Genomic DNA, 130006 nt, shown 5'->3' on the forward strand with positions numbered 1-130006 from the left:
CTGTACCTTGTACCTGTTATAATCACCCGCGTGTAGTGACATGTTTGTTTCTGTGTCTTGGCATCTTCACCATCTACCGTGGTATCTGGCACGGAGCAGGGTCTCAGTGACTGCGTGCTGAGAATCAGGACATCACATCAGGATAGCAGTGTCATCTTTCAGAGGGTTTTGGGGCCCAGCTCCACTACTTCCTAGCTGTGTTACCTTGGGCAAGTCACTGTAGCTCCCTAAGCTTCTGTTTTTCTTCTATAGGAGTGACAGCACCTACCTCCTAGGGTTGTCATAAAAATGGGATTAAGGACAGCCCTGTACTACATGGAGGGCAGCCTCTGGCATAGAGCAGCTACCACTGCTACCTTGATCTCTGGTGTTTCCTCATCCTTTCTCCACTGGAGAAGGCTGCACACGTGGGGCTTGCTGGCCCAGAATCCCACACCTCTGCTTGCTGCCTGACAGGCAAGAGGGGAAAGAAATACAAGACACAGGCTTATTGGGAGTATAAAAATAGGAATTTTTTTCCTCATAATCACATCAATTATCAAAGAAAGAAACAGTATGTAACAAAAATACAAAGCTCTGGTGGATTTTTTTGTTTTTGTTTTTGCCCCTCACCCATCCCTCCCATACAGCTACTTCCAGGGAGCCCCTGGCTGAAGCCTGAATGCTGTCCCTGGGTCGTCCTGGGGCTCAGGAGAACCGGTGGTCTAGGTCCCTCTGGGAGTTGGCCGAGTACGAGTAGGCCTTGCCCAATACCAGGCGGTCCCGCAGCAGCTTGAAGAAGGCGTAGTAGTTGCTGAAGAGGATTAGCGCCAGTGAGATGGTCTGGTGCCACTTGTCGGAGGACATTAAGGAGTATAGCTGGTAGACGATGACCGCACCCTCCAGCAGCAAAAGGATGTTCAGGATCCGCAGGGGTTTGCTGAAAAAGAACTGCCCAGGAAGAGAGTAGGCATGGACTGGAAAGCAGGCTCCAGAAATCTGCCTTTTGGATGGGGGTTCTGGGTGGCCAATGAAGGGGTCAAACTCTTGGGGCCCCATGCAGACTCGGGTGGGGAGTCGGACTTCATGGAGTTGGGTATGGACCTTGTCACCTATCTGCCTTTATTTGTGGGCCGCTGCCTCCCTGGGACTTCTCGGTGGCCCACTGGTTAAAACTCCACCTTCCAATGCAGGGGGCATGGGTTTGATCCGTAGTCAGAGAACTAAGGTCCCACATTCCGTGGGTACAGCTAAAAAAAAAAAAAGATGACTACTGCTTCCTACATAGTTGTTTAAGATCCTGATCAACTTCTACCTTTTCTCAGAAGCTTTTCTTGAGAGGTCTGGCTTGTCCTATCAAACTTTTTCTTGTTGAAAAGCAGTATGTGACCTTCTGGGTACTGTCAGGCCTGAACAATGTAGCATTTTATGACAGAGACATGTAAAGTTATTATAGACTCCACAGCCTGAGTCCTTTACTACTGCGTGTGCAGCATTCCTCAGCTAGGCCAGAAGCTTCCAGGGAACATGGGCACATATCACTCTTACCTGATGTGCACAGGGCAAGGTAGAATATAGAGGACTAAGAAAAACTTTCTGATCAATTTGAAAGAATGGTCAACGTCCAGGGATCATGATTCTGCAGGGGCCAAGGTACCTATACCTCAAGAGCTAATGATAGGATGGGAGGAGGAGTGGCAAGGAACAGGAGCCCAAGAGACCAGCAAGCCAGGCTCAGCTCTGCACCCGGCAGCTGCAGGACCTTGGGCAGGTCCCCTTCCTGTCTGGACCTCAGGTTTCTCTACTGGGAAATGAAGAGATGAGGCCAGACCTATGGTTTTTCAAACTTGTTTTCCTTGGAGTCCCAGGTTCCAGGGGGGTCTTTTAGGAGCTACTGGAGTGTTGAGCGGGACGTAAAGGGAGTTCCAACCCTTTCAAGCAGAGCTGCACTGTGAGGTCCTATATACTGAACTTTAGTTTGACTGTGTTGGAAGAAAGGATTCTGACAGTAAAACAAGTAAATGAAATTCACCAGCCTAGATGATTTTGAGCAGCCCTTTTCATTGTGCTGAGTCTGTGAGTTAATACCATTAATTCCCAGGTTTCTCAGTAAGGCATCCTTGGAACAAGTTAAACTCTCTGAGTCAATTTCAATACCTGAAAACTGGGATACCCCAGGTACTTCTCTCTTACACAGGGTTCTTTCTGATGAAGCCTGAACGGGAGGGTTCATGGGAAGTGCTGACCACAGGGCCTGGCACACAGTAAGAATGATGACTGTAAGGATTTTCACCACCAGGAACCCCTCCTTTCATTGTATTATCTTCTCCATCCAAAGTTTTCAAAGATCGGGTACCAAGTGTGCTGTAGTGACAAGTGATCATCTGTATGACTGTCCTTGTGCACTGCACGGGTGCACTCTCTTATTTTAGATTTGGGAACTATGGGAAATAGCCTTCTCTTGCTATGACATCACCTTCCTGCCCAGCTGACCCTCCTGCCCTCTAGATCAGGCACCACCCCTCCTTCCCAGTGGAGGAGACTCACGTGGAACCGGAAGTGGGAGACGTCGGAGGGAATGGCCACGTTGTAGTGGCCCACTGCTTTGTAGACGTTCTTGCTGTGCTTCACCAGCACTCCCTGTGGCCACATGCATTCTTCAGTCCACCTGGAGGCACAGACCAACAGAGCTCCTTATGTCCAGCTCACCCACACGAGGAGATGTGGACAGATTGGGCATGGGGGAACCACCAGGGCTCTACTCTCATTTCTGTCATGTAGATACAACGACTTTCCTTTTCTGGGTCTTAGCTGCCTCTTCGGAGAAGGCAATGGCACCCCACTCCAGTACTCTTGCCTGGAAAATCCCATGGACGGAGGAGCCTGGTAGGCTGCAGTCCACGGGGTCGCTGAGGGTCGGACACGACTGAGTGATTTCACTTTCACTTTTCACTTTCATGCATTGGAGAAGGAAATGGCAACCCACTCCAGTGTTCTTGCCTGGAGAATCCCAGGGATGGGGGAGCCTGGTGGGCTGCCATCTATGGGGTCGCACAGACTGGGACACGACTGAAGCGACTTAGCAGCAGCAGCTGCCTCTTCTGTAAAATGGGTTAAGAATCGCAAGAAATTCATTGCACTGGAATCAGAAGATTTAGGGCTGACATTCATGTCTCTGACAGATTTCAAGAAAACCCTTTTCCCTCTTCCCTGGGGTCATTTTCTTCATCTAGCCTCCTGTCAGCCTCACTTCTAGCCTCCAGGCATTCTACTGCACAACTGCCCAAGTGGTCTTTGTAAAATACCAAGATGAGCCTGACTAGTTTCTCCTCAAAACCCTCTGAAGGCTTGCCGGTGCCCTTGGAGTCAAGCCCCGAGGGTGTGTTCTGGCCTCCAAGGCCCTGTAAGGCCTTCCATGACCCACACCACACAGCGCCTGCTCAAGCCACCCACAACTGCCTCTAGTTCCTCCAGCATACCTGACTGCTCCTGTCTCTCCTTCCGTGTGCTCCCTCTAGCTGCCATGCCCTTCCTGACACCTTAGCCTTCTGGCAGGCTCTATGCTGCTGCTGCTAAGTCACTTCAGTCGTGTCCGACTCTTAGAGACCCCATGGACTGCAGCCCACCAGGCTCCTCCGTCTATGGAATTTTCCAGGCAAGAGTACTGGAGTGGGGTGCCATTGCCTTCTCTGGCAGGCTCTATGTCATCTTTCAAAACCCAATATCCTTCAGAAAGTCTTTGTCAAACTCCCCACAGAGTTCAGCATCTTTGAAATGGTTTCTGAAGCTACTGCTATTGGTCCACTTTCTCCAATGTGTTGTCATTTATTTATTTCCCTGTATCCCTCACTAGTCTGGGAGGACTGAAGGGAAGGGATGGCGACCAGTTCATGTCTGTGTCCTCAGAGCATGTCTGTGTCCTCAGAGCATGCCACACAAGAGGCCTGGCACAGAGAGGCCCCCACAGGGCATGTGAAGAAGGTTGTGAGACCAGTGAATTTTCTTCCATTGTTCTTTGATATCTCCCAGAAACTCCAAAGGGTCCTGGGCCAGTTAACTGAGAATCACTGTCTCCAAGAAGCTCAATCTCATTGAGCTATTGATTCTTTCATTTAAAATACAGCTACCATGTTATTTCTCAGGTTTGATCCCTGGGTTGGGAAGATTCCCTGGAGAGGGAAATGGCAACCAGCTCCAGTATTCTAATCTGGAAAATCCCACGGACAGAAGAGCCTGGAGGGCTACAGTCTAAGGGGCCGCAAAAGAGTCAGACACAATTGAGTGCGCACACACACACCCATGTCATATGTAATAATATGGATGAAACTCACAGAGAATTTGCAGAATGAAAGAAGCTGGGCCCAACAACATCTACTGATTTACTTTATGTGAAGTTGTAGAACAGAGAAAACTAGCCTATGGTGAAATGAAATGAAAGACGGTTGCCAGAGAGAGGGGGTCCTTGGGAAGGGCCAGGAGGAATTTTCTGATTCTTTCCTGATTGGCTGAAATTTTCTGATAGGCTAGAAATGTTCTGTATCTTGATAGGGATGGGTAACATGGTGTGTATGCCTTTCATCAAAACTCAAAGAACTGTGCACTTTTTAAGACTTAAACATTTCAACTGTATGGAAATTTTACCTTTAAAAAACACAACAAAACAACTATACACAAAAAACACAAAAGATCTGCTGTGGACCAATCACAAGCCAGGCATTTTGCCAGGAGTGAGGAGATGGCCAAGTGCTTGACAGACAAGGACCCTGACCTCCAAGAGCTTTAGTCCTGGAATGATGGGCAAGTAACCAAGCAAACACAGCAGAAAGTGTTAGGTGCAATGCTCACAGTTCTGTGCGGGTGGGGGAGGCAGAGCAGGGACACTGAACCTGTCCTGGAGGGGGTCAGGAAAAGGGCTCCTGGAGGAAGCCACGTGCAAGACGATGAATAAGAATTAAGCAGGAATGGAAAGTTGGAAAGGCCATTCGAGGCAAAACACGTATCAAATTCAAAAGTCTGGGTACAGAAGTACAGACAGAATTTGAGGATCTGAAGAGACTGGGACTGGCTGGAGCAGAAGATAAGTCGGGTTAGGGGGAGAAATGGGGCAGAAAAGGCTGGCAGGAGCCAGTTCATCATGAGATGCCATGTGAAGGAGCTTGGATCTTACCTGCAGATCATGGTGAGCCATGGACAGGTTTATCCTTGTATTTAGCCATGTACTATCATTCTCTTTTACCCTCCTCTCAGAACCTTAAGCTAAGCCAAGCCCTACTTTGGCCCATTTGGCAATACCCATCTGCTTTCTGGACCACCTGGATAGAGGAGGGACCTTGACTGGCACGGAGGGCCAACATCAGGAGCCTGAGCCTCTGTGGCCTCCCTCTACAAACCGGTCTAGGGGCCTCTTCTCTGCCAGGCCTCGTGCTGGGCCCAAGACTCAGATGTGATACAGGGGTGGTCCCAGCCTCGAGGAGCTTCCAGTCTAATGGGGGAATACAGACAGAAAAATTAGCATAACTGGGGTGAAAATACTATGAAGAAGGGCTGTAGAAATGCTAAGCACCAGGAAGGAGGGGCCAGGCTGAGGGGAGAACAGCCCAGCCCCTCAGGGCTCCTGAGCGCAGTGACATTGGCCTCTGCTCTGACTCCAGTGCCATCCTGCAGCTGGGCCTCATTTACCCCACTCAACCTAACCCTGTGTACATGCTTATCACGCGCACCTGCCGGTGTACTCCTCAAGGGGTCTCATCTCAGCTCTTGCCTCCTGCGGCTCTACTTCCCTGGCCAGGTTATGTCATCAACGAACACAGCACCATATCCTGTTAACCAAACTAAGGTTTCTTTAAGGCACACCTTGGAATGGGCCCCTCCACTGTTCAAAAACCGTCATAGCTCCCCTCTGCCTAGAGGTCAAAGTCCAAGTTCCTTTGTCCAATACACAGCACCAAGCCTGGGACGGATGAGGCAGACGCAACGCTTGCTGAAAGAGTAGACGAGCCAATGACTGGATGGATGAGTGAGCGGAAGGAGGAAGTAACGAATGAACGAGCACATCAGCCAAGCAGTGAGTACGTAAGTCAGCGAATGAGAAAGTCAACGAGTCTAGGAATTTACTACCTGCCCCCTTCCTATCTCCAAGACACTGCAAGGTACCCAGCGACAGGGGGCATGTCCTTCCTGGGCCCTGCCACATTCTACTCTGGCTATGAGGCTTAGCATACAAGACATGCTCAGTAACTATTTGCTGGCTGACTGAATGAGCTGATGGCAAGGGCGGGGTGGGGCTGGGGTTAAGCAGAGAAGGGCAGACTCACGGGTGCTGCAGCACGTTGGAGCACAGCGCCGGGTCCACCTTCTGCCAGCAGCCCAGGTGGGCAGCGGCCTTGTGCAGCAGGTCGCAGTAGCTGGCAGGCAGCAGGTGCTGCATGAGGATCACCGAGGTGCTGATGGACACCAGCAGGAAGAGCTCGCAGGACCAGCGCTTGTCATAGTAATGTGTGTTCTGGAGGCAGCGGGAGGTGAGTGAGACCACAGACACCCGTAACGGCCTCACGCCATCCCCTTCCCTGACTCCCTCTTTCCTCGGAGATCAGGACAGCCCCAGACAGACCTCAGGGTGCCCTGACACCAAAGATCAAACATCTAACAAAGGCAGCTTAATCATGGGCTTAAACCCTGAGCCCACTACTCAGCTTTCACTTTTTTGGGGGGGGGGGGGTAAGAAATAGATTTATTTAGAGAGAAATACACTTCACAGAGTGTGGGCCAACTTAGAAGGCAAGAGTCCTCAGTTTTCTACAAAGAAAAATTACTCTCACTCTGAGCCAGAGAGCAGGTCCTGGGATTCAACAGAAATGAGCTCAAATCTTGGCTCTGCTGCTTAGTCACTATGTGACCTTGGGCAAGTCACTTTACTTCTCTGCAGTCTAGTTGCCTCATCTGGCAAATGAGGACAAGAGTAGCCACCTCTGAGAGGCATGAGGAGGATACTACTAAAGAAAGCTCTAGCATTTTGCCCAACAGACGTCAAGTCTTCCCAACCCCCAATCCATCAGTGCAGCCCATCTTGGGAAAAATGTGACGAGCTGGCTAGGGATGTGCCTTCCCAGAAGGCGGCACAAGCCAGAGGGGGAGCATAGGCTTTTGGAGTCACCCAGATCTGGATGAATCTGGCTTTTGGACTTAATGATAGAGTGGGATGCTATGACGTGCCTGGGCCAAAACAGCCACACTAGAATACAAAGTGACTCCTTTCTGTTTTCAAGTATCATGAACAACCATGCTGTGTGCCCCTCACTGGCTGGGTGACCTTGTGTGGGCCATGTTCATTTGGCAAGCCTTGTTTTTTCCACTCTGAAATGGAGGCATTTGGGATTGACATGTATGTCTTGCTATATATTTAAAATGGATAACCCTCAAGGCCCTACTGTGCAGCACAGGGAACTCTGCTCAATGTTACATGGCAGCCTGGACAGGAGGGGAGTTTGGGAGAGAAGGGATACCTGTGCATGTATGGCTGAGTCCCTTTGCTGTCCCCCTGAAATGGTGGCGTCATTGTTAATCTGCTATGCTACTGCTAAGTCGCTTCAGTCGTGTCTGACTCTGTGCGACCCCATAGACGGCAGCCTACCAGGCTCCTCCGTCCCTGGGATTCTCCAGGCAAGAACACTGGAGTGGGTTGCCATTTCCTTCTCCAATGCATGCATGCATGCTAAGTCGCTTCAGTCGTGTCCGACTCTGCGACCCCATGGACAGCAGCCCACCAGGCTCCTCTGTCCACAGGATTCTCTAGGCAAGAATACTGGAGTGGGTTGCCATTTCCTTCTCCCTAATACAAAAGAAAAGGTTTAAAAAATATATAAATAAAAGGGAGGCAGTAGTTACTCTGGCCCTCGAGAGAACAGATAGGAATCTCATCAAGAGCAGCAGCCTCGTTTCTGCAAGCAGGAGGGCTCCTGGAGGAAGCAGGAGGGCTCCTGGAGGCAGCAGGAGGGGTCCCGGGCAGACCCCTCCTCTCCCTGCGCTAAGCTACGCACCTTTACGAACCAGACCGGCACAAAGGCCACGTAATAGGCGCTCAGCATGGCGCTGACCAGCACCTCCTTCATGCGCCAGTTGAAGTCCATCTTGAGGAACTCCACCTCGCTGCGGATGAGGCTGGGCGACAGGCAGCAGGCGTGGGTGGGCATGGCATCGGGGCCGTACAGCTGCTTCGTGTGCTGCTTCCACGTCTCCCGCAGTGTCAGCAGGTAGTCCCGGCTCCGCGCCAGGCCACTAACCGCCTCCCGGGGACCCATGGAGGCCATGTGGCTGAAGAGGTTTGTCTTGCGGAGGTCACAGTTCAGCTGCAGGAACGGAATGTACATCCCAAACCTGCTGGGGAAGACAGTGGTCAGGGCAGGCCTGGCCATGGGCCAGGATCCCAACCCTTAACCACCCAGGGAATCTTCTTTCCTCCCTGGGCTTTAGCTCTCCTGGCTGCTCCGAGGGGAGTTCTACCAGTCCTTAAAGCTATCCAGCCTCCCAGCCAGTGATCAGTCATTCAACACCCGTGTTAGCCCTGCACACGGAACAAGCCCTGTATGGAGTGGCCTCCCGGTAGGAGGCAAGACCCGAGTCTCAGCCCTCCGAGTCTACTGCTGTCCAGCAGGAGTCATGACAGCACTCATTCCCTGGGCACATCCTGAGCTCCAGATGCTACACTAAGTGCTTTACACGCACTCTCTTCTGCTTCTCCTAACTCTGTGTTAGGGACTCTTATTTTGTGCCCTTTTCAGCAGAGGAAGCTGTGGCTCAGAGAGGTGGAGGAGTGGCTTTGGAAAAGTCACACAGTCAGCAAAGAAGTTATAGAGCTGGGGTTCAAATCCGGAACTGTCTGGTATCCGAGATCAAGACAGACACTCAACAAACACTAAAAGCAATTCATTAATTAAAAATGTACATGGTACCACAAAAGAGAGGTAGATGTGGCCAAGGACGCCTATAAGGGCAGCTCTTAAGTTTACAGACGGGGACAGTTCAGGAACAGTATTTGTTGTGTGTCTATTATGTACTAGGCACTGAAATAGGCCCTTAAACAGTATAAACTCCTTCTGAGGCTTCAGTTAAGGGATGGAGTGTGTGGCTAATATAATTTAAGGAGGAAATTAGACGACTCATAGCTAGGAAGAGTAGATAACTAAAGCAGGTAAGTGCCAGGCACAGCACATGGAACGTCCTTATAGGTTCTCTTTACAGGCATTCCTCGTTTTAGCTTATGCTACGCTACATCGCTTCAGTAGTGTTGGACTCTTTGCAACCCTGTGAACTACAGGCTACCAGGCTCCTCTTTCGATGGGACTCTCCAGGCAAGAATACTGGAGCTGGTTGCCATGCCCTCCTCCAGGGGATCTTCCCGACTCAGGGATAGAACCCATGTCTCATTATGTCTCCTGTATCAGCAGGCAGGCTCTTTACCACTAGTGCCACCTGGGAAGCCCTTAGGGCCTCTCAGTTTCCCCAGGTCCTCAGACAGCTCCAGAAGGGTCCCTGGGCTGCCACCAGGAGCTACAGCCAATGAAAATTCTACTTTTTCTTATCTATAGTAATGTTCTCTTCCCTTATTCTGAACTTCCAAGAGGGGATATAGTGTTCTTAGGCACTCATATAATTAGCCTCTTTGGGTTTTTGCTTTCTGATCTATCTAATGGGAATGCTACTACTTTCCCCGCATTAAGATTCAAGTAAGATAACAGGTAGGGCTTGCCTGGTGGCTCAAATGGTAAAGAATCCACTTGCAATGTGAGAGACCTGGGTTCAATCCCTGGGTTGGGAAGATCCCCTGGAGAAGGACATGGCAACCCACTCCAGTATCCTTTCCTGGAGAATCCCCATGGACAGAGGAGTCTGGCGGGCTGCAGCCCATGGGGTCGCAAACAGTTGGACATGACTGAGCGACTAAGCACAGCACAGCACAGCATTAGTTAACAGAGAATTTTGGTCAAGAGCATAATCTTTGGGATCAAACAGGCCAGTGTTAAAACCCCAGCTCTGCCACTTACTAGTGCTATGATTTAGGACAAACTATATAACCTCTCGGAGAAGGCAATGGCACTCCACTCCAGTACTCTTGCCTGGAAACTCCCATGGATGGAGGAGCCTCATGGGCCGCAGTCCATGGGGTCGCTAAGAGTCAGACACGACTGAGCGACTTCACTTTCACTTTTCACTTTCATGCACTGGAGAAGGAAATGGCAACCCACTCCAGTGTTCTTGCCTAGAGAACCCCAGGGACGGGGGAGCCTCATGGGCTGCCGCCTATGGGGTCGCACAGAGTTGGACACGACTGAAGTGACTTAGCAGCAGCAGCATATAACCTCTATGAGCCTCGGTTTCCTTAACTTGCTTTAATTGACATAGCTTGTACTGATTCTCTATTATGCTAATGTTTTCATAAATACTCTTTAATTGTTAATCTTCGTAACAATGCCCAGCATGGTGTCTGGCCCAGAGTAGAAGAGCAGTACAATTTTGTTTAGAAAAGAAAGAGGCCAGTGATTCTGTGAGACAGAAAAGAACCCTGAAATGGGATTCCCAAAGCACTCCTCAGGATACTCGGTGGGAATGAGGGGGTGGGCACCTAGACGAACACACAAGGGCTCAGACTCCAACTTAAGGACAAGTACTTAAGAACTGTCCTGGCTTTGCCGCTAAGAAGTGCAGATACAATTACATTGTTTGATAACAGCTAATGGCTGCTTTGACAGGTCAAAAGTTAGAAACATCTTCACATGCATTCTCTTTCATCCTCTCCATCCAAGATGTGACAGTATCCATGTAGAAAGTAAATAAAGAAAAGTAGAAAATAAATCCATATCAGCAAAAAGGACGGGAGTGGGGGTTATCAGTACATAACTGATTCTGACAAACTTAGATGGCAGATGGAAGCATGTTGACAAATGACGCAGTCATCGTCTGCAGCAGCATGTCCAACAGAAATATGAGTCACATATATACTTTTACATTTTCTAGTAGCCACGTTGAAATAAGAATTAACTTTATACTCTTTTATTTAACCTAATATATATAAAATATTGTCATTTCAACATATAAAATGATTATTTGTGATATATATGAGGTATTTTACTTCCTTTTTGTTTTTTTGTGCTAAGTCTTCAGAATCTGGAGTATATTTTACACTAATAGTACATTTCAATTAAAACTAGCTTATTTTAAATGTTTAATAACAATAGGCAGCTAGAAATTACTAAACTAGACAGTGTAGGGCTAGATTTGTCATGAGAGGGCTACGCTGCGGGCAGGAGCTGATCTGTCTAGAGTGACCCAGCAGAGACTGGCTTGAAGTGGGCACCTCTGATCGAGGGTAGAAGTGAGAAGCAGGGCTGAACAAACGGGATTAAAAAACAATCTGTATTCATGAGTCATTCCCTTTATTCTCCTACACAACTTACACAACCGGTCCTGAAAAATTCTTCCCTAAAGAAACTGAACAAACTGGGAATTGAGGTCTTCAATGAGGGCATTCCAGAGTAATACCTCTCTCCCCTTTCTAGACTATGGGGGCCCATAGCCTAACAACTAGCACCTTACTCACTGGTCCTAAAGCAAAGTATACCAGCCAGTGTGCCCTGCCCACACACTCAGAACTCCCAGTCAAACCTCCCATTCAGGTGTACAATGGCAGAGAGAGAAAAAAAATGCATTCCAAGCTACTCAGTCCTCAACTTTAAAGAACTTTTCTTCCGGTAAGAAGCGGATTTATTTAGAGAAGAACATTCCACAGACAGAGTGTGGGTCATCTCAGAAGGCAAGATCAGCCTCCACTCTTAACTGTAACCAGACAACCAAAGAAAGTAACTATACTTAGCAAACCAGCAGCACAAAACAGGAAAGCTGATTCAGTGGAAGGACAAAATTGAAGGGACACAAGAGATTTTAAAACCAAGAACAGAATGCTATGAGAAAAGATCAATCAGAAAACAAAGAGGCCTCAGAGATGAAAAATAAGATTGCTGAAAAAAATCCCAATAAAAAAGCTGGAAGATAAAGTTGAGAAAATCCCCCTAAAGGCAAAGTAAAAAGAGAGAGAGAAAGACAGCTAGAGAAAGAGAGAGAAATCAAGAGGGGAGGGAGGAAAGGAGAGGAAGAAAGGGAGAGAGATGAAAAGTATGACGGACAGTGTAAGAGAAACAGATGACCAATCTATGAGGTCTACCATTCGATGAAGAGAAGTCTTAGAACAGAAAAAAATGGAAGGGGAGATATTATCAAAGACACAGTAGAAGACAATTTCCCTGACTTGAAAAGACACCCAAACCTCAGGGTTAAAAAAGTCCTAAAGTACTGATAAGATGGAACGACAAAAGCGCCACATCAGACACATTCTTGTGAAACTTCAAATAATAAAAAGATAAACAGAATATTCTTAAAAGCTTTTAGAAAGGAAAAAACAAGTCTTCTACAAAGTAACTGGAATCAAACTAGCATCAGATATCTCATTAGAAACACTGACTGCTAGAGACAATGGAGCAACATCTTCAAAATTCTGAGAGAATATGAATTTGAACTTGAGAATCTATATTAGGCCAAACCATCAATCAAGTATGAGGGCAGAATAAAGATATTTTTAGACATGCTAGGAAAAGAATGTATATACCTCCCACATACCCCTTGTTAAGGAAATTACCTGGTGATAATGCACTCCAGCAAAATAAGGGAGAAAACCAAGAAAGAGGAAGACATGGGATCCAGGAGACAGTAGATCCAACCCAGAAGGGCAGCGAAGGAAAGTCCCAGGCTGAGAGCTGTACAGCAGGCCTAAAGAGCAGCCACTCCAGACTGGAGCAGGAGGATGGAGGGCTCCAGGAGGGATGTCTCTGGGGGGAAATATGGACTCTAGGCAACAGGCAGCATGACTGACAGGCTGGATAAACTTGAGGATATGTTGAAGGCCCATCATTCTTTTGTCAAGGAGAAAAAATAAAGGCAATTAGAAACTCCAAGAAAAATAACAGCTATATGAGAAAGTTACAATCTAAATATGAAGCAAACTAAAATGCGGCATGATTTTAAGCAATTGATGACATGTAAGGAAAGAGAAACCATTTGCCCTTGACACTAGGAACATTCCTTTTTTATGAGGCCCAAGATTAGAATTCAGGAACTACAGAGAAAGAATATGTTTCTATGCACACTACTCAGTCCTGCAGTGAATAACAGCTTCATACTCATAAAAATATCAAGGCCACTTATTGGTTTTTAATCTTTAGAATTAGCCCAAAGAATGGAAGACTTAAACATGGCTATGTAGGAGAATGTGAATGTCAAATGTGACAACAGAGTACAGCTGCCAGGAAGTGATATGAGGAAGAGGGGAGGAAAAGAATTGATGGGTAGGGCTCTGAACACAATAATCTTACATCACGGGATTAAGACACTGACTACTGCTGATGGAATAAAAAATACTGACACTCATATTATTGAAAAAGAGGACCAATAGGAAACTGAAAATAATAATCATTGTCAAATACTAGGAACAGCATGGATAGAAGGTGAACTAAACCTTCAACTGTCATTGCAGGAAATTGATGGACATGTGGATGTAGGGGTGTACAAGTGTGTGTGTTGTGTGTGTGTGTGTGGTATGCTTGTATATAAAGAACATTTATTTCCAGGATATATAAGAAACCAGAAACACTGGCGGTTACCCCTCAGAAGGGAAACTGGGGAGTAGCTGGGAAAGAGAAGTCAAAGGAAGAATTTATCATTCTACATCCTTTTATAATTTTGCAATTTTAATGATGTAAACCTATTACCCCACTATAAAATCAATCAATAAATATTTAAAGAAATAAACAAAAGCACAAGGACATTAGAATTATGGAGGTGACTCAGAAAACACTTAAAACCAGAAACCGTGAAAGAGGTTGCCTATGAGAAGTGGGACTAAAAATCTGGAGGGTAGAGTTAAAGGCTGTTTTCCATCATAAGTTGTTTTTAGCTGCACTGCATGGCTTGCAGGGTCTTAGTTCCTCAAATAGGGATGGAACCTGTGCCCTTGGCAGTGAAATTGAAGTCCTAACCAATGGACCACCAGGGAATTCCCATCATCATCAGCTTTTTAGCACTACTGGATTTGATCATACATCATATATACTTGTCTCATATTAATACAAACTCAAAAAGTTAAATAATATAAAATAAAGCAAAACATGAACACTGGGTAACATTTGAGTAGTGTCCAGAAAGGGCTGAATTAAGGCAATTTTTAACATTTCTTTCAGTACAACCCTGGAGGACCATTTGTTAGTATCTATCTATAATGTAAAGCATGCCTTTTGGTGCAGTAATTCTACTTTTGGGAATCTGCTATACAGAAATATTGGATAAATGTGCAAAGATGTATGGAGAAGAATGTTCCCTGCCTCACTGTTTTCAACAGAGAAAAGCTAGACACAACTCAAAAATCCACCAACAGAATACAAAACAAAACACACGGTGGAAAGTCTATTCAATGTAATACTGTGAAGTAAAGAAGTGAAGTCGCTCAGTCGTAGCCGACTCTTTGCGACCCCATGGACTGCAGCCTACCACTCTCCTCTATCCATGGGATTTTCCAGGCAAGAGTACTGGAGTGGGTTGCCATTTCCTTCTCCAGAGGCTCTTCCCGACCCAGGGATCGAACCTGGGTCTCCTGCATTGTAGGCAGACGCTTTACCGTCTGAGCCACCAGGGAAGTCCTATGGAATACTATGAGGCCAATAAAAAAATGAGACAGACCCATATATAGTGCCATGGAAAAATATCCACCTCTTATGACCATGTGAAAATGTAATAAATTATACAATATCATACATAGGGATTAATCCCATTTCTGTTTTTAAAAAACGTATGTTTGTATACTTGCACAGGAAAAATGTGGAAGGACACACTGCAAAATACAGTTTTCTAGAGGACTGAGATTATGTCGGATTTTCATTTTCTATGTTAAAAGCCTCTGTAAAGTTTAATATTTTTATATGACACACATATCTCTGACAATTAAAACCCAGTTATAACTGAAGCAAGTGTGACTGGGCTCTGATCATGACAGTGCGCTTTTGGTCATGCAGGGGAGAGACAGAGGAGTTTCCCAGGGAACAGAGATGGACTGGCCTGAAGAAGTTCATGATCCAGAAAGCCCAGGGGTTGGGAAATGACTGTGAATGCTCCGGCAGCCAGGAGCCTGCCCCAGGAACAGCCAGGGTGGAGATCTTGCCAAAGCTCTCCCCAATTCCAGGCCAGGAAGGGGCAGGCCTGGGCTTCTCCCAGAAACTGTCTTCCCATCCTCAACTATCTGGGTTCTTGCAAGATGGAGGAAGAGGGTGAGCAAAGTAGACACACAGACAGACATACAGATATGCATGTGAAGACACACATGCACGCACACACACGCTTCATTCACAGACATCCACACAGAAACACGCACACACACACAGATGTGTGCATGCACACAGACCTGGGGGAGGCACCGAGAGGTTACACAAACACCAAGACGCACAAAGAAACAGAAAGAAGCAGAGAAAGAGGAAAGAAGAGAGAGCAAGACGAAGCCTGTGCATCCCTGCTCTGGAGCTGTGGGCGACACACCCAGATCTGAGCCCCCTTCTGACCTCGCCATCAATGGCACCTTGGGGAAATTAGGCCTGCCGGCTCAGTTTCTGCTCCTGCAAAAGAAGGGTAATCATCCTAGTCTCAGGGTGGTGCTATCGGACAGTGTGAGAAGGTTCTGTCGCTGCCTGAGTGTCGGCTGGGCACGGGGGGCCCGGGGCCCAGCAACTCTTGGGGCAGAGGTCAGGAGCAGGTGCTGGGCAGTGAGGGGTGAAGTGACGGGTACTCACGGATAGCAGAGGAACAGGAGGTTCAGGAAGGAGTAGGTCCTGAAGAGGTGAATGAGGGAGCGGCACAGACTCCAGCCTGTTGCCGTGAGAACGGTGAAACGGGTGAGGAACAGCAGGATGGAGCGAAAGAGGGTGACCTTCCCCCTCTGAGAAGCCTGGGTCAGGGGAGATAGGACGGGATGGGGCCTTGGATGGAGGTCATGGGGGCTGTGCCCAAATCCCACCCAGCATGGCCCATGATCCCCTCCCCTGCAGGGTGGGCAGAACCTGTCATGGCAAATCCTTTCCCTGGACGCCCAGAAAACTCCAAGAGCCAACAGGATGAACACTCTTCAGCCGAGTTCAAAGGGAGCCCCCAAGGAAAGGCCTCAGGGAATAAGGGCTGGGAATGCCTCCGTGGTGCCCCCAGGGGTTAAAGGGGAGTCCCAACGTCCCCAGGCCAGCCTCTGGGACCCAATCACCTCCTTCACGATGGACCCAATGAAGCGGCGGCCCAGAACGATGGTGGTCACCATTAGCAAGTTGAAGTCGATCAGGTGGAAATTCTGTCGGGGGCAGAGGCTGGGGTTCACGTGGGCCCCCTGCCCATATGTGGGCTTTTCATGTGCCCACCTCCCCCTGCCCAGTCCGTTCCATTGGGACTGTCCCCACTCTCTGACCTTCACAGGCCTCCAGCTGAGTCAGACCAGGAAAATACCTAGAGGAGTGGAACAGGACCCAGAGGAGGGAAGTGGGACAGTCCCTGGAGACAAGAGAGTGGCGTGTGAGCCCTCCTGCTCTGCTCACCCAGCCCCTGCCCCGCTCCTGCACAGAGCTCATTCCTCTCCTTGAAATAACCATGTATGCCTGCTCCCCCACAGGACTTAAGACTCTGTGCTCCTTGACACAAAATCTGAGTCAGATTCATCTCTGCTGCCCTTACGGTGTGTAGAGTGGTGCTGAGCACATCGGGGTGAGTGTTCAGATGTCATCGGTTCCTTTTACACCTCCCATGCCCAGTGTGAGGCCAAACACACAGGGTGCTGGGCGAGATAAGCTAAACTGAAACCAAACGTGTCACTCACTCACATACACGCACACACAGCGGGGCCTAGCTGGGCACCTACCAGGGAGGTGTGGGAGGGCGGGTGGGAGGGCGGATACCACCACACTGTCTTGTAGATGTTGATGTAGTGGACGAAGAGGGCTATGAGCTGGCAGAAGAAGAGCTGCAATTCAAACAGAATGCTGGCCTGGACTGGCAGCTCAGGGATCTTGCAGTGCTGCAGAGGCACGACAGTCTGGGTGGCCAGCGGAGGGCTGGAGAGGCCCGTCCCCGAACTGCTCCTGGGGGTGAGAGGGCACAACATCAGAAGCTGACTGGAGAACCCTACCAAGAGGGGCTTCTGAGGCACAGGACCGTGGGGCAGGCTCAGAAAAGCAGCTGGCAGCAAGGATGGATGGAGTCCTCCTACTTCTTCTGCCTCTCAAAGAAGCTGACAGAGCCTTTCCCTATCCCTCCCTCATCTTTTTCAGGCTTTCCAACATTCCCCAGGAAGGAAAGGAAAGGTGAGGAGAAGGGGGCCCAGAGAGGGAAGACAACTTGTCCAAGCCACCAGTGAATTAGGAGCAGAACTGTGAGTGGAATCCAGGCCTTTGGGTTTATTATACTATGTCCCAAGGTATCTGTCCCAGGGACCGCCCTCACCCAGGGACTTTTCTGCTGCTCCCTGCCCTTTAAGCCCCCATCTGGCATCTGGGGTATCACATCCTAGGGCTCAGTCAGGGAGAGCTCTGCCCAAACTGCTCTTCTGAGCCCACAGGGAAGTACAAGAGACAGCAAGTAGTTTACCTGGTGCGGGAACGGACACTGGTGACCGATGCGCTGGAAGTGTGGCCCCCACCCGAGCCCCCAGAGGATCCTGGCTCACAGAGTGGATTTCGACAGTAGGATGTCCTGTTGGGACCTCTTCGTCCTCCTGCGGGGCTCAACATAAGGTAGATCCTCAAGCCAGAAGGCATATATCAAGGATAACAACCTGGTGTCTCATTTCGTCCCTCAATCCCAGAGACCCATAATCGGTTCCCCCGCCTAGCGCTTCAAACACATCTCCTGCCATTCTCTGCCTCGACCCCATGCTTCAGCCAGCCTGGTCTTTCTCTCCTTGAGCAAACCAAGCTTACTGCTACCTTCTGCGCTTGCTGTACTCTCTAGAGTACAGCATTCCCTGCCATTCTGTAGGTATCTGCCTCCTTAACTCTCTTATTTCCATTTTTCTTTTCACAGTTCATTCTTCATCTTATTCATTTGTTAACATATTTTCTGCCTATCTTTTCTACTGGAATGGAAGGTCAGTGAGGTCTGTCTCTTTCACTGCTGTATCCCCTCCCTCTACCACAGGGCCCAGCCTAAGAGTAAGTGCTCAATAACAACATGTTGATGAGGGAATGAGTCCTGCAAGGTAGATTACCCAGATTAGTAAATTCAGTTTACACGGAGTCACAGGTGGTATGAGGGTCTGGGTTCTGTGCTCTTCGAGCTGGTATACGCAGCTCCTTTGGGATACTACTACAAGTCCCTGTAGGCTTACGATTCCTCCAGGACCCAAGATCTGGCTTAATGGGCATCCTGAACTCTCACAGTCAGGATTCAGGGCCTGAGCAAGTGTCAAGGGAGAATGGCATGGTTGTGAACCTAACACAGACCTACAACCTCTTTCTCTCGGCTGAGCAATTTAACCCAAGCTCCCAGGTCCTGCAAAAAGCTCCTGCACAAAGCTCCTAGGCACCACCGCAGTCCTAAAGTTATGTGTGTGCTCAGTCACTTAAGTCGTTTCTGAAAGTTAATGTGTGTGTTCAGTGAGACCCCATGGACTGTAGCCTGCCAGGCTTCTCTGCCCACAGGATTTCCCAGGTAAGACTACTGGAATGGGTTGCCATTTCATTCTCCAGGGATCTTCCCAACCCAGGGATCAACCCTGTGACTCCTGCACTGGCAGGCAGATTCTTTACCGCTGAACCACCTGGGAAGCCCAAGTTAAAGCCTTGTTCATATCTCCTCATGACCGCACAGCAGCCTCCACAGACACACACACCCCTTGCCCTAGCTTTTCTGCCTGGAAGCTTTACCCCAACGTTTCCAAAAAAGTTCTTGTCCAGGAACTTTGCCCGCAACTAGCCCCAGCAGCGCCAAAGTTCTGTTTATGTGCTACTGTACCTGGCTTAGAAAACCCCACACAGGCACCCTCAGTCCAAACGCTCTACCCACACCCACTCTCCTCTCTTTAGAAGCTCTGCACCCACATATAGCCTCTCAGCCCAGAAGCCCCGCCTACACACAATTGTCAGCTCAGAAAACCCGCCCACAAGCCAATAGAAGCTCTCTCTGCCCAGAAGCCCGGCTCCAGAGGGGGCTCCCTTCATCTGGAAGGTCTCCTTTCCGCCCCACCTCCATAAAGCCCCTACTGCCCAGAAAATTTGCCCCTGTACCAGGGCCTACAGGCTAGGAGCTCCACCCTTAGCATGAAGGCCACGCCCACCGGCAGCCCCGCCCCACTCTAGCCCGGGACAGTGGGTCCTCATCAAAGCCCCCAGGAACCTCCGCATTTTAGAAGCCCCGCCCACCCCTCCAATGTCCCGCCCCCACAACAGAAGCCCCACCCGCAAAACGACAGGAGGGGGCGGGGTCCCCCTGGGCCCAACATCCCCTCCCCCTCCCCTCGCCGGGATCCTGTCCGCGTGGGGGAGCAATTAGCAGCCCGGCCATCCTGACCCCGGGGCCCGCCGGTTCCCGGGCCCAGCCGGACCCGTGCCGCTCACCCATCTCCTCCCCCCGGCGCTCTCCGCTTCGCCGCCGCAGCTCCTGCGGGCAATATGTCGGAGGCGACGGCGGCCGGGAGAGGACTAACCGCCGCAGCCCAGTCCCCGGGTATCAGCTGCGCGCTCCCGCCCCGCCGCCAAATTTGCATACAAGGCGGGCTAGAAGCTGAGAGCGCGCTTCTTAAAGGGACCGCCCTGGACAAAGGCAGTGCCGCGCGCTCTTTGTCTCGCGGTCTCCCACGCCCTTCCTGCAAATGCTGCTGGAAAACCCGAGAGGGAGGAGAACCTATCTCCATCTCTTCCCTTGCCTGCCTTCTCCTAGCACCTTTTCAGGGCCGAGGGAAGGGGCCAGAACCTCATCTTGGTTCCTGCATCCATGAGTGATCCACTGGCTCCTCAAACTGATCGCGTCCCAAATTGGACTTTCATCTTTCTCTTTGGCCTTACTGCTCTTAGTCCATCCCAATGAAAACTTGGGAGTCATTTCCCCCTTTTCCTTCTACCGCCATATCCAGTCTTCCACCTCGTCTTCCTGATGGTCAGTTCAGTTCAGTCGCCCAGTCGTGTCTGACTCTGCGACCCCATGGACTGCCGCTTGTCAGGCTTCCCTGTCCATCACCAACTCCCAGAACTTGCTCAAACTCATGTCCGTCGAGTTTGGACATCGAACCACCTCATCCTCTGTCGTCCCCTTCTCCTTCTGCCTTCAGTCTTTCCCAGAGTCAGGGTCTTTTCTAATGAGTTAGCCCTTCGCATCAGGTGGCCCACAGTATTGAAGCTACAGCTTCAGCATTATTTCTCACTTCTGCGAATATGTGAGGAAGAATATCCTTCTTTCACTACATTAGTTCAAATCCTAATTCTACCAGTTCCAAGACTTGGGAGTCCTGTTTCTTGCTCTTTACTGGTAACTTTCACCTTACAGGGCTTGGTGAGGATTAAATGGAATAATGCATGTAGAACAGAGTCTGTTTTGATAAATGTTAGCCGTCATTACTGTTAAGATGTATGGCAAGCACTTAACACAGAGGGAGCTCTCAATAAATGAGCTGTTACTAGTAATTGTTATCATTTCTTCCCTCATAAGACCTCTAAGTTGTCTCCATCATCTGGTACCTCCATCAATTAGCAGTGTTTGGCACATAATAGACAACAATATTCAATTAATTAAATGATTTAGGTATTTAATTAATAGAAATTCACAAAGCCTACAGTTAAGTGGGAGGAGATGGGCGTAAAAAATATCGTAAAAATCATTAGAAAGGAATGACTGCGGTGGAGGAAAACAGGAAAGGGGGATGGGAGGTTGCAATTTTAAACAAGGTAGTCAGTAGGTTTCATAGAGGTGACTTTTGAACAAACACTTGAAGGAGAGAGTGAGTCAGTCATGTAGATACCTGGAGGAAGGGGGCAGTCCAGGCAGGGCCCTCAAGTACAAGCACCAAGCACTCCTGATGTGTTTAAGAAACAGCAAGGAGGCCAATGTGGCTTGAAATTGAATAGACAGGAGAGTCAGAGAGAAAGAATGGACCTGTGGCTTTTACTCTGAATGAGATGGGAGCTACTGGAGGGCTTGAACTTCCTTTTTTAAAGAATCACTCCAGCTGTCCTGTGAGAATAGACTGTAGGGCAGAAGGGTGGAATCAGGGAGACCAGGATGCTATGGCAGTGATCGTAGCAAGAGATATTGATGGTTTGTACCAGACTGGGTAAAATGAGTCATGATTGGAGTCTGGATTTGAAGGTAAAGTCAACAGGGTTTATTGACAAATTTGGATAGGTGTGCAAAGAAACACAAATAGGTGTGCGAATGGAAGAAAGAGAAGATAAGGATTGCCCCATGGTTTTTAGCCTAGGCAAATGGAAATATGAAGTTTAACATATACATCTATTAAATTATAGAGCTATATTAATAACAAGGAGGCCTTCCTTTCTGGGGAAAAAGAGGCTTAGGAAGGGAGAACTACCACATCACAAAGCAGGTCACAAAGTAGGGTAGAAACCAGGGCTGAGATTTCTTTTTCTAGCCAAAGAAATTCTGGTTAGAAGAGCTGGTTCTGACCTCTTTAGAGTACTGAACTTGAAGTGTATCTTGTTAGTTACTGAATCCCCAACAGGTGGCAAGCACCTGGTGTTTGATAGGTATTTATTTGGGATCAGTTCAGTTGAATTTAGGTAGTGGCAAACTAGCTCTCGAAAGGAAGCCAGTTGGTAAGGGAAGCTAAAGGATTTCGGGAATATTCCATAGACAATGACTGAAGCTGGGCCATTCATGAGATCTCATTTTAACTCAGGTCAATAAGCATTTCTGAGCATCTATTATATGTTGGCCAGAGGATACAGAGGTGCCGCTCATTAGTGGGAGAGACGCAGAGGAGAATCAATAAATTATGACCCAACAACAGCAGTATGCACCAAGTTCAGAGGTGGATGGAAGATGACTAACCTTGACAGGCGAGGTAATCAAGGGAAGGCTTCATAAGAGATGACATCAGAGCTGGTTTCTGAGAATAGGAGTTTGGCTGTTACATTCCTCAGGGCAGAAGCAATAGCTTGAGTCTGGTAAGTGCCTTACTGGGGCTGGTGGCAGGGGAATGTCTTACTGTGCATCTACTATGTGGAAGGTACTTGACTTCGTACATGGCAAATACTCAGGAAATGTTTGCTGTATTGATTTTTTAGAAACATTTTAAAATTTCATTTATTTAGTTTTGTTTGCACTGGGTCTTCATTGCTGCTCATGGGCTTTCTCTAGTTGCCACGAGCAGGGGTTACTCTTCTTTAGGGTGCACGGGCTTCTCATTGAAGTGGCTTCCGTTGTTGTAGAGCACGGGCTCTAGGGCGTGTGGGCTTAGTAGTTGCGGCTTATGGGCTCTAGAGCATGGGCTCAGAAGTTGTGGTGCACAGGCTTAGCTGCTCCTTGGCATGTGGGATCTTCCTGGAGCAGAATTCTTACCTACTGTGCCACAAGGGAAATCCTGCTTAATTGATTTGAGGGTGTTCAATTAACCCAGGGTAAGGGGCGAAGGGCACTCAAATGGACCACTATGCATGTGACCCATTACCTGTGGCTCCTGCTCACCTTGTAAAGTTTGACTACTGATTTTACCTGCCCAGCATTCATTCCTCTTTCTTCTGATATGAACACTGATTTCCCCTTGGGAATCTACCCTTCCTCCCACTCTGTCTATGAAGTTTAGGGTGGCTGCCTTAGTCTGCAGTTCCAGTGTGTGCAGATGCCCCTGGCCTGACAAATCAAAGCATTCCATCCCTGCCACGTCAGGCTACAGGGACTGGCTGGGGTGAGGGTGGAGGTGTGTTAGTGACCCAAGTTCAGCCAAATGAGATGCAATCCTAGGACCTTTGCCACAACTATTGGGAAATAAAATTTCCCCACTGTGGGATGGCTAAGGAAATAAAATATAAACTTGAAGTTCTTGGTGGTTATCTTGCCACCTTTCGGGGAGAACTTCGCTGACAAAGAAACACAGAAAAGTTAGAGAATCAGGAGTCATTTTCTTAACAATATCGTTTGATCCAGGTATATCTGGTCTTTGTGGACTTTTCTGTTACAAAAAGCCAGTTTGGTGTCTGACAATTGCTACTGAAAGAATCTAGAACAATATACACTTCCATCTCAGCATCTACTAGAAACATCTAGGGACTTGATCCTTTTACATCTGCCTCCTACAGGCTCTGTGGAGAAAATAACCGGACGATGGCAGGATGTTCATTAGGTTTTTGTCCTCTAGATCTGTGCCCACACATCTCAGCTGTTTTGTGACCCTGAGGCCCTCACTTCCCTCCTGTATGTCTTCATTTCCTGATTAACTTGATCTCTATTGGCTCTCCCAGGAGTCTTGAATTTTTGAGGAAATGTCACTGGCTCTGCGCCAGCCATGTGTCATTGGACGTCAGGAGTTTGGATCTCTTCCTTGGTTCTGTTATTCTGGGACCAAGGTTGGCATGTCTGTCCTCAAGATCCGTAGTTTTCGGCCTGGATTATGCACACCTCTGGGGGTCCTGAAACCACAGCATAAAATACAATACTGCTTCCTGGAGTGTTTTATTCATAGCAATGTAAGGCAGTATTTTCAATATTAAAGTATAGTTACCCAGAGCACCTTCTCTGAGCCAGACTTACATGGAATCAAATCCTGGCTCTACCACTTAGGAGCTGCGTGACCCTAAGAAATTACTTAACCTCTCTGTGCCTCAGTTTCCTCAGTATAAAGTGAGGATAGTATAACTCACAGATGTAGAGAACAAACTAGTGGTTACCAGTGGGGAGAGGGAAGAGGGGAGGGGCAAGATAAGGGCAGGGGATGAAGAGGTACAAACTGCTATGTATAAAATGAATAAGCTACAAGGATGTACTGTATAGAACAGAGAATATAGCCAGTATTTGTAACTTTTGGGGCATGCTGGGTCTTGGTTGCAGCGTATGGGTTTCTCTTGTGGAGCATGAGCTCTGGAGTGTGTGGGCTCAGCAGTTGCAGCACAGGCTCAATGGGATCTTAGTTCCGACCAGGGATAGAATCCACACCCCTTGCATTGGAAGGTGGATTCTCAACCACTGGACCACGAGGGAAGTCTCTGCTTATAATAACTTTAAGTGGAGTATAACAGAAAAATTTTGAATCACTATGCTGTACACTTGAAATGAATATACTATCATAAAGCAACTACATTTCAATTGAAAAAATATTAGTACCTATTTTATGGTGAAGATCAAGTTAGACAGTGTAAAGTACTTAAAACATACCTGGTGTATAGTAAATGCTATTTAAGTGTTACCCAGTATTAAAACATGGATATATTATGAAGTAACAAGAAAACTAATGTGAATTTTAGATTGATGACTTTTGAAGAAATGTCACCTAAATTTCTGCCTGTTTCCCAGATTTGTCCTTTTTGACAGCAAGAATACTTACACCTAATTTTTTTTTTTACTACAAGAGAATCCAGATGTCTTCATGTTCTTTTAATTTCCTGGGTTATTCTGACTTCCACATGTATGTTAATCTCCCCATCCAACCTTCCACATCTCAGAGACACTTACCCACTTATTCTCAGACATTTGTTCTCATCCACGGCTTATCTTATTAGAGACATAGTATGTGCGAGCTTGAGAAAATGTTGTATTTTGTTAGCTTTCCCAATACAGATGGATTTGGTATGTAACATACTGGAAGAATGGGGGGATGGCAACACAGAAAACAGCATGAGCAAAGGTCCAGAGGTAAGCTATAGGCTAAGTTCATATCACTTGAGGGTCTTGAATGCCACATGCTACATACAGTGGTGTTTAGATCTGATTTCACCTAAGTCCGTTTCATCTGTAAAATTAGAGTAATCCCCACGTCATTGTGAGGATTAATGACAGAGAACTAAACATATGGGACGGTTGTCCTACCTAGGAAATGGAATGGCTGTCACTAGGAGCTAGGGTCAAGAAGGAGAAATTCAGGTACTAGCAAATCATCCCACCGTTCAGGGTGGCCTGCGATTTAGTCTGAGATCTTATTTTCACGCAATGCACATCTCAATCATCAGAGGGAGCTCGATACAAAGGAATCAGAGCTTCCAACTCCACACAAAAACTGGTGGGCAGGGCTGGGCAGGGATGTGGAATTCTGGACCCAATCCAGAGCTTCTCTATGGTAGGGATAGGGCATGGAGCCAGGCACCCCTCTCTCTGGCTCTTTTGTTTCTTAGAGCCATCCCAAAGGGGATGGGGCATGCTGCTGAGAGCTACAGCTTTGCAACTCTCCTTAGATCTCTAGGATGGGGTGCGAGGTGGGGCGGGCGGGCATTAGAAGAGTGAGGGCCAGATCCAGTTTCTGTATTTCAATCCAAAGAGGCTTTCTTTCATTAACTCTGTTCATAAGGACCGAATTTCTTAGAATCCCTCGTGCCAGTCCAGGTTGTCTAGCTAGGCCTGGGCACCTCAGAAAAGGAGCTGGGGGTAAAGCATGAGGAATAGGGGGCACGGGGGAGAGTGGGAGGCTGTGCCGTGTCTGACACTCAGCCTTTAGAGTGGCATCCTCATTGCCCCGGGACCCCAGCCTGTAGGTCTATGGGATAGGGCTGTGGGCCCTAGGCTTCTCCAATCGCAACTTACTAATCAAACGTGTTTGTAGGATTTTTACAAAACCTATCTTCTCCACTTACTGGTGAAATGGACTTTTCTGTTACAGTTGTTGAAATGAAGGCCGAGAGATATATAGTGATCCACCCAAGATCAAGCAGTGTTCAAGGGCAGAACTGGGCCTGGAAAACAGCAGGAGCCGCTCTCATGGGCCTGGGAGAGGGAAGGCAGGCAGAGTAACAGCCTTCAGAACTACTGCAGCGAGGGCTGGCTCTTGGCCAGGCCTGTACCCGGCCCTCCAAGGCCGGCTCTCCAGCTAGGCCAGGCTGTGGAGCCCCGCCTCCACACTCCCACCCCAGTCCCCTGAGAGTCCATCACCCTGGCAACAGCCAGAAAAAGGCCCAGCTAAAATATTTATGGCTCAAAACAGTCCAGAGGCTTCAATGGGGAGAGAGAGGGAAAAGCTGATGTCATTCCTTCTCTGCTCAAAGGGGAGGTGACTGACATGCAAGGCAGCTGGGTGGGTGGGCCAAGCCCACTAGGTCAGGGCTCCCTGAGGAAAATCCCTAGGGCTGCAAGTGGTAATGGGAAAAGGGAGTATGTGACAGACATGACAGGTGACAGGAATGGGTAAGAAACACAAGCCAGGAAAGAGGGAGGAAGGACACTTGAGTGTGGAACAGTATTATGCATAGACCCTGTGGGATGTATTTCACACACATTTCAGTTGCTTTTCAGGTCCCATCCAATGGATTGGGATTATTATCCTACTTTTATGGAGCGAACAGACCCAGAAAAAGAGAGTTAAGTGAGGAGCTAGGGTTTGAATCTAGATCTGTCTGGCTTTGGCCCTGTAAACCCATGGTTTCTAACTACATATCCTATATCTGGGGATGGAAGGTAGGCAGGACCGCCTAGAATCTAGCACTGGCTTCTCAAGTAGTGACCCAGGCTCTGCACCTCCATTTTCCATGATGAAGATACCATCTGATTCCTGAATCCTTCCACCCCAAATTCCTCCTCTGCCTGCTGGACTGAAGCAGGTCCTCAAATGCTAGACGAAGAAACTGGCCACCGATGAGGCCTAGGAGACCAGGAAATCAGGGAAAAGGAAGCCTGAGCAGCCAACCCTGAATTGAAGGTCTTGGTGCAAACATAGACTGACAAACTCATCTCAGTTTGCCTGGGACTTTCCTGGTTTTAGGACTGAAAGTTCAACATCCCAGGAATCTTGTCTTGGGTAAACAAGGATGGTTTGTCACCCTAAATAAACCTCTCAAACACAATGTTTTACTGTTTCAAAGCTCTAAGAGTTACAAAAGGTCAAAAGCAGGGACTGATAGCATGTTTTCTTTTTAACCTTAGGCAAGTTATTTATCCTCTTTGAGCCTCTTTCCTCATGAATATAGTGGATTGGAAGATTAAGTGAAATAGTATTGTTTAAATGGGGTGCCCAGGAGGCACTAGTGGTAAAGAACCCACCTGTCAATGCAGAAGTCAAGAGACGGGGGTTTGATCCCTGGGTTGGGAAGATACCCTGGAGTAGGAAATGGCAACCCACTCCAGTATTCTTGCCTGGAGAATCCCATGGACAGAGGAGCCTGGTGGGCTACAGTCCATAGCGGTGCAAAGAGTCAGACACGATTGAGCACCACCACCTTCTTCTGTTGGTGGACCGTGGGATGCTTCCACTTTAACCTCTCAAGATGCCCTCTGTAAAATCAGTCTATGGGCCTATGGCACTGGCACAGGAAACCAGAAGTGTAGCAAAGGCTGACTTTCCCATCCTTTAAGAGAAAACATTAGGATAAATAGCTGGCCTGATATAGCTGGAAGGAGAGTGGGAGTTAAGACAGGACACCTCCTTTGGCTCTCTCTCAAAGCTGATGAAAGCTACCAGAGTGGGATTCATCATCACTTGACTGAACCTTTATTGAACTCCTCAGTGCCAGGTGTTTGCTGGGGAAGGGATATAGTCCAGATGTTAAGTGGGAAAAGCCCTACCCTATCCTTCAAGAGATTTTTGGACTTAACTAACCAACAAAAATGACAGGCTCTGAGGCTAAAGAACCTGCCTTTTAAAGTATATGAACCTTCTTACATGGCTTTTCTCAGCCTGTTACAGAGGCGGTGACCAGCTACTCTCTGGGAGACCTCTGCAAGTGTCCAAGGCTGGCACCCACAAAACACATGTGGCAGGATGGGAAACAGGAGGCGGTGGTAGCAGGCTCCAGCCAGTTCTGCTGGAGACTAAAGGGAAGCAGGCAAACTGGGAATGACACAATTGGAGTTGGCAGTTTATTCACATCTAGGAGGCCATGTTGAGGATACTGTCAGTCCCCTTCAATCTTTCAGGTCCTGAGCAGGTTTAATTGTTAGCATCACAATCCCCTGTTGCCCTAAGGACTGCATTCTGGGCCTAGAGACTCTTAGGGGACTCTAGCTGGCTTTCTGTGGGTAAATCAGACAGATCAAGAGGTAGGTGGGAAAAGACTGTTGATCTCCTCTCCTGGGTTTCTCTGTGCTCAGCAAATGCCCTCAGGCCAGCCTTGACACAGTAGACAGCTCTCCTGGTTTCTGGAGTCCTCTGATTGCTGCAAAGACATAGGCAAAAAAATTATGAAGCATGAAGCTGCCACACAGGGGGGATTCCCAGGCTCCCATTTGACCACTCTGCCTCCCTTTCAATCTCACCCTACAGCACAACCCCAGTTCACTGCATCCTAGACAAGGTTTTAGGTACACAGATAGGTAGAAAAAGAAGTCCACAGTCTACGAGCTCTCTTTTTGCTGTCAGTCAGGCAATGAAAATGGAGCCTCACACTTCCCATCCTTGGCCATGCCTGAGCTGAGTGATCTGGGACAGACGCAACTAGACCTTCGGGGCCATTAACTACACAAGCATTGGAACCTCTAGCCATATAAAGAAGAAAATAATTTCTACTCTCTCAGAGATGTGAAAAAGATAAAGATTAACAAAAAGTTTTAAATCCTTTGGAAGCAAACAGGCATCTTCTCATAGCTATTATTGGTACCTCAATTCTAGGCTTAAAGGTCCACTTTTTCTGGTTCTTCCCAGCCCCCGATTCTCAGCATTATCCACTGAGAATTGGATAGGAGAGACATCCTAAGCCTGGGGCACAGGCCAGGGCCCTAATCTCATGCCAAAGAATGTAACTGTGCTCATCTTAAAAAAAAGAAACGGCACTACCATCCCCCAGTTGTTCAAGCCAGTAACTTGGGGCCCTCTTCTCCCACACCTAATCAATCATCAAATTATGTTCATTCTCTCTCTTAAAAGTTCCTGAATCCATTCATTTTTTGACACTTTTGCTGACGTCACCCTAGTGTAGGTCTTCCTCAGTTCTTTCCTTGTAGATCTCCATAACCCATTCTCCACTCAGGAGCAAATGAAGTTTAAAAAGTAGAAATCTAACTGTGCCACTTCTTACCTCTGACTACTGAATTCAACAGTTTCCAGTGATGAGCACAGCATAAGGCCCAGATTCCTACCTCACCTTGAAGCTGCCTCAGCCCTACTCTTTGCCTAGAACGTGTTTCATGGCCTTTCCCTAGACCATCTCCCAAACTCTCTGTCTAGTTAACTCTGACTCTAGATGTCAGCTTAAACATTATTTCCTCAAGGAAACTCTCAGAGCTAGGTTAGCCCCCGTTTATGTCCTCACAGTACCCATTCTTTTCTTTCATAGCACTTATCACAATGTAGGTGATTTATGCTATTTAAGAGATTAATATGTTTAGTGTCTGTGTCCCCAGATATACTATAAGCTTCATGAGGTCAGGGACTAGTTTTATGTTACTTACCATTGACTCTCCAGTGTCTAGCACATAGTAGGTGTCCCAGTTTATAATAGTGAATGTATTAAAAAAATAAAAGAATGAGAGGAGTCATTTATACTGATCTCTGAGAGAAGCTTATGAAGAATCGTTATCAGAACATCAGGTATTTCTCTTTTTCAAAGGCAGATGCAGAGTTTGCTTCCTACATTCCAACCCCAGAGACCCTGAGAGATTGGGAGCATTCATTTTGTACCTAAAGCGAGGCCGTAAGTAGGAAGCATGAAGGCTGATGGAGTCCAAAGAGAGCAGAGAAGAATTAGCTCTGTATCTCCATCTTCTGGCTCAAATGCTTTACGTACCTGCTGAGGAGACTGGCTACCCTGAGGTGGTCTAATGCAGGCCCCAGAGCTAATTCAGGCATCTTAATGCAGTATTAGGAGCATGAACAGTATCCAAATTTCCAGCAATGTATTCTACTTTGGTGATTAATCTGGGCTGAGAGCCTAGCTGGACTATGCCTGGAAACACCTCAAATGGGCTGTCTTTCTTCAGGAGTCCGCACAACCTCTCCCAATTTGACTGGGAAATGAGAAGGCCTCTTTGAAGCAAAAAGCTCCCCTGGTCTAGGTGAGGAAAAAGCACTGTGATAGCTTGTGTGTCTGTATAAAAATTCCAACCTGCTCATTCCTTCCTGAGATACAGCCAAAGACAACCAGCACAGCTTAGGCTGGGGGTGAGAAGTAGACTCATTGCTGAGAAGCTGCTGGATTTGTAGTCAAGGAATGTCAAGGAGCTAACCTCCAGCAGCATGGTCATGAAATTCAAATCCCTTCCAGATACAAAGTTCCTTCCTTTTAAAAAGAGAGCTACAGTTGGCAGAACACTGGAAAAGAACACATCCTCAGCCCCAGACTCATAGCAGGCTACTGAGTAGAAGACATACAGCCGGAGGGGTAGAAAATTGATTTTAGAGGTCAGTGAATATATCTGCTCCTCAGTACCAAACAAATGGGTTTGGTCTACTACTTGAATGCAGCCTCACTGCGAGCCATCAGGCCACAACAGGACTAGGGTGCAGTGCCCACCACAGGTCTTTGCTCCCAAGGGGCCTACAAGGGTAAAGACAGGGAACAAAAGAATGCTAGTCAGGCAGTGCACTGTGCTTCCTTCCAACAGTGGTAGCCTCACACAGCTCTATGCAGCCTGTCTGCTCAAGGCTATTAAATATTCATCAGACGCCTGCTAGCTTTAAACATGCAATAACAATTCAAAGAGCAAGAGGTACATGAGCGTCCAGAGAGAAAAAGGGAGGGCAAGGAAGGATCTAATTTTTTTAACTTTAGGAATCTGGAAATCAAGCTAGGGGTACCACCCAACCCATGTATCAAAGCTGGGAACCACTTCCAGTGTAAGCGAATCTTGGTGGCCACTGTAGATGCAGAGGAAAGACCAGGAGCAGAGAGACTTGGGTCTGGACTCCAGCTCATGGACCCCGTGGTCACCCTAACAAGTGCATGTCAGTTTCCCAGGATAACTCTCACTTCACAAGGTTGTTAAGAATTGCCCTAGATGCTGCAATATGATACTCCCTGGACAGTTAGCTCAGAAATGGTGGCAGAGACTTCATTCATTCAAGACTTGAAAGTGGTTAAGCAAAGCCTTGCTTAGTAATTCCTTAAGAGTGTGGTTTTCATCAGTGGAGACTCAGAGAGTTTTGGTCTCTAATTCACAGGGTGGGTGAAAAGGACAGTATATAGCATGATGCCCTCAATGTATGGTGAAGGCCTAACATCCCTCCCTCAAATAGCCCAAACATCTGAGAGGAGAGATGGCTATTCTTTCTGAAAAAGGCTTTTAGGTAAGAGGGAGCAGAAGACAGGCATGAGGAGGGGAGAATACCTCCTTTGCTCTCCCACAAAGGAGTGATGCATATATGGAAGGTATTTACCATCTGCTTCCTTTACTTCCCCAGCTCACCAGTGCAAGGGCAAACACAAGTGTGCTCAAGTCACTTTCCTGGTTAAGGCCTTAAAATACCTCCCTAAACTTTAGGAGAATGTCCAAATTCCTTGACTAAAATTTAGCTTTTCAAAATCAGCACTAACCTACTCTCCCAGCCTGTTTATATAGGTGCTTAGCACATGTCCTGTTGAATGTTTTATACAGTAACTCACCCAACCTTCACAACAATGTAAAGTAAGTATTAAATTTTAAATATATAACTGTAAAATAAATATTATCTTCCCATTTTACAGATGATGAACCCGAGACTTGGGACGTCCCTGGTGGTCCACTGACTATGTCTCTGTGCTCCCAATGCAGATACCCTGGGTTCGATCCCTAGTCAGGGAACTAGATCTTGCATGCTGCCAACTAAAGATCTGTATACCGCAACACAGATCGAAGATCCCACATGCTGCAACTAAGACCCAGCACAGCCAAATAAATAAATAATAAAAATGAAACAAAAACTGAGCCTGGGAGAGCATAACCCACCCAAAGGTTCCAAAGCTAGTTGCCATTATGGAAAAATGTGTGTTAAACTGTGTAAAAATGGGATAAAATAGCTACTTCAGGTGGAAAAGATAGTGAATGGCATACAGTAAAGAATGTTAGAATTGACAAAAATGCAATAATGACCTTTTTTCTCTGATTTTATCATTTCTGAAATCAGGACTCATTTTAACACTCATGAAAACAAACCACTTTGTCAGTTTAACTGACAGTATTTTTTCTTTCTGTGCACTATTTCATGATGCATCTCATAACACATGCCCTCAGTGTCAATGAAATATGGTGTTTATCTTAAAGCAGCAGCATGCTTTTGGCATAGAGAATGGGTTTTGGTGTACAAAATGCTAATGGGCACCTCCTCCATGACTTGTTACGCAACTACGGTAAATTACTTCACCTCCCCTAGTAACAGCTGCCTCATTTACAAAAACAGACATACAGTAGACAGAGAAAATTAACTTTTTCTCTCTCTTAGCTTGGCAAAGCTGCCTATTTTCTCTATGTCACTTTCTCTAAAAAAAAAAAGGGGTGGGGGTCAAGGGGGCTATCCGTGGTGATGCAGCGGATAAGAATCTGCCTGCCAATGCAGGGGACATGGGCTCAATCCCTGGTCAGGGAAGATCCCACATGCCACAGGGCAACTAAGCCTGTACGCCGCAACTATTAAGCCTGTGCTCCAGAGCCCGTGAGCTGCAACTACTGAGCCCACACACAACCACTAAAGCCTGTGTGCCTAAAGCCTGTGCTCCACAACAAGAGAAGTCACCGCAAGGAAAAGCCCATGCATTGCAACTAGAGAGCAGCCCCCGTTTGCTGCAACTAGAGAAAGCCCATGTGTAGCAACAAAAGACCCAGCTTAGCCATAAATAAATAAGTGATTTTTAAAAATGGGGTCAAGATCAATAATGGAAATAAACAAGTAATAAAATGAGATAAAGTTAAGATGTATATTAAAGTTAATAGTAACTCTGCTGGCAAACAGTAGCCTGTACAGATTCATGCAAAGCACGACAACATATCAAGAGGGAGTCCGCGTGCTGCTTGATGTATTCTAACTCAAATGATCTTTGGGTGACATACAGCTTCAGGGTTTGAGATCAGGAGGGATTACTTAAGGTTCAAACAAATGAGCAAAATACCCATCAGCACCACCCTTATCCTCCTAGTTCAATTGGTTCAGGAGCATTCGGCACATGCAGGCAAGAAGCCTTACAGGCCCTAACTCTCAGGTTGCTGTTCCTGAAATAAAACACGGTCCGAGTCTGTTTCACCCTTGGTGGCCAGAAAGCCCTAGTGGCTGCTAACCCATCTCCACCTACATTTTTAGTCTAAGACAGGAGGTGGCAAGTGGTGGGAGAGAGAGTAAGAGTGGACAAACCCTAAGGCTATTTGAATGCTGCCATATCCCTAGATAAGGAAGGGTGAGAGAGTTTCTTTAGCAGCAGTGTCACTGATGAGTACCCTGGAAGGAGATGGGGAGACAAGCAAAGGAGGCTGATGGTGGGGGAAGGGCATGTACGGGCTCAGCCTCTGAGCCTCTGGAGAAGTACATACAGCCAGGCATGGTAGCTAGAACAGCCTCGTTTCCACGTTAGCAGCCTCCAGTGTTACAGGCATGACTTGGAGTCATCCATACCTGGGATCAAATGCCAGACCCACCAGTGATGAGCTCTTAATGATGCCAAAATACTCTAATCAGCTATTGAGTAGCTGCTGTATGCCTCAAATTTTATTAATCAGTTTAAGTAATACCAACTTCAAAGGGGATAGATTTATACCTCTATGGTCAACTAATTTTCAACAAGAATGCCACGGTCTTTAAAGGGGAAAGAAAAGTCTTTTCAATAAATGGTGCTGAGACAACTGGATATCCACATGCAAAAGAATGTGAAATTCCCCCTCATATACAAAAATTAAAGCAAAATAGATCAAAGATCTAAATGTCAGAATTAAAACTATAACACTCTTGGAAGGAAAAAGATATAAATCTTTAGGTCTTTCAAAGAGACAATGGCTTCTTACCTATGACACCAAAAAGCATAAGCAGCAAAAGAAAACAACAGACAAACTGAACTTCATCAAATGAAAAACTGTTTCAGGTTTCAAAGAAAATAAAAAGACAATTCATAGAATGGGAGAAAATACTTGCAAATCACATATCTGACAAGGGTCCAGCATCAAAATATATGAAGAAATTACAATTCAATAATAAAAAGACAAATAGCCCAATTTAAAAATTGACAAAAGATTTAAATAAACATTCCTCTAAAGACGATAAGACAAATGGTGGATAAGTACATGAAAAGATGCTCAACACTGGTCATTAGAGTAATGCAAATCAAAACCACAATGAGATACCAATTCACATCGTATAGGATAGCTATAATAAACAAAAAGAAAAATAGTCAGTGTTGGTAAGGATGTGAAGAAATTAGAAACCTCACTGCTGGTAGGAATGGTTTAGTTTCTGTGTAAGAAAGTTTGGCAGTTCTTTGAAATTAAACAGAGTTACCACATGACCTAGCGATTCCTCTCCTAAGATATATAACCCCAAAGTTAAAAACATGTCAAAAAAACCCCACAAAAAACATATGTCCACACAAACTCTGTACATGAATGTTCACAGCATTATTCATATTGGCTAAAGCAGTAAATAAAATGTAGTACATGCAAATAATAAAACAGTGTTTGACAAAAAAGGGGAAGTATTGACAACATGCTACAACATGGATATGGCTTGAAAACATTCTCAAGTGGAAGAAGCCAGTCATAAAGGATTATATATTGTATAATTCCACTTTATGAAGTGTCCAGAATAAGCAAGTTGAGACAGAAAGTAATTAATGGTTGCTTAGACCTAGAAAAGATAAAAGGACTGTGGGAAATGGTTTAATGGACACGGTATTTCTTTTTGAGGTGATAAAGACTTTCTAAAATTGATTGTGGTGATGACCGTACAACTTTGTATATACTGAAAACCACTGAACTGTACACTGAGCAAGTGAATAGTATGGTATATGAATTATATCTCAATAATCCTAACATGTCTTTTAGTTTGTATTAATAGGAGCTAACCGCTGGATCATGGAAAAAGCAAGAGAGTTCCAGAAAAACATCTATTTCTGCTTTATTGACTATGCCAAAGCCTTTGACTGTGTGGATCACAATAAACTGTGGAAAATTCTGAGAGAGATGGGAATACCAGACCACCTGACCTGCCTCTTGAGAAATCTGTATGCAGGTCAGGAAGCAACAGTTAGAACTGGACATGGAACAACAGACTGCTTCCAAATAGGAAAAGGAGTACGTCAAGGCTGTATATTGTCACCCTGCTTATTTAACTTCTATGCAGAGTACATCATGAGAAATGCTGGACTGGAAGAAACACAAGCTGGAATCAAGATTGCCAGGAGAAATATTAAGAACCTCAGATATGCAGATGACACCACCCTTATGGCAGAAAGTGAAGAGGAACTAAAAAACCTCTTGATGAAAGTGAAAGAGCAGAGTGAAAAAGTTGGCTTAAGGCTCAACATTCAGAAAATGAGGATCATGGCATTCAGTCCCATCACTTCATGGGAAATAGATGGGGAAACAGTGTCAGACTTTATTTTTTGGGCTCCAAAATCACTGCAGATGGTGACTGCAGCCATGAAATTAAAAGACTCTTACTCCTTGGAAGAAAAGTTATGACCAACCTAGATAGCATATTCAAAAGCAGAGACATTACTTTGCCAACTAAGGTCCGTCTAGTCAAGGTTATGGTTTTTCCAGTAGTCATGTATAGATGTGAGAGTTGGACTGTGAAGAAGGCTGAGTGCCGAAAAATTGATGCTTTTGAACTGTGGTGTTGGAGAAGACTCTTGAGAGTCCCTTGGACTGCAAGGAGATCCAACCAGTCCATTCTGAAGGAGATCAACCCTGGGATTACTTTGGAAGGAATGATGCTAAAGCTGAAACTCCAGTACTTTGTCCACCTCATGTGAAGAGTTGACTCACTGGAAAAGACTCTGATGCTGGGAGGGACTGGGGGCAGGAGAAGGGGACGACAGAGGATGAGATGGCTGGATGGCATCACTGACTCGATGGACGTGAGTCTGAGTGAACTCCGGGAGTTGGTGACGGACAGGGAGGCCTGGCGTGCTGCGATTCATGGGGTCGCAAGAGTCAGACGCGACTGAGCGACTGAACTGAACTGAACAGAAGCTGCAAACTGGCAAGTGATGGGCAGCATTTGGGTGGCACAGATGTTTTACAAGGACTGACACGAATCTAAGCAGACAGTAAACAACTGGCAGTATATAAAATCCAAATTTCTAGCTTTTCTTGAAAATCAGATCTAGCAAGTCTAACAAGTAACTTTTAAAGCTGGGAAAGAAACATAAATGATCTTCAAATACATGACAGGATATTCCTTCAGTGGTCTAAAGTAGAATCAGTTTAAGTCACCAGAGCAACTCATTCAAAATGAAAGAAAACTTCTAATACATGGAGCTATCTTAAATGAAATAAGTGGCTTTGGGAAGTAATATGTTTCCTATCACTATATATATATTAAGTACTGAAATATACTATAATATGCATAAACCACCTGGCACAACCATTTTATAGTTAGGATAAAAGTCCAATATCCTTAATAGAAAGCCACCTTAACATACCTGACAAGGGTCTTCACTACCCATTCTATTCCAGGAAATGCCTCAGAACTTTTCAACCACCTGAAAATGGAGAAGTAAGAGATCAGTATTTTGAAGAGGAAGTTTTAAAGACATACAAAATAAAAGATAGAGATCCTGCATGCAGTTTACACATTACAGGAGAGAAACATGCAACTTTAAAGAAATTTTAAGTAACATTTCATTGTGAATATCAATACGGGGACCTAATAGGGGATAATCCTTGTACATTTTAAAATAGCTGAGCAGAAAGCTTTACTTTGGGGAGCAGCAGATCTAAACTACAGTCATTGAAATTTTACAATGTGTCATTTAAGATGTCAGACTTTGTGCCCAGGTTACATTACAGTTCACTTGTGATGGGCAGGATTATTAAGAGTTATGGCTAATTTATGCGGCAGCATATGGTTTTTCTTTTTACAGCTATTTTTATTAAACAAGTTTTGCAAAGTTTTAACATTAAAATTAACAGCTAAAGAATTGTTTATGCAAGTTGCTGTCACAGTTTATGTAAAAGAGAAATATGTGCTATTAAAATCAGACATTTAGGTTACCTTTGGTTTTTTGCGATGCATGTTAGCTTTACACATCCTGATTCTCTTGCGATAATTTTCCTTTAAAAAGGGGGGTATAGAGTGATCTCTTTTCATCAAAACAAGACATAATGCCCTGAAAGCTGACTTCAAACCATGGTTGAAAATTCAGTTATTTACACTTTATCACAATCTACAAATACATTTTTTTTGTTGGTGTGTTTTAAAAAGAAAAAAAAAATGTCCATCATGCACTGCTGCAGGCAGCTTGGCACTTCATACAAGAGGATTTTTCACCCCCGAGCAGTTTAGATTGCTCCCTTAGGGAAGGTATGAGAACCCTAATAATTAATGTAGAGGAGCGGAAACAGGGTCAATCAATTCCATCATTTCCTCTCTTGGTCTCAGAAGGTACAGAGCCAGGCTTCACACCAGATCCTGCCCCAGCCCAGTTCTTTTAACAGCATTTCTGGGATTGGAAGGGAAACCCTTAAGGGCACCCAGGGTTTGCTGAATTGTCATCATCTACCAACAAGTGCTATCCCTTTCCAAGCTCACAGAGATGATTTGGTGTCACACTTAGGGCCACCTAGGGGCTCTACAAAAGGTGCAAACTAGAGTGACTGGAACTTTAAATACTGAGGCCTATGTATGGAAACCAATCCAAGTTTTAGCTTAGTTTGATTCTTCTCTCCAGAAATCAGAGCTTGTGATAAGGATTGGGTAAAACTTCTTTTAACAACTTCCAGGGGGTGAAAAAGCTTTGGTTATTTTTAAACTAAAACTTAACAACTCATAAACTTTTTTTTTTGGTAAACTTAAAATAAAATCCCCCCCAACCACTTTTAAGAATGTCTCCAACTTTTAACAAGCCCATTAACTTTAGAGTTAATTTAAGTTTATTTGAAAGAGAAAACTATTTTATTGTCCACCCAAAAAAATGACAATTCATCACATTTACTTTGATTAAAAAAGGACTAAACTTTATTGACAAACTGCTGCAGACATTTTGACATAAGTTTAAGCTACCTATTTAGGCAGACTTACACATGTAGCATTTAATCTTCCAAGAACAAAATGGGAGGACGGTACAAATCCAATTAGGACTTTAACTTATGTACAAAGTGGATTTTGATTCCTTTTTCATTCAGCTGCAGTGTCCCTTTTTATATCATGCTAGTGTTGAGACATACTTGACTAACTTCCTTGGGAACAGTTCAATATTGACAACCGTCAACTTAAGGATATCACCAGCTTTTGGCCCCAGTGTCCAAGTGAGTTTTTCATGGAGTGTAGGATCTCAGATGGACAAAATACTGTGTCTTTTGAAATACTGAAATGTTAATTATTAGAACTATTACTGAAAGGTTGTTCATGACTAAAAAGCTCTGCATCAAATTCAGTTCAAGTGGCCAGCCCCTCTCCCCAAATCAACCTCTTTAGAAACTACTTCCCACTAAGTATCTCTCAACACTGTATGTCTGGGGCTAGATTTCAAAACCCACGTAATGAAAAATTCAGTTTTACGAACCTAATTTTGTTTTGTTTTTAAATCAATTAACGTTAAAAATTGCATCAACTATTTAATTCATTAGGATCTTTCATATTAAAATTTAACCTTAAGATTCAACCGCCATGTGTTTTTTTATATAAAGGAAACATTTTTAGAGACATCTGAGCTCACTTTTACATGGTGGCACCTACTGCCGTTAACATTTGTGATTTTAAATCTTAAACAGCCCTGAATTTTGAAATGTAGCCTAGTTTGGGATTCTGCAACTACAACTTTACGGGATGCCTCAAATCAAAACTAAGAGAAAGTTAACAAGTCTTAACTTCAGAACCTTTAAGCAAGCAATGTCACTTTTGAAACTAACAGGTTTGTGTTTTTTTTTTTTTTACTCAACTTCTTTTTTATTATAAAAGGTACATTTCTGTTTATATTTAAACAACAAAGAAAAAAGCATCTACACACTTAAAAAATTAATTCGATATTCCTAAATCTATTTTAACTCATTTTAAAATACTACATACAGAAGCCAGAATGCAGAGTTAAGAATGGAGTAAGGTGGGGAGAAGAAGGGGACCACGAAGAAAAACACTTAGACAATTACTTGTCTGTTGTGGGTAAAGCAACAGGAATCCTGGGAGATACAAGAAATCAGTAACAACTTTGCTCATAACTGATATTTTCCCCTCATGTTTGTTTTTAATAACGTCCATATGGGTGCTCTCTGTATGCTCCCTTCACCGGCCTAGCTGGAGGGGCCTTCAGCGACGGCCTGGTCCCATTCCAGTCATCCTGGCCTGTGGGGAAAAGCAAGAACAGTTTATAAACCATGTGCCAATGGCATTGTGGAATGGACAGGTGTAGGTCACCTGGTAAAGATCACCAAACATGTTGCTTTGCTTCCAATGCCGTGCCACCTCCTCTGTGGTTCTTACTTTTTTACTCTGCTTCGCCCTCCCTCCCAAGCAGCTCAGGCAACTTCCCAGGTATAGGGCAGTTCTGAGTGGATGGCCAGAAGCAAACAGTTCAGAAAGGACTTGCGGTGATGTCCAGGAAAGAAGCTGTCCATAGGCAACATGCAGGATCTATATTCCAGCCCCCAAACCTGGATAAACCCAACACCTTGCTTCAGACAGTGAGGAAATCAATCTCACTGGGGCTGCAATGCTCTTTCCTATTTTCAAAGCAGTTCAGGAGAGAGCCTCAAGTAAGGTGACAACTTCTGGAAGTCTTTCAGATTGAAAGCAACAGAGGCAGCTCCCTTTCCATGCAACAGCAAGTCAGATTTGCCTGTGGAGAAGTATCCTCTGGCTCCCTGGGAAGAGCAAGCAACGGTCACATTTCAAGAACCCTCCACCAGCAGAGCTGGCCCACTGCTCTGGCGGTGGGAAGTACAATCAAATGTGTCAACAGCACTCATTAGGAGAATTCATTATCTCATTTTTGTGCCAATAGTCCAGAGAAGCTAGACAACGTGACTGCTATCCTCAAATGGTTTTCCTCTGTGTCAGGGAAAAGCCTATAGCAAAAACAATCATGTACTTTTAGAGTTGATCTCTCATGAACGTGAGTTGTGTTTATAAGTTTATTCCTTCCGCTCACCCCCAGACTTTACCCAGGCTTGCTATTTCTCTAGGGCTTCCCTGGTGGCTCAGAGGTTAAAGCGTCTGCCCAGAATGCGGGAGACCCGGGTTCGATCCCTGGATCGGGAAGATCCCCTGGAGAAGGAAATGGCAACCCACTCCAGTATTCTTGCCTGGAGAATCCCATGGACGGAGGAGCCTGGTAGGCTACAGTCCACGGGGTGGCAAAAAGTTGGACACGACTGAGCGACTTCACTTGACTTCACTTTGCATTCACAACATCTGTTTCCATCATTCTAGGTCTAAAACCCCTACGTGGATGTAAAGTTGCTATCTAAGCCTGTTTATACCTCTAGTACAATAGACATGTCCATCACTTTCTAAGTGACTTCTTACTGTACCAATAAGGCAGTATATTTTTCTAACTCTGTTTATAAAGGCAGAAATCAGAACAGATTAACCATGGCAGCATCATACCAGGAGCACAAGGAGCAGCCTGCCTGTTGCAATGCAGCCTTTTTTCTAGCAAAACAGAAATGTAATTTAGTCAAACACTTACAGAGGTCCCATTGTACTGCTCACCGATGGTGGGAAATACCCTGGGGCAATCATACCACCCTTCTAAACAGTGGCATATGAGCAGAGCAGTGTAGTGTTACAGATGGCAACTGTCCAGGACCATTTAGCTAGAGCTGGTAAAAACTGTTCCCCTGGACAAGCAGCTGACTGGCTGCAAAATACTATGCTGAGGAGGTGAGGAGTCTACCTGTGGGAACCCTAAGAGGCTCTTTCCTCTTTTCAGTTAGGTGTAAGGGAGACTGTCAACTACTATCTTAAGTTGTCAACTTCTGAGTCCCTTGCCAAGGTCTCTGGACTTCCCACAGGTATGCTGGAAACATCTCATATTTAAAAGGCTGCTCTCTCTGCATCTACTGCCACATGGCACTCCCTCTGGGGCCAATTATCACAGGGCCATATCTGGCTCTTGAGGATACCGCTTGAGCAATGTGTTTTCAACCAGGCCTCAGGAAAGGCAGTTTGGTCCTGCTGCCATTCCAGCATCTATAGCTCTCTTGGGATTAAGGACTAAGTTGAGATGTCTCCAAGAGAGTCAGGAAGTTGAACCGTCTTGAACCGGCTCCAGTCCCCGGTTTCTAATCTAACAGGCACCCTTCTTGCCCTCAAACTGCTCTTGTCATTGGGTCTCTTTCAGCTAGCATATCCTCTACACTGAGATTCTTTACAATGAGATCCAAAATTGTTTTTAAAAATGAGGTGGGTCAGAAAAGTTGGATATGATTCCATTCTTATTATCCATCAATGTGGCCTAGGTATCTTGCAGCAAAGGCTCAGCAACATAACCCAGATCTAGCCATCTCCCAGCCTAAAGCAGAAACAAAGTCAGTGTCAGCCAAAAAGCCTGCTGCTCCAACCAGTCAACCTGGACCTTAGCCCTAGTTTAGGACATCTGCTTAGCCATCCAAGAGTACACCTAACTCATTTCAACAGTCTTTCTACTACACACCACACGATTTAAATAAGAGCAGGATTTCTAGTGTCACGTCTATCAACATGTTGATCTTTTTATGAGGTTTCTCCTTAGGTGTATGACTGCCTGACCCCCAATAATCCCAAAACCAGCATTCTCCTGGGCACTTACTTGCACATTTTGTCCCACCACAGAAATAAAGACATACCATATGCTTCATAAGAATCTTGAACCTCCCCATGTCCATAGTCATAATATTCTGAGTCCCTGAAAGCCAAAGACAGAGTATTAGAGCTATACAGCAACCATGTTTCAGTTTTACCTTTCTCCCAAATGCTTCCATATTTTAGTCATTTTACTGAGGGTGCAAAACAAACAAAAGTTCATTCTACCCCCATCTCCAAACGTAAAATATTTCCAAAACATGTACATACTAGATACTCATTTAAAAATTATGACAACTACAGCAAATAAAAATGAATAGCACACAATTTAAAGTGAAAAAGCTCAACCAAAAAGCTCAGTGTTAACCAGTGTACACACACACATTCACAGGGCTCACTGGAAGAGAATAAGCAAATATGAAAAAAACTGTCTTGTCCCCACTGCAGAATTAAGAGAGGCCTTTCCCATCACAGTTAAGACACATATATACACACACACAAAAAACATGTTTTTTAAAAAAAGAGCAGAAAAAATCTGAGTTAAGTAATGGGAATCTAGTACCCTTTTAAACTTCTATGCAACTTTAATGTAGTTGTGACATTTTAAAATAACTAATCAAAACAATTTTAAGGCATTTTCCCTTTGTTCTCATGTAGTCACAGCTAAGGAATTTTTCATATGCTAATCCCAGATTCAGCATTATAATTTAAGATTCACAGTTTTCCAAATCTGCAGATCCAGGTGTGTGCCTTACAGATGTCAAAAGCAGAGGCAACACTCTGAAAAGGTGATCCATCTGCTCCTTAGATTTGTTCTGCCTAAATCTCCCAGTTCTTCCAACTCCCTCTATATCCCAAGGACATGAAACAGCAATTCCGCCGCCTGACTCACCCTTGGCTCTGGCTGTAATAGCCTTCATAGCCTTCATAACTCTGTTCTGCGTATGTATCATCATATCCCTACAAACGAAATGAAACAGAAAAAGTCAGAATCACACAAAGTAGGTAAGGTAATATGGAGGGCTTATGAATGAACAGAACATGGAATTTTCCTCTAAAGTATTAACATCTGTTGTGGAATAGTCAAGAAAGAAAGGTTTAGAAAACGATCAATCAAATTAAAAAAACCCTTTCAGCTTGGGCAGGAAATAAGGTTCAAGGTTGAACTTGATCAGCATTATCAGTAGTAGTAGGGGGAGTCCCCTTATTAAAACACTACACATCAAGGCACAGCTTATTTCCTGTTTCATCTACCTATGTATATAGTAAATTATACTTAAAATGGAAAAATCTTCTCTCATAGTTTAACAATCACTGCAACAGAAGAAGGCAGATTCTAAACCTTATAGGCAGTTCCTGCCACCTACATCAAGGGCCAAGGCCCTGTCACTCAACTTCCTTTGACAATCTGTTAGCTATTAAGAAATGGCACATGGTCCAAACGTCTTACATATTCTTCATATGTTTCTGGCGCAGGCGGCGGAGGCAAAGGTATTCTCTGGATGCCTGCTGTCCGTGCCCTTGGTGCTGGAGCACCCCTCACAGTAGGCGGGGGTGGCACCCCTCGAGTCACAGTGGCACCTCTCGTGATGGCTCCTCTCACTGGTGTACCACGCACTAAAGCCCCCCGAGGTGGCCCAACGCCACGGCCCCTGCAAAAAAGAGTTTATTTTAAATGGATATTTTTAATAAATAGGCTACTTTCATATTCAGACTTGTCTTAAAATTCTGGAGCCAGGTAGGAGATTTTATGATGGCTTAAGTTGACTATTATCAAAACAGAGGAATGGGGACTTCCCTGGGGGTCCAGTGGTTAAGGCTCAGTGCTGTCACTCCTGTGGCCAGGGTTCAATTCCTGGTCCTAGAGTTAAGATCCCACAAGCTGTGCAGCACAGCCAAAACAAAACAAAACAAAAACACAGAGGGATGTGTAGGTAGGTAAAGGACCCATTCTGGAAGGTTCCCCAGGCCCATGGTGGACCTGCTAATGTATTATTAGTGGACAGTCTGTCTTAAGAGTCTGAATAGTCCATAAAGGTCAGTCAGCAAAGGTAAAATTCTAAAGTCAGACACCATTTAAAAATGCTGAAAACTGTTCAAAAGTTAAAAACAAACACCAGTTTCGGCAGGACTGCTGCACCTGCTTACAGCCAAAGTGACCAAGATCTAAAATTCCACTCTTTTTTTTTTTTTTGCTGTGCCGCATGACTTGCAGGATCTGTTTCCCTGATTAGGGATTGAACCTGGGTCACAGCAGTGAACGTGCCAAATCCTAACCACTAGATCACCAGGGAACACCCTAGAACTCCACTCTTGATGCAACATACACATCCGGAGACCCCTTCTAAGCTGGAGATAAGGGCAGCAGGAAGATAGAAATGGTACTAGCAGTCAGATTTACATCCCATTTCTAGCTGTCTCTATTATTTTTACCTGGGAACAGGTGGAGGAGGAGGTGCAGCTCCCCGGCCTCGCACTGGCACCCCACGTCCACGGGAGGGCTCTGGTACTCCATTCAAGTAGGAAAGCTCTAGAAATTGCTCCTGGCAGATATCATCCATCATATCCTGTGGATAAAAGATAATGAGAAGGAGTATTGTGCAACATCTCTACCTTCTGCTGAGAAGTCATCTAGCCCACATGAGCCTTGGATGTGAATAACTCTGAAAGCCCAGATGAAATCTCAGATTGTTCATTCTCTGAAGTCAAATGGCACGCTACCTGTCACCTCTTTGAGGAAAATCTTGATGGCAGGCCCCTCATCGTTCAGATGAAGTTCTTCAAGATGTGGTCCCTGCCTAGCTCTCCAGATCACTTCCATCCTCTATCCATGTATAACCTCCTTTCAAGCCATGCTGAACAACTTGCAGTTCAGAACACGGCATACTCATACACATCCATTCTTGCAAACAGTTTCCTTTTCCTAGAATAATAAAAGCCACTACCATTAATTAAGCTCTACAGCTGGGTACCATATAATAAGCCTTACATAGGGTTTTCAGTTTAATCTTCAAAATAATCCTGAAGTAGGCAGATCTTCCCATTTGGGAAAACAGATTCAGAAAGCATAAAACAACCAATATAAAGACACAGAGCTAGTGAGTGGTAGATTCTATATGTTAATTCAGAATCTCCAAAATCAAGGCTTTGAATCATTAATGTATCAATTAATCAATATATTGTTGCCTTTTTTTGTCCACCTGAAGGACTCTAATTCTTATAAGATTTAATCAAAAGTATTACCTCTTTTGAAAAACTTTCTCTTGATGCCAACTCCTCACTCTCTCTTTTCCCATGGCACAATGTAATCTTCTCTAAGCACTTACCACATCATTTAAAAAATGTCTGTCTGTCTTTCTCACTAGGTTATAACCTCTTCAAGAACCATTTCTGTAACTTCAGACCCAAGCATAGTATTCAGCACCTACCAGATACTTAACAAATGTTTGGGATGAAAAAGGAAACTGAGGCTCAAGAAAGTGATATAATAACTTGTCCAAGATGATTCAGATAAAGTTCCCAGTCCAGTGCTCTTCCTACTGTACCAGTCTCTAAGGGGAAAACGGAGGGCTCTGGTCACGGATGCAAAAACAGGCTCATTTGTTTTCTTTACAAGGAGGAAGAACCGAGTCAAATGCCATTTGTAAATCTTTTCACATATTTCCTGATGAGAGTCATTCAGTCTCAATACTTAGTGCACTTTTATATATCCCAGGTGTATACAGCTTCTAGAAGATTCTAGTCGCCACAGAGATGCTCCCTCCACCTCCACCCCCTGACTCTTCACCTCTTCCTACCTTACACATTTCTACTGCGTGAGACTCACATTAGAGAATCAAGTGACCAATGATGGGCCGTTTGCTCAGATTTCTCTAGCTGCCATAGCAACACTGAGGAAACCCAGATCTCCTTGGTAGGCTTCTTTTTTGAAGACCCACTTACATGGAAGTCTTGGAGATGTAGCTCTTTTCAGAAATATGCTGAGATTAATGATAAAGAGAAGATGGGCATTCCTCTGCAGTTCTTCAGAAAACGGATGGCTCAGGATGCTTCAGTACACACCTCAAAGAGTAAAGAAGCCCCTCAAGGGAAAAGTTACCAGCTCTTGAGTTTTTTCTAGGATATTTTAAATGTGCTGTTTCAAGCTGAACATTCTAATGACGACATACTTAGAAGCAGAGCAGCTTAGACATTTGAGACAGTGCTGGAATCCTTGGAGCTCAGCATTATAGAGACACACTGCCTATATATTTTTGCTCTGCCAATTCTCACATCCTCTGACAGTTCCAACTCCCTCATTTTACATGTATAAGAAAACCAAGAACTATGTATCATCTCTTCTCAGTGATGAAACTATGATGCTTACTCAATTCTAGTTGAATAGTACTCCAAATGCTTCCTAAGGTCCCAGAGTCTTCTTTGGTTATTAAATATTGAACACTAAGCAGTATGTTAACTCTGAAAATTACCAGGTCTTGTCAAAAGGCAAAAAGTCATCATTTCCTACTTATTCAAAGAATGAATAACCTCTGACCAGGTGGTAATAAGGAAGACAGGTAACCTGGTCTGTTCCAACTCTTACAAGGCCTTAAATACATTCTGAAAGAAGCTTTATACCAATCTGTTTAATGTCATTAACAGTTAACGCCTACAACCATCATGCCTCCTTCAAATCAACTCTACTTGAGTAAACTCCTCCAGGACAGAGTCTTGAATGCATTCAGGTCAGAATTTAACCCATTAACACTGGAGGCCAGATAACACATCATCAGACTAGATGATACTGTTATCATCATCTAGACTCTCAGGAGTCTATACTATAACCCCTTAACTGCAGGGGGGTTACAACCACCTTCACCATTTTCCTATCATAACCTCCTGGTTCCATACTAGCACCAAAATACTTAATTTATTGAAGACCTTGTTAAATCTTTGTTAACCAAATGTTGGAATGCCAAGACATACTGTGGATCCAAGATATTGACAAAAGATACTGGCATACAACTAAAATCACATTAAAACTAGGACTGGTAGAGTGGCCTCAGGGCACAGTGGTTTGAGAACTAGGTGCAAGTAATGGACTACCTCAGAAAAACGAACATAAATGCGAATTGGATATGCAATTTCAGGTTATGCCGAGACCCTGGTTAAGAACCCCTGCCTTAGCAATAAGCACAAGATCCTAGTTTTCTCTTGCTCAAATGATACAGGATATGGATTTCCTTACTGGTACTAGAAACTTCTTGACTTCCTCCATAGCATGGGCCATAAGAGCATAAGCCTCACATGGGGGTCCAAAGACTTCAATGAAGACATGCAGATCCATATTCAAGTGGGCATATTTGGGGTCTCCACCTTTGCGCAACTCTTCCTCCTGTGGAAAAATGCACAAAAACAACATTATCACTTGGACTATGGAGAAAATGACACCTTTACCATTAGGCCAAAGGGACAGTAAGAAATGACTCCAACACCTAAGAAAAACCCAGTAAAGTGTAAGAAAAAAGTAAACTCTGGAGTACAGTAATTTACACAGTCTGCTGAACCTGCGATTGGTCTGCTGCTAAAAGCTAACTGTTGTTCTGAATTGCTGGTGTGTTCACTGGAGCTCATATTAGAAGGCACAGAAGAGACAAATGTAATTCCAGTCTCCATTCGGATAACGGCTGTTTGCCAAGCATCCATCCACTCATTCATTAATTGCCAAGCATTTGCTTTTATTAATAAACCCCAGGTAGAGCTGTTAATCACCAGCTCTTCTGATCTGCTTGTATAGAGAAGGAAAAAAGTCACAATAGAGAGAAGAAAATCTCATGTACACCTCATTAAACAGAGTATTATACTTCAGCCCTAAATGTTCATCAATCAGGCTGCATACAAGGAGGCCTGAAAGAGTAAGTTTTTAGGCTGGAGCAGGTTATATCCCATCTAAAAAGCTGATTCTAGAAAGCTAAGACTATTTTATTTTGGTGGGAAGTTTCTCCACACTTAGAGAGAGTATAAAGAATACGGGGCTATGGCCTGGGGAAAAATAAGCTCTGGATTCTATTGTCAGGATTTCTCATGGTTCCTTCTGTGACATCTTCCTTTAGCATGCCTCACATTCCAGCTGGCTATAAAACAAACCAGCCAACTAATCCTCAAACTCACCGGCACTCACAACACTATTGCTCACATTTTTCCACACTAACTGGAAACAGAATGCTCTTCACATTTAGTGTCTTTAGCTGGGTAAGTTTCAGTACATTCAGCCTCCCCTTCCAAGTTTTCCTAGATAAGCTTACTAAGGCCAAAGCTGCTACTGCTATTTCCATTACTACACAGTCAAGTCAGAAAGAAAACAATCACCAGGGCATACCAAGGTTCTTCTCGGGTTGCCAAAGTTAATTAACTGGTCTATAATCTCTCACATCCAATGCGAATTTAAGGGAATCACTTTCAGTACACACTTAAGAACTAGCTTCCATAGGTATCCATACTGGACTCTAGGCTACTGGAAGGCATTCGGGTGTCTTCTTGCCTCATTAATGTGAGCTTACCTTGGCTTTGTCTCTCATTGAGCCTTTTCCCAACACAGAAATCTTTGCACCAGTCTCTTCTTGCAGTCTTTTGATTGTATTTCCCTGTGGTCCAAGGATCTTTCCCACAAAATTGAACTGATAGAAAATAAAGACAGATTTCTAAATGTGTATGTTTCTATAAAATATTTCTACATGTATTATTTATCTTCAATACTTCCTGTAAAGGAAATAGAGTACTAACCACTCCCATTTTACTGAAGGATATACTGAAGTGGTACTGATAAAATTGATTAGCCAAAGGTTATACAATTGGAAAGAGGCTTCCTGGGTGGCTCAGTGGTAAAGAATCCATCTGCCAATGCAGGAGATGCTGGTTCGATCTCTGGGTTGCAAAGACCCCCTGGAGGAGAAAACGGCAACCTATTTCTGTATTCTTGCCTGGAAAACCCCAGGGACAGAGGAGCCCGGCAGGCTACAGTCACAATGAGTTGGACATGAGTGAGCAACTGAGCATGGCATGACACAAAACTGCAAAGTGGCAGTTCTGGAACCTGAATTCCTGATGTAGTATGGTGCTCTTTCCAAATTATCACTCCACAACTCTTTGTAATTTAACATACATAAACGTTTTTAAGGCAGTTACTTTAGAACAGAACAGACATATGGTACCCCCCTTTGGTAGTACTGGTCTGACTAAAACTAGTTTGTTTGTTTTTTTAAAAGGAGTAGTAGTAGAAACCATTTATTTAAAAGTGAAACTTTGGGAATGCCCTTGAGGTTCACTGGTTAAAACCGTGTGCTTCCACTGCAAGGGTCACAGGTTCCATTCCTGGTCAGGGAACTAAGATACCACAAGCAGTATACCCCAAATCAAAAACAAACAAGAGTAAAAAACTTTGAGTAAGAAATAAAATTAACTTATTCATTGTATCACAAGGATTTATGTTGTATTTCCTTTATTTAAACTTCAGCTCAATCTTTCGACAAAGAACAATTAGGGTTCAATTTTTTTCCTTTAAACTTGAAGCTAAACAAACATTTGAGAAGGAAATTCCTTTTTTGATAATAAAAAGATGGTCGCATTTCCTTCCTGGCTGTAGCTATGCTCTTAGTTGCAGGCCTGTGTGTCTTGCCTGCTGGATACAGTCATTACAAGCATGGGACAGAACCTTCACCAGGCCCACAACCTCTGCAAATCTTTTGTTACAGCTGGTGCTACAAGACACACCACATACTACACATTCTCATACTACGAAGCCAACTCAAAGAAATGAGGCACTCTTTCCCTTACCTTGGGATACTGCTTGACAGGTATCAGAACCCTCTCCTTCAGCTTCATGTTCTTGTGAGAAAATAAATCCAAGTAATTCTCCTCATCGTCCTTTTTTGAATCCCCTTTCTGAATCTTCTCAATTTCTGAATAGGACAAACAGAAATTTAATTTAGCTTTGTTCTTTTAAATAAAGGCAAAATTCTGAGTCTACTTAAAGCAGTAAGAGGGAATACTGTGTAATGAGACCAAATATTAATGAATAGTTCAGATGACTAGTGCCTTAATTTCAAATAAAGACAGCACCAAAGCTAGATGAAGTTGACTAGGAAACCAAAAGCCTGGTTCTTTTTATTTGGCTATGCTGGCTCTCAGTTGTGGCATGTGGGATGATCTCTGAGTCATGTGGGATCCTTCGCTGCACATGACTCTCTTGTTTTGGCTTGCAGGCTTAGCTGCTTTACCATATGTGGGATCTTAGTTCCCTGACCAGGGATTGAACCCTCGTCCCCTGCACTGGAAGTCTGGAGTCTTAACCACTGGACTACCAGGGAAGTCTCAAAGCCTCCTTCTAGTAAGGGCAGTTTGCTCTTCTACTTTCAGCTGAAACCTCTACAGAGACAGTCCAGTGTTCTTTAGACAGGAGTGAGATGAGGAAAGGGGGATAAACAAACTGGAAAAAATTAAAACCTGCATCAAGAAAAAGTACAAAGCCATATCTTTATTATTATTATTCTACTTATTTATTTTGGCTGCATTGGATCTTTGTTGCTGCACTTGGGCTTTCTCCAGCTGTGGTGAGCGGGGGCTACTCTCCAGCTGCAGTGCTTCTGCTTCTCATTGTGGTGGCTTCTCTTGCTGTGGAGCACAACCCCAAGGTGAGGGCGCTCAGCAGTTGTGGTGCACGGGCTTAGTTGCCCTGAGGCAAGTGGAGTTTTCCTGGAGGGATCAAACCCATGTCCCCTGCATTGGCAGGTGGATTCTTAACCACTAGACCACCAAGTAAGTCCCCAAAGCTGTATCTTAATGAAGAGACAAACTTAATTTAAACACACAACTAAGAGTCCTATTAAAATTTTGTTAACAGTAGTGCTTTGGATAGTAGCAGTCCTTCAAAGTCTGAAAGACCTGGGTTTTACTCTGCCACTCACTAGTTGTGTGAACTCTGAAAAGTTTAACTGCTCTGAACTTTGATGTCCTCATTTGTAAAATGGACGCAGTATCTATCTCAAGAGGTTGCTATGAAGATAGAATAAAGTAACATGGAGGGACTGCCTTGGTGTTCCAGCGGCTGGGACTCCTCTCTCCCAATGCAGTGGGGCCTGAGTTTGATTCTTGGTCAGGGAACTAGATCTTGCATGTGGCAATTAAAAAGATGCTGTATGCCACAACTAAGACCTGGCACAGCCAAATAAATAAAATAAAATATGCAAATATGCTAATTAAAGCCCATTTCTTTCTTTCTGCTTTTCCTTTTGGCCATGCAGGATCTTAGTTCTGCCCTCATCTTAGCTCTGTCCCCTGCAGACGTCCAGAGTCTTCACCACTGGACCACCAGGAAAGTCCTAAAAGCACATTTCTTAGGAAGTGTTTTAATATCTACTTAACACTCTCTAGCCCAAATTCACTCAGTGTCCTAAAGGAAAAAATGCACCAAGGTAATTTCAATTCACAGGTTAAGACAGTTTCATCAGCTAGAACCTTAGTATCCCAAACGATTCCTATCATTAGGAAACTCCATTCATTCATTCAGTGATTCCAAGTGTCTGAGTGCTTCCTATGGTGAGGCACACGAAGGGACAGATATAGGTATGATCACTAAGCACCATGGAACAATTACTAAGGGCCAGGCACTTGGCCTTGTAAAGTATAGGAGAAACCACACAACCAGTTAGACATGGTCCCAATCTCCACTATGTCTATATACAAGGGGTACCAGTATACAAAGCTGGCAATGAAGAATAGTTAACAGCTACAAAAGGAGTACTAACAGAGATGGGGCAGAGTATGGAGGCAATGAATACTAGCAACTAAAACATTATACTATGGTCCACTGAGAATAAAACAAATTTTTATATGCCCTAAAATCAGTGGAACACTCTAACACAATGTTCTCCTTATACAACATTTCCAGTGTTTCTAACTTTCATATTTTAAAAAAATTTTTGGCCATGCCAAGGGGCATGTGGGATCTTAGTTCCCCAAGCAGGGATCAAATCTGTGCCCTCTGCACTGGCAACATGGAGTCTTAACCACTGGGCCAACACGGAAGTCCCTATCTTCTGTAATTTAAAGATAGTTCAGTTCAGTTCAGTCACTCAGTCGTGTCCGACTCTTTGCGACCCCAAGAATCACAGCATGCCAGGCCTCCCTGTCCATCACCAACTCCCGGAGTTCACTCAAACTCATGTCCATTGAGTCGGTGACGCGATCCAACCATCTCAACCTCTGTTGTCCCCTTCTCCTCCTGCCCCCAATTCCTCCCAGCATCAGAGTCTTGTCCAATGAGTCAACTCTTTGCATGAGGTGGCCAAAGTACTGGGAGTTTCAGCTTCAGCATCAGTCCTTCCAATGAACACCCAGGACTGGTCTCCTTTAGGATGGACTGGTTGGATCTCCCTGCAGTGCAAGGGACTCTCAAGAGTCTTCTCCAACACCACAGTTCAAAAGCATCAATTCTTCGGCACTCAGCTTTCTTCACAGTCCAACTCTCACATCCATGCATGACCACTGGAAAAAACATAGCCTTGACTAGAGGGACCTTTGTTGGCAAAGTAACGTCTCTGCTTTTCAACTGGACACTTTCCTTCCAAGGAGTAAGTGTCTTTTAATTTCATGGCTGCAATCACCATCTGCAGTGATTTGGGAGCCCCCCCAAAAATAAAAATAAAGATAAGGGTTCTCAAACTTCAGTATGCAGCAGAATCATCTTGACAGCTAGTTCAACTAGACTGCTGGGACCCAATCCCAGTCTGGGATTGCATTTAGGATTGTGTTAGGAATCTGCATTTAAAACTGTGACCAGGTGATACTGATATTGCTGCCCTAAAGTTCACACTTCGAAAACCACTAGTTCAATATATGGGCTTCCCTTGTGGCTCAGATGGTAAAGAATCCGCCTCAAATGTGGGAAACCCAGGTTTGATCCCTGAGTCGGGAAGATCCTTCGGAGAAGAAAATGGCAATCCCCTCCAGTATTCTTGCCTAGAGAGTTCCATGGACAGAGGAGCCTGGTGGACCTTTATATACCTTAGTATATAAAGACATAATACTTTAAACACATTCTGCAAATCTAAACCTTTAACAAACTTTAAAAATAACTGTTTAGACTAAATCTAGCTATGATATACACAGATAAAGGAAAGTTACTGAGACTCACAGAGTTCAGAATTCCAAACTGAAGGCTTCTCTGTTTATTAAAAAGCCTAAACTGAGATGTTATACACTTATAAGAACCGTAAATGACAGTGCTCTTTGCACTCCTCTATTTTTCATTACTTGGAGTAGAAAGCAAATTTGACCTTACAATCAACAGACTAAATGCTTCATTCAACACCCTACTTGTTTACTGTTTCACTGCCTGTGTATCCTGACCTCCATCCCTTCCCACTTACTGCTAATATTAACTTTGCAGTCACTGGTTTTGAGCTACCATCTCTGAACACACTTCTTCTAGAGCTTCTGCGCTGGTAAACTGGGTACTTAAAATCTTCAAATGTCCTACAGGAACAAAGATGCCACATTTCAAATCAGAGGAGCTTCTAAAAATGTGGAACAAGTTATATACGTCATCTCATCTATGTCTCTGTGTGTTCTAATTGCTGCCATCTAGTTAGGCCCTTCAGCTGTACTTTGTATCACTTTCCAGAAACTTTAATTGTTCAGAACAAGAAGCTAAGACTTGAAATCTGTTAATCTGTATTCCCACAGGAAGCAGGGCTGCAAAAACTGAACCCAGTAGAAAGGTTTAATATCACTGAACTGTGCCCTGTGAATATTAGGCCTTTCTAAAACATGCATCTAGGACTTCCCTGGTGGTCCAGTGTTTAAATAAGACTCTCTGCTCCCAATGCAGAGGGCCTGGGGTTTGATCCCTGGTCGGGCAACTAGATCCCACACACCCCAAATAAGACCTGGCACAAACAAATAAAAATAATAAGCAAGCAAAAATTTAAAACACAGATCCTTCTGCTATGTTTTGAACGTTAAAAAATAATGTTAAAGCATTTTTTAGAGAATTCAGAGAACAATGGTTTAAATAAAACAGGACTGAAAAGATAAATCAATCACAGGGTTAGCCTAGAAAGCAAAAGAAGCAACTTGAGCCTTCAAAGAGGGTCACCTTCCACTTTTGGAAGGGGAAGGACCAATCCTTTATTCAGTGCCTACAATACATCAAATTCTATACAAATATGACCTCATTTATACTCAAACATTACTGGGTGAAGCAGTTGGTACTATCCCTATTTTATAACTGAAGAAACAAACTCAGAGAAGTTAAATCTCTAAGTCAGAAAGCTGTTGAAGTAGTACCCAAATAAGGATTAAAACCCAGGCTTTCTCTAACTTCAAACCTCATGCTTTTATTATTGCCTCTCAATAGGGAGAGAGGGGCACACTTTATTTAAGTGAAAAAAGAGCTAATTTTTTAAAGTTTCAGGAAGTTCAGCTTGTACCCCCAGACACTGTCATCCACCTAAATGCCACAAAAGGGCTCTATCGACACCTCAGATGTTCAGCTGCCTGAGCTTTTTTTCAATTTCTCTCCTTGGCCTCACTTCTTGTGGAGATCTAACAAGCAGGCTGTAAAGGGAAGGAAAAAAAAAAAATAATAAGGTGAAGCTTCCTAAAAATGCCTTACCCGCAGGCAAAAGTACTTCTAGACAATCTTTGTGAAATTGACTCCTTTAAAAGATCTTTGCTTGGGTCTCTGGAGACCTTGGATGTCCCAAGAGTCAAAGAAAGAAAAAGTATCCTGTAAACAACACAAGAGAGGTGACCCGTCTGGTTCAGAGTCAGATGCTGACAATAATCATTATCTTACCCTTTCGGGTTTCCCTTTGTCTTTATAATGAAAATTATCCTCACTTAACAGGTGCAGAAATACTGTCCAACATGACAAAATTAATGACAGAGCAGGTATTTAAACCCAGGTTATTCTGTATGTCAGTTAGCAAATTCAACCAGTCTTGTGGCATTTCTTCTACTATAACTTAATCTTTCTTTTTTTGGTAGGCCTTATCACAACCATATTGTAAGTGCCAAAGGATGTGAAAGAAAGTGAAGTTGCTTAGTCGTGTCCGACTCTTTGCAACCCCATGGCCTGTAGCCTACCAGGCTCCTCTGTCCATGGGATTTTCCAGGCAATAGTCCTGGAGTGGATTGCCATTTGCTTCTCCAGGGCATCTTCCCAACCCAGGCATCAAACCTGGGTCCCCCGCATTGCAGGCAGACGCTTTACCGTCTGAGCCACCAGGGAAGCCAAAGGATGAGAACTGCTTCTTAAATATATGTCTGAGAGGAAAACCTGAGTTTTGAAGCTAAACAGAACTGGGTGTGAGTCCCAACTCTGGTACATGCTTGCTGTGTGACCTTGGGGCAAATTGTTAAACCTCAGTCTTGCTTCTTACTTTTAAAAAGGAAGATTTTTTTAAAAAACAGAAAAAAAGATTTTATGAACAGAAAAATATTAATACTAGAGAAGTTTGAAAAAATTATATACAGATTTTATCAACTGGCCTGGCTTAACTAAAAATGACTGTCATGTACAATCCATTAACTGAACATTTAATAAATGCTACATAAGGAGCAAGACAGTCATGGTTTTCTGACTAAGGCATCTAGAGATAGTGCTTCTAGAAGGGCAAGATTCATAGGGTATCTGCTCCAAAAGGTCAGGTGTCACACCGTCCTCCAGAATATCAATGTATTTAGTTCAAACATCTAACAACAGCACTCCTTCCCCTGCTATTATCCATTTCTGGACCCCTTCATCACTGAACTATCTGCCATTTATCATACAATGCCTAATAGACAACAGGCATCTATAAACTATATCAAATTAAAGAAATATACCATTAACACTCCCAACTTCCCTTAACAATTCATATAACTTTACCATTCCCAAGTTTATAGTTCTCTGCCCTGTATCTTGTCTGTTGGTAAATCCTTTTGGATTCACAAGTCCAGTAAGTTTATTAACTTTGTATAAAGCCACTCCATTCATTTTTCAAATTACTTATTATGTAAAGCAAGAACACAGAGCTATACATTTTAAATTTTATTTAGGGTCATGAGCCCTTACAGACTAACTCCCCAGAAAAACAGACACAGTATTTCACATACAATCTTGACTAAGGGTGGGTATTGGCTCAAAAAAAAAAATCCTTCAAAGCCCAAGTTAGTTCAGTTCAGTTCAGTCGCTCAGTCGTGTTCAACTCTTTGCGACCCCATGAATCGCAGCACGCCAGGCCTCCCTGTCCATCACCAACTCCTGGAGTTCACTCAGACTCGCGTTCATCGAGTCAGTGATGCCATCCAGCCATCTCATCCTCTGTCGTCCCCTTCTTCTCCTGCCCCCAATCCCTCCCATCATCAGAGTCTTTTCCAATGAGTCAACTCTTCGCATGAGGTGGCCAAAGTACTGGAGTTTCAGCTTTAGCATCATTCCTTCCAAAGAAATCCCAGGGTTGATCTTCAGAATGGCCTGGTTGGATCTCCTTGCAGTAATTCCCATATTTCAAGATAATGGCAAACTCTTATCAGGCCTATTGACCATGGTCTCCCAAATCTCTTTCTTAGAGTACAACTTACAGTTTAGGGCTTTTTTTCCTTTTAAAAACAAAACAAACCACTTTATCTTAAGATAATTGTAGATTTACATGCAGTTTAAGAAATGAGAGATCGCCTATATACTTTACCCACTATTCTCTATGATAACATTTTGCATGTCTATAATACAAATCATAACCAAAAAATGCAAATACAATCTACTGACTTTATTTGGATGTCACTAGTTTTGCATGTACATGTGTGTGCACGCACGTGTGTGTGCTTAGCTCTATGCATTAGAGCTCTATGCTCTAATCAGATTCACGCGACCACAACCAGTGTCGGTACAGAATGATTCCAGTACAGCACAGAACACAAAGATCCCTCATGCTGCCCTTCCTCTCTCCTTCACACTGGCAATCACTGATGTTCTCCAGCTCAATTATTTTGTCTTTTCAAGAATGTTAAATTAATGGAATTATACAGTATGTAATCTTTTGAGGTTGGCTTCTTAATTCAGCATAATTCTCTTGAGGGAATTCCTTGGCTGCCCGGTGGTTAGAGCTTGGTGCTTATCCACCAGGGCTGGGGTTCAATCCCCGGTCAGGGAATCAAGATCTTACAAGCTACAAGGCCTGATCCCCACCCCCTCAATTTCTTGAGATATCTTAAGTTGTTGCATTTATTAATAGTTCACTTCTTTTTTTTTACTGTTGAGTAGTAGTTCATGGTATGGATGTACCACAGCGAAACTATTCTTCAACTGGACACATATGGCTTATATCCAGTTTTTGGCTATTATGAACATTCATGTACAAGTTTCCTATGAATGCGAGTTCTAATTTTTCTGGGATAAATGCCCACAAATATAATTGCTGAGTTGTATGGTCAACACATGTTAAGTTTTGTTAAAAACTGCTTTATCTGAAATTTATGCATGCTAACAATATTTTAGTTAACTATTGGTATTACATGTTCCATAAAAACAATATTGTACCACATGGATAAAGCCTTATGGGACTGACCTTTTCATATAACATTAGATTTCTAAGATCTCTCCATGTTGTGGCATTCAGCTATAGTTTTCATTTTCACTGCTGTGTAAGTATTTCATTTTGAAAACTTCTCAGTATCCAATCAATGATGAAATAAGGTACACCATTTTATTACTGAGGCATTCATGAACAAAAGTTTGAGCATATTCCCAATACATTCCTACTTTCCTAGATAAACAACCATGAAGTTGTTGCAAATGGTAAATGCTGCCTCTTTTTTTCCTAGTATTTATATTCATACCTACAAAGACATCCCTCACTGTCCCAAGAAGATTGGTCCCAGGACCACACCCCCATAACTAAAATAAGAGGATTTCAAGTACCTTATATAAAATGACATAGTACTTGTACATAACCTACACACATCCTCTTGTGTACTTCAAATCATCTCTAGATTACTTATAACGCCTAATACAGTGTAAATAGTTCCAAGGTAAACCACTGCAAACCAATTCAAGTTTTGTTTTTTGGAAATTTTGGAATCCCTCTACCCCTGAATATTTCTGATTCACTGTTGGTTGAATTCACATACATGAAGAAACTGTGGATATAGACTGCCATTATTTGGTCTATAGTTCCCCTGCAATTTCACTTCTTGGGTTTAATAGGTCTTGCTAGAGGTCTGTACAATCATAGCTACAGTTTTTCCAGTTGTCATGTACAGATCTGAGAGTTGGACCATAAAAAAGGCTGAGTGTCAAAGAACTGATGCTTTCAAATTATGGCACTGGAGAAGACAGTTGAGAGCCTCTTGGAATGCAAGGAGATTATATCAGTCAATCCTAAAGGAAATCAACCCTGAATTCATTTGAAGGACTGACGGTGAAGCTCCAATATTTGACCACCTGATGTAAAGAGCTGACTCACTGGGAAAATTCCTGATGCCGGGGAAGACTGAGGGCAGGCGAAGGGGGTGACAGAGGATGAGATGGTTGGATAGCCACACCAACTCAATGGATGTGAGTTTGAGTAAACTCCAGAGATACTGAAGGATAGGGAAGTCTGGCTGACTGCAGTCCATGGTATCACAAAGAATTAGACATGACTTAGATGTATTTAAATACATCAAAAAAGATGTATTTCTATAGCACACTGTAAATAAAACACAGAAATTAACTATTTTGAAATTTCAATAGGTTTTTGTTGGAAAATATTCTGAACTGACATGTTTTTTTTTGCCTTGCCATGCTGCATGCAGGATCTGTTTCCTAACCAAAGATCAAACCCATGCCCTGGGCAGTGGAAGCGTAGAGTTTTAACCACTGGACCACCAGGGAAGTCCCTGCACTGAGTGCTTTTGGAGAATGAACTGCTGAGTATCCTTTCAAGATCATCCGGGGATTGTTACTCTATTCAAAATGTTTACTTTTGAGTCATTTATACTGACTTGTATTTTCCCAGTTAGAAAAAGTGGAAAAAGAACACTGATATACATAAAAACATCTTATGTTTATTACATAAGTATTTAACACAAATAATATGACAAATTATGTTTCAGAAAACAAGCATGGGTACCCTGAGAGTCCTTGTACTTTTGCAAATGCATTTAATTGTCATCATAGTTGATTATCAATTTGGCTAATATAGAAGTCTATATTCAAAATTGAAATCCTTCAGAATTGTGTTGATATTTTTCCATCATGCAATGAAGATGAATATTCATTCACCAACTATTTAGTAAGAGGCCACTCTGTGCAGTACTCTTAAAGGAACAGAAGACACAGCCGTGAACAAAGCAGACAAAAGATCCCTGCCCTGGTAGAGCTGACATTTTGGTCATAAAGAGGGGGTAGCCAACAAGCAAACACATTAACTACAACATATGGTGCATCAGATGCTGATAAGTACAAAATAAGGTTAAGCTGCGAAAGGGAGAGGGAGGGCTGGGAAGGCAAGAGTGGTCTGGGTCTTGCGGGACCTCTTGGGAAACAGGCAGAGTTGCCTGGAGGAGTCACAGTCCCAAGTGCTATGCTCTCTGGGTTTCCTCTTTCTTCTGTGTCTTGGTCTTGTCACCTTCACTATCTGTTGGCTAGACTATGATGTGTTCAGATTTTAATATTTTAGCACACACAAATTTTTTTGAGTACAATTTGTTGCAGGCACTATAGTGAGGGATGAGGGAGTGGTGAGCAAAGAGGTTTAGATGTGAGGATCCAGACTCAGACTGACTTCAAATCTTCCTTATGCCGTTTATTGATTTTGTTATCTTAGGCAAATTATTTAATCTGCTTGTCTTGGTTTCCTCATATGTAGAAATAAAGGCAAGAATAATAAGAGTAACTTCCTCTTAATAAGGTTAATAGTTGATGTCAAGTGTTCAGACCAGTGTCCAGCATCCAGCATAGTGTTAGTCATATTTTTCCTGCACATAACCTCATCACAGAGTTTAACTACTATTGTCTTCTCAGTATCATTTCCTCACAATTGGTCAACTTTACTACAATCCCTTTTCCAGATCATTCAAAAATATCTTAAAATAAATTAACTATACTCAACTTAAAAAAACCTTAAAAGCTGGGTCCAACATATATCAACATTTACCCACGCTAAGAGTCTTCCTGGGTAGCTCAGCTGGTAAAGAATCTGCCTGCAATGCAGGAGACCCAGGTTCAATTCCTGGGTCTGGAAGTTCCCCTGGAAAAGGGATAGGCTACCCACTCCAGTATTCTCGGGCTTCCCTGCTGGCTCAGAAAATCTGCCTGCAATGTGGGAGATCTGGGTTCGATCCCTGGGTTGGGAAGATCCCTAGTGGCAACTCACTCCAGTATTCTTGCCTGGAGAATCCCCATGGACAGAGGAGCCTGGCGGGCTATAGTCCATGGAGTTGCAAAGAGTCAGACACGACTGAACCACTAAGCACAGCACATCCATACTGAGAAATATTCACGTTTCCCAAGTCAGTTCTCTCAGTGAGCCAGCATTACCTCAACCCCCTTTCTCCAATTAAAATTCAATCTGGTTAAAGAAAAAAGACATAAAAAAAGCTTTGGACTTCTCCAGTGGTCCGGTGGTTAAGAATCCATCCTGCAATGCAGGGGACCTAGGTTTGATACCTAGCCCTGGGATCTAAGATCCCACATGCCACAGAGGAATGAAGCTTATTGGTGAAAACTAAGACCTGACACAGTCAAATAAATAAAATATATATATTTTTTAAAAAGTGAGAGGGGGAAAAAAGCTCAAATTAAAAAAAAAAATTAAAGCACGCTCTCTCGTGACAAAAGTTAAGCAGTAAGAGAGAGGTGAAAATTTTATTTAAGGATCAGGCTTTCCTGGTGCCTCAGATGGTAAAGAATCTGCCTGCAATGCAGAAGACCTGGGTTCGATCCCTGGGTAAGGAAGATTCCCCTGGAGGAGGGCATGGCAACCCACTCCAGTATTCTAGCCTGGAGAATCCCATGGACAGAGGAGCCTGGTAAGCTACTGTCCATGGGGTCACAAAAGAGTTGAACATGACTGAGCAACTAAAACCTTCACTATAAGGATTAAGTTTTTGATAGCTATTCTAAGAAATCGTATTTTACTTAAAAGACTAGACTAGCACTGGACACCTGATGTGCGTAGAATAGCAAGAAAATTTTTGCATTTTCATCCTAAGTCTGTACCACGAATTTACAACTAGGAGAAAACTGGTGGCAAGTTATTAGCTAATGATTATAGGTCAAAAGGAACTGTGCCAGAGCTTTTTATACAACATTTAATCCTCACAACTCACCACCCCACTATACAGATGAGCTTAGTGAGACTCAGAAAGTTTCCCAAGAGTAGATGACTAGTCAAGAGCTAGAATTTCAAAGCCAAGTCAACACCTTACAGTTCTAAAGTTTGTTATTTTATTCTACACATTTAATCTGGACTGTTTGAAGATGCAAGAAAATAAAAATAAAACCCAGTCAACTTTTACCATTGTCTGAGGTTCTTGAACCTACATGTACTCGCTTTCAGATTCAAACAACTGGTATTTGCTATATGCAAGACAATAAGATTTAAAAAGCTTTTCTTGCCCTCAAAGAGTTTGCCAGAACAACACAATGAACAGTAATGTTTCAAACAATCTACTGTTATAGAAGAGCAAAGCACAGAGCTGAAACCGTAAGCAGTTTATTTAAATGTTATTCTTGAATGTCTGGGGCTTTGTTTACTGTTTAAAAGTAAAGATCTCTAATGTTGGGAGACAGAGAACAAACGCAGGGGAAAAGATATTTTCATATAGGGCCTGTCCATTATTTCAATCCTGCCAAAGAGTCCAACTACTCACTCAGTGTTGGAAGGTTTTGAGTTTTTATTTGCTTATAAAATTTAGGTATCGTAAGACACTCTTATTATACCGTTTTAACAGGAAGAGAGGGCAAAATAGGCGGTTTTCAGGAGAAATCAGAGCGACTAGATGATGGCTAGTTTTGCGCAAAAAAGGAGCGCTAGTCTACAGACAAGAGAACAAAGACTACTATTCCTCGTCTGTTTCACTACTGAGAAGAGCGGGGGAGGAGGCCACTTAAACTTCTGTCAATTTTTTCCCCCATCTGATTGGGAATGCCACGCAAACCATCCTTAACCTCCCTCTATCACCCCTTCACCGTCTCTAGGTTTATTTTTTTCCCCTTTCTTGAATGCACAACACACATTATAAAATAAAGGGATCCAAAACGTCTGGCTAGGCAGAAATGACCATCTTATCTGCCGAGGTCGGAAATATAATTCGGAAATGCTCAAGCTCGGATTCCCACAGGTTGCTCCTGCCTCCAAGCAACTCAAGCTCCAGTTACCGCTAAGTCCGACCGGCCCCTGCGGCCGCGGCGCTGGACAGGGCACCCCAGTCTCATCCCATCTCACCTCGCCCCCCGCCCCACTCACGGTCCCTCCCGGCTCAGGCTGTCTTCACCTCCTACACTCTCAGTTGAGGCGCCGACAGCCACCCGCGATCAAACAAGCTTCCCCTTTGGGGGAAGGGGGAGATGAAGGTTCCTTTCTGGAAGAATCTGAGCACTCGGAGCGCAGGGCAGCTGCAAGAGGGGAGGAGGAAGGGTCGGCCAAGGGGGCGGGGAACGCGGCATTTATCCATCAAGATCTTTGCGCTAAGAGATGGCTAAGTTCCCTCCGGGCCTCCACTGCCGTCTGGAAATTCTCCCTCGCACTCTGGGCCGGGATGGGAACGTGGAATCTTAAGCTTCCGAAGATGAAGATGAGAGGAGTCCACGATTGCCGAGGTCCTCAGGGAACGGGAAGCAAGAGGAACAAAGCCGCTACCACCCATGCCCCCGGGTGGCTGGGCGACCCAGAGGGACCCCAGAGGCCCGCTTACCTGCCGTCAGCAACTGCATGGCGTGAGTGAAGGACGGGTCAAGCGAGTCCTTCTCGGCCATGAGTTCGGGCAGATACTTGTTCTCCGGCTCCATCTTGACGGAGGCAGTGGCTGAGGGGGGCAGCAGCGGGGTCGGCGCTGGACCGCCCACTGTCGCGTCGGGACCGGTGGCCGAGGGCGGCAGCAGCGGTGGCGGCTGCGTGGCGGGCGAGGCCCGGGCGCCCCCGCGAGACCCTCCTCCGCCTCCCCGGGACCGGTGAGGCAGCGGTGGCTGCCGAGGGGGCGCCTGACGCACGGAGGGGTGGGCACCTGAGGGGTCCATGGAGCCGCTGCGGCCCGAGGACCGGCTCATGCGAGCGGCGGGGTCGTCCCGGCGCTGCATTGGGAAAGATGTGCGATTAAGGGATCGAGGAAGCGACGCGGTAGCGGCGGAGGCCTGAGCGCCGGCGGCCCGAGCGGCGGTTGGCGGGGGTGGGCGAGCGGGAGCGACAGCGACCGAAGCCGACCCGAGCGACCCAGCAAAAGAGAGCACCGGAAATGAGGCGGCGCGCGTGCGCAGCCAGCCACCGGCACCGCCCTTGGGTCTCTCCGCGGAGAACAAAGTCCCCGGTCGGGCCACGGCGCCTGCGCACCGCCGTGGAGTCTGAAGAAGTCGCCTCCTCTCTCCCCTTTTCCCTCCGAGCCCTCCAGGCCGGGTACTTGTGCGCGTGCGCGGGAGGCCGCGGGCTCCGTTCGTTTCTTTTCCACGTGACTCGGCGCTAGCGGGACACGTGTCTCCTCCCTCTTCTGGCCGAGCGCACAGAGCGGGCGGGGGCTGTGGAATGTCTTTGTCTGCGCGCGAGCCCGCGGAGTGTGGGGCGGGAGACCTGTTACTCGCGGGGCCACGCCTCCAACGGCTGAGCTGTGGAGGTGGGGGGGGTGCCTGTACTCAGTCGGGGGGGTCGGGGGCGGGGTGGGGAGGGGGGTGGTTACTGAAGAATGAAAGGAGACCCTCCCGGGGGATGCGGGAGGGGAAGGAGAGGGAATTGGGGCTGACTGGGCAGAAGAAGGCGAGGGTGAGAGGCACAAGGGAGATTAGAGTGAAGAAGGAACGACTAAGGGAGAGTCTGACGTAGGGTTGAGGGGTGGAGATGCGGCCAGACTTGGAGGGGGCCATTGAGGAAGGACTGGTCAGTGGAAAGACTGAAGGCTATTGGAGGAGTTAAACTAAGAGGGAGGGTTCAGATCGGAGACCTAATATCCAGCCAGGAAAAGGGCCCCAGACCGAAACAGGGAGTCCAAGAAGTCGTATCCTGTCGTTTCCAGTATAGTGGGTTCTTAGACTTAGCCGTTGTTGATCAGAGAAGTCGTCTGAAAGGTGAAGCATTTTAACTCTCTGCGTATAGTACTGCTTTCTGCAGATTGTGTTTCTTTCACAAAAAAAGTGGGGTAGAGGCCAGCTCTAATCTGTGATGGTTGCATCATTCGGGTGGCTTCTTCTGATGTGAGTGCTAATCCTCCTGCTGTAAATCATCTTTCTACACTTGCTCAAAGAGATAGACCCTTACCACAGCTCTCAAGGCCAAGGCATTATAGTGGACAGTCTCCGACAGCCTACTCCTTATCCTGGGGTGCTATATGCAGATGAAGGCTAGGTCTTTACTTTCCATAAACTCTAACACTTGGTACCTTCTCTAACCCTTCCCCCCACAGATTTTTTTTTGCTTCTCTCATTCAAAGCATTTGCTCTCATCCCTTTTCCTTCTGGATCTGTTCCCCTAATAAACCCACGCTTTCCAAAAGCATTTCTGGAAATTGTCTTCTGGGAGCCTAAAAACTGCTGATTTTTAGATTTGAAACTTAGAAGCCTTCAGCATAGGGAACATTAGGGCTTGGCTGCCTTCTTGGGGGTAGGGAGATAAATCACCAGCAGGAATGAGAACAAAACACAAATCTCCATAAATTATCACATATTTATCTCCAGTGTCTAGGCAGTACTTACTTTGAGGTCACATAGATAGTTTATAATCAAGGAGGAGGAAAAAAGAAAGGAATGTTTTTGGATAATTGTAATGAAGAATGTAATGTGACAAATGCCCAAAGATAAGTAAATATTAGGTGGGATTAGAGTTCAAAGTGGAAGTTAGATTTCAGCCAGGGGAGAAGGAATTCCAGGCAAAAGAAAGTGTGAATACATGAACAGAGATGAGAATGTCACAGATGTGTTTAAGGTATGGGAGTAATCCATTTGTGGACTGTGAAAAAATAGATGATTTGAGAGAGTGAGTGTATGGAGGAGGGGAAAGGGGGTGAAGAGGATTTATAGCTCCCTTGCGATTAATTTCTGCTGCTGTCCTTGAAATTCCTGCTTGGGTGGTGGTGGTACAAATGTCTGAAGTGTCCTTGCTCTGTAATGAGATGCTCAGCTGGAGGTACCTTGAGCTGAGGCTAATAAAACTTTGATAAAGAAGTGTCTGAGAAGGCCCTGGGTAGTGGTTGGTATCTGTGGGTTTCTAGACTAGACTCAACATTCTGGGAGGCTGTCAGACCTTTACTTACTTTGTCTAAAGTTGGGGTTGAAGAGAAGTTTGAACCTTCCTAGTGAGATACAAAAACGGTTATCTCTGAGGTGTTATGTTGTGACCCTGCAGTGTGTTCACCAAGTAGGCGAAGCAACAGCCTTCTGTTTGGGGGTGGAGTGGGGTCTTCCCTGGGGTCAGAGAAAAGTAATTTCTGTCCTGAAAGACTGGAGGTCTGGATTTCATTTTGTGTTGACCACGATATACTGTGCCCCAGCTTCACCTGAAGGTATTAACAGCATGGCCTTGTGAAGAAACTGACTTTGGAATGAGGCAGACAAATTCAAAGCCAGCTATGCCTTGTCCTTGCAGTATACCATTAGTAAAACTATAACCTGTCTGAGCCTTAGTTTCTTCCTCTCTAAAGCTGAGTTGATGACATCTACCTTGCAGAGTTGTTGTGAACATTAACAAATAACAGTGTAAACCTCCTGGGTTTATAGGCAGAATCAGGATAGTTATTCCATTTAGCGCCTAGTGAAGATTTTTGGGTGTTTCATGTTAGCTGTGGATCTGAAAGGCCTGTTCTCTAATCTGTCTCATTTTCACTGACTGGCTAGACTTTGTTTTGGAGGTGGGAGAGAGAAGTTTCTTCTACCCTATTTCCTCCCTGCATTCAGTTTCTATGGTGTAGGATGCAAGATTAATTGAGAGCATTGTGATTCAGATGAAGTTAGGTCCGAATCTGGCTTACCTGCCAGATGACTGAGCGCATTACTTAAACTTACTCAGCCTTGTTTTCTCCTCTTTGGTAAACAAGGAGTCATAACAATACTTACCTTGGGGCTGTTAGGATTAAACAGATAGTGTTTGTAAAGCACTCAGCACAGGAACTGGCAATTAGTAGGTGCTTGATAAGCGATAGTGGCCATTGTTACTATTTTATTGAGTACCTTATTGCTTGTTTTCACTTTCATGTGAGTCCCTAACAGAGGGGCTGGAAGGACCTTTTTTTTTTTTTTTTTTTGCACATAGCTGCTTGACTTGTGCTTGATCCATGAATGGAGGATCTGCAGGCCCCATCTGCCTTCCCTGCTTTGCAGTCAGTTCCCAAGAGTTGAAGGGCTCCAGCCTGGAGCTCTCCAGCTCTCCCTGGGCCGGAGAGTTTCTCTTCTAGCCATCTGTTTAAGCTTAAACATCTATGGTGCCAAATATGTGGAGGATATGGAAGGAGAAAGGGAGACCAAAATTCAATCTTTAAAATTTTTCTAAGATTTAAAATTGTTTTATTGGAATATATTTGATTTACAATGTTGTGTTAGTCTCGGGCACACAGTAAAATGAACCATTATGCACATACATATATCCATTCTTTTTCAGATTCTTCTCCCATATAGGCCACCTACGGAGTATGGAGTATGGAGTAGAGTTCCTTGTGCTATATAGTAGGTCCTTATTATCTATTTTGTGTATAGTAGTATGTATATGTCAGTTCCAATCTTCCAATTTATCCCTTCCCCGTCTAAGATTTTTTAATTATTAAAAATACATGCTTTGATTATTTAGCATCTCTGTGCTTCCTTTTTTTCATTTATAAAATGGGGTCAAACTACACCTGCGACTTCCCTGGTGGTCGGTCCAGCGGTTAGATTCTGTGTTTCCACTGCAGGAGGCATGGGTTTGATTCCTAGCTAAGATCCCACATACCTTGTGATGCAGCCAAAAACAAAAGGGCAAACAACAAAAAAAATACCCCTACTACCTACTTCACAGGGCTGTTTGAGGACTCAAAGAGCACATTTATACAAAGTAGAGTAATGCCCAGAAGATTACAAATGTTAAATAAACAACACATTTTATTATAAAAAATAATATGCTTCTAGTTTTAAGGAAAATCTAACCATAAGAAAGGAATAGAGTGAAAAGTAAAATTCCCCTTAAAACTTGGCCCATTCACTTGACTGTGCTTTTCTAAATATATCCACTATTCAGTGGTTGCTTATGTAAACTTCTAGACATTTTTAGGCATCTGTATGTAAGTCTGTCCTTTTAAACACAAACTGCAGTATACTATATGAACAATTTTTGACTTATTTTTAAATGAAATATTCTATTCAAATATCCCTTATCAGTATATGTAAATCTACTTCATTTTTCATGGTAGGATATTATTGCACCAAGTACTTCTCATTACCTTCTGATGGAAATGTAGGTTGATTCCAGCTTTTCAGTATCACAAATGATACTGCAACGAACATCATCCTACAGAACATCTTTGTGCACTGATAGCAATATACTCATGGCATAAATTCATAGAAATGACACAATAAAACTGTACCTAGCAACATCTTCTTCTCCCACCTCCTCAATCAATTCTGGCTATTCTTGTCCCATAGTTTTTTTTAACCTGATTTTATTTTTTCATGGAAGGGCATTTTATTTTAAACATAGAAGTATGTAATATCAATCTCAAACTCACAATCTTATCCCCCACTGCCCACTGCCAGTAACCATAAGCTAGTTCTCTGTTTTGTAGATAAGTTCATTTGTGTCATTTTTAAAGACTGCATGTGAGCGATATTATATGATGTTTGTCTTTCTCTGTCTGACTTATTCACTCAGTATGATAATCTCCAGGTCCACCCATGTTGCTGCAAATGGCATTATTTCATTCTTTTTAATGGCTGAGTAATATTCCACTACATCTCCTTTATCTTCCTTCCCATAGTTTTGGTCTTTGCCTGTGTGGTGGATGAAAATGGCATGAGGGCCGACACTGAATAAGAGTCCATGCCCTCGAGGAGCTTACTGTAGAGTGAAGAGGACAAATATATAAATCAAGAGTTACCAGGCAGTGTGAAAAGTGCTTAATCATAGAGGACTATACCAGGGGCTGCTGGAATGCACAGGAAGGAGTGACTGGCCAACTGCCAACATAAATGAGGGAAGGTGAGATTTGGATGAAAGTTGCCAGGTGAAGTGGGGGCAGGGCATTTTAAATGTTGGGAGTTCGGAGCTGGGTCCTGTGCCTAATATCCCTACTCCATGACCTGGAATTTAGATCTCTAACCCAAACTTCTGTGTTCCAAATCCAGATAGTCAATTGCATCCTGTTACATCCCCCTATCGATGACCCAGAGACCCATCAAACTCACCATGTCCCCAGTAGAACTCAAACTTGCAGCACTAGCAGTGCTGCTTCAGGGCTCAGATGACTTGAGAAACTAACTCCTTCAATTAGACCCAGGCTTGCTCCAGCACTTGAGAGCATCATGTGCCAGCAACGCTTAAGGAGGAATCCACTTCCAGGGCCAGGCTGCTTGTTGGCCTCACTCTAGTCCAGGGGTGCTCTTAGCATTCCAACAGCAGGCACCCTTCCTGGGGTCAGTGGGCAGGGACAAAGGGGGTCAGTGTGGGGCTGATGTGCCCAATAACTTGGCCCCAATACTTAGTCTGACAGTCGCTTGTGAAAAGTCCCTAGAAGTGTCCCCAAGATACTTAAAGGGAACTTCATAGGGGGAACAACAGGAACTTGGAATGATTAGTGTTCGTATGGCTTTGTTTGAGTTCACAGGGTTATGAGGCCTGTGTAATATTTGGATTATAATAATTTTTTATGCCTGTCCCCCTTGTGTGCAGAAACTATTTCTGTCTTTATATATAGACAGAGGCTGGAACAGAACAGGCATTTCATAAACGTGTATTGCTAAGCTCTCTTTCTCCCTGTTGCTTTCACCACCAGCCTGCTTTTCCTCCCAAGTTCCTTGTCTTAGGGACTAGCACCCCCATCTCCCCACACAGCCAGAAATCTGGGAGTTGTCTTTAACTTCTCTCTATTGCCTAACTGCTCTATGCCTGCCCTGTGCAATCCATACCTGAGCCTTTTTATTGTTTATTTCATAAATATTGCCTCTCTGTGTTTCTCTGTCTCCACACCTGTGTCTCCATCTTAGGTGCCATGATGCCTCACTTGAACTTTTGCAACCTCTGAACTGGTCCCCAACTTCTTCTTTTGCTCCTACCCCTCTTCTCTATTTCTCTACCCAGAAGCCAGCATAGTGTTTTCCAAATGAAAATATGATCATGTCTGTCTGTCTCACATGCATACAAACATCCTTAGTTAAACCTCGTCAGTGGCTCACCATTGTCCTTAGAATAAAGACCAGAACCCTCACCATGTCCGATCCAGCCCTGCCTGCATGGTGAGCCCTGCCTGGCTTTCCTGCTTCATCTCATGCCATTCTTCTCCGCAGTTCCTGTGCTTGGCAACCCAGCTCTTTTTCAGTTCCTCAAACAAACCAGACTAAGGCCTCCCCCAGACTACACACTTTCTGGTTCCTTTGCCTAAACTCCAAATATGTCTTTCCTCCCCTCACTCAAGTTCTCCTGACTCTGCCTCTTTTTGTTGTTGTTGTTATTTAGTTGCTAAGTCATGTCCAACTCTTTGTGACCCCAAGGGCTGTAGCCCGCCAGGCTCCTCTGTCCATAGGATTTCCCAGGCAAGAATACTGGAGTGGGTTGCCATTTCCTTCTCCAGGAGATCTTCCCGACCCAGGGATTAAACCTGTGGCTCCTGCTTGGCAGGAGGATTCTTCACCCCTGAGCCACCAGGGAAGCTAATTCCTATCTATCCTTCAGACTTATGAAAAATGTCATTGCTTCAGAGAAGCCTTTCCAGATCCCCAGGGCCAATCAGGCTAGCTTTCACTGTTACATGTTCTCAGGGCTTCATTCCTAACACTTACCACATTTTAAATTTACTTCTTCATGGGATTATTTGAGTAACATCTACCTCTGCTGGTTGAATGTAAGGCCTATGAAGGCAGGAGATTTGTCTGTGGTGCTTACAGTTATGTCCCCAGCAACCGGCACATACTGGATTGGCTGAGTTGGCTGATTAACAAAGAGTGGTTGGCTCAGTGACTAAAGAAATAGGAACAGCACATACAGAGATATGGAAGCATTACAAAGCTTGGCATGGGGCCCTGGAATGGCAAGTCACATGGTATGATCTAGACTGGGGTCTAGGGAGGTGCATGGAAAATGGCAGGAGATGTTGTAGGCCCAAAAGTTAGTCCATGTCTTGATTCTCAAGTAAGGAAATAGAAGGTCCATGGGGAGCATCAGGGTCAGATCATCAAAGATGAAGGGCAGAGAAGAAAACCAGTGGCTCACAAGCCATATTTGGCCCTGTGCATATATTTTAATTGGCTTGCCTAACTTAAAAATAGCAAATAGAAGGGGAAAAAGTAGAAGCAATGACAAATTTGATTTTCTTGGGCTCCAAAGCCACTGCAGACAGTGACTGCAGCTATGAGATTAAAAGACACTTGCTCCTTGAAAGGAAAGCTATGACAAACCTAGACAGTGCATTAAGAAGCAGGGACATCACTTTGTCAGTGAAAGTTTGTATAGTCAAAGCTATGGTTTTTCCAGTAGTCATATACAGATATGAGAGACCGTAAAGAAGGCTGAGAGCCCAAGAATTGATGCTTTCAAATTGTGGTGCTGGAGAAGACCCTCGAGAGTCCCCTGGACTACAAGGTGATCAAACCAGTCAATTCTAAAAGAAATGAACCCTGAATATTCATTAGAAGGACTGATGCTGAAGCTCTAATACTTTGGCCATCTGATGCAAAGAGCTGAATCATTGGAAAAGACCCTGGTGCTGGGAAGGCTTGAAGACAAAAGAAAAAGAGGACAGCGTAGGATGAGATGGTTAGATAGCGTCCCTGACTCAATGCACATGAATTTGAGCAAACTCCAGGAGATAGTGGAGGACAGAGAAGCCTGGCATGCTACAACCCATGGGGGTCACAAAGAGTCAGACGTGACTTAAAGACTGAATAACAACAACTTAAAAAAATTTCTCAAAACATCAGCTGTTCTAGGAACAATGTTTATACTCCTCCAAGCAATAATTAGTTTCCACCTTTAACTCCCTGGGCCTTTTTCTACCAGCCTGACTCTCTAAGCATTTAAGTTGTGACCCAGTTTTAGAGGGATCATTCCAGTAGGGGAATGGAAGAGGAGGTTGGAGAGGGTGGAGAGTGGGTAGGGGAGGGTAATGGCAGTGGGAGGAACCCAGGGAGTGGAGGGAGTTCGTGTTATACTTGGAAACACCGAAGCCAAAGGGACCCTACATCTGGACTCAGTCAGTTGAACTCAGGCTTAGGGTTGGGGAGGAGAATAAGCTTTAGCTCCTAGGGCTCTCCTTCCGCCATTAGAAGCTTTGTTTGGATTAAGTGTGCATTAGTGTTAGTCACTCCATCACGTCTGACTCTGCAGTCCCATGGACAGTATCCCACCAGGCTTCTCTGTCCATGGAATTCTCCAGGCAAGAATCCTGGAGTGGGTTGCCATTCCCTTCTCCAGGTAATCTTCCTAACCCAGGGATCCAACCTGGGTCTCTGCATTGCAGACACATTCTTTACCAACTGAGCCACCAGGAAAGCCCTTTGTTTAGATTCAGTTCAGTTCAGTTCAGTCGCTCAGTCACATCCAACTCTGCGACCCCATGGACTGTAGCACATCAGGCTTCCCTGTCCATCACCAACTCCCGGAGCTTACTCAAACTCATGTCCATTGAGCCAGTGATGCCATCCAACCATCTCATCCTCTGTTGTCCCCTTCTCCTCCCGCCTTCAATTATTCCCAGCATCAGGGTCTTTTCAAATTAGTCAGTTCTTCACATCGGGTGGCCAGAGTATTGGAGTTTCAGCTTCAGCATCAGTCCTTCCAATGAATATTCAGGACTGATTTCCTCTAGGATGGACTGATTGTATCTCTTTGCTGTCCAAGGGACTCTCAAGGGTCTTCTCCGACACTTCAGTTCAAAAGCATCAATTCTTTGGCGCTCAGCTTTCTTTAAAGTCCAACTCTCACATCCATACATGACTACTCGAAAAAAACAAAGCTTTGACAAGACAAACCTTTGTTGGCAAATTAATGTCTCTGCTTTTTAATATGCTTTCTAGGTTGGTCATAACTTTTCTTCGAAGGAGCAAGTGTCTTTTAATTTCAGGTCTGCAGTCACCATCTGCAGTGATTTTGGAGCCCCCCAAATAAAGCCTGTCCCTGTTTCCATTGTTTCCCCATCTATTTGCCATGAAGTGATGGGACCAGATGCCATGATCTTAGTTTTCTGAATGTTGAGCTTTAAGCCAACCTTTTCACTCTCCTCTTTCACTTTCATTAAGAGGCTCTTTAGTTCTTCGTTTCTGCCATAAGAGTGGTGTCATCTGCATATTTGAGGTTATTGGTGTTTCTCCTGGCAATCTCGATTCCAGCTTGTGCTTCATCCAGCCCAGCATTTCTCATGATGCACTTTGCATGTAAGTTAAATAAGCAGGGTGACAATACACAGCCTTGACGTACTCCTTTTCCTATTTGGAACCAGTCTGTTGTTCCATGTCCAGTTCTAACTGTTGCTTCCTGACCTGCATACAGGTTTCTCAGGAGGCAGGTCAGGTGGTCTGGTATTCCCAACTCTTTAAGAATTTCCCACAGTTTGTTGTGGTCCACACAGTCAAAGGCTTTGGATTAAAGAGAAGATAAAAGCAAAACAGGAAGTCTGATGTGATCCTGGCTGATTTGAGAGTAAGTGAATGGATACTGGAGTTTTAACAAGATAAAAACTACCTTCTGGCCCTGCCCTTGCCCTCTCCACATCGCAGAGAGATATAAGATAGACAAGACCATGGTCCTTAGTACAGAGGAGATTGACAGTCTTGTTGGGGAGGAAGACATTTAAATAATTAAATAGTGCTAGGTAATAGAGACGCATTCATTCATTCACCGAACATATTGTGAATCCCTATTGTGTGCCAGATACTGTGCTAGGTGTTGGGAATACAGTCTTGAAGAAGACAGACATGGCCTCTGCCCTTATACAGTTTATACCTAGGTGGTTTGGGAGAACAGAGGATGATGGAATTAATTCTGAGGGATGCAACTCTCATAGACAAACATCTGGGCTAGGCCTGGAAGGAATAATAAAATTTTGCTGGGACTTGGGTTGGAGCATGAAAAGTCCATTCTAGTCAGAAAGAAGAACAGGAAGAGCTGGTGAGAATGCGTGAGATTTCTATGTGAAATAGAGAAGTGCTAGGTTGGAGTGATTTTTATAAAAGAGAAGAAAGCGAATTGTTTAGAACACAAGTTGCTTTTTAATCTAAATACCATTGGGTTCTTTTGTAGAAACTGAATACTTTAAAATGGAACTACTTCAAAATAACTAAAACAAGAAACGAATCCAGAGGTGAAAACGCTGTTATTCCATTGTATAAGGTTTCACTGTAAAATAATCATATTAAATCAGCATAACACTCTAGAAATTACCCATTGAAATCAGAGGCTTTTGATTCCTCTTTTCAAATTGCTTTTAGAGCCTAAAGCCCATTCTTCTGACTATTATCAAAGGTGCAATTTTGTTGTTGTTGTTGCTTATGTATTTACTGTTGACTTTGAATTAGCACACATTCAATTTATGCAGTAACATGAATAGCATTTAACATTGAAGTTGACAACTTTTTATGCTTGAGGGTGAATTTAATTTTGAGAAACAAATAATTCAGAGCCAAAGTTAGCAAATAAGATAGAAATCAAATTGGGATAAAGATTTCGAATAAAGAATTCAGTATGACTACAGAGTAGTGAATCTGATTCACTTGTGTAACTTTTAAAGTGATCCTCAAACACTTTTGACAGATGATAGCACTGTCAGAAGGGGAAACACACCTACCCAAAGCATCTATTTCAAGAACAGCACTTGATAGACAGGGTCCCTGCTTTTGTGCTTCTTTCTAAATAGGGGATAATCACCAAGTAAACTAACAAGGTTGAAATAAGTTTTAGAAAGGCAATAAAGCAAGATACTGTGATAGAGTGACTGGGGTGGGGATGGAGGGCTGGATACTTTTGGCAGGATAGTACTGGAAGATCCCTATGAGGGAGAAGAAGCCAGTCATGGTCAGTGTTGAGGGAAGAACACTCTGGAAGAAAAGGACCAGCAAGTGCAGGGGCCCTGAAGCCGTAACTGGTTGAGTGGATTCTAGGAACAGAAAAAGACCAAATGGTTGGAGAGTAAGTGAGCACAGCGGGTAGCTACAAGAGTGAAGTGGATGAGGCAGGAAGGATCAGAATCCAGCACAGCCGTGCAGGTTGCAGTAAGGCGTTTTCTTTGGCTTCTATTCTTCTTTAACACAAAGACCAATAAAAGGGCTATTACAGTCAATGTTTGTATCTTCCCTGGTGGCTCAGAGGTTAAAGTGTCTGCCTCCAATGCGGGAGACCCAGGTTCGATCCCTGGGTTGGGAAGATCCCCTGGAGAAGGAAATGGCAATCCACTCCAGTATTCTTGCCTGGAGAATCCCATGGATGGAGAAGCCTAGTAGGTTACAGTCGACGGGGTCACAAAGAGTCGGACACAACTGAGCGACTTCACCTTACCTTACCTTACCTCACCTTACAGTCAATATTCAATGAATATTTGATTATTTAGTACAGAAATTAACTTATGTTTTATTGCTATTGATTTTTCATCCAGCTTTATTGAGATAAAACTGACACACAACACTGTATAAGTTTAAGGTGGACAGCATAATGATTTGACTTACAGGTAACGATTATCACAGTAAGTTTAGTAAACATCAACTCATAGATATAAAATTAAAGAAATAGAAAACCTTTTTTCCTTATAGTGAGAATTCAGGATTTACTCTTAAGAATTTTAGAATATAACATATAGTAGTGTTAATTATATTAATCATGTTGTACATTATATCCCTAGCTCAGTTCAGTTGCTCAGTTGTGTCCAACTCTTTGTGATCCCATGGACTGCAGCACACCAGGCTTCCCTGTCCATCACCAGCTCCCAGAGCTTGCTCAAAATCATGTCCATTGAGTTGGTGATGCCGTCCAATCATCTCATCCTCTGTTATCTCCTTCTGCCTTCAATCTTTCCCAGCCATCAGGGTCTTTTCTAATGAGTCAGTTCTTCGCATCAGGTGGCCAAAGCATTGGATTTTCAGCTTCAACATCACTCCTTCCAAGGAACATTCAGGACTGATTTCCTGTAGGATGGACTGGTTGGATCTCCTTGCAGTCCAAGAGACTCTCAAGAGTCTTCTCCAACACCAGTTCAAAAGCATCAATTCTTCGGTACTCAGCTTTTTTTTATAGTCCAACTCTCACATCCATACATGACTACTGGAAAAACCATAGCTTTGACTAGACAGACAGACCTTTGTCAGTAAAGTAATGTTTCTGCTTTTTAATATGTTGACTGGGTTGGTCATAGCTTTTCTTCCAAGGAGCAAGCGTCTTTTAATTTCATGGCTGCAGTCACCATCTGCAGTGATTTTGGAGCCCAGGAAAATAAAGTCTGTTACTGTTTTCCATTGTTTCCCATGTGTTTGCCATGAAGAGATGGGACCAGGTGTCATGATCTTAGTCTTTTAAATGTTGAGTTTTAAGCTAGCTTTTTCACTCTCCTCTTTCACCTTCATCAAAAGGCTCTTTAGTTCCTGTTTGCTTCCTGCCATAAGGGTGGTGCCATCTGCATTTCTGAGGTTATTGATGTTTCTCCCAGCAATCTTGATTCCAGCTTGTGCTTCATCCAGCCCAGCATTTCTCATGATGTACTCTGCATATAAGTTAAATAAGCAGGATGACAATATACAGCCTTGACGTACTCCTTTGCCAGTTTGGAACCAGTCTGTTGTTCCATGTCCAGTTCTAACTGTTGCTTCTTGACCTGCATACAGATTTCTCAGGCAGGTCAGGTGGTCTGGTATTCCCATCTCTCTAAAAATTTTCCACAGTTTGTTGTGATCCACACAGTTAAAGGCTTTAGTATAGTCAATGAAGCAGGTATTTTTCTGGAATTCTCTTGTTTTTTCTATGATCCAGTGGATGTTGGCAATTTGATCTCTGGTTCCTCTGTCTTTTATAAATCCAGCTTGAACATCTGAAAGTTTTCGGTTCATGTATTATTGAAGCCTGGCTTGGAGAATTTTTAGCATTACTTTGCTAGTGTGTGAAATGAGTGAAATTGTGTGGTAGTTTGAAGATTCTCTGGCATTGCCTTTATTTGGGATTGAAATGAAAACTGACTTTTCCCAGTCCTGTGACCACTGCTGAGTTTTCCAAATTTGCTGGCATATCCCTAGTACTTATTTATTTTATAACCGAAAGTTTGGACCTTTTGACTACCTTTTCCAATTCCCCCTCCCCCAATTCCTTGCCTTTGGTAACCACAAATATGATCTCTTTTTCTATGAGTTTGTTTTTGAAATATAATTGACCTACAACACTATGTTAGTTACTGTTATACAACATAGTTATTTGATATTTCTGTATATTTAAAAATGGTCATGTAGGTCTAGTTATGATATGTCACCATTCAGAGATACTACAGAGTTATTGACTATATTCCTCATACTGTACAGTTTATAACCATGACTCATTTATTTTGCAACTGAAAGTTTGTGCCTCTTAATCTTCCTTAGTTTTTCTTTCCTCCCTCTTTGCCCCCTTCCCCTCTGGCAACCACCTATTCATACTCTGTATCTCTAACTCATTTCTGTTTTGTTATGTTTGTTTTTCAGATTCCACAGCTAAGTGAAATCATACAGTTTTTTATCTTTTTCTGACTTATTTTACTTAGCATAATATCCCTTAGGTCAATCCATGTTGTCAAAATGGCAAGATCTCGTTTTTTATGGCTGAGTAATATTCCATTTTGGGGCTTCCCAAATAGCACTAGTGGTAAAGAACCCGCCTGCCATTGCAGGCGATGTAAGAGATGTGGGTTTGGTCCCTGGGTGGGGAGGATTCCCTGGAGGAGGGCCTGGCAAACCCACTCTGGTGTTCTTGCCTGGAGAATCCCATGGACAGAGAAGCCTGGCAGGTTACACAGTCCATAAGGTCACACAAAGTAGGACATGACTGAAGCAACTTAGCAGGCACACAATATTCCATTGTATATCTTTACCACATATTCTTTATCCATTCATCTATTGATGGGCACTTAGATTGCTTCCATATCTTGGCTATTGTAAATAATGCTGCAATGAACATAAGGGGTACATAGTTCTTTTCTAATTAATGTTTTTGTATTCTTCAGATAAATACCCAGGAGTGCAATCACTGGATCATATGGCAGTTCTTTTAATTTTTATGAGGAATCTCCATACTGTTTCCACAGTGACTGTACCAATTTATACTTTTTGATGTTGAGTTGTATGATTTCTTTGTGTATTTTGGCTATTAACCCCTTATCAGATATATCATTTGCAACTATCTTTTCCCATTCAGTAGGTGATCTTTTCATTTTGTTGATAGTTTTCTTTACTGTGCATAAGCCTTTTAGTTTGATGTAGTCCCATTTGTTTATTTTTGCTGTAGTTTCCCTTACCTGAGGACACATAGCCAAAAAATTATTAGAGAACAGTGTCAAACAACTTACTGCCTATGTTCTCTTCTAGAAGTTTTATGGTTTCATGTCTTACATTTAAGTCTTTAATCCATTTTGAATTTGTGCATGGTGTGAGAGAGTATTCTTCTTTCATTCTTTTGCATATAGCTGTCCAGTTTGCCTAATACCATTGAAGAGGCTTCTTTTCCCCGTTGTATATTCTTTCCTCCTTTGTAATAGATTAACTGCTCATATAACTAATGCGTGGGTTTACTTCTGGGCTCTCTATTCTATTCCACTGATATATGTATGTGGTTTTGTGCCAGTATCATACTGTTTTTTCTTACTGTAGCTTTGTAGTATAGTTTGAAGTCAGGGTCAATAAATAGTTCTCGAGCATCTCCTGTGTGCCAGGAACTGTGCATGTTGCTAGGGACATAATAGTAATACGATGTGGGTTGCTGTCCTCAGGTTGCTGAGACAGTGGGGGACACGGACAAATAAACTGGCAGTTGCTTGTCAATATTAAGCAAAGAAGTGAAGTGAAGTCACTCAGTTGTGTCCAACTCTTTGTGATGCCATGGATTGTAGCCTACTATGCTCCTCCATCCATGGGGTTTTCCAGGCAAGAATACTGGAGTGGGTTGCCATTTCCTTTTCCAAAGGATCTTTCTGACCCAGAAATCAAACCCAGGTCTCCCGCACTGTAGGCAGACGCTTTACCATCTGAGCCACCAGGGACTCCTTGTCAGTATAGTATCAGTAAATGCTAGAATGGGGTAAGGTATAAGGTGCTGTGAGAGTACAGAGGAGAGGGGCTAGTCTGAGGCATTAAGGAATGCTTTTTGGAAGAAGTGTCATTTAAGCTGAATTTGAAGGGTCTCAAGAATTAGCCATGGGAAGGGTTGGAGGGAGTGTAGAAGGAGCAAATTATTGCTGAATTTGAGGACCCACAAGTTTAGAATGACTGGGTCTTAAAGGTATGCATCCTGTAAAAAAATAAATCATCTTTAAGTTTTGTATTTTTTTAAATGAAAACCTTTTGAATTTGTATAGGAAAGACTTTCAAAGGTTTTTCAGCAGCAGGATGACATGGTTCAGGGGCCTGGCCAGCCCTCAACTGCTTCTCTCCCTAGTATCCTCAAATCAGTCTTGATAATAATCTGTTGAGCTGTATTATACTCAGTGTTGAAAAACACAAAAGACAAAGTGCATTGAACACCTCTGATCTCCCCTAACTAGATGAAAAGGAACAGACGAGGGAAAAATCATTACTCTCTGAGTAATGGAAAAGACCTACCTTCAGAATTGCCTGAGACCACTTAAATCCTACCATCTGTGAGGTCATGAGCCCGGGGGTGCAGTGTGGCAGAGACTTAGGGCCTACTTTAAGCTTTCTTATGGAAGTTTGACAAATCCAGCTTATTAAAGAACAGGACCAGTCAGTTTATTCTATGCTCCAATAAGCTGACTCATTAAATTTGTCCCTAACTTCTAGAGTAGTTGTACATAAAACGATTCCTTATTGTCACAGTTGGCTTGCATTTCTTGGGATAATGGTTCACTGCCTGTGTAATCAGACTTTTTTCTGAGACAAACTCACTAGGGCACTTTTCAGATACCTTTTCTGATAGGACATGCTGTTCTTTACTAGGGCCTAGGAACTTGGAATCACAGAAATAAGAAGTAATAATAGCCAATATCTTCATTTGTTAAGTTTTTTTAATTCTCACAATAGTCCTTATGACACTGGTACTCTTATTCCTATTTTGCTGTTGACAGGATAAAAGCACAGGAAGGTTAATCCCTTGCTCAAGGTTACCAGGGTGAACCTGGGTTCAGTTCAGTTCAGTTCAGTCGCTCAGTCGTGTCCAACTCTTTGCAACCCCATGAATCGCAGCACGCCAGGCCTCCCTGTCCATCACCAACTCCCGGAGTTCACTCAGACTCATGTCCATTGAGTCAGTGATGCCATCCAGCCATTTCATCCTCCATCGTCCCCTTCTCCCCCTGTCCCCAATCCCTCCCAGCATCACAGTCTTTTCCAATGAGGCAACTCTTCGCATGAGGTGGCCAAAGTACTGGAGTTTCAGCTTTAGCATCATTCCTTCCAAAGAAATCCCAGGGCTGATCTCCTTCAGAATGGACTGGTTGGATCTCCTTGCAGTCCAAGGGACTCTCAAGAGTCTTCTCCAACACCACAGTTCAAAAGCATCAATTCTGTGGCGCTCAGCTTTCTTCACAGTCCAACTCTCACATCCATACATGACCACTGGGAACCTGGGTAGTCTGACTCAAGAGCCCAAATTATTTTAAAATTAATTAATTTTTATTGAAGTATAGTTCAATGATATTATATAAGTTACAAAGTGTATAATATAGTGATTCACAATTTTTATTACTTATTTATTTATTTTGGCCATGCCACACAGCTTGTGAGATCTTAGTTCTCTGACCAGGAACTAAACCCATGCCCTTGGCAGTGAAAGTGTGCAGTCCTAATCACTGAATCACCAGGGAATTTCTGACAATTTTTATTTTTATTTTTTCTTTTGAGCCATGCTGCATAGCTTGGGCAATTTTTAAAGGTTATGCTCCATTTATAGTCATGATAAAATGTCAGCTATATTCCTTGTGTTGTACAATATAGTCTTGTAGCTTGTTTGTTTTATACAGAGCAGTTCGTACCTCTTAATCCCCTACCCTTATCTTTCTCCTCCCCCCTTCCCTCTTACCACTGGTAACTACCAGTTTATTCTCTATATCTGTGAGTCTGTTTCTGTTTTGTTATATTCGTTTATTTTCTTTTTAAAACCATATATGAGTGAAAACATACAGTATTTATCTTTCTCTGCCTGACTTATTAAGTATAAAATCCTCAGGTCCATCCAAGTAATTTAAAATGGCAAGATTTTGCTCTTTATGGCAGAGTAATATTCCATTTTCTATATATGTCTCACACATCTTTATTCATTCATCTGTCGAGGGACACTTAGATTACTTTCATATCTTACCAACTGTAAATAATGTTCTATGACAAGTAGGGTACATGTATCTTTTTGAATTAGTGTTTTTGTTTTTTGTAGATATATGCCCAGGGGTGGAATTCCTGGGTCATATGGTAGTTCTGTTTTTAGTTTTTTGAGAAACTTCCTTACTGTTTCCATAGTGACTATACCAATTTACATTCCCACCAACAGTGCATGAGGGTTCCCTTTTCCCCACATCTTTGTCAACATTTGTTAGTTGTGGTCTCTTTGATGACAGGCCATTCTGACAGGTTTGAGGTGATATCTCATTGTGGTTTTAATTTGCATTTCCCTGATGATTGGCCACGTTGAGCGTTTTTTCATGTGTCTGTTGGCCATCTGCATTTTGTCTGTGGAATAACGTCTGTTCAGGTCTTCTGCCTATTTTCTAGTCAAGTTGTTTGTTTTCTGATGTTGCTTTGTGTGAGCTGTATATATATTTTGGATATTAATCCCTTATCAGTCATATCATTTGCAAATATTTCCTTCCAGGTTGTCTTTGTTTTTTCAATGGTTTCCTTTTCTATGCAGGAGCGTTTCAGTTTAATTAAGTCCTATTTGTTTATTTTTGTTTTTATTTCCTTTATTTTTAGGAGAGAGATTTTTTAAAAAGTATTGCTATGATTTATGTCAAAGAAAGCTCTGCCTATGTTTTCCTCCAGGAGTTTTATGATTTCTGGTCTTATATTTAGGTCTTTAATCTATTTTGAGTTTATTTTTGTATATGGTGTTAGAGAATGTTCTAATTTCATTCTTATGTAGCTGTCTAGTTTTCCCAGCATCACTTAATTGAAGAGACTGTCTTTTTCCCATTGTATATTCTTACCTCTTTGTCATATTAATTTATTAATTAATAAATTAATTATTAATTGACCATAAGTATGTATGTTTATTTCTGGGCTCTCTATTCTTGTCCTCTGATTTGTGTGTCTGTTTTTGTGCCATACCATACTGTTTTAATCACTATAGATTGTAGTAACCTCTCAAGTTAGGGAGTGTGATTCCTCCAACTCTGTTCTTTTGAGACCCCAGAATTCTAAGTACTGCACCATAAGTGTCACCAGTTTAGGGATTTAAAGACCACGATACAGCCATAAACTCCTAAAATTGTGTAAATTGGTAAATTTTGACCTCTAGTTCTATAAATTGGATGTAATTATAAGCAGAGACATTACTTCACTGGCAAAGGTCCATATAGTCAAAGTTATGGTTTTTCCAGTAGTCAATGTATGGATGTGAGAGTTGGACCATAAAGAAAGCTGAGCACCAAAGAATTGATGCTTTTGAACTGTGGTGTTGGAGAAGACTCTTGAAAGTCCCTTGAACTGCAAGGAGATCAAAGCAGTCAATCCTAAAGGAAATCAGTCCTGAATATACATTGGAAGGACTGATGCTGAAGCTTAAGCTCCAGTACTTGGGCCACCTGATGCGAAGAACTGACTCATTAGAAAAGACTCTGATGGTGGGAAAGATTGAAGGCGGGAGGAGAAGGGGACGACAGAGGATGAGATGCTTGGATGGCATCACTGACTTGATGGACATGAGTTTGAGCAAGCTCTGGGAGTTAGTGATGGACAGGGAAGCCTGGCATGCTGCAATTCATGGGGTCACAAAGAGTTGGACACGACTGAGTGACTGAACTGAATACTGAATTTTGTCATTATACAGTGGCATTAATGATGCCTACCATAAAACATTTCTAAAGCATAAAAACAGAATTTCTTTGTATCATTAGGTTGGCCTAAATTGAATTAATTATATAACATGTTATTATATAATAACATTCAGTTGCTATGATAAAGCTTGTTAAGCAATTGTGTTTGCTTTCTTAAAGTTTATCAAGTCTTTTGAGGGGGCAGGAGGAGGGGGAGAAAATGACTGAAGCATCTAAAAAGGCAATCTACAGGCAACTTAGAGTGCTTTCCTCCTGGTAAATATTGCTATTACAAATCTCTCTTCTCAAATCTTTCATTCATCTTAGAGCCCAACACCTATAATGCCTAGTATGTAAATACTACAAATCACAATTATTAATGTTTTTTAAGGACTTAGTATATGCCAGGCTCTGTATAAGCCTTTAAGCCTAGGAGAAAGGACTATCGTTATGTTAACTTTACACAGAGGAAGAGCTGAGGCTCAGAGGGTTTAAGTAATTTTCCCAGACCACAGAAATAGTGAATTAGGTATGGAGCTTAGGGTTGTCTTGAGTCCAAGCTCTTAAACTGTAAATAGTTGTAGAGCTTTGGTCCAAGAAATAGATACCTACTGAAATACATGAGGATGATTATTAAAATGAGGATGCTTCTCCTACAGTTTTGAACAAGTCATACTCTTCTTTCATCCCAACTGCTCCTTAGTTTAATCTAAGTTATCAGATCAAAATATGAGATGAGATGCACTGGGGGCCATTATCTTTTTCCTTGACAGGGCCTACCTGACACTTTTTGATGTATTATAGAGCATATCGCATTTTATGATGCCACATAATTATAAGGTTATCATCAGCAATGGTTCTTAATAGGAGATCTAAAACATCCCTGTGAAATTGCTGATGTAGGCCTAGCGGACATGTTCTCCACTAGATGGGGTGAGGCAATGGGAGATGAGATATGAGTGATGATCAGGCATCAAAGAGCATGGCAAAAGCCAATATCTTGGGTAGGGTCTACCTGCGTAACCTAAAAAAATCATTATGGAACAAGAGTGTTTATATTTTCTTGGTTGTTTTGTTTGTTTGGGTGATAAAAATACAAGGTGTTTTCAAATAACTAAAATACCCCTTTCACAGAAAGATGGTAAAGGACTTCCCTGGCAGTCCAGTGGTTAAGACTCCCTCGCTTCCACTGTAGGGGCACGGGTTTGATCCCTGGTCGGGGAACTAAGATCTACATGCCACATGGTGTGGCCAAAAAAAGAAAAGAAAGATGGTAAAAACACCAGCAAAAAAATCTAATTCGGATGTCACACCTTACATATTAATAGATGTATACTAGTAAACCACAGGCAGGTGATTTCTGGGAATGTGATCTAGGAGGCGGGAACCTGCGAAGTCGGGGTAATGTCAAAGGATATGGTACATGCCCTAAGAAAGCAAGCAAGCAATATATGGTGCCATCTTCTCCTATGGCTGGAATACAAAGGTCCAGGGTGAAAGTGGGAGTGAACCTTCTAACATTTATACTTAATAATTCACTCTTAGAAACTTTGCTTTCTGTCCCTGCAACTCTGGGTTCAGTGGGTTTTGAGGTTCTGTTTCTCAAGGAATTCTTCCTCCAGATAACTCAGGAATTATTAATAAATTGGTTCTGTTAAATTGGAAGCTGACATTTCCCCCTGGTCATCTTGTGTGAAAATGTGAAAGTCACTCAGTCGTGTCCTGCTTTTTGTGACCCCATGGACTATACAGTCCTTGGAATTCTCCAGGCCAGAATACTGGAGTGGGTAGCCTTTCCCATCTCCAGGGGATCTTCCCAACCCAGGGATCGAACCCAGGTCTCCCGCATTGTGCCAGCTGAGCCATAAGGGAAGCCCAGGAATACTGGACTGGGTAGCCTATCCCTTCTCCAGTGGATCTTCCTGACCCAGAAATCGAACTGGGGTCTCCTGCATTGCAGGCGGATTCTTTACCAACTGAGCTATCAGGGAAGTAGTCATCTTGGGCTCCTCATACCTTGGTAGGATGACCCAAACCTTCTTTTCCACAGGATTCATGCCCTTCGTGTTTCTGCCTTTATTGCTTTGCTGTGGTTTTACATTGATGGCTATTGGCTATGGGAATATTAAGATGTAACCTGGTGAAGCCTCTGGGAGCAGACAGAGTTCTCCTTACTGCTATTGGTATCAGCAACCTAATTTCCACTTGGTAATCAGAATCAGTTGCCCTATCCAGTGTTATAAGCCCTTTTCTGCTATTGACCCAAGAGTATGCGGTCATGGGCTCCTGCAGCTTGGCGTGCAGGAAGAGAGAGTTCTGGGGGTTTCCTCCTGCTCTGTGCCACATTTTCTTATTTTCTGGGAGTGGCTGCTTCCTTCCAAGATATCAGCTCCTGTCAGCAACCCCTCTTCTATGGCTCAGGGTCTCACCACTCATGGGCTGCTCATACTATTGAGTCAATGGCAGAAAAGGGGCCTTACAACCTTAGACAAAGCAACTGATTCTGATTATCTAGTGAAAATTAGGTTGCTGATACTAATAGCAGTAAGGAGAACTCTGTCTGCTCCCAGTGGCTTCACTAGGTTACCTGTTAATATTCCCATAGCCAATTGCCATCAATGTAAAACCATAGCAAAGCAATAAAGGCAGAAACACGAAGGGCATGAATCCTGTGGAAATGGTTTGGGTCATCCTACCAAGTAAAGAATCCCCTCCAGCCAGGGTGCTCGCAGAAGGTAAAGGGAACATGGAATAGATAGTGGAAGAAGGCAGCTATGAGTACCAGCTTCCCCTCCTGACTGCCTACTGAAGCAAGGTCTTTAGCTGCTGTATCTTATCTCTTGATTATTTCTCCTTCGGCACTTTTCTACTGTCTGGCATGAAAAAACACTAGTGGCTAACTTTGCAATTTAGGCTCCAGATGGAAGAATAACTGAGCTGACATCACTCGGCAACAAGGCAGTTGGTAACTGGTGGACTGTGTGCCTATCTGTGTTACCCACCCCCATCCATTCTTTGCCCTGTTTGCCCTGTGCCCCAGGAAGCTAATCTCCAAGGACTGTACCATGCAGGCTCATCGCTCACTTGAGTTCCACCAGTGGAAGGCACTGGTAAGAATGTGGCGTGCAGGAATGGAGAGCTCTCGGGGGTTTCCTCCTGCTCTGGGCCACATTTTTTTTTATTTTCTGGGAGTGGCTGCATCCTTCCAAGATAGCAGCTCCTATCAGCAACCCCTCTTCTATGGTTCAGGGTCTCACCAGTCTCAGGAAACTCCATTTCCTTCCCCTTGCCTTTTCAAGCAAGCATGGTAATAATTTCCTGCTATTGCTGGCCTCTGGCTACCTCAACCTCCCTTTTTGGTGCTCACACTTCTTGAATAGTCCCTTAATTAAAGTTCCTTGAATAATTTGAATTAGTTCAATGTCCTACTGAGGCTCTGACTGATAGCTGAATCATTTAAAGGTGGGATGCAGAATTTTCAAAGTAAATCTGTTTATTATTAAAAAATAAATCAAGCCAGGAATCATTTTTAAAAGGGTGGGAGATGAAAGTCGTTCTTTTTTAAAACATAATTTATGTTTAATTTTAGTATTGGTTTCTTTTTTAAAAAACATTTATTTATTTGGCTGCACCAGATCTTAGTTGTGCCCTGTGGGATCTAGTTCCCTGACCAGGGATGGAACCCAGGCCACCTGCATTGGGAGCACGGAGTCTCAGCCACTGGACCATCAGGGAGGTCCCTGGCTTCTTTTTATATAATTTTATTCATTTATTTATTTTTATGTTTGGCTGTGCTGGGTCTTTGTTGCTGCTTGGGCTTTCTCTAGTTGTGGCAAGTGGGGGCTACTCTCTAGTTGCCGTGTGCAGGCTTCTCATTCTGCTGGCTTCTCTTGTTGTGGAACGCAGGCTCTAGGGCACACAGGTTCAGTATTTGTGGCATATGAGCTTAGTTGCTTTGAGGTATGTGGGATTTTCCTGAATCACGGATCGAACCAGTGTCTCCTGCATTGGCAGGTGGATTCTTTATTACTGAGCCACCAGGGAAGGCCCTAAAGATAAGTTATTATTAAGTGAAGAAGTCATAAAGCAAAATGAAGTGGGATAGATGTCAAAGATAAATTTAAAGAGGCATTTTCATCAAATACTCTCCCTAAGGTTAGAAATGGGAAGCATATCAAATGAGAAGGTACTTATTCTTTTTCAAAGGTCTGTAATTTCAAAAGAAAACTTTTCTCTGAAAATACAAATCATCCTTATTACATAAAAGACATAATTTAAGAGTCTGAGAAAAGAGACTTCTTAATTCATAAGTAAGTGGTATTTCCCAGTCACTTTTAGGAATGTTTGTCTTTAATCAGTGGGTTTAAAAATCATCTCTTCCACCTTGCAAACCAACGTGAATCCACCACTGATCTATGACATTTGGTTCAAGTCTTCACATGCTTCCTTTTCTGCAACTTTCAGAAAATCAGATTTGGAGAAAAAGGGAGGATTTAAGAGAACTACAGGTGGGTCCCTAGCGAATAACCTAACAAAACAGAATCTGCTTTTCCATTCACATGACACAGCCACAGTTGCTCACTTCTACTTACCTCGATTATGTATTTCGTATAAAAAAAATCTCACGTGTGCATCTCAACACAGGGCCATATTCAAAAAACTCTATTCTCTCCCTGAAGTCTCTTCAGCCATACTGCCCACAACATTGTCCTGAGCTCATCAAGGATCTCATTTGGGTCAGAGCAAAACCTTGGGAATTCTCTTACCATGGTTTAAAAATTACACTTACCACTTGTCTTAAATGACAAGATTATGAAGTCAGAGGGAAACCCCCTTTTTTATCAATAAATACTGTGTAATTTACTCTTCCAAATGCAGCAGGCATTTGCTGTTCTGCATGATGACAGGACACTATGGGGTCCTGGAGTGCCCCCTCGAGTGGTCCCCCTGGTAAGCTTCACGCTGGCAAACTTGGGACCATGGAGCTGATCACAGGCTCCACAGAAGGGATGCTTTCAATCAGGTGCATGATGAGCTAAAAACTATCAAATCTGAGGAAGAGAGCAGACCATTTAGCCCTCCAGGCTTCTGATGTCTTTAAATGACACTGATTATCATCACACTTGCCCTCCTCATAACAAAAGTCCCTGCTGTGGCACCAGAGCTCTCAATTCAGCTTTCAGGAAAGAGGGAAGCCATCAGCAGAAATCCAATAATCTAGCAGGAGTCTGAGCTTCCAGGACTCTGCAAGCCCCAAGCACCTGACATTATTTGGATGCCTCCAAAGGAAATACCCACAGTTTTGTTCTCTCTGATATCAGAAGAGCAAAAGCCATCTGCCACTTTCTTTACTCAAAATCCACAGGGATGTATAGGTATGACTGAGTCCCTTTGCTGTTCACCTGAAACTACCACAGCATTGTTAGTTGGCTCTATCCCAATACAATACAAAAAGTTTAAAGTTTGGAAAAAAAAATCCACAAGGATTGGCAGGAGGAAGAAGTAAGGGCTGGCTGAGGCAGGGTGGGATGGGGTGTGAAGCAGGATGGGCAGGTGGCTGAAGGCCGGCGGCAGCCTGGCTTCCGTGGGCCCCTGGCCTGGCCCAGCCTGTGTCCCTGCTTCCGTGGTCCCATCACCTGAACTCACAAAGTTTCTTCTGTGCACACCCAACGCCATGACTGTTGCCCTAAAACAAACGTGTAAGTGCATACGCACGGTCATCACAGCACCCAGGCTTTGGTGTTTGACTTGTGACATCATTCACTTGGGTTGGGGGCAGGGGTGAAATTTTCTTTCCTTTTTTTTTTTTTTTTTGCTTAGACCTCAGGCATCAGCAGAATTCCTCTGCAGTGCTGACCCAAAGTCACTGGAAGGGACATTCACCCTGATGAACTAGATTATCAGAAACATCTGTGTCCACCTCCTCCCAGGAGGCATCAAGTCCTAGGTGTGGCTGACAGCTCCCACTGTGAGTGAAACCCTCCTCATGGACTCCCCAGAAAGTGTTTTCCCTAAGGATTTTTTCAAAATGCTGTTTTTCTCCAAAGGGGCCTGTGCTATGTTTTGCCTTATGAGAAAATTAGGGAAGTATTTGGAAACCCCAAAATACATATCAGGAGAGCTACACAAGCCTGTGGAGACGTTACCAGATGCCAAGAGTTCAAGGCATGACACCAAAGCTCAAGCTTGGAACCCACCTGTGGAAGGAGCTGAAACCAAACTGTTGCCCCCAAACTCAGCCACCAGCTGACCTGACCCCACTGTGAACAGGATGAACTTTTCCTTTCTCTCTTTTTTGAAAAGCATCTTATATTGTAGTTTGGGGTTTTTCGATATCACAAAACAGATTTAGAGGATTCCAGGGGTTTGGGTTAACAGGAAATACAAATGGAAATTAAAAAAACAAAAACAAACCTGAATGGAACTCAGCTCTCCACAGACAGAATCCACATGGGTGTCACAGCTCACTGAATTAGCACCACTTGTAGAAGCGAAGACACCAGAGGCTGAAATTTCTTCAAGCTTACTTTTTCCATCTCAGATAATTTTTCTGCTCTTTCTCTGACAAACTGACCAATGGAAAAAGAGCTCTCCGCTTCTCCCTATTTCAAAGTGTGGCCATTTTCCTTTTGCTCTAGCTATTTTTGTAGCTAGAGCAAAAATATTTTTTCATCATGAGGCTTAGGGTTTCCCTGTTAGCTCAGACAGTAAAGCATACGCCTGAAATGCAGGAGACCCAGCTTTGAACCCTGGGTTGGGAAGATCCCCTGAAGAAGGGAACAGCTACCTACTCCAGTATTCTGGCCTAGAGAATTCCATGGTTTGTATAGTCCATGGGGTAGCAAAGAGTGGGACACGACTGAGCGACTAACACACCTTGGGGGAAGCTATGTTAACAGCAAACTAGAAAATACATTCCTTTAAAAAATAATTAGAAAAATTATAAAAACCAAATTCCCTCAATAATTAGAAGCTGCTGTGACATGTTGTTATTCCTCAGGCTGGGCTTAGAGGTGAGAAGGGAACAGCAACCCACTCCAGTATTCTTGCCTGGAGAATCCCCATGGACAGAGGAGCCTGGTGGGCTACAATCCATGGGGTCACAAAGACTTGGACATGATTGAGCAACTCACACTTTCTGGATTAGACTCTTCTAGGGCTGGAATGACACCCGAGGGCAGCCTCGCCCAACCCTACTTGGACCAGAAAGCCGGCCAGCCTCTCAGCGTGCTCGAATCAGCTCTCCTCCAACAGGTAAACACCGCCCAGAAACTCCCTGACTTTGAGCTCCACGCTGGACAGGTGCCTCCTCAGGTTGCTGCGGCAGTTGTCATGCAGGGTGGTGGTGCAGAACACCCTGGGGTACTTCAGATAGAGGATGGTGGTACTGAGGCAGCAGGCAGGCTCGTGGCGGGGCCGGAAGTGCACCTCCGCCTTGTAGATGTGCTACGTGCAACTGGGAATCCAGGAGATGATCTGGCTGCAGGTAGGCCACCGCCAAGCCCAGGGACAGGTGGACACTGTCGATGAAGTGCCAGTCTGAGTTGCACTTGATAGAGGATGTGTACCTTACTTCCACTGGTGGTAAGGGGTCAAACACCACTCCTTCGCCAAAGGCCAGGGGTCATAACCTTGGCAAGCAGCCGGAGACCGGGGGGTTGGAGAGAGAGAAGCTGGATTCAGGGCTGTGGGGGAATCCTGCATTGGGCCAGAGCCCTGGGGGCTGGTTCGAGCTCCTTGCTGCCCTGGGCCCCCGTGAGAGACCAGTGGCTGGGGCTAGGGAGAAGCCTTGAGTCTGGACTGTCCAGGGTGCTGTTGCCCTTCTCCGTGTCCATGTGCTTTGGCACATCCTGCAGGCCAAGCCGGCTCACCAGGGTGGTGCCCATGGCTGGGCCCAGGCCACTGCACCCTGCCCCCCTGCCCCCCTGCCCCAGTCAAGTCATTCTTCACTAAACATGTGTTGAATCCTTACTATGTGCAAAATAGGTGTTGGGAATATAAAAATGGAAGTCAGTTACTGCTCTGGTATAAATCTAGCTGGGAGGCAGAGGTGTATACAAACGGTACAGTGTGATAGGCACGTCGAATTGCCATGGAACAAATTTGAATTTTACTCATTTATTGCACAACTTGGATTTATTTTAATCCCTTTTCCCCATGGCCTAGAAAATGGTCATTTTGGGGGGCATGTAAAATCTCAGAGAAACACAATCATTTTTAAAAGTTTAATTTATATCCTGTCTTAGTAGAGGCTATTAATTTCTAATGCAACAGAAAAAGATCTGGAGGGATACCCACCAAAATGTTCCCAGTTGTTATCTCTGAGAAATAAAACTAAGAGGAAAAAGTTTCATCATCACTTTATACCTGTATCATTTTCAGGTTCTTTCTTTGTGTGTGTGGGCTCTTAGTTCCTCATCCACAGATTGAAGTCACCGCGGCAGTGAAAGCCCCACGTCCTAACCACTGGACCATCAAGGAACTCCAGTTTTTTTTTCAGTTTTTAGTTTAAAAAGTGGTTAAAACCTTATGCAATGAAATAAGTAGTTTAAATGAAAGAAAGGAAATAATATTTATGGAAGATATCAGCAAGGAGACTATTGACTTGGGCCTTAATGAGTAGGAGGAATTCATGGAGTGGAGAAGGGATGTTGGATAAAACATAATCACAGAATATCTGATCAGCGTTTCAGATTGGTGTAGTATCTCCTTCACACCTGCCCCTGTAAATTAATTTGTTGATAGAATCTTGTCAGAAAACAAATATGTATTGAGTTCCTGCTCCGTGACAGTATAATAGATACCAAGGCAGTGTAAGTCCGAGCTCTTGCTCTTAAAGCATTTACAGTCTCAACAGGGAGTTAAGACATTCTCAGAACAGTTAGAGACAGCCCGTGGTTAAGTGCCAACGAGTTTGGCACATGAAAGAGCAGGAAAAGCTGAGTACACTGCCAAGGTTTCAGCCTGGGAGCCTTGGAACAGTGGTGCCATTTATAAAAATGGAAAGTTGGGAAAGGAGAGCTGTTTTGAAAGCAGATATACCTATAGTAAAATATCACAGTCTATGTAAATTACTATTTGGCTATGCAAATGAGTAGGAATGCATAAGTAATACTTAGACTGGAAGGTGCCAGGAACTATAATAATCTCTACCTTTTATTGAATGTAGACTGGGTGCCAGGCATTGTGCAGAGTTATTTGCATACATTATCTTTGAATCTTCACAACAAATCTATGAGGCCATTATGACCGCCATTTTTCAGATGAGGAAGCCTGGGAGAGGTTGGTCTTGCAACAAGTGGGAAAGTGACATGTCAGGATGAGAACATGTCTGTCCACCTCCAAATTGTTATGACACTATGCTGTGTCATCCAAGTGGATGTACAAGATGCCAACTCTGCCCTGTGGTGTGAGTTGAAGGCACAGGCAGGTGTCCCAGTAGGCATCAACCGACTCCTCAAACAGGCAGAGCTCTATCGCAAGGACCACACCAATATCATCAGAGAAACTCAGAGAAGGTGATGACTACACCCTGGAGTGGGCAGGGAAGGCCTCCGGGAGGAGTGGAGGTTTGAGCTAGAATGGACCGAATTTTAATACGGCAGGAAATGGCACTTCAGACCGAGGAGGCTGCAGATGCAAAGGAGAGAAAATAGACATGGAGAAGGCGTGCATGTGGTGAAGAATCTAGGTTGAGGCCTGAAGGAAAGTCAAATGCAGAAAATCAGATATGAAAGCCCTTGAGTGCCTTTGGAGGAAGGAAACAGCCTTAATAGAATTTTGAGTGGAGATGAAAGAGTGGTGAAAAGAGACTATCTGGTATGATTAAAGTGATCTTTTCAGGTCAGCTGTAATACTCAGGATAGATTGGAATTAGCTACTTAAACTAGATAAGATCTGGGTTGGTATTGGTCTTTGAATGGCAAGAGGAAAGATGGAAAAGAAGGAGGTACATGTGAGAAATATTTTGAAGGAAAAATAGAGATGCTTGGCAACCGAGTAGATTCAGAAAGACAGGAAAGGAAACAGAAAAGAATCTAGGATTTGACTTGTGGTTGCTGGAAGAATAATGATACCTTTGAGATCAGGATCAAGGATAGACTGAGCTTGCTTTGTTGACTGTGTTGTGGCCTTTCTCAGGGGGAGAGAAGGTAGAATGTGGAAAGCAAACGACAGAATAATAGGGAGTAAGCTAAGGAGGATGAAGAGCCTGAGATGAAAGAGAGAGAGAAGTATCAGGGGATCAGAGTCAAGAAAACCAAGGGGGCAGGCAGGAGGTCTCAAAAAATTTAGTAGTGACCATCAGGGTCAAACAGTATAGAGATGGCTAGAAGAATCAACAGGAAAGAGACCACTGGCTTTGATAAAATCCATACGCAGCCTTCCCTTGTAGCTCAGCTGGTAAAGAATCTGCCTTCAATGCAGGAAACCTGGGTTTGATTCCTGGATTGGGAAGATCCCCTGGAGAAGGAAATGGCAACCAACTCTAGTATTCTTGCTTGGGGAATCCCATGGACAGAGGAGCCTAGAAGGCTACAGTCCATTGGGTTGACACAACCAAATGAATTTCACTTTCAAGGCCTTGGGAGAATTAATTCACTTCTTTGAGCTTCAGTCTCCCTCTATAAGAAAGGTACCAGAGTCACACAGCTAGAAAGTGGTTGAAATGGCCAATGTGTGGAGCTGTGGTCTTCTTTTGCCTTTCAAAAATGTCTTTCTTTTGGCTGCATCACCTGGCATGTGGGATCCTAGTTCCCCAACCAGGGATTGAACCCTGCAGTGGAGGCGAGGAGTCTTAACCGCTGGACCACCAGGGAAGTCCCTTGAGAATTTCTTAAAGGAGGACTTCCCTGGTGGTCCAGTGGTTAAGAACCTGCCTGCCTTTGCAGGGGACATGGGTTCAGTCCCTGGTCCTGGAAGATTCCACATGCTGTGGAGCAACTAAGCCTGTGTGCCACAGCTGCTGAAGCCTGCGCTCTAGAGCTTATGTTCTGCAACAAGAGAAGCCACTGCAATGAGAAGCCCATGTACCACAATGAAGAGTAGGCCCTGCTCACAGCAACCAGAGAAAGCCGGAGCAAAGCAATGAAGACCCAAAGTGAAAGTGAAAATCGCTCAGTCACGTCCGACTCTTTGTGACGCCATGGACACAGTCCATAGAATTCTCCAGGCCAGGATACTGGAGTGGGTAGCCTTTCCCTTCTCTAGGGGATCATCCCAACCCAGGGATCAAACCCAGGTCTGTCACATTGCACGCAGATTCTTTACCAGCTGAGCCACCAGGGAAGCCCAAGAATACTGGAGTGGGTAGCCTATCCCCTCTCCAGCGGATCTTCCTGACCCAGGAATCGAACCAGGGCCTCCTGCATTGCAGGCGGATTCTTTACCAACTGAGCTATCAGGGAAGCCCAATGAAGACCCAGCAAAGCCATAAATAAATAAATAAATAAAATAAAAGGAATTTCCTAAAGGAAACTTCTACTTGGGCTCCAATAGGTGACTAGCTAGTGCTCCTAGACTTTATGTTGTTCATCGTATCATATGCAGTATCACATACTTCCTGGCTGATTTTCAGTGACTCAAATGCTGAGCTTCTGGTGGCAGACTCCCTGCATAGCATCACTTCAAGACTGCTGTCCTGAGCTACAGTGCTTTCTCTTTATTACGTTCCCTGTTTCTCTGCAGGGGTTGAGAACACTGTGTGGCTTTTGAATTTGCTTTTCCTCAGGGATGGAGGAAGCCTTGAGAGTTCATCCATTGCCTTAATTGTTAGAAGTGTCTGGGCAGAATCGGGCACCCGTGGCTGGCCAGTGGCGCTCCCTGGCAGTCCCAGTGGCCAGCATCACTTTTCCTGTCTGAGCTTGGTGGGTAGAGGCTGGCTGGATTGATAGAGGTGTCCACCTGGCCATTGGCGCCTGTGAGACAGCTCTAATTCTCTCCCAGAGCCCTCACTCTGACCTGGGCAAAACCCAGTGAAAGCATCATCTTAGTGACAGCAGCCTTGGTGGGGAGGAGGCAGACTTGGAAATTTCCCTGCGGGGTTCTGGGCAGAAAGAATGCCAGCAATGGGCTGACACTGTGATTGGTGAGCCTGAGCAAGGAGGAGGCAGTAGGCCAAGGATGTCTCTTCCCCTTAGTCGTTAGCGTGGGCCTCAGGGAAAATGTCAGCCTTTCTGATCTGGTATCATCTGGAGCCCCTGCTGTATAACTGAGTGATTCTCTCCGCACATGGTCAACAGCAGATTTTTCTCAAGGTGAAAGCAATTAGGCCTTGGTCTCCTCCTCCCCTGCTGCCAGAAAGAAAAGGAAGATGGAAAGGGAGGGCCATCCCTGCTCCTGCTGAGGTCAGCCAGGCTGCCCTGGCCAGTTCCGGTAATTGGCTCCCTCACCTGCTCACACTTCTCACAGTTTGCCCTGGTCTTGGGTGTTTCAGCGTCGCTCAAGGCTGAGGCTCTGAAGAGGTCAGCAGCTGCTGCCTTTCCACTTATCTCTAGAATGAAGAAAGAGGGCATCTCACCCTGCTCGGGGCAGAGAGTTAGCTGGAATACCATGAGCAGGGCCTGAGCAGCACACACAGGTAGGGCTGGGTTGTGTGTGCTTCCTCTCTCTGGAAGATCCAAAGCAAGGTTGGAGAAAAACTCTTTGGGAGGTGGAAGAATTTATTCATTCAGTTAACAGCTATGTCAAGCACTCTCCTAGGAGTTCCTGGTGTCTGTCAGTTAGGAGCTGGGGAGACTACAGTGGGTGCAGGAGGTAGAGGAGTGGGAGAGGTCAGGAGCAGGAATTACAGAGGTCTAAATGTCACAACAGAGGAGGGCAGGACACCTTGGGTACCTGATGGACTATAGCAGTCAGGGAAGGCTGCTTGGAGAAAAAGGCTTTGGAAAAAGGGATAAAATCTCTTGATAAAATGCTTGAAGGTAGAAAGGGTAAAAACTGAAAATAAAAGCTTCTAAATATTTCCTACCACTATCCCTAGTAGTAACAGCTGTTAATAGTGTTATGTAGTTTTATAGGAATTTTCCATGTGTAGCCAGTTGTAAATACGTCTTTGGAACTCCTTTTTAAAAAACGACACTCTACTAAGCATCTATTCTGCTGGTTACTTTTTCTTACTTCACAATATATCCTGTGCCTTTTCCCACGTCTATAGAGATTTGGCTCATTCCTTTTGAAGGCTGTGTGTGGTATGAGGAAGTAATTTTTGAAAGGTAAAAGCTGAAGAATGTGTGAGGTTAGGAAGGCAAAGGGGTGGTACCCTAAGGAACAGAATCTGGGAAAACAAAAACAGCATAGATCTCCCTAACTATACTTCCTAACATCTCCTTCTTTTCTCCTGTTTTCAGACCTCCCTCTCTTGCCCTTCTGCCACGTTTTCCCCACTCTAATTTGCAAAGCAATTCAGCTCCTTTGTCTTGCCTAGCCCCGGGGAGTTTCATTCTTCATGCCAAAGCAACTTATTAAGTATTTTCTAAACAAAGATCCTGTATACCCAGAGAAAAATTATGCCACTCCCCTAACAGAAAAAAAGTAGCTGCAGGCAGTTGTGGTTTTAAATAGCAATTAAGGGGGGGGTGGGCATGAAATCTGTTACATAAAGCACCTGGCAGTTCATAAATGGTGGTTGTTACTATTATTATTTTATATGTGCTGATGGATAAGTTGGCTGCTGCAAGAACCCTTCATTCTGGAGCACTCACCTCTTGGTTGGCAGCTTTTAAGTGTGCAGGGATGGTGTTTTATTCGTCTTCATACTCCCGTCTCTCAGCTCAGGGCCTGGCACAGAGCAGACATGCCAGAAATAAGTGTTGAGCTGAGCACTCAGGGGCTGGAGTGTGCTGCTCTGAGCAGACGCCGAGTCCTGGATGCTGTGGGCCTGATATAGATGCTTTTGAACACTAGAGATCAGAATCAAAGTCTTCTGGCCCTGGGGGATCTCATTATCAAGCTGGGTCTTAGGAAACATCATCTCATATCCCAAACTGTAGAATATCAATATCAATAGTGCCCAGATTAGTGCTATCATCATTTCTTTTGTCTTTTGGAGGTGGGGCTAAGCTTCCCTCCTGGTTTTTTAGGCATGAAATAGAAACAGTAATGTGCACAAATCTCTTTTTAAAAAACTTTTCATGGTGTATGGCAGAAACCAACACACTATTGTAAAAACTTTAAAGTATTTATTTTAATTGGAGTATAATTTTTTTATTTTTTGGCCACACCACACGGTGTGTGGGGTTCTTAGTTCCCCTACCAGGAATCAAACCTGTAACCCCGCTGCATTGGAGGCACAGAGTCTTAACCCCTGGACCATCAGGGAAGTCCCTGAAGCATAGTAATGCTGTGATATTATATAAATTACCGGTGTATAATATAGTGATTTACAATTTTAAAGGTTATACTCCATTTAGAGTTATTATAAAATATTAGCTATGTTTTCCGTGTTTGTACAAATGCGCAGATCTTAAAAATCTTAAATAAACACCTAAATGTTTATACTGTAAACACCTTTATAATCACCATCCAGATCAAGATACAAACCATTTTCAGCACCTCAGCAAGCCTCCTGTGGCCCCCTTTCAGGTGCATCCCCTTCCACAATAGAAGCTACACCGTATGACCTCCATCACCATCAACTGGTTATATCTGTATTTGAGCTTTTTATAAATAAAATCACACAGTCTGGCTTCTTTCACTCAACATAACTGTTAAGATTCATCTGTGTCAGTACTAAGTTCTTGCTTGTGTGTGGTGTGGTATTGTATTGAATGAACATATAACAAAGGACATTTGGTTTGTTCTTCTGAATAAAGCTGTTACAAACGTTCTCTTACAAATCTTTTGATGGCCTTAAGCACTTATTTCTCTTGGCTATATATATGTGAGTAGAATTGTTAGGTCAAAGCAGATACATATGTTTTGCTTTAATAAATTACTGCCAGTTTTCCAAAATGGTTGTGCCAGTTTACACTCCCGTTGGCAGTTCTATTTGTTCGGCATTCTTGCTGATACTTTCAGTCCTTTTAATTTCATTCGTTTTGATAGGTGTGTAATGGCATCTCATTGTTTTCATGTGTTTTCTCTAATAAGTAATGATGTTTTCATATGCTGATTTCATGTGCTTATTGGCCATTTGGATGTCCTTTTCTTTCTTTTTTATTTTTGGCTACAATGGAACCCCATTCCAGTACTCTTGCCTGGAAAATCCCATGGACGGAGGAGCCTGGTGGGCTGCAGTCCATGGGGTCGCTAAGAGTCGGACACAACTGAGCGACTTCCCTTTCACTTTTCACTTTCATGCATTGGAGAAGGAAATGGCAACCCACTCCAGTGTTCTTGCCTAGAGAATCCCAGGGACGGGGAAGTCTAGTGGGCTGCCGTCTATGGGGTCGCACAGAGTCAGACACGACTGAAGCGACTTAGCAGCAGCAGCAGCAGCACACTTTTAAAATAAAAAAAATTATTATTTTTGACTGTGCTGGGTCTTCATTGTGATGTGTGGGCTTTCTTTAGTTGTGGTGAGTGGGGGCTACGCTAATTACAGTTCTCGGGTTTCTCTTGTTGGGGAGCACGGGCTTAGTCGCTCCTCGGCATGTGGAATCTTAAGTATCTGGACCAGGGATCAAACCCATGTCCCCTGTATTGGCCAGCAGAGTCAACCACTGGGCCACCAGGGAAGTCTGTCATTGACCGTTTCAACGAGTCTGTTCAACCTTGATCTTCTCAGCCAGAAATGTCTCACCCACACTTCAGTGACCATCCTGGTGCTGCCTCCAGAGATTCTGCTCCTAAACCCTACATTCACATGTCCAAACCGACTCTTTGATATCTCTAACAGGATGACCCTCATGCCCCTCAAAAATAACATCCCAAACTGAAATCTTCAACTCCTCTTAGGCCCAAATCGTGCTCCGGCCAAGTTCATGATCCAGGCAATCATCCTCACTCGCACTGTTCCTCTTAATGCTCAGACCACAGTTTCACATGGGCTTCCCAAGTGGCGCTAGCAGTAAAGAACCTGCCTGCCGATGCAGGAGATGTAAAAGATGCAGGTTTAGTACCTGGGTCCAAAAGATCTGCTGGAGGACGGCATCACAATCCACTCCTGTATTCTTGCCTGGAGAATCCTTGGACAGAGGAGCCTGGCGGGGTACACGGTCCATAGGGTCACAAAGAGTTGAACACAACTGAAGTGACTTTCGGAGAAGGCAATGGCACTCCACTCCAGTACTTTTGCCTGGAGAATCCCATGGACGGAGGAGCCTGGTGGGCTGAAGTCCATGGAGTTGCTAGAGTCGGACAGACTGAGCGACTTCCCTTTCACTTTTCACTTTCATGCATTGGAGAAGGAAATGGCAACCCACTCCAGTGTTCTTGCCTGGAGAATCCCAGGGACAGAGAAGTCTCGTGGGCTGCCATCTATGGGGTCGCACAGAGTCGGACACGACTGAAGCGACTTAGCAGCAGCAGCAGTAGCAGAAGTGACTTTAACAAACAACACAGTTTCACATATCTCAAGAAACCTTCACAACCTGTTTCCTTCTTACCTTTTCCATGTCCCCTTTTGTCCTGAGACGTCCTCAGGTCTCAGCTTACAGTTACTTCCTCTGGGTTAGGTGTTTCCTATGTGCTCCTCCAGCCACTTCCTTTTACATGTCATTTATCACACGCTGTTGTAATCACCAGGATCATTGCCTGAATCCCTGGATCAGCCGTCTGTTGTTCTTGCCTACTTAGCATTCATTCCCCGCTTCTTAGTTAGCACTCTAGTTTTCCCTGGGAGCCATCCCTCTTTCCTCAATCTGTGTGGTCTGGGTAGGGCTGCACGGGAGGGTGTGCCTGTCCCTCAGGCCTGGCTAGTTGTCATATTCCATCCTAAAGCCCCATAACTGGCTCAGTGTTAGGCATGGAATCAAGGTAGTTGATCAGAGCCAATCTTAGGGTTTTCCCTGGAACAAATGGGAAAGAAATTCTTTTTCAAGGGCAGGAGTTAGAAGAGGGATGGCATTGACAGGCTAAGAAGAAAACCTGGAGCCAGGGACAGCCATCACGATACCACCAGAAGGAGAAAAGCTGCTTGAGATTGGAGGAAACTCAGAGGAGAGCAGGATCAAGGTAGGAGGAGATTGACTCCCATTGACATTTTTTTAATTAAAAAAATGTTATTATTTTTGGCTGTGCTGGGTCTTCGTTGCTGCACGGGCTTTTCTGAAGCTGCGGCAAGTGGGGGCTACCCTTCAGCTGCATGTGTGGACTTCTCATCTCTGTGGCTGCTCTTGTTGCTGAGCACAGGCTCTGGGATGCAAGGGCTTCCGTACTTGCAGCACGTGGGCTCAGTAGTTGCAGCTCCTAGGCTCTAGGGCACAGGCTCAATAGTTGTGGCCCACAGGCTTATTTGCTCCATGCCATATGTGGTCTTCTCAGATCAGGGATTGAATCCATGTCTCCTGAATTGGCAGGCAGACTCTTTACTACTGAGTCACCAGGGAAGCCTCCACTGACATTTTCCAGCCCATGGATCAACCAGCCTGAGGTCCACCCTTCCAATCAACTTTTCAGTAAAGTGAGCCAACAAATTCCCCTTTGCTTAAGCCAGTGTGAGTTGGTTTCTGTCACTTGCAACCAAAACTGTACTAATACATTCTCCCATTAGACTTCAAACTCTGTGAAGGCAGCAGTGCCTGGCATAGAATAGGGATTTAGCAAACAGAGGTGTACGGAAGGAAAAGAAGAGCTCCTCTTCTTCACTTTGCTAGTCGCTTCTCCCAACTTCTCCCACCTGATGATGTTCTAGCACCATCCTCAAGTTTCCCCTTGCGGGTTTGGGGGTCACTCACTCACCCTCCACCACGGATGTCTGTTCCCTGATTGCTCTCTAAGCTTACCTGCCTGTCCCATAGACACTCTGATGGCTGTTCCTCAGCTCTCTGTTCTCCACGTTACCTTTGCTGATCAATCCAACCAGCCACGCATTCTAAGTGGACGATCTCTCATATGTATTACTGATTATTAGATTCTACAATCCTGCATAGCATGTTTTTCATTTTTAGTGCTTTGATGGATTTTCTCATAATCTTCATTTAGCTTTATTGTCAAACTACAAAGTAGCAGTTGTTAAATGCCCAAGTTCAGAAGGCTGACTCAACGAGTCAAATCCCAGCACTATCACTTGCCAGCTGTGTGACTTTGAGGAAGTGACTTAACCTCTCTGAGCCTCAGATGCCCCATCTATAAAATGGAGATGATAACATGACTTACTTTATAGTGTTTTTGTGAGAAGTTAATGAATTGATTACTGTGAAAAGACTTGTTTACACTCTGGGAAAATTACCACATGAGACATTTCACAAAGGAAGTGAAAACAAGGCCAATTTTCCAAGTGGCTAAAGATGGTTTGTTGGCAGTGGGAGATGGGGCAGGCTAATACCGTGAGCGTCTTACCAGTAACCTCTAGTGGGTTCCTTTGTTTTCTGTATTCCATCTGTAATGTGTTCTGACATCACTAATGAAATTATCTTCAAGTGTTTGGCGTCTCATTAGGGTTTGAGAGCTGGAGTGCTGACCAAGCGGATTTAACCACAAAGGGGCGCTAGTGGTGTTTGCTGCAAAAACTTGGGGAATAGTGTTGCTTACATTATATGTACGTAAGTTAGGGTCACTGACTGTGATTCCAGCACATGTACATACATGTTAGAAAATTCAGGAACTCCTCCAGCCACTACCTAACTCTGAGATTGCACACAGCTGGACTGCAGTAAAACATTTCAGTTGTAAGAGCTTGGGCTTCACAACCGGTCATCCCTGGGTTTAGGTGTCATCTCTGCCTGTTGCTTACTTGTGTAAACTTAAACTAGTAATTTAATCCTCTCTGAGTCTCAGTTTTCTCCTCTGTAGAAATGGATAAAGTAATTGCTTCTCAGGGGCCAGTCTGAGGGGTTCCAGTTCACAACATCTTCTCTATTATTGATAGCACCTATTTCACAAGGTGGTTGTGAGGATTAAGTGAAATGGTTTCCACAAGGCAATGAGTTAAGTGGTCTGCACATAGAAAGCACTGGGTAAATAAGAGTTGCTATTATGGCACCCCACTCCAGTACTCTTGCCTGGAAAACCCTATGGACCGAGGAGCCTGGTGGGCTGCAGTCCATGGGGTTGCAAAGAGTCAGACACGACTGAGCGACTTCACTTTCACTTTTCACTTTCATGCATTGGAGAAGGAAATGGCAACCCACTCCAGTACTCTTGCCTGGAGAATCCCAGGGACAGGGGAGCCTGGTGGGCTGCCGTCTATGGGGTCGCACAGAGTCGGACACGACTGAAGCGACTTAGCAGCAGCAGCAGCATTATTAGTTATTGTATATGTAGAAGTGCTTCTGTTATCTTCGTTATAGCAGGAGAATGTAGAGTCAGGCGAGTTAATGAGGAAGCCTTTCTGAAGAGACTCTAAGGCTTAAACTGGATTTGAAAGGTAGGGAGGAAACTATTTTGGCTGAAAAGATCAGGGTGAGTTGTTTTGTAAAGGAAGAAGAGGGAACAGGTGTCTGTGTGGCCAAAACGAGATACTTGGATGCAGCTCAGCCCTGTCCTCAGGGCCCTCTTGGGCCCCAGCCAGTCGTGGGGAATCCCAGAAGCTTCTCCGGCTTGGCTGCAGAAGGAAACAGACATCTCCTATGGAGAGAAAGGGAAGTCACCGAGCTGCTGCCTTGTGGTGCCTGAGACTGGGGCCAAACCGGCCGGCAGACAGATTTCCCTGGGGTCAGAGGAGCTGGCGGGGTGAGGGCCTGAGGGTCCAGGGCTCTGGCCACGTGGTCCACTGGCCGGGCAGCTTCTTTCTCTCTGCAAGTTTAGCATCTTCTTCCCAGATGCTCAGAATTCCTAGCTCCTGTGTGCCAACACGGGGCTCTTCTCCCGGGAAGGGAGGTGAGCACTGTACAGGGAACTATGAGAGTACTAAAGCTCTGAGCTTCTGAAGTTCTTCATGGGACTTGATGCGAGAGACAGCTAGATGAGGTTTTCGGGCCATCTCCTGTCTGCCTCTCTGGATCCATCTCTCATCCTGCTCTGGGTCTGCCTGGTTTTGCTACACCTACAGGCTTTTTGCCTTCTGGCTTCTTCCTAGGCCTATTCATTGAGGAGCCTGTGGATGACAGGCAAGAGGAGAGAGAGGTATTTACACCCCTGGCTCCCTCCACAAGCTGGCAGTACTCTGTGATGGACAGCCACTGCTCTTCTACCAAAGGCCCTCCCCTGGGTCCAGGTGACTGTTTTCTCCTCTGTTCTTCAGGCCTAGATGTAGTGACAACTCCTCAGTTATTACTAGCCCCAGGTCACCATGCTTCCCATTGAGGTTCTCTTACATTGAGCTTCCCTGGTGGCTCAAATGGTAAAGAATCTGTGTGCAATACAGGAGACCCAGGTTCAATCCCTGGGTCAGGAAGATCCCTGGAAAAGGGAATGGCTACCCACTCCAGTATTCTTGCTTGGAAAATTCCATGGACAGAGGAGATTGGCGGGTTATAGTCCATGGGGTCGCAAAGAGTTGGACACGACCGAGTGACTAACACTTTCATTTTCACTTTACATTGTCTATGCCATAGAAAATAAACCCTCCTCAAATGATTCTAGTTTGAGTGTGCCATCTGCTTTCAGTTGGGACCCTGACTGATGCATTTGCCAAGTAAGGATTTTTTGGTTGTCTTTAGGCGGAGAGAGAGAGAATGTGAATTCTTGTCTCATTATTGTTTCAAGTACCTGAAGCTTGAGGTACAGACTTTAGACGTGTCTGCTCAAGTGTTTAGGCAAGAGCTCAGAGTTTGCAGGTTTCAGTGTCTTTCTATCCTTCAGCTCTGTTTCCTTTGGATTTGCATGGCGCTCAGGCATTCTCTCTACCTGGCAACCCCCAGCAAATCCAAACTTCTAGCCTCCCAATGTCGCATCCAAAGCCAGGTTCATATCTTTCCTGAAGGATTCAACAAAGATCCAGCATTCTTGTTGGCTCTGCATGGGTCACAAGATCACTCTTTAAAAAAAATTTTTTTTTTAAAAATGTATTTGGTGATACCAGGTCTTGGTTTTGGCACACAGGATCTACTCTCTTTGATGTGGCATGTGGGATTTTTTTTTTTTTTAGTTGTGGCATTTGAACTCTTAGTTATGGCATGTGGGATCTAGTTTCCTGACCAGGAATTGAACCCAGGCCCCCTGCACTGGGAGTGTGGAATCTTAGCCACTGGACCACCAGGGAAGTGCCACAAGTTCACCCTTGAAGCAATTGCTGTGACCAGGAAGATGGGATAAGCAAATGGCCAGATCTGAGTCACACACCCTCACTGAAAGCTTGAAATAGAGGTGTCAACTCCACCCAAATCACAAGGCCTAAGGGTGGGGGAGGGTGGTTCTCCAAAGAGCGAAGGTGCTCTAACCAAAAGAGGAGGTATGGATGTTGAGCAAGATAAAACCACAGGAGTCTATTCTACTTGGCTGTGTGAATTTGGATAAGTAACCTAACCTCTGGAACTTTTATGACCTCTCCTCCAAGAGTACTAAGAATATCTAGTGATTCTTGAGCAGTTACTGTGTGCCAGGCCCTACACTAAGTGTTTTAGATGAATCTTCGTTTAGTAATGACCATTATTTCCTCCTCTCTACAGTAAGATAAAACAGCTTTCCCAGGATTCCAAAAGCCTAGATGTGGCAGAGATGGAACGTGAGCCCAGATTTGTCTGATCCAAGAGCATGTACTATTATACCCTGGTAGCTCAGTCAGTAAAGAATCTGCCTGCAATGCAGGAGACCTGGGTTTGATCCCTGAGTTGGGAAGATCCCCTGGAAGAGGGCATGGCAACCTTCTCCAGTATTCTTGCCTGGAGATTCCCCACGGTCAGAAGAGCCTGGCGGGCTGCAGTCCATGGGGTCGCAAAGAGTCTGACATGACTGAGCGACTAAGTACAGCATAGCCTCTTATTTGATTTTTATGTTTGGCTGCACTGGGTCTTCATTGCAGCGTGTGAGATCTTCATTGCAGAGCATGTGGGCTCAGTAGTTGCGGCGTGAGGGTTTAGTTGCCCCATGGTGTGTGGGATGTTATTTGCCTGACCAGCGATCAAACCTGCATCCCTTGCATTCTAAGGCAAATTCTTAACCACTGGATTGCCAAGGAAGTCCCGGCCTCTTAGTTTAGAGCCCAGTTTGTACAGTTGTGGGGACTAAGCTTGCAAGGTTGTTGTGAGGATTAAAAGAGATGCAATAAAAATGATATAGCCAACATTTTTTACGCTCTTACTATATGCCAGGCCCTGGGCCCAATGCTCTAATGTGAGTTCATATTTAATCCTTGCAACAACTTTCTGAGCCATAAGAACACCTAGCACAACCCCTTCCCAGTATGAATTCAGTGATACCTTCTCTCCCCTTATGCTCCTGACTTTCCTCTTTGTTTTGGTTCAAGCACCTCTGCCGTGTGCTGGGGTCTTCAATGTCATTGAGAGTCTCTGAGCTATTTACCCTGTTGCCTAGAAGCTTAGAAAAACCAGGTTCAGAGCTCACAGGAGATTGGAGAAGTCCTCATGGGGAGACAGGGCTCAATCAGAGGAAAGGGAAAATAGGCCTGAGGGAAGTGATGTGATTACTGTTATCGCATCTGTGTTTTTCCCCTGAGCACCTTTGGTCACTTTTAAACATCTCAGGGGAGTTGGGGTTTACCCTTTGGGGAAGTGAGAGAGAGAGAGAGTTGACGAGTCCAAGGCTTCCCAGAAAGCTGATATGAGGACCACATATAAATTCTGGTTTTCCCTCCAGTTCTCTGGACTGTTTCATCCTGGGGTTAGTTGTCCATTATCTTTGCTTTTTTGAAAATTTTAAACATTTGTTTATTTGGCTGCACCAGGTCTTAGCTGCAGCCTGAGGGATCTTTGATCTTGGTTGTGACATGCAGGGATCTTTTTAGTTGTGGCATGTTGGGAGCTAGTTCTCTGACCAAGGATCAAACCCAGGCCCCCTGCATTGCGAGCATGGAGTCTTAGACTGTGGACAACCAGGGAAGTCCCTATTGTCCATTATATTTGACTCTTCCTTTCTTCTCTTTTTTCTATTAGGTGCCAGGACCCGACATTTCTCCCAAATGATTATTGTTACCTGAAAGATTGTTGAAAACTTTGACCAAGTTTTCTCCATTGGGATTGAGGGCAGGGACTGTATCTTTCATTGTTTGTGTTTCCAGCAACTAAATGCATGTTTAATTGAACTTAATAATAGTGATAATTTATTCAGAGCCTCCTGTGAACCAGTTACTTCACGGATCATCACATTTGATTCTCACAACAACCTTGTGTTAGAGCTACTGCTTTTATCCTTATTTTACAGAAGAGGAGTATGTGGCTCTAAGATAGGTGACTTGTCTAAGGTCACGAGGCTAGCAAGTGGCTGAACGGTAAGTCAATGAGTAGCCTGGACGTCTCTTTTGAACTCCAGACTCGCGTATCTAACTATTTAACATATCCTCTTGAATGTCCAATGGGCATCTGAAAATTAACATGCCCAGGATTGAGTTCCTGGTCCATTCCCCCTAACCTCTGATCAATTAATTGCAACTGCATCTTTCAGTTCTTCAGAACATCAACCTTGAAATATCCTTAATTTCTCTCTCATACACCCTAGCTCCAGGCTATCAACACACTTGGTCAGCTCTACCTTCAAAATAACTCCAGAGTTGACCCTTTCTCACTCTCTCCACTGCTCCTTTTCTGGTCCAAGCCATCGTCATCATTACTGTAACAGCCTCCTAGCTGATTTTCTTGCTTTTGCCTTTGCCCTCTGTAATGTGTTCTCAACAGATTCAAATGTCACCTCTCTGCTCGAAAACCTTCAGCGGTTAAAGTCATGAGTAAAAGCCAAAGTCCGTACTCTGAGCCACAAGGCGTTATCTGAGCTGGCTTCCTGAGACTTCTCAGACCTCATGTTCCAGGCTCCTCCTCCCCATTACTTCAGAGCCTTTGCATATGCTGTCTGCTCCGCCTGGAAAATCTCTTCCCCCAAATATACACATGACTAGCTTCTGGATCTCTTTCAGGTCTTTGTTCCAATGCCATCTTGTGAGGCTTTTCCTGGATATTCTACCTAAAATTTCACACCCTCTCCTGATATTTCCTATTCATCTTTCCTATGTTATTTTTTTCTCTTTAGGACTTAACACCATCTAAGATAATATATTAATATACTCTGGTTTATTATCAGTCTTTTCACTAAAATGTATGCTGCTTTATAGCAGGAGTTAGGTTACTATTCTTCCAAACTGACTCTCCAGCTCCTTTAGCAATGCCTGGCACATATGAGGGGCTTGGTAAATATTTGTTGAATAAACGTCTGAATGAAGGAGAAAAGAGGTCTTTTGACTCATCCCATTGTTCCACGCTACCTCTCCAAACTCAATGTCTTTGTGATATACAAATTGGGTTTGTTTGTTTTTTTTTTTTTTGGCTGTGCTACACAGAATGTGGGATCTTAGTTCCCTGGCCAGGGATTGAGCCCACACCTCCTGCATTGAAAGCGTGGAGTCTCAATCACTGAACTGCCAGGAAAGTCCTCACAGGTAGTTATTTGATGATGTTCACATCAGGGCCCCAGTGCTGCTGGGGTTCTTGGGGATTAATAAATAGCACCCTCCTTGCCTGAAAGAGTTCTGAACCATTTGATAAATAAGATAAAGATATAAGATATACAGAGACTAAGATAGTTTTATTGTTGATAAAACTGATGTTGGATATAGTGGCTTATGTCTGTAGATAGGTTTGCTTCCTAACCTAGCCCCAGAATTAGTCCAAATTAATCACCCATTCACTGGTAGTGCCTGATGCTGTAGAGACATAGATATAGAGAAGCTCGCGGAATGCCTCCTGGAAATCCAGGAGGAAAGGAGTGTGCAGAACTACACGTAACAGTTCTTTATCCCGGACTCAGATCTATTGAGTCATTTCTCTGCTTTAGGGGAAGAGTGAGTTAGAGGCAGAGAAAAGACAGGATTATTGTATCAATGAATGCCTTGTCCATGGAAGGAAAACATCAGGAGGAAATTATGGGTGTTTCCCATTTACACACACACACACACACACACACAGTCCTTTTTTAAAAAATAATAGCTTTATTGCCATATACTAGGTGGGTGCAAAATAATTGCGGTTTTGCACTGTTGAACTTTGCTATTTGATATTGGAATATGTTCTTAAATGTGGTTATGTTATATATCATTTTAATGCTCATTTCTCACTTCATGTTTTTTAAAAATATTTATTTATTTATATATTATTATTAGCTGAGTTGGGTCATTGTTTAAGAACACACGCTTAGTTGCACCGTGGCATGTGGGATCTGACCAAGGATTGAACCTGCGTCTTGACCAGGGATCAAACCTGTGCCCCCTGCATCAAAAGCATGGAGTCTTAACCACTGGACCACCAGGGAAGTCCGTCACTTCATGTTTTTTTGCTAATGACTTATTATGTGGGCGTCCTTGGGGGCTCAGATGATAAAAGCATCTGCCTGCAGTGTGGAAAACCCAGGTTCGATTCCTGGGTCAGGAAGATCCCCTGGAGAAGGAAATGGCAACCCACTCTAATACTCTTGCCTGGAAAATTCCATGGATGGAGGAGCCTGGTGGACTACAGTCCATGGGGTTGCAAAGAGTCGGACACAACTGAGTGACTTCACTTACTATGTATATTTTATATTATTTTAGACTATGGAAATGATGTTAGACAAAAAGTAAATTTGAGCGATTTTCTTATTTGAGTTCAAAATGGATCATAAAGCAGCAAAGACAACTCACAACATCAACAACACTTTGGGCCCAGGAACTGCTAATGAACGTACAGGGCAGTGGTGGTTCAAGAAGTTTTTCAAAGGAGACAAGAGCCTTGGAGATGAGGAGCGTAGTGGCAGGCCATCGGAATTTGACAAGGACCAACTGAGAGCAATCATAGAAGCTGATCCTCTTACAACTACAGGAGAAGTTGCTGAGGAACTCGACGTTGACCATTCTCTGGTCATTCAGCATTTGAAGCAAATTGGAAAAGTGGAAAAACTCGATAAATAGGGGCCTCATGAGCTGACTGGAAATCAAATAAATCATCGTTTTGAAGTGTCATCTTCTCTTATCCTTTGCAACAACAATGAATCATTTTTCGATTGGATTGTGATGTTCGAGGAAAAGTGGATTTTACGAGATAACCAGCGACAACCAGCTCAGTGGCTGGACAGAGAAGAAGCTCCAAAGCACTTTTCAAAGCCAAACTTGCACCAAAAACGGTCATGGTTACTGTTTGGTGGTCTGCTGCTGGTCTGGTCCACTACAGCCTTCTGAATCCCAGTGAAACCATTACATCTGAGAAGTATGCTCAACATATTGATGGGGTGTGCTGAAAATTGCAATGCCTGCAGCCAGCACTGGTCAACAGAATAGGCCCAATTCTGCTCCATGACTCCGCCCGACCGTACATTGCGTACCCGATGCTTCAAAAGTTGAAAGAATCGGGCTATGAAATTTTGCCCCATCTGCCATATTCACCTGACCTCTCACCAATAGACTACCGCTTCTTCAAGCAACTTTTTGCAGGAAAAATGCTTCCACAACCAGCAGGAGGCAGAAAATGCTTTACAAGAGTCTGTCGAATCCTGAAGCACAGATTTTTACACTACAGGAATAAACAAACTTATTTATTGTTGGCAAAAATGTGCTGATTGCAATGGTTCCTACTTTGATTAATAAAGATGTGTTTGAGCCTAGTTATAATGATTTAAAATTCATAGTCCAAAACCACAATTATGTTTGCACCAATCTCATAATTCACATACAACACAGTTCACTTTTAAGTATAAAGCTCAGTGATTTTTAGTATCTTCACACAATTGTGCTATCATCACCACACTCTAATTCCAGAAGATTTTCATTGCTCCATTATCCTTTGAAGCAAAAGATGTTCAATATTTACAAAGCCCCATTTATCTGTTTCTTTATTGTGCTGCTTGTCCTTTTGGTGTCATATCTAGGAAACTATTGCCTAATACAATGTCACAAAGATTTGCTGCTATATCTTCTTCTAAGAGTTTTGTGGTTTTAGCTTTAACATTTAGGTCTATAATATATTTTGAATTGTTTATATAGTATGAGTAGGGATCCAGCTTTGTCCTTTTGCCTATGGATATCCAATTGTTTCCTTTGCACTCTTGTCTAAAATTAATTGAGCATAAATGTATAGGTTTATTTCGAGACTCTCATTTCTATTTCATTCCCTGATGCTGGGAAAGACTGAAGGCAGGAGCAGAAGGGGATGACAGAGGATAAGACAGTTGGATGGCATCACTGACTTGATGGACACGAGTTTGAGCAACCTCCGGGAACTGGTGATGGACAGGGAAGCCTGGCATGCTGCAGTCCATGGGGTCGCAAAGAGTCAGACACGACTGAGTGACTGAACTGAACTGAATCTTATTTTTAAAAAAACGTTTATTTGGCTGCACTGGGTCTTAGTTGCAGTGCTAGAGATCTTTAATCTTTGTTGAGGTGTCTTTAACTGGGTATGTGGGATCTAGTTCCCTGATCAGGGATCAAACCTGGACCCCCTGCATTGAGAGTGCAGAGTCTTAGCCACTGGACCACCAGGGAAGTCTCATCTTATTTCTTATTCTTGTGCAAGTATCACACATTGATTATTTCAGCTATGTTAAGAAGCTTGAAATTTCCCCCCTAAGATTGTTTTGACTATTCTGTGTCATTTGCATTTCCATATAAATTTTAGCATCAGCTTGTCAATTTTTGCAAAAAAAAGCCAGCTGAGATTTTGATAGGCCTTGAATTGAAACTGTAGATTAGTTTGGGGACCGTTATCATCTTACTCCCCAGAATCCCATCTGTTCATTCCAATCCATGAACAGATTTCTTTCCATTTAAGTCTTAGGTATCTTTTGGATCTTCTTTTAATCTCTTCTTTTTCCAACAATCTTTTGTAGTTTTCAGTGTATGAATCTTGTACTCCTTTTGTTAAATTTATTCCTAAGTATATTATTCTTCTTGATGCCATTGTAAATAAATTTATTTTCTCAGTTTCATTTTCAGATAGTTCATTGCTAGTTATTATGGGCTAAATATTTGTGTCCCTGCGAAGTTCATTCATTGAAGTTCTAATCCCCAATGTGATGATGGCCTTTGGGAGATGATATGATCATGAGCGTGAACCTAATGAATGGAATTAGAGCCCTTATAAAAGGGACCCCAGAGAAGACAGCTGTCTGCAGCCCAGAAGAGGATCCTCACCAGAACCTGACCGTGCTGACACCCTGGTCTCAGACTTCCAGCTTCCAGAACTGTGAAAAATAAATTCTGTTGTTTTTAAGGCACCTGATCTATGGTATTCTATGATAGCAGCCGAATGGACTAAGATATAGTGTATAGAAATTCAACTGATTTTTGTGTGTATCCTGTAACCTAGCCAAACTCATTTACCAGTACTAATAGTTTTGTGTGTGTGTGTGTGTGTGTGTGTGTGTGTGTGTGTGGATTTCTTATATGCAGAGAACATCATGCAAAATGCCAGCCTGGATGAAGAACAAGCTGGAATCAAGGTTGCTGGGAGAGATATCAATAACCTCAGATACACAGATGGCACCATCCTTATGGCAGAAAGCAAAGAAGAACTAAAGAGCCTCTTGATGAAGGTGAAAGAGGAGAGTGAAAATGTTGGTTTAAAACTAAACATTCAGAAAACGAAGATCATGGCATCTGGTCCCATCACTTCATGGCAAATAGATGGGGAAACAGTGGAAACAGTGGCAGACTTTATTCTTTGGGGCTCCAAAATCACTGCAGATAGTGATTGCAGCCATGAAATTAAAAGACACTTACTCCTTGGGAGAAAAGTTATGACCAACCTAGACAGCATATTAAAAAGAAGAAACATTACTTTGCCAACAAAAGTTTGTCTAGTCAAGGCTATGGCTTTTCCAGTAGTCATGTATGGATGTGAGACTTGGACTATAAAAAAGCTGAGCGCCGAAGAATTGATGCTTTTGAACAGTGGTGTTGGAGAAGACTCTGGAGAGTCCCTTGGACTGCAAGGAGATCCAACCAGTCCATCCTAAAGATCAGTCCTGAATATTCATTGGAAGGACTGATGTGAAGTTGAAAATTCAATACTTTGGCCACCTGATGTGAAGAGCAGACTCATTTGAAAATACCCCAATGCTGGGAAAGATTGAAAGCGGGAGGAAAAGTGGATGACAGAGGATGAGATTGTTGGATGGCATCACTGACTCAATGGACATATGGGCTTCCCTGGTGGCTCAGAGGTTAAAGCGTCTGCCTCTAATACAGGAGACCTGGGTTCGACTCAATGGACATGGATTTGAGTAAGCTCCAGGAGTTGGTGATGGATAGGCAGGCCTGGTGTGCTGCAGTCCATGGGGTCGCAAAGAGTCAGACACGACTGAGCGACTGAACTGAACTGAACTGAGATTAGATCTCTTTTCTTTTTGCCATCTCCAGAGATAGTCATTATTATTATTAATTTCTAGTGTTTCCTTCCAATGTATTCTATACATATCTAAATAGAAATGTGTACTGTTATACAGATCGTTTGTTTAAGACACAACACGTTTACACTTATTGACAGTTACATATCGTGCCTGGTTTTTTTTTAACAATGAATCTTGGAGACCATTTCAGAGTGGCATATAGATCTACCTCATTTTTTTTAACAGCTGCATACTCTTCCATTTTGTCCAAATGCCGCCATACTGAGGGCTATTTAGATTGTTTGCAGTTTTGTGCTTTGCCAACAATTCTGCAACAAATATCCTTGTGCGAATTTATTTGTACATATCAAGCTGCTTTGACAAATACTTGAAAAGTAATTAGAAGCATACAAGAACAAGAGCTTTATTTATTTATTTTGGCCACACCACATGGCATGTGAGATCTTAGTTCCCCAGCCAGCATGGAACCTTCACCCCCTGCAGTGGAAGCTCGGAGTCTTAACCCCTGGACCCCCAGGGAAGTCCCAAGAGCTTTTATAATTGGGATGATTGCATTTATCTTCTTTCAACCCTGCCTTCTACTTTCTGGAATCTGAACTCCAGACCATCAGTGCTCTTTAGCGGGCAGGAAAGTTTTTCATCACTTACTCAGTACCCCACCCTCCAACAGGCCATGACCTGGGCTATGGGAGGCTGAGTGTAATGACTGCAAACCCATCAGGACAGTGCTGTCCACGCCAAGCCAGAGGTTCCCAGGAGATTTTCTATCCCAACTGCTAGAGCAAGCGGTGGTGTGCAGCACACTGATGACTGCAAGGGTATCCAGAAGTCGCGATTCTGGGATGACCTTGGCCAATCACTATGTGACTGGTGTGCTGTTTAGCTAGATGAGAACTGCCCTGTTCTGACCAGGAGAGGGCAGTAGTGAGCTGCCTAGCGTTTCTGCCAGGCTCCCGGAAGGTTCCCCTCCCTGAACAAGGAGCTTCTGTCTGGAGCAGCTCCACAGAACTGGGCAGCCAGGTACGTCTCCCCGTGCATGAAGAAGGAAGGCATATTAGAGGTAATCTGGTAGAATACGTATTGAGGACAATAGAGGAGAAAATAAAATCAAGGTAACTCCTTTCCCTTATGAAAATAGCTTCATTTTTTCTTATAAATATAAACACAATGTATACACACTATGTACATTTCAAACAATACAGGACAGTACAAAGGGAAGAAAAACACCTGAAATCCTATGGCCTGGGATAACCATCGTTCACATTGTCGGCAATATTTTTGTAACCTGCTTTTTTTTTAAGCTCTGAAAATGATGTGAACATCCATCTTCGTCGACACCTCAAATGTTAGAGGCCTCAGGGCTTGAACTTACGTAAATGCTTCTTCAGTTTTCCCACCCAAGTTACCCCAAAGGCAGAGAAGATGAATGCATTGCTGGGCGAGTGGTGTGTGATGCTGGGATGAGCAGGAGAAACTTCTTTGAAACATTGTGCTTATACCTTAAACATTCACATTTTGCATTTTACATTATAATATTTGGCAAACTACTCCATGTTTATTTTAATTTAAGAAGACTGTGTCTTTTGTTCTTCTAGTCTTTATAATATTCTGTTGTATATATGTACTAGCATCTATTAAAACAGTGTTGAACATGTCAATCATTTCCAATTTTTTCCCAATATAAACACTACTGCAATGAGCATTCTTATGCAAATGTATTTTTTTTGGTCTGAATTATATCATTGGAATGAGTTCCAGAATAGGCATTTATATACCCTTTTTTAAAAAAATAATTAATTTCACTCTGTCAGGCCTTAGTTGCAGCACGCAGGATCTTCCGTTGCAGCATTTGGACTCTCTAGTTGTGGCATGCTCGGTACTTGTGACATGTGGGTTTAGTTGCTCCTCAGCATGTGGGATCTTAGTTCCCTGATCAGGGATTAAACTCAAGTCCCCTGCATTGCAAGGCAGATTCTTAACCACTGGACCACCAAGGAAGTGCCCAGAACTGGCATTTTGAAAAATAAAGATACTCTTCGCTTCCTCAATGCTTTTGAAAAGTGGGTGCACATGATGAAAAGGGTGCTGATGGGAGGAAGGCTTGTTCCCTTAAACTTCCTTGTGTAGTCCTTGTTGTTGTTCTTCAGTTGCTAAGTCGTGTCTGACCCCTTGTGACCCCATGGACTGCAGCATGCCCCCTGTCTTTCACTCTCATGTGCACTGAGTTGCTGATGCTATCCAGCCATCTCATCCTCTGCTGCCCCCTTCTTTTGCCTTCAATCTTTCCTGGCATCAGGGTCTTTTCCAATGAGTTGGCTCTTCACATCAGGTGGCCAAAGTATTGGAGCTTCAGCATCAGTCCTTCCAACAAACATTCAGCACTCATTGCCTTTAGGATAGACTGGTTTGATCTCCTCACAGTCCAAGGAACTCTCAAGAGTCTTCTCCAACTGGTACCTTTTGGTGGCCTGGTTCTAGGCTTGGACCCAACCCCTTTTTTGCATTTGGCACAAAATGATTACATGGCTTCTTGGTGCCCAGCACTGTGCTAAATAAAACCTTTCCACCTTATCTCATTCACTCTTAACTACCTGGTAGGGTGGGCATTATTATTCCTGTTTTATAGAGGAGGAAGCCAGTTCAGTGAATCCATGTGTTCTGGCCAAGGTTACACAGCTAATAACTGAATGTGTAGGTGTCTTGATTAGGAAGCCTAGCAAAGGGACTTTATCAGCCTTGTAAACAGGACACCTTGACTACAGACTTGTTCTTAAGATGGTTGTCTAAAAAACATTTTAGGTATAAGGAAAAACAACCCCTGCACACACAAAAACCACTAAAGCTATTTTAAGTTTTAGAAAAAGCAGGGAGGGTAATGGTGGAAGAGAGAATTATATGAACACAGAGAAATCTCTTGGAGCCTGAAAGGAGAAGTAATTAACCTCATGAGAGAAGAGGAAACAACTCTTCTGTCTCTCTCTTCTGTTCTCTCTCTATTTCTCGGAGAGGTCATGGCCTCTCTTCCCATGTGAGTCAACCTCATTCTTCTTGAGTAGATCAGGTTCTCTAGTCCCCCATGAATGTGACTTTCTCCCAGCTCCTAACTTTATATCCCCTCAGTTTAAGCATGTAGTTCAGACAGAACTAGGATCTCTTCAGTCCTAAACCCAAATCCCTGGGAGAGAGAATCTCATCTGATTACACTGCAATACACATCTACTTCTGGTCCAACCAGTTGTATAGTTGGAGGGCAGGGTTCAGGACTAAAATGGCTGTTAGTCTAGTTTGTGGGTAGGCGCCAGTTCTTACAGAAAGATCACTGTGGCTGGGCAGATTCCTATAAAGATATATGTTTATGTCTTCTATGACTCCCTATCTATAGAATCCAAACATTAACCTGCTCTCCTTTGGATGTGTGACCAGCCCTCAGCTCAAGGTGACTTAAAAAAAATTTTTGTTTATTGTCTCTAGGAGAACAGTCAAGGGCTTGGATTTAGGCACAAATAGATATTCTTGTTCAAAAAATACCATTAGGAACCTATCTCTTTCTGTTTCTCAGGCCTTTTTCTGTGTTTGCTTCCTTTCTAGGCAAGCTTTTTCCTCTTTGTGGTAATGCAGCCAGTAGCAGCTCTAGGCTTGTATTCTCATGACTTAGCTTCCTCTGAGGAAAGCAAATTTTTTCTTCCCAATCCTTTCAGCTCTGATTGGCTTTGATTGACTTACAAGCCCATCTTGAACCAATCACTGTGGCCAGGGGATAGTTTTCTCTGATTGGCTAGTCCTGGGCCACATGACCATTCCTAGAGTTCAGATGGGGAAAGCCACCTTGAGTGGGTGAAGGACAGTTTCCCAAAGGAAAAATGGGGAACTCTTAACAGAGATTCCAGAACCTACTATGTTAAAACAGCAGATTGGATTTGCATCAATACCTCCTAAGTATGTTAAAGAATCCTGGTAGAGGGGGAAGAGATGCCTTTCATTCTTTTATTCAATGTATGTTTATTGAGGGTTCCATATATGCTCAACGTATGTGTAAAAAACTAGGCTCGGGGGATCCAATAGTTAATGAGATGGACAAGGTCCATGCTGTCATGGAGCTTAAATTCCAGCAGTGTACCAACAAATAAATGTATCCTGAGCACCCACTATGTACAAAATAGTTTCAACTACTTTCTTTCCCCTCTCTTCCATATAGAGAGAAAACATGGCCTTTCCTTCTAAGAGGAGTTTACAATATACCAAGGCTGATGAAATAGTGATAAGTAATAAGGGGGGCTCAGGATGGGGAACACATATACACCCATGGCTGATTCATGTCAATGTATGGCAAAAATCACTGCAATATTGTAAAGTAATTAGCCGCCAATTAAATAAATTTTTTAAAAAAGTAATAAGAACAAATGGTAAGTGCCCAGAGAATTACACAAACAAGAAAGGGCTCTGAGACGGCTGTGCTGAGGAGGAACACTACTACAATGGCAATAATAATTATAACAAGAATGGGTAACACTCATTCAGTGTATACTGGATGCCAGGCACTGTGCTAAGAGCTTTCTGAGCTCCATCTCCTTTAACCCCAATAACAACCCTATGAAGAAAGTCCCCTGTCTTACAAAGGAAGGAATTGGGCTCAGAGAGGTGAAGTCAATTTCCCAAGAGCACGCAGCCGGAGGTCACAGAGTCAGCATTTGAACCCAGGTCTCTCTGGCTTCAGAGCCCATCACTTTAACTATCACATAGTTCTGGGCCTAGAAAGAAGGGCAGGTGGTTTAGGACCAGGAAGTGTGGGTTTGTAGTGTTCCTGGGATGGGTGTGGGGGCAGAGGGCAAGGAGCCAGCAGGAGCAGGCTTTGTTCTTCCGGCTACACTGAGGGCTTCTCTGAGTCTCCATACATGGCAGAAAGTGGCCGTCCCCAGCTTTGGGGCCGGTGTCTGACTCCCTGGTGCTGATTACAAACTGGCAGCCCTGTAGGTCAAATATGATGCACAAGATATTCTTAGTTGGTGGCATTAACAAATGAATTAGTGCCCAATATTTGAAAATTGGGAAATTTCACATGAAAGTATGGAAAATCACAATATCTGACAAGTCTGGACCTACATTCCCATGGCAACCATCTGCTAGAACAGAGTAACAGCTGCTGTCATAGACAAGGCCCACAGTCTCCATGCGCCACCATCGCCCATTCCCTGTTGTTTCTCCTTGGGCTGTTCTACTCATTGTCGTTACTGATGTGACCCTGGGGTGGTGTTTGGACTACAGGCACTATGCTCCAGTTTCAGAGTCCCAGAAGACAGACTACAGCTCAGCTTGGGTCAAATGTACACCTCTGGTTCAAGCACTGTGAGGACTGCAGGGCAGGCTTTGGTGAGATCAAGTCTAAGGGCACCTCTCCGTGAGGTCTGTGGGCAACAGTGGTCCCCAAGAAAAGAACTGCAGCTGGACAGATACTCCCAGACAAATCCAGTACAAACAGGGAAGAAATGAAGACTGAGAGCCTACTTGTGAGACATGTAATAATCTGGGCTGCAGGTCATGATGAAGACCTGAAGTGGAGCAGAAACAATGGGAATGGAGGAGAAGGGAGGCAATCGATGAGATGCTAAGGGTATGGTGACTTGTGGCCAGGGCAGGAAGATGGCAAAGACAACGTCTGAGCCTCTGGCTTGGGTTAACAGGGCAAAAGGTGGTGTCATTCGTCAAGATGGGGAACCCAGGAGGAGCAGGTTTGGGAGGAAGTGACGAGTTGGCTTTAGGGTGTGTTGAGCCTGCTGTGCCTGGGGTCATGCAAACAGAGCTGCTTGGTGGCATTTGGTAGAAGATCTAGGCTGGAGATATGATCTGGGAAAGTGTTAGTCGCTCAGTCGTGTCCGAGTCTTTGGGACCCCATGGACTGTAGCCTGCTGGGCTCCTCCGTCCATGGACTTTTGCAGGCAAGAATACTGGAGTGGGTTGCCATTTCCTTCTCCAGGGTATCTTCCTGACCCTGGGAACGAACCCTGGTCTTCCGCATTGCAGGCAGATTCTTTACCGTCTGAGCCACCAGGAAGTGACCAGTGAAGAGGTGGAAGCTAAAGACCTGGGAACGGATTAAACCTGGGAAGGGGCTTGAAGATAGGAAGGGAAGACAGCTAAGAGCAGAGCCATGAAGAGCGAAGCTGGACAGGGAGAGCAGCCAGTACCCAGAGTGCTGGTCTCGGGGCGGCGGGGGGGGGGGGGGGGGCGCGGAGGAGAACCAGGGGGCTGTGGTCTGACAGAAGCCCCAGGATGGAGAGTTTAAAGAAGGGGGCCGTCAGAGTGCCAAGTGGTCAGAATGTTTGGAGAGGGCAAGAAGGAAGGGCCTGGAGACAGTGTTTGGGATTTAGCAACTAAGAAGCCGCTGATGACTGTGATGACAGTGGAGTGGTTGGGCCGAAGGCAAGGTGCAGGGGCTGAGAAATGATTGGGCAGGGAGGATGGGAGGCAGGGTGTCAACTCTCCCTGGAACTGGGGCGTGGCAGCAAGGAGAGAGTTTGTCTCACGGCGACAAGTTTGTGTCAAACAAGATTCCATGGGAAGGCCTGGCGGCAGGCTAGAGACCCAGGTGTAGCTCATGTCTTATTCTGAGCGCAGAAGGGTATGGAAAGGTCTCAGATGCCCCGTGCTGTCTTGTTTACGGAGCCTGAATGAAAGCCCCTCCTAGGGGCCAGCGGAGGGAAGTTGCCCTGAGAGGAGGCCCCGGTTTTGAGGTTGGGTTTTGCTGGGTTTCCCCCATTCTGCATCTAGTTTCCTTGATCCACCGATTATCTCAGGCCGGTTTTGCTGAATGACTCAGGAGTTTAAGCAAGCTTTGCTTACTCGGTTTTACAGTTCTGGGGGAGGGGCGGTCGGATGCTTTCCTGATAACTGGGAAACAGTCATTAGATACTGAAAGGAGGACAATTAGGCCTCAGCTTCAGGGGCACGGGTTGGTGGGGGGTGGGGGGGGGCAGAAAAAGAATAAAAAGGGGAAGGCTCTCTAAGCAGGAAAGAATTTCAGTGCCTGGACCTGAAAGCAAACAGCTGATTTTGGGCTCCATTGCCTCTCTGCCTCCTGCTGTGTCTTAATAAAAATAACAATATGCAACAGGTAGCGAGTGCTTTAGCCCTCACCAAACACTGTTCTAAGGGCCTAGGGGCTTGATCTCTGAAGCCTATTACTCTGATGATTCTGTTTGACAGGAAGAAGTTGAGAGTTAGGGAGGTGAAGTCACTTGCCTGGGGCACCCAGCCAGTAACTGGAAGTTCTGCGACATGAATGCCAAAAGCCTGTGTTCTCTACCCTGTATGACTCTGCACTTCTGAGGTTGTGACTAGGTGACCCACGAGGCGGTGGGCTTGGCCAGGGGCCTCCGCAATGAAGCTCTCAGCAAAAGCCTGGAGAACAAGCTTCTCTCCGGCTCGGGTTTCTACTGGGAAGGAAGGGACAGGATCCTCTCAGCTTGTTCTGAGGCTCCTTGTCACCTGAGACACCCTTCCAGAGCTCCCTCCCCCGAGCGTCTAAGCTCAGGGATAAAGGGCCTATTCACCGGGCCTCCCATCGCTGTTCTGGAAGTGGCCAGGCAGCAGCCTGCGGTTAGTCCCCCTCCACCAGCCTTGCCCCTCCTCTGGACTCCTGCTATCTCTTTCTTGGGTCCCTGAGCCCAGGGCACCTGAGGCCCACACGCGGTATCGCTTTCTGCCTAAACTGTCCCCCAAGCAGGCCAGTTTGGTGTGCTGCCTGCCCCCCTGTCAGTGCTCTGTTCCGAGGGTTCCTGTGGAATCCAGGCTCCGGTAAACACCCAAAGAGGAGGAAGTGGGCCAAGCCATGAGCCTGCGATTGCATCAGGACTGACGCACTCCCTGCCTTTTCCCCCACCTCGGTCTCCAGAGGAGCCCTTGAGGCCCAGCCCAGGCCCTTTCCACCTTCATTCAGCCCAGGAGAGGGGCTCAGGCCAAGGTGAAGAAAGGGTTGCTGGGGAGGGCTGCAGCTTAAACTGCACTCTCCTTAGCTTGGGAGAGAAACAGCCAACACGTGTGAAAGATAGAGGCGATGCAAAGGTGGAGTGGTCAGAGGAGAGGGTCCAAAGAGGCTGGGAAAGTAATGTTTACGGAATTTCTACTGAGTGCCACATGATAATAACAACAGTAATATCTGACTTAGGGATGCATCGGGCACTAGATCAGGGGATTCTGTAATAAGTAACTAGCACGTTTTGCCTGGGGGTGCCAAATGGTTCACCTGTCTCATCCCATCTAATTCTCACATCACTATGTGTTGTATGATTATAATGATTCTTTTTTTTTTTAAATCAGAGGATAATTGCTTTACAATGTTGTGTTGGTTTCTGCGATACAACAATGTGAATCAGCTAGAAGTATACATACGTCCCCTCCCTTTTGAGCCTCCCTGAAACCCAGCCCCATCCCATCCCTCTAGGTCATCACGAAGCACCGAGCTGAGCTCCCTGTGTTATACAGCAACTTCCCACTAATTAGCTGTTTTACCCATGGTAGTGTCAGAGAAGGCAATGGCACCCCATTCCAGTACTCTTGCCTGGACAGTCCCATGGGCGGAGGAGCCTGGTGGGCTGCAGTCCATGGGGTCACTAAGAGTCGGACACGACTGAGCAACTTCCCTTTCACTTTTCACGTTCATGCATTGGAGAAAGAAATGGCAACCCACTCCAGTGTTCTTGCCTGGAGCATCCCAGGGACGGGGGAGCCTGGTGGGCTGCCGTCTATGGGGTCGCACAGAGTCGGACACGACTGAAGCGACTCAGCAGCAGCAGCAGCAGTGTATATCTATGTTACCATGGCAACTCCTCACCTTTGCATTCCTTGACTTGGGGGTTGAGACTGGTTCAGGGCACATTGGAGTTTTCATGTTTCTCCTTGACTTCTGGAAAAAGGAAAGGGGAGGAGAGGGAAGGGATTCTAAATCAGCTGACCCCCTGCCTTGGCTATTTGCTTTTCGGCTTGTGTAACTAGGCCTCACTGCTGAGGGGCCTGCAGCGGGGTGAGAGATGCTACCCTCTCAATTTGTCCCGTGTTCTCCTTACCCCACTGTGTTCACAGGTCCGTTCTCTGTGTCTGTGTCTCCATTGCTGCCCTGCAACTAAGTTCATTGGCACCATTTTTCTAGATTCCATATATGTGTGTTCATATACAATATTTTTCTCTTTTTGACTTACTTCACTCTGTATTTCAGAGTCTAGATTCATAGGATGATTCTTTTACACGTGAGGAAAGTGAGACTCAGAGGGTTTAAAGTCCAGAATTACGTCACAGTTGAGCACTGGAGCAACAGGCTTTGGATCCGGTTCTGTCTGTCCTTTGATTCATCATTCTATAGTAATTAATGTAATTTTTGTCAGCAGGAGTAGGGCAGTTATTATTAGCTTTGGTTTATAGATGGTGACGCTGAGGCTCAGATAAGTGAGTTGACATGTCTGAGACCCACAGTGCAAATCTCAACTCTCATCACCCTTAATTTTGGGCCCTCGTGCTGAATTCTTTGGGCCCAAGAAGAAGGAACTCTTGCTAGACTGTTTCCAAGAGTCCTTGTCAATGCAGGTGAGCTTGTTTCTCCCCTCCCTGCAAGGTCACCTCTCTGGGCAGTGATAGAATCGACACCTGCCTTGGTGAAGTCACTTGTCACGCTGGCTTGTGGTCGTCTGCTGACCCAACTTTCCCTCTGGACTGCCAGCTCTCTGAGGGCCAATTCTGGTTATTCAGTCATCTCTCCGAACTGCCAGTGCCTGGCCCAGAGGAGGTTGTGTTGGAATGAATAAATGGATTCAATTGAGGAGCTGAGATTTGAACCTAGGTCTTCTGGGCTCTGGCAGAGCCGTTCCCACGCTCCTACCCCGCTGCAGGCCCCCCTCAGCAGTGAGGCCTAGTTACACAAGCCGAAAAGCAAATAGCCAAAGCAGGAGGTCAGCTGATTTAGAATCCTTTCCCTTTCCTCCCGTTTCCTTTTTTCAGAAGTCAAGGAGAAACATGAACACTCCAATGTGCCCTGAACCAGTCTCAACCCCCCAAGTCAAGGAATGTAAAGGTGAGGAGTTGCCATGGTAACAGCAGAGCCAGGTGTGCTGGTGAATACTCAGTTCCTGCAGGGAAGTCATGCCCGGTGCTTGTCTGAGGATTTTATGATTTCTGGTTATAGGGGAGCCGCATTTCATTTGTTTCTCTTAATGGGACCTTACAGGAGACTTTTGCTTTTCATTGCTTCCATTTGCTTCTAAGTGGAAAGGGAGAGGGAAAAAAAAATCTCCTCCCCACCTGCTCAGAGAAGTGCCAAAAAACACCAGCAGTCCCATTAGAGGCTCTTCCACTGCTGGTCACGAAACCCCATCATCACTTAAATCGCTCTATTTTAAAGGTTTGTGAAAACTGCACCAAATTGATTTTCCCCATATCACTTCTATCTGTTATTTCTGTGGTTTCTCTTCTTCAGTGCCGCATTTCCTGGGAGCAAGAGAGCAAGTCTACCTGGAAACTTGAGGTACTCTGATGTGGTTTGGGAACCAAAAAATAATTGTTTAAGAGGTTACCAAATTGTTGTTGTTTTTTTTCCCCCTTTTACTTACTGACATACTTATTATTATTATTATTTTTTAACCTTGGGTCTGTTGAAAGGGCTTTGGCTCACAGACTGCAAACTTAACTTAGCTTTAGGTCATGATCACTGTTGAGCAGAGATCTTATAAACACAAGGATGGAAAGAGCCTTAGAAGTCACCTGGCTCAGAGGTCCCAGAAGTTTAAAAAGTGGGGAAGGGGATCCAGATATGGTTGCTAGCTTTTAGTTTGGCCAAACAACAACATTAAAGAAAAACAACTATCATTTACTACAGCCACTACTTCATGAAAGGAAGGATATTTTAATACCAAAAAAGGTAGGAAGACTATACTGTCAGAATGAAAGCCTGTTCCTTAAACTGAATAAATTTAGCATATGAAATTTACCTTGTTTTTGAAATTTACCTTTTTATCCTTAATTTTCTGCTGTCTCCATCCACAAGCACCAGTCTTAGCATAGACATTTGAGAAACCACTGGTTGGGTTTACTCTTTCTACCGGTAGTTCTTGGAGATGGTGTCTTGGGCTCTGCTTAGTTACTTCTAGTGGCTGGAGTGCTCATTACTTCCCTTTTTGGATAACTGAACCTGTTTCTTCTTTTTCCTCTCCCCTCTCTTGCCTGCCCTTCTTCACGTTGGTTGTTGTCTCTCTTATATTCTCCCTTATCTCCCCTGCAGTTACCACTTTTGTAGCATTTATCCTATATTGCTGTACTCCCTGGGTGATACATCCATGGACAACTAGACTGTCAGTTTCTTGGGGGCAGGGTCTACATTGGTTTGCTATTGGATCCTCTGGCTCATCACTGGTAGAAGCTCATTACTAATTGTTGACTGAAGAAATGAATTTCTACCCACCAGACTAATGATATCATGAAATAACTGTAATAATTATCATGAAAATAATGCATTAATTGGGACTTCCTGGTAGTCCAGGGGTTAAGACTCTGCTCCCAATGCAGGGGGGCCAGTTCGATCCCTGGTCAAGGAACTAGATCCCACATGCCACAACTAAGAGTCTGCATGATGCAACTAAAGACCCAGTGCAGCCAAATAAATAAATGGTGGGTATGTGTTTGCATGCTCATCTGTGTCTGATTCTGTGACCGCATGGATTGTTGCCTGCCAGGCTCCTCTGTCCATGGAATTTTCCAGGCAAGAACACTGGAGTGGGTTGCCATTTCCTATTCCAGGAAATAAATATTTTAAATAAATATTTTTTAAAAGTGTACTATAGCCTAAGCACTTTCTGTAATTTAGATGAGGGTCAGGCTTTTATCTTAGGGCATTTGGAATAAGATGAAAATGATAATCTATGCAGCATGGTGCTTTAAAAGGAACAGTTTCTCTGGGAATTTATCCTACAGAATTCCTCTAGAAGGAATCCAAGATGTATGTGCAGAAATATCCAATCCAGTACTGCTTGTGTTAGCAAAAAAATGGAAACAATCCAAGTATCTATCATTAAGGAACCTGTTAAATTATAGTTTAGCCATACTACATAGGCAGCCTTTAAAAGAATACTGTAGATCCAAATGCAACTGACATGGGAAACTGTCCAAGGCATATTGCTAAGAGAAACAATGCCATTTCTATTAAACATTCACACATGTGCATGCATATAGGAAAACACACAATAATATGAATGTACAGAGAAAGATAGGGAGGAACAACATGATACAAATTGTTAATGGTTTTCTTCCTTCAGATATGATTATGGGGAATTTTACTTTATTAAGCATTCATCTCTATAATTAAATTTTTTTAATAAGAAGCATGTATTATTTTTTAACAGCCTTATTATTATTATTGACCACACCACTAAGCTTTTAGGATCTTAGTTCCCTGATCAGAGATTGAACCTGGGCCCTGGCTGTGAAAGCACTGCCTCCTAACCACTGGACTGCCAGGCAATTCTCTTAGAGCCTTAAAGTAGAATTTACATATTATAAAAGGTGCATATAATTTTTAAGGCTGGGGCTGGGAGTTAGAACAAAGCTAGAAGGAAAGCCTTCTGACACTGAGGCTAATCTAAGCTTTAGTTCTTTTGTTTGTCCTGTTCCCTTCCCCACAATGGGTCTTCCCACCCTCCTCAGGCCCTCTGGTGGCTCAGTGGTAAACAATCTGCCTACAATGCAGGAGACTTGGGTTCAATCCCAATCCCTGGGTTGGGAAGATTCCCTGGCAACCCACTCCAATATTCTTGCCTGGGAAATTTCATGGATAGAGGAGCCCAATGGGCTCCAGACCATGGGGTAACAGAGTTGGAGACGACCTACCGACTAAACAACCACCCTTCTCAGACCCTCAATATCTTTAAGTGGCCTGGGAAACTCATTTTCTTTATCTGGGCCTATGAGAGGCTACACTAGATGACTTCTGAAGTTCTTTCCAACATTAACTCTGGTAAGTTCGTAGCCCTCCTGCTCTTTCTCTCTTTCCTACCAAAATTGATTTTTAGGGAGGGGCTGATAATCCCATTCTCATTATTTAATGCATGCAAATGGCTGGTAAGACCCAGTTTTCCCCTCTTGTGATATCTGCATTGTAATAAAAGATAAACTATAATTTTGGCTTTCAGCCAAGAAGAAACCTTCAATTGTGTAGTTTGTATGTACGCAAGTTGAGGACAGAGTAGGTGATGTGTTGGCGGAGGCAGGGCAGAAAGCCACTGTGAGGGCAGAAAGTCAAGATTCTGGGCGTGGCACCTGACAGAACTAAGACCACTGCACCATCGAGGAAGGAATCCTCTGTTTCACAATGTGACTTTGGTGATGGTGGCAGTTTAGTCACTAAGTCGTGTCCCACTCTTGCGACCCCATGAACTGTAGCCTGCCAGGCTCCTCTGCCCATGGGATTCTCCAGGCAAGAATACTGGAGTGGGTTGCCATTTCCTTCTCCTAATGTGACCTTGATTGCCCCATTTAACCTGGTACTTTGAAGTCTCAGTGTGTAGAAACATTATCATGGTCAGAGAGCATATATTAAACATTTATACACAGGCTTCCCTGATAGCTCAGTTGATAAAGAATACGCCTGCAGTGCAGGAGACCCTGGTTCAATTCCTGGATTGGGAAGATTCCCTGGAGAAAGGATAGGCTACCCACTTCAGTATTCTTGGGCTTCCCTTGTGGCTCAGCTGGTAAAGAATCCTCCTGCAATGTGGGAGACCTGGATTCCATCCCTGGGTTGGGAAGATCCCCTGGAGAAGGGAAAGGCTACCCCCTCCAGTATTCTGGCCTGGAGAAGTCCATGGACTGTATAGCCCATGGGGTCACAAAGAGTAGGGCTTATTTAAACGACTTTCACTTTCACAGACAATCTAAGTCGCTCTGAAAGAAGTTGCCGTAATGAAAAGAGTTTACACCGTTAAACCAACATCCTTCATGGAGGTAAATCATAACCACATTTGATCTCATTTGAGAAGCAGATGGTGTAGAGGTTGAGGGTATGGGGCTCAGGACAGATACTCTTCCCGCTCAAATCCGTCTACCACATACTCGCTGGGTGACTTTGGTCAAGTGGCCTCTCTGTTCTTCACCTCGGATAACAATTTCCACCTTCTAGGACTGTTGTGAAATTAAACTCCTTAATACCTATAAGCCTTCCCAGGTGGCTCAGTCGTAAAGAATCCGCCTGCCAATGCAGATGCCGCAGGAGACCCCGGTTGGATCCCTGGGTGCGGAAGATCCCCTAGAGTTGGCAAACCCACTCCAGTATTCTTGCCTGAGAAATCCCATGGAGGTGCCTGGTGGGCTCGCAAAGAGTCGGACACGACTTAGCGATTGAGGACGCAATACCTATAAAGTGAAGTCGCTCAGTTGTGTCCGACTCTGTGCAACCCCATGAACTGTAGTCTACCAGGCTCCTCCGTCCATAGGATTTTCCAGGTAAGGGTACTGGAGTGGGTTGCCATTTCCTTCTCCAGGGGATCTTCCAGACCTAGGAATCGAACTCCGGTCTTTCGCGGTGCAGGCAGACGCTTTACCATCTGAGCCACCAGGGAAGCCCATAAGGGCTTACTACAATGGTGCCTCGCACAGAGTAAGTCTCAATAAGTGTTAGCTGTGAGCATCATTACCTCCCAATCACTGCGTTCGTTGTGTAGGGAAATTTGCTACACTACTTCCAACAGCACTTGTTTCACTTCTTAATAAATTCTTCGGTATTTTCCAACTGCCCAACAGGGAAACTAAGTCTCGAGGTTATCAGGGAACGCTGTGAACTGAACCGAGCAGTCAGGGCAGCTCCAAGTGCTGGCTTGGAGTCCTCCCCTGACTCTCAGCACCGCTTTCCCGGGGCCTCAGTTGCCCCATCTATACTAAGATAAAATAAGGAGGTTGAGCCATGTTTCTAAACTTTTCCCTCTTCCTCGCTGCCAGTTCCTGAAGTCCTTTGCTTTCTGGATTTCTGACTGAAATCCATAACACCTGACGGCGGTGGAGACGGGGATCCTGACAGCTGATGGGCCGCGGGGAAGGATCCAGGAGGAGGCCGGGGCCTTGCAGAGCACCCAGGCCCAGCGTTGATTCAGCGGCAGCTTTCCCGCTCCTACCCGCACCGGGGGAGAAATTTCTGACCCGCGGACCCACCCCGGGAGCCAGCCTGGACGTCTCCCGGAATTCACAGCTCCTCTCCCTCCACAGCCGGCTCCCTCTAGCAGCACGCGCCGAGGCTCTTCGGTTAGGGGCGGCCGAAGGCCGACTGCAGTCCGAGGGCGGACCCCCAGGGTCTGCGCTACTCGCAGAGGCTTCCCGCAGAAGCTGATTGACAAGGGCAGGGGAGGGGGAGTAGGTGCCCTCGGCCTGCGGTAACCCGCGTCCTGCCCCCTCGGGCTCCGCCCCTGTAAAGAGGGCTGTAAAATTCCGGAAGAGAGATTAGAGGCAGGGGATGGGTGGGGCGGTGAATCAGTACATTCTTTCCTCCTCCTGCCTCCCCCTCCCCGTTATCACTTTGGAGAGGGTTGAGTCCGCTCTTGGCCTTCCCCTGACCGGTCCACTGGCAGGGTCCAGACGCGCTAAGCAGTGCTGGGCAGGGACCTCCCAAGCTCAGCTGAATTTTCTGGAGCCCCGAGCGCTCATTTTGCAGCTCGTGACCCCGTTTGGTTTCGGGTTGGGGAATAGGTTGCTTCCCATCGGGCCCTTTCCATAGAGTGGTTCACAGGCCTGTCTGTGCGTTTATCAGTAGCTCGCATGTATTATTAGGCAAGCCCCGGCTCTGTTTTTTTCTCCCTAAAACTTGGCAGAGTAGGCATACTTTATCTCCTGATAGCTAGGCAGAGAGGTTAGGTAACTTGCCCAAAGTCACACAGTGGCAGAGTCAGGAATAATCCCAGCTCTGTTGGTTCCCTAGACTTCCTACCAAACCCTGCAGCTTCTTTAACTTGAAGATTTTGAAATGCAGCATCTATTAGGGGATAGGGAAGTAACATGTATGGACTACCTCCTACCATGCTGGGTACTTTAAATATGTCTTTAAAGGCTGAAAGCTATTCAGTCTGTAGGACTCTGCGACCCCATGAACTATCCAGTCCATGGAATTCTCCAGGCCAGAATACTGGAGTGGGTAGCTATTCCTTCTCCAGGGGATCTTCCCAACCTAGGGATCAAACCCAGGTCTCCCACATTGGAGGCGGATTCTTTACCAGCTGAACCAGCAGAGAAGCCTTTAAGAATTTATTTTTTTCACAGCAACCCCCTGAGATAGATATGATCATCACTGCCCTATTACACAACAGGCAACTTTAAGTTTTGTTTTTTGTGGGTTTTTTTGATATGGATCATTTTTAAAGTCTTTATTGAACTTGTTACAATATTGATTCTGTTTTATGTTTTGGGGTTTTGGCCAGGAGGCATGTGAGATCTTAGCTCCCTGACAAGGAACCAAACCTGCACCCCCTGCATTGGAAAGTGGGTTCTTAACCACTGGACCACCAGGAAAGCAACTTTAGAAGTTGTGAATTTGTGGGGCTGAGCTGGGATTCCTGTAGAGTAATAGTATAAAACTGCAGTTAATGTCTCTGTAGTGCTTGGCAGTTTACAGAACACTTTCAAGATCTTCATTTCAGAGCTATCCCATTTCACAGATGAGGACAGAGGTTCATTCCTGAAGTTAAGTCATCTGTCCAAGATCACAAAACTGCAGAGCCTGCAGTTTTGAAATAAACTCTATAGAGTCAGTAGTAGTAGCAAAGTTCATGCCCTTTACTCATCCCACAGTTCCACGTACCACTCTAACGATTGTAATAATATCTAACGTTTATTGAACACTTACTATGTGTCTGGTATGGTGCTACCTGAATTACATACACTAGTCCTGTAATGCTCAAAACTATGTCATGAGGTAAGTACTGTTTCCTTTTCCATTTTACAGATGGAGAAATTGAGACTAGATGAAGTAACTTCCCAAAGTTACAAAGCAATAAAATGGCAATGCAAGGATGCCTGATGAAACAGTCTAGGGTCTCACAGTGGGAACCAGGCACCTGCGTTGTGCCCCCACTTCTATGTAAAACCACTTCCCTAAGGGTCTTGGTTTCTTTGCCACACTACCGTAATTTCTTTCTCTAACCCCTGTGTGTGGCAGGCCCACACAGCTCCTGGTCTCAAGGAGCTAATGCTTCATAAAATCATTTGAGAAGACCGCCAAATTTGCCTCACAGGGGCGCTGGAAGGATTAATAAGCTAATGGCACTTGGAATGCTTCAGCAAAGGTGCTGGATAAAGTCAGAGCACTTATTATGTGTAAAACTCACTGCCAAGGGTGGTTCACACCGTAATAAGGGGCCTGCAGCCCAGTTCCTGATCTGTTTGAGGTGTGCAACTTTCCTTGGGAAACCATTTGCATAAGGCCATTCATGCATAACGACAGCATTTCCCTGCTGTCCTGGGAGTGTGGGGAGTTGGTGGTGCCCTGGTCTCAGGCCTTTTGCTCCCAGAGGAGCGTGTTGCCAACATCTCAGAAGGGATTCCAGCTTAATTTGACACACACCAGTTATTGACTGGAGTCAGAGGCTAACCTCACGCTTATGTAGGCTTCAGAAGCAGACACAGGCTGAATCCTGCTTCTGTCACTTTGTCTCTCTGAGCCTCCAATCTCTTTTTATTATTTGGCTGCACCAGGCACCTTGCAGGATCTTTGTTCCCTGACCAGGGATTGAAGCCCTTGGTAGTGAAAGTGTAGAGTCCTAACCGCTGGACTGCCAGGGAATTCCGTCCAATTCCTTTGAAAATGAGGATGACAACCACTTCCTCACAGGGTTATTTTGAAGAGTAAACTTGATAATATATTTTAAAACACCTTCTGCAGGCTTAGAATAGAGTAGATGCTTTATAAATAGTACCTGTTATGATGGCTATTAATATCTTTATGTT

The 130006-nt window shown here is 44.4% G+C and overlaps 2 protein-coding genes, 3 non-coding genes and 1 pseudogene across 7 annotated transcripts; 1 reads left to right on the plus strand and 5 right to left on the minus strand.

The window, feature by feature from the left end:
* Positions 1-567: 567 nt before the first annotated feature.
* TMEM39B (transmembrane protein 39B) lies at positions 568-19717 on the minus strand. Of its 2 annotated transcripts, XM_052664360.1 has the most exons (9): positions 19656-19717; positions 17689-17815; positions 16964-17183; positions 16319-16402; positions 15858-16012; positions 8016-8352; positions 6294-6481; positions 2527-2647; positions 568-930 (listed from the first exon to the last, which is right to left on the minus strand). In XM_052664360.1, the coding sequence occupies exons 1-9, from the start codon at positions 19657-19659 to the stop codon at positions 688-690; spliced, it is 1479 nt and encodes a 492-aa protein (XP_052520320.1). In that variant the 5' UTR covers positions 19660-19717; the 3' UTR covers positions 568-687. The 2 variants fall into 2 exon arrangements, with proteins under 2 accessions (XP_052520320.1, XP_052520319.1); XM_052664359.1 differs by lacking the exon at positions 19656-19717 and having other exon boundaries at positions 17689-17858.
* Positions 14642-14713, minus strand: TRNAC-ACA (transfer RNA cysteine (anticodon ACA)). The gene has a single exon. It is a non-coding gene; the product is annotated as a tRNA-Cys (tRNA).
* Positions 19718-28075: 8358 nt separating the features above from the next.
* KHDRBS1 (KH RNA binding domain containing, signal transduction associated 1) lies at positions 28076-63438 on the minus strand. 2 transcript variants are annotated; one of them, XR_008201064.1, is made up of 11 exons: positions 62936-63438; positions 49829-49953; positions 48556-48672; positions 47244-47390; positions 44450-44583; positions 43467-43668; positions 42909-42976; positions 42061-42119; positions 39385-39577; positions 36720-36779; positions 28076-28340 (listed from the first exon to the last, which is right to left on the minus strand). XR_008201064.1 is itself a non-coding variant. In XM_052658640.1 (9 exons), exons 1-9 carry the CDS (start codon positions 63315-63317, stop codon positions 39480-39482), a joined length of 1332 nt encoding a protein of 443 aa, XP_052514600.1. In that variant the 5' UTR covers positions 63318-63438; the 3' UTR covers positions 38241-39479. The 2 variants fall into 2 exon arrangements, 1 of the variants encoding a protein (XP_052514600.1); XM_052658640.1 differs by lacking the exons at positions 28076-28340; positions 36720-36779 and having other exon boundaries at positions 38241-39577.
* Positions 63439-74679: 11241 nt separating this feature from the next.
* TRNAW-CCA (transfer RNA tryptophan (anticodon CCA)) lies at positions 74680-74751 on the plus strand. The gene has a single exon. It is a non-coding gene; the product is annotated as a tRNA-Trp (tRNA).
* A 15019-nt stretch (positions 74752-89770) lies between these two features.
* On the minus strand, positions 89771-90420 carry LOC128061330 (refilin-B-like; annotated as a pseudogene).
* Positions 90421-110113: 19693 nt separating this feature from the next.
* Positions 110114-110186, minus strand: TRNAE-CUC (transfer RNA glutamic acid (anticodon CUC)). The gene has a single exon. It is a non-coding gene; the product is annotated as a tRNA-Glu (tRNA).
* Positions 110187-130006: the final 19820 nt, after the last annotated feature.

This window comes from Budorcas taxicolor, chromosome 2 (genome assembly GCF_023091745.1).
Source record: "Budorcas taxicolor isolate Tak-1 chromosome 2, Takin1.1, whole genome shotgun sequence".
Taxonomy (NCBI): domain Eukaryota; kingdom Metazoa; phylum Chordata; class Mammalia; order Artiodactyla; family Bovidae; genus Budorcas; species Budorcas taxicolor.

Coding starts and splice junctions, on each gene's coding strand:
- TMEM39B (XM_052664359.1), bottom strand. CDS start 17,858: ATGCCTTCTGGCTTGAGGATCTACCTTATGTTGAGCCCCGCAGGAGGA. Junction 16,013..16,318: donor TTGGGTCCATCGTGAAGGAG/GTGATTGGGTCC, acceptor CCCCTGACCCAG/GCTTCTCAGAGGGGGAAGGT. Junction 2,648..6,293: donor TCCAACGTGCTGCAGCACCC/GTGAGTCTGCCC, acceptor CTGTGCCTCCAG/GTGGACTGAAGAATGCATGT.
- KHDRBS1 (XM_052658640.1), bottom strand. CDS start 63,317: ATGCAGCGCCGGGACGACCCCGCCGCTCGCATGAGCCGGTCCTCGGGC. Junction 43,669..44,449: donor CCTCCTCCACCTGTTCCCAG/GTAAAAATAATA, acceptor TCTTTTTTGCAG/GGGCCGTGGCGTTGGGCCAC. Junction 42,977..43,466: donor CAGAAACATATGAAGAATAT/GTAAGACGTTTG, acceptor TTTCGTTTGTAG/GGATATGATGATACATACGC.